General features: G+C 47.6%; 3 protein-coding genes and 1 long non-coding RNA gene across 18 annotated transcripts in view; 2 read left to right on the top strand and 2 right to left on the bottom strand.

Moving 5' to 3' along the window:
* The window catches only part of LOC147244538 (RNA binding protein fox-1 homolog 3-like), a 396,055-nt gene extending 349,704 nt beyond the window's left edge, over positions 1 to 46,351 (top strand). For 6 of the 13 annotated variants that reach the window (XM_086186197.1, XM_086186198.1, XM_086186195.1 and 3 more), the window contains 10 exons: positions 4,565 to 4,708; positions 10,861 to 10,914; positions 14,018 to 14,110; positions 14,935 to 14,995; positions 15,535 to 15,588; positions 20,738 to 20,870; positions 25,106 to 25,145; positions 27,400 to 27,458; positions 30,612 to 30,690; positions 34,266 to 39,830. In XM_086186197.1, coding sequence (XP_086042323.1) covers positions 4,565 to 4,708; positions 10,861 to 10,914; positions 14,018 to 14,110; positions 14,935 to 14,995; positions 15,535 to 15,588; positions 20,738 to 20,870; positions 25,106 to 25,145; positions 27,400 to 27,458; positions 30,612 to 30,690; positions 34,266 to 34,310 — 762 coding nt within the window. In that variant the 3' untranslated portion in view covers positions 34,311 to 39,830. Of the gene's footprint in view, positions 1 to 4,564; positions 4,709 to 10,860; positions 10,915 to 14,017; positions 14,111 to 14,934; positions 14,996 to 15,534; positions 15,589 to 20,737; positions 20,871 to 25,105; positions 25,146 to 27,399; positions 27,459 to 30,611; positions 30,691 to 34,265; positions 39,833 to 40,932 lie in introns of those variants that run through there. The other 7 variants (XM_086186206.1, XM_086186205.1, XM_086186204.1 and 4 more) reach the window with 4 other exon arrangements.
* A 16,263-nt stretch (positions 46,352 to 62,614) lies between these two features.
* Positions 62,615 to 119,988, top strand: grin2ca (glutamate receptor, ionotropic, N-methyl D-aspartate 2Ca). Its single transcript, XM_086184349.1, has 13 exons — positions 62,615 to 63,520; positions 78,083 to 78,524; positions 91,255 to 91,856; positions 96,390 to 96,504; positions 102,776 to 102,987; positions 110,257 to 110,425; positions 111,312 to 111,465; positions 111,578 to 111,703; positions 112,498 to 112,727; positions 115,859 to 116,019; positions 116,099 to 116,286; positions 116,497 to 116,729; positions 117,785 to 119,988. The coding sequence occupies exons 2-13, from the start codon at positions 78,099 to 78,101 to the stop codon at positions 119,405 to 119,407; spliced, it is 4,239 nt and encodes a 1,412-aa protein (XP_086040475.1). The 5' UTR covers positions 62,615 to 63,520; positions 78,083 to 78,098; the 3' UTR covers positions 119,408 to 119,988.
* Positions 106,199 to 122,641, bottom strand: LOC147244536 (uncharacterized). 2 transcript variants are annotated; one of them, XR_015109972.1, is made up of 6 exons: positions 122,410 to 122,641; positions 121,506 to 121,555; positions 121,093 to 121,262; positions 107,572 to 107,695; positions 106,689 to 106,761; positions 106,199 to 106,591 (listed from the first exon to the last, which is right to left on the bottom strand). It is a non-coding gene; the product is annotated as an uncharacterized LOC147244536 (long non-coding RNA). The 2 variants fall into 2 exon arrangements; XR_015109971.1 differs by lacking the exon at positions 107,572 to 107,695 and having other exon boundaries at positions 106,200 to 106,591; positions 122,410 to 122,638.
* A 20,037-nt stretch (positions 122,642 to 142,678) lies between these two features.
* The window catches only part of slc38a12 (solute carrier family 38 member 12), a 43,548-nt gene continuing 42,047 nt past the window's right edge, over positions 142,679 to 144,179 (bottom strand). For both annotated transcript variants that reach the window (XM_086184409.1, XM_086184407.1), the window contains exon 10: positions 142,679 to 143,673. In XM_086184409.1, the coding sequence (XP_086040535.1) occupies positions 142,910 to 143,673 (764 nt within the window). In that variant the 3' untranslated portion in view covers positions 142,679 to 142,909. The remainder of the gene's footprint in view (positions 143,674 to 144,179) is intronic.

The raw sequence follows: 144,179 nt of genomic DNA, 5'->3' as shown, positions 1-144,179 counted from the left end.
GCTTTGGGCAGTGACTGAAAGAATGAGATCGGGGATATTAATTTAACTTTGTAGGGTGGCTGGCCTGGGCCGCTGCTGCTGTGGCTCACCGCCTCGGTGAAGAACTCTGGTGAGAGAGAGAGTAGTTAACATAGAAGCATGAGAAATTCGTTTGACCTCTGACACCGATACTTCAATCAGAAATTATGTTGTGTCTTTCAAAGTACTCACTTCCAGGAGTATTCAGCTCACGAAGAACAAGTTTTTCCCTCCTCCATCACTTCTTGGTGACTCCAGAATGCAGGAAGATCCAGTCATGTATATTTAGCTTGAAGCTAACAGGGACTGATGCTAACAGCAGCTAAACTGACCAGAAACTGTTAGTAAACTCTCCAGGTGGTCTGCAGCTCTCCATTGAGTCTGCTTCAGTTGTTTGAGGCCTAAAAAGAAGCAAGCAAAGGTTCATCCCACGTCGATGGTGGGTGTCTCTCCCCCCCACCAAAATCTTAGCTGAGTCATGTGACTCAAAAACAGGGTCAGAAGCTGGCTCGGACTGTACAATATCTGCCCAGTTCTACAGCATCCAACACTGAAGCTAACATCCATTCAAGTGCTCCATTTTCTATGCTGAGTAGGACTCCTGAAATAGCTCCTCCCCCATTGGTACTCAGTAGAAATAGTGGCGGGGGGTACATGGCTCCTCCCGTCACATCTCCTGCTCTCGCAGGTGATGGAGGCGATATATTTGCTGCTTCTTTGGAAAGAGAAAACAAACAGGACCAGGAGGGTAAGAATAATGAATTAAAGCTTAGACATTATAATTCTTGAGAGCAGCACACACACACACACACACGCACGCATGCACACACACACACACACACGCGCGCACACACACACACACACACACACTGTTTAATCGGCTGTAATCTACCTGCTTGGCAGCATTCCAATCAGATAGTTTCAATTATGCTCTTGTAATGCCACTCTGTGTGGGGGAGGTGGGGGAGGTGGGGGGGGCGGGGGTGCTGAGCAGAGCACTTTTCAGGCGATTGGCAAATAACAGCGAGGGAGTCTTTTAGAGAAATGACTGAACAGGAAGCCGGAGAGTTGACAGCTCTCTCACTCTCTGGTTTGCCGGCTTTGGCAGTGACGCTATGTTTCGCATGCCGCCGCCGCCTCCTCCTCTTCCTCCTCCTCCTCCCCTCCTTCTCCTCCTTGCCGTGACAGCAGCTGTCGGGACACTACGGTGGCCTCCTATGGTAATACGTGGGTAATTATTTTCCTCTGCAGCGCCAGTGTCTCTCAGCCAGGTAGGAGCCTCGGGAGCGGCTCACCCAGGCAGCATCCCAGATCTCAATGACAAGTTATTGAGTTAGTAGGAAGCAGCCTGGGATGTTTGGGAGTCAGCGATTTAGTATTTGTGTTCTCCATATGTGTGTTTGCCCTGGATGTCAGCAGCACGCTGCCAGAACGCTGCCAGCACGTCTCAGCGCAGACTGAAAGTTAATCTGGATGTTTGCAAACACACGACTGCTCCCACCGTGATAAAGAAGCCAGACAAATAGAGTTGGAGGACAGCGGCGCTCAGTAGTCTGGCAACATACGCTAAAGGTCGATAGTGTCATGTGTGACCGATGAAACAGATTGACCCGCGGGGCTCTGGTACCTTGTCACCCGCCACCGTCCCAGCATCTGTCTGCAATGTGTCACCCCCAGGGCCCAACATGGCTACTCTGGCTATTAACCTCCAGCTCACGAGGACACAGCAGAGTTAAGACCCCTCTGCCCGTCCCTCATCGACTTAAATCCACTCCTTACCAGCCAGCTGACCAGCTCGCCGCACGCCCCGGCTCCCGTGTCCTTCGCCAGTTGTTAACCTCTGGTTCGGACATCATCGGGACTCAGGAAGCCTCGGTTACCTGGATGACTGCAGGGGAGACAAAGTGGGACCTTGAATCAAACAACTGTCACTGTTAACAATGTATGTCACCGTCTTGGAATGGGCCATAAAAACCAAATAAATGACAGCCATTATAGTGGAGATTGTGATTATGATAATGAGAATAATAAAGGCGATCATCATTACGATCATGATGATAATGATAATACTGGGATGATGAATTATAATGAATAAATCCCTACCCCATTTCCTAAATGGTGGGAGATGTATCACTACTAGCGGCCTGCAGCCATCTGACAGCTCCAGCACCGAGTGAGGTGTGTGTGTGTGTGTGTGTCGGGGGGGGGGGGGGTGCATCATTTGAACCCTTTCTATGCTGGCAACATCCCTTTTCACATTTCAGTATAAAACTGTGTCTGCGTATGACTTCCAGCCAGTATGTTTGCTGCTCAGAGAGAGAGAGAGAGAGAGAGATAGGACTTCCCAGGAGAGTTTTCCGTTAACATATCACATTCAAGCAGCTTTTGTACTCAATACATCCGCCTCCTCGCCCTCATTCCTCCTTCTCACCTCCTCTTTCCTCCTTCAGTCCCTCTCAGAGTCACCAGCATCAAACCAGGAATCATGCATGAAGTCCTCTGTCACACATTATGACCATGTTCCTGAAGAGCGACCCGTGTGGTCATGAGAGTTAGCAACTGTCCCTCTCAGACGCAGGGGTGGACATGTATACGCATGTACATGTACATGTATACGCATGTACATGTACATGTACACGCATGTACATGTACATGTATACGCATGTACATGTACACGTATACGCATGTACATGTACACGCATGTACATGTACATGTACACGCATGTACATGTATATGCATGTACATGTATACGCATGTACATGTACATGTATACGCATGTACATGTACATGTATACGCATGTACATGTACACGTATACGCATGTACATGTACACGTATACGCATGTACATGTACACGCATGTACATGTACATGTACACGCATGTACATGTACATGTATATGCATGTACATGTATACGCATGTACATGTACATGTATACGCATGTACATGTATACGCATGTACATGTACATGTATACGCATGCACATGTATACTTATGTACATGTACGTATTTACGCATGCACATATATACACACATGTACATGTACCCGTATGTACTGTATATGAACGTATATAAATGTTACCCATACAGTGTATTAATATTCTTCTACATGGAGGTCATGCCATGAGGTTAAATCACTCCTTGGGCCTCCCTTTCAGGCGCGCCATTCAACAAAAAACATAATACTGTAATACATAATAATCCCCAGGTGCTCACACATAGTAGAGTTACATCACCACTCAGCCGGACCTGCTGGCTACCTGAACTAAGTCCACCCTGAGTTCATCCGAACACATCATCCTCAGATCCAGGCAAGACTGTTCTTGTGTAACTTTCAAAGCTCGAGAGGTCGCTGCAGCATGACCCCCACGTCTCCTGGGAGTACCAGGCACACCTGGTACTGAAATTCTCCGAAAATTCTTAGAATAGTGACGTCCTCGCACTATTTTCTCTTACACTTGAGACTTGATGCTGGTAAAGATGAGAGTTATTAACGGAGCATCTGAGCTGGAGAGGTGAGGAAGTGTTGGTGGAGAGGAGGCTTGGAGGGGATTAAGAGCTGCTGAGGAAGTCTGTCCAAACACTGACTGACAGTGAGTTAATGCAGCGACAGCGACAGGTTAGGTAGGTGGGAGCACGTCCACCACGTCCACCACATCGGGTCGAGCTCATTAGAGACGTCAACAGTAGAAACCCTTCGCTCTCTTTTGGTCACTTCCTGAAGCTCGTGACCAACCAACCATGAGCGCTGGGAGAGCCTCGCCATATTCAGAAATCTGTTTTTCAGAAACCAGCTGACCCCTGACCATCTGGTCACACACTGCCTTGACTTGACGGCTTGATTCTACACTGATGAATAGCACCTTTAACCATGGAGATGACAGGTTTCAACAGGAGGAAGCACGTTGAGAGACGTCTAGCTGTACCTGAAGACCTGATGTATCATCAGAGGCGAGGTACTCCGCTGGTAGGCGACGTCAGCCAGGTCCAAGTGAAGAGACGAGCCGCCAGCAGCCTGTGCCAGATCCATCGGCAGTGTCACACAGAGGAACAAGTGGAATTTGTCACTGACATCAGACGTGTCATTTATATAGAAATGTCAGCGTAGCATTCGCATAATGATGGAAACAACAACGTTGAGGGCTTTGGGCCTCGCTCCCGATGGCTGCATGCAAACGCCACCAATAATGTGTCTTTAGTCTAGACATGTCAGGCCTCGCTGGGATCTATATCCACGCCTTTTTGTCAGCACCTTCAATCTTTCCTGTTGCTCAGGAGCTAAGTGCAAGAGATTAATAAGTGGATTTGTAATGCACAATCTCAGGTTTGACACTATAAGTCATTGGCTGTTTATCGCTCGGGCTTTCTCATTGGATTGAAAAATAGCAGGCGCTGAGTTAGTCAGCCAGTCTTCCCTCCCAAACACCCTCTTCTTTCAACCCCTCCATCTCTCCCTCCCTCACCGTTCCTCACGTCTGCAAGCGATAGAATACTGTAGCGGCTAATGAGCAACTTGTGTCTTTTCTCTGTTCGTTTCCTCCGGCAGACAGATGACGTGACGCAAACAGAGGGTTCGCAGCAGCTCCAGCTCCAGCACTCAGACTCCTCAGAGAAGCAGCAGCCCAAAAGGTTACATGTCTCCAACATTCCCTTCCGCTTCCGGGACCCCGACCTAAGGCAAATGTTTGGGGTGAGTACTCTCGCGGAAGAACTTGGTTTTACTCCCCGTTTTAATCGGTGTGGTCCGTTTTTAGCTCAGTTCAGTTCATGTTGTAGCAGGCAGTGTAACAGCAAACACAGAAGCGCTGATTCTGCTAACTGTCCAGCCAGCGACCCTCGTCGTTTCTCCTGAACATTCTTGTGACTACACTTGCATGGAGAGCCGTGTTTAAATCACAGATGTACAATAAGACCTGGACGCAGGAAGTGTGTGGCATCAAAGTCAGTTTGACTCGATGGCCAAACCCTGTAATTACAAGTGTGGCATCTGTCAGTGACACTGACCCCGATGGACCACATAGACTTTCAGTGCAGTTGAAACCAGTGAATCACTTTTGTGGCATCGCAGCATCCATGAAGAGACCCGTTTCACTATCTGGATCATTTTGGAGCTGACGAGGACTGAAGGTCTCCCCGGTCCAGCTGGCTAGTAGAGCACAGTGAGCTGCTCCCCCTGCAGGAGTCTCCAGTGTTACTCTGCATGTTGATGTGTGGAAGTCAGAGTTTTCTCCTAAATTCTACCTGCGAGTGTCTGTGGCATGTTGCTACTTATGTGTGTTACATATTTCAGTGTCTCTAGCTAATTAAGCTGGAGCAGTTCAACTGATTTCATTGTGTGATTTAAATGGACAAACATGTCTGCAGCTCACTGTAATCATGTGACTAAGATCTGAAAACTCCACAACTTCACGCACTTATCACAGCAGCGTCTTGTTCAGACCCTTGTAATCATCCAGTAGACATCAGAATAAGATTAAGATGTGAATTACTATGTTACTAAAACATTAGAACAAGAAAGCTGATGATGAAGTGAACATCAGGGGTGAAAGTGAGCCGGAACGGGCCGGAACGCAGTTCCGGTTAAATATGCATGGCCGGAACGGAGTTCCATTAAAAAAAGGAGGAGAAGGGAGCTGTCAAAATCCCATATTAAATAAAGAAAATGACGTCTGAAGGCGGTTTCACTCTGAACGCGGCAGACACGGCGCGCTACGTGGGGTGGGGCGCAAGTATGCACGCTGCTATCGAGTTGCTGGGCTTGGTTTGTGCTCATGTGACGTCACAGCGCGCCCTCATACACAATGAATGGACTTCCCCCGCGCAGCCTGCGCGTTCAGTGTGAAACCGCCTTGACACGGAGTCGTGCCCATGAGCGCATCTCCACATGCGAGGCGTTTCTGGTTGACTGACAGACGGAAACCTGGGTGACGTTACCAGCATTGTTAGTTTGGATTGGTTAAAACCACACTGTTCTGCTTTCACGGAACAAAGAAAGAGAAGGAAAACAAAACAGAGGGCAAAATCAAAGAACTCGGCTGCTGGCGACCTGCTTTGGCACAATGCAACGTAAAATAAGTGACATGTTTAAGAGAAAATGTGACAGCGTTGAAGAAGCAGGAGAAAAAGTTAGCAAAATGAGACCCACGGAAGATTGAGACTCAGAGCCACTCCTTGATGAGAGCGAGTCCAGGGAGGGACTGTCTGAGGAGTCTGCCACCCTACAGGAAGAAGAAACCACTGAGTGATGCTGATGACCTGTGTTTCCCTGTCTGCCTGCTCCCTGTTGTCAGCACTGTAGTGGGCAGTTTCTGTAGAAAGCAGTTTTCAAAGCATTTCCAGGGGTCGCGCGTGAAGGGTGGGGCTATGGGGGCTGCAGTTGTGTGGGGAACAGACACCCGAAAACTGTAAGAAAAATCACCCAAAACCAATTAAAAACCGTAAAACTTCAGCGGCGGCGCACCCAAAGGGCGTGTGCACAGTTCCGGCAAGACTTTTAAGCCACTTTCACCCCTGGTGAACATGTGTCAGTGTTTTCACTGAGAAACTTCTCTGAAGCAGCATTTGGACCATCACCATCAGCTGCAGCAGGACCAAGAACAGGCGTTTATCTGCCTGAGCTGTCGAGTGGCCCCACGTTCGCGAGTATCGAGCTGCAGACAAACACCATCAGATTACACGTCAGCATAGCAGAGTTGCTCAACAAATGTCTTTCTCTCTGTGTGTCGCCAATTAATGAGGCAGTGAATAGTTGAACTGCTCACCCTTGTATCTCACAAAAGCCTCGATTCCAATTGAACCTGATTCGATAATGTTCTGAAAGGAGACAATTGCCAAAAATGTACTTTAAATGTTATGCGCTAATTGGACCATTAGAAGCCAGAGACCTTAATTCACGCCGTTATGAAGACAACATCCAGCTGATGATATTAATTACTCGAGAGCCGTGACTGTGGCTTTATAAATTGCAGACAGCAGGGCTGCTCTGTCTCTCGCCCCTCTCTCTCCCTCCCCGATTGTTGCCTTTATTGTCCTCAGCTCTGGTGCAGGTCGTGTGGAATCCAAATCGCCTCAGTAATTAGCTCGGAGGCTTTGTGTCCTGGCCGCTGCATGCAGATATACGATGCAAAATTGATCGCAGCCCACCCAGTCCCCCTCAATCACCCTCCTGCCCATGTGTTGCCTCTTCACCTGCGCCCCCCCCCCTCGTGGTTGGCATAGTGGAGGGATTGATTGTCTTGGGTAGCGCTTGGCAAGGAGATAGCTGCTCCGCTCCACCCTCTGACATGGCCTCCACAATAGGCCTTTGTGTGCTCAGCGTGTGCAGAGCTTCGTGCCTCCAGCTCTAATGGCTTCTAGAGCACCACTGGTTCAATACGCATTACTGTTACGCATCAATGCAACCCGCAGACGGCAAGACGAAGGCGGGTGGAGGTGCTGCACGGCCCACTAGAGAGACCCCTACAGTGGAGACCAGGAGCTCCATCTGCTCCCACGTGGCTCTGACTGCAAGTGCTGCACTATAGGAAGCGCCAGAGCTCTCAAACAAGGAGGGAGGGCTGGAGACTCACCCGGCCTGCCACGGGGTTAAGGGTGCAAGCAAACCTCTGATTCTTTAACGAGGTGCTGAATGAAGGGCTCATTAGGACGACCACAGCGGACTGTAATCAGTAATTAGAAACTGTGATCTCTGAGGCCGAGCGAGTGGGGGGATATGAAAACACTCCAAGTCCAAGCGAGCTGCGCTGCACGAGAATGCCCTCGTTTATGTGACGAGGTTCTTCAGTAGTGCTCGTCGTGGTGTAAGGGCTCTTGCAGCGTTCCCCAGAGCAATCAGGACCTCTGCCCCCCACCCTGCTGTCACACTGGCTGCTGGGTCTGAACATGCTCTACACTGGCACTCGACTGTTTGAATACACACGGCTGCTGTTGAGCAATTAAGGGTTTCTCAAGAGCTTAAAGATATTCCAGCTAATCAAAGATGTAGGCACAACCTTGTTTGTTGCTTCCATACTGGAGCTCAAGGCAAAAATACAGTGTACCGCCGTCTCTCCTGAAAACAGCCAGGAAATCCACCATGTACCAAGGGAGAATACCAGCGTATATACAAGTTCCAGCTCCACATTCAATCGTAATTTATTCTTGCAGCAATACTTCTGAAAAAGTGTGTTTTGCCCATGAAGTTATCACTAACAGGAGTCAAGCTCGCTTTTTCCTCCAGATTGCAGAAAGAGCCTCTGTGTATATTTAGCTTGAAGCTAAAAACTGCTGAAGATTTTGCTCACAACAGCAAAATGATCAAAAATGTCTGTTTACAATCCCCCCACGTCCTCTGGTATAATCCAGGTTTTCTTAATCCAGCCGGATGATCAGTCATCCACCAACATTTTGACTGGAGAGCAGAACTAACAAGAGCTCTTCAGGTTATGCAGCCATGGGCAGTGGGGCACAGCACAGCCAGCTGGCACATTAAACCAAACCAACTTCTTTGTTCTTGAAGCATAGCATAGCATAGCATAGCATAGCATAGCATAGCATAGCCTGGCTTAGCAAGCTAACGATCAGCTAGGGATGACCTCAGCGGTAAACAAGAATAAATCAAATCCCTCTGAGAATGATTCCCCCTGCACAACTGTTTCTTTGTCCTAGTTACACAAACGCACCGCTTTCCTTCAGTTTGGTGGGAAGGTGGAGCTTGAGCCAGGGAGGGCGGAGCTTGAGCCAGGGAGGGCGGAGCTTGAGCCAGGGAGGGCGGAGCTTGAGCCAGGGAGCAGCCCACTAGTTCGTTGAGCACTTCTGAAATCAGTATTTTAACATTGCAACATTGGACAGTTTTGTGAATTTTTCATGAATTTCATAAAAACAACCAGCTTTATCATCACAATAGAATCCAGGCAGATTTGTCTTGAATTACGCCAGTCGAGGGGGGGTCATGTGATCACCTGTTAGCGGATCAACTCAAAGTTGTGGATGCTGGGATCTGATGACGTCCCTGGCGGAGGTGTGCGCTCTCAGTAAACCGTCGACGGACTCCGCGTTTTCATGTTGCAGATCTGTCTTGTTCCTCTCAGAGGTTGTTTGCCAGCTGTAAGTTATCTGGACACAGGAACATTCTAATGGAAATTTGCGAATGTGAGAGATTTAAACTCATGAATGTCTGAAACTGAAAACAGCGTCATGGTTTGAAACGGATCAGCTGCTGTAAAACAGAAACAGGGCTCAGCTCCTGTGGCTGCTGCCACAGTCTCAGAGTCATTGATTTGGCTGCAGCCTCTCGGATGACGTCATCCTCCCCCTGTCCTCCCTCCGGAGACTCCTCCCATCCAGGCTATTGTTTATTGGTGCTGCTGATGCAGCTGTTTCTGTGTGGGTGGGGGTGGGGGTGGGGATGAGGGAGCATGAGATCACTCGTGAGCAGCGAGCAGTCCCCAGCGCCATGTGGAAATCCACAAAGACGACTTCCTCTGAAACTAATTAATCGATGCCACAAGCCCATTACGCTCGGTTAAAACAATTAGCATCTGCACATTGCGTGAGGGAAGCATTGTCATCTCAGGCGAGAAAGCGGCATCACGCTGGGATATAAATGCCTGTGTGTGTGTGTGTGTGTGTGTGTGTGTGTGTGTGTGTGTGTGTGTGTGTGTGTGTGTGTGTGTGTGTGTGTGTGTGTGTGTGTGTGTGCACGCGCGCGTGTGTGCACGCGCGCGTGTGTGCGTGAGCCTTCCATTCAAATCAATGGAGCTGAGCGCCATATGAAGCAGATGTGTGGATGGGATCTATGGAATCTCTCTCCAGCAATGAGGGGAGGAGACGCTTCCTGCTGCGACGGTTAAATCACCAGGTTTTTTCGTGGTGTAATGAAGTTACATCGGCTTTAATGCTGGAGATGGACACGTGTTGTACACTAACTCATACAGCACCACTTCTTCAAGCCCAGTCTCGTCAGATAAAAGCCGCTACTCCAAACCCCTATTAGAGGCTCAGTCAAACGATCCATCCATTCCCAATGAGCGCCGACCGCATGGAAGGCCCATTTCTTCCCCGTTGTGCTGAAATGAAGGCGTTGCGGACCGCTTGACAGGGTAATTACTTTTAATGAAATAATACGGTCATTGTAGACAGCAATTAAAAGTCGCTCTCACTCCACTCATTAGAGGAACTTACAGTTTACTTTCATTCCTCTGTTTTCTAACGATCAGAAGGCAGGCCTGTTAAATCGAAAGGCTGGAGCGTGTTAACCCCCGGGGACTGGCCCTTAGGTCCTGTTGACTGAGAGAGCACACAAACAAAGAGAGAATAAAGAATAGAAGACACACAGAGAGAAGCACATAATAGGAAAGGAAGGTACAGTTCAGCACACTCACAAGTCAGAGCTCAGCTATCTGATCGGAGACTTGAGGAAGAGTTTTCCCCAGGTAATCACAGAGTTGGAAAAGGTTTCATATCTCAAGACAACATCCAAATATCACCTGATGCTCCCGCTTTTGTCTGGCAAGAGAACAGGACAGTAATGGAATCAAAGCCAGCGTATTTTCACTGATGCTGCGATCGAATTTCATGTAGAAGTGATCAAATTAAAGAGTAAGCTGGATGAGCCATGAATTCATCCCAGCAGCTTCAGGAACTGTTTGCTAAGCTACCGAATGCAAAGTGACCACTGTGACAGAGGACACATTTCCATCCTGCCTTAATGTCTTTCTTTTATTTCTCTAGACGTGCTTCGAATGAATCCACAGCCAGCGAGGTTTTCTAATTCCATCTCTGCCTCTCTTCGTCTTCTTCTTCTTCTTCTTCGTCTACGTCTTCTTCTTCTTCTTCTTCTTCCTTTTCCTTTCCTCTCTGCAGCAATTTGGAAAGATTTTAGATGTGGAGATTATCTTTAATGAGCGAGGATCCAAGGTAAGTGAACTAGATCGCCAGCTGCTTCATTGCCATGTACTGTTTCCTAATGATGGCATTAGTGTGGTGTGTACGTTGGCGGGGAGTGGTGGTCTCTAAGCCGGGTCTTGGAGAGCTGCATCCACCTCGCCTCCCTGCCTCCCCATTGTTTTTGTTGTTGAGCTCCAGCCTGAGTTGTGAATCATTAGCCCTGCCAATCAATTCATTATTGAGCTGTTTCACAATTCACTTAATCCACCGGCGAGCTGCAGGTGCTCACGCTCAGCCGGCTCCGACCACATCTTCAGACTGCTCCTCTTTGAAGCTTGTCATTAAATGTATCTGACAATGTTCTGATTTTATCATTGTGTTTTTAAAAATATCACAACTCCACAAGAACAACGTTCTCTCTGATGTCTTGTAAATCCATTTGAAGGCTGCGTTCACTTTATGTTTCCAGCTGCAGGCAAACAGGATATCATCTGTTTAGGAAACATTCACTCGATGATTTGAAATGGCCTCGTCTGCTCTAATCTCATCAATCCACTGATTAATCTGCACTTGAGCAACACAAACCCTTCTGAAGAGTTGGCGGCTACTGAGGCTCTGCTTTAGCTGATACTTATTTTACTGCCTGAAAAACCCTCGAAAAGCTAAAGCCAGCACTGAGGGGGTCGCCCGGCTTTGTGCCCCCACCTCCGGTGTTGGTGTCCAGCTGTGGTTTAATCAAAGAGTCTTCAGGGAAGAAACGAACATCTGGGGGGTTTCAGGGTGAGTCGACCTCCTGAACCCAAACACTGTCACAGGGGCCTTTTCTTCTTCCTCGTGTGTCTCTGCTGTGAACGGCCGAGCCTCCGTCAGGAAACAAGCGAGGACTCAACAATGTCAAACCCAATTAGAATCCGATAGACATTCAAAATATAATTACAGTCAGTCCTTAAAAAATCAATGGAAAGTCTTTGATCAAAACTGAAGAAGCATCAACATCCAACAGTTTTTCAAGGGCTCCTAGGTTCTACCAGTGACTGATATCTTTTCACTATTTACAGTTTTGACATCCTGCAGCCGGCAGCCTGAGAGTTCAGGAGCCATGTGGAAGTCCAACAATGTTCTGTCTTTACAGCTCCTGGCTGTGATGAGTTGTGTAATTTGGCCAATTTTGAAGGAAACCTGCAGGTTTAGAGACTAAGCAACTCCAGCTGCAGTTGTTTGTTCATGTGGTGGAGGAGCAGGCCCGTGTTCCGTTCAAGGACCGCTGTGACAACGTGTCCTGGCATGTAGCAACTGTTAGAAGGATTCTGAGAGCCAATTTTCCTGAAAAGGTTAAACAGTACTGTCTAGTCCGACCTGTGGAACCAGGGCCGGTATTGCAGGCTTTGGGGTGTGGCCGGCTGGTCCAAGACTTCCTTGTGGATCCACTGCTTGTAGTTTACGGTCCGTATACGCCTGCATGGAGTGAAAGAAGACGGATCGGAGTGGATCGTGTCAGAAGCGGCCAGTTTACAGCCGTTAAAACCTCTGAAGCAGCTTTGGCACGTCGTCAGACTACGGACGTTCGTCCGACCTGGCAAGTGCGCTCCGTCTTTTTGTTCTCCAAACGGATCGTTAATGTGGAAGCAACCGAGGCGCTCAAAGCTGGTTGGTCAAAGCTGCTCAAACACAGACAAACGGCTGAAGCTTCCCTGTCCCGACATCTTCTCCCCTGGCTACAGATTCTGTTTATGTTCAGAATCTGTTTCGAGTTCATAGAATGGATGGGGACGCAGCATCCAGGGGGGGCAGGTGCAGCCTGCAGGGGTGAGAACAGCCAGCGCTCCTGCAGCAGAGCTCTGAGCTCCCTGGACGGCTGGCCAGGCATAACCAGAATCGATTCCCATTCATACCAGGAGTGGGGGGGGGCAATCAGGGACAAGGCTGAGCTGCTGTCTCCCCCCCCCCCCCCCCCGCCATCCCAGGCCACAGCAGATAAACCTGCCTCCTTCCTTGTAACAAGCTTTTATTGTTTGTGCCCTACAAAGCCATTACCCATGATGCCTCTCTCTCAGCTGCTATATAATGAACCTACAGGACATTAATAAACAATTTATTTCCTACGAAGATTTGCATTCAATATGTCTGTCTCCTTTGAAAAATGGTGGCTCCACCCCCCTCCCCCTTGTAAGCTAATTATTTGTGCATGATAAAAAAAAGAAAGAAGCGATAGAGGGGATAACCACAGTCGGGTGAATGTCCAAAGGATTAATTTTGCCCTCAATTCCTTTTTTGAATTTATTTCTTTATCTCTCTTTCCCCGAGGACAAGGCACGTGTTATTTATGCTCGGAATAGCAGCTTGCAGGTCCGCGTGCGCGTAGAGACCGCGCTGCTCGCCGTCTCTCACGTGCATTCCATCCTGCAGCAATTACGGGCCATGCGCCCGCGTCCCGCCGCCCGTATATATAGAAACCAAAGGGATGGGACTTGTTTGGCCAGCATATCTTAACGCTTCCACTGCGGAGCTCAGGTCCAGGATCCCAGTCCACATAACTCACTGAAGTGACAAACCCCCCGGGGGAGCGAGCGGGGGAGTGGGGGTGGGGCAGTCCTGCTCCATCAAGGAGGAAGTTGTGACACCATTCACGTTTTTGCATCAATGAGCCGCTGTGATTCTGCCTCGTATTTGTGCAGCCATTTAGAAACAGTGGCGGTGTGAGAGGGCCGTGAGCGGAGGGCTGCTGCTTCCTCCCTCACCGGCAGACGGGACCCGCTGACGTTTGGAGATAATTATTCCACTGTTACGGCAGCCAGCGCAGTGTTCGCAGCCGCTGCCTCCTGCCATTCTCCCGTGGCTCCGGCGCTGCGCTCTTTAATTGGGCAAAGCAGGCAGGTTTGTTGGTGTTGCAGGGTGAGGTCATGTCACCGGTATCCTCTCCTCCTCTGATCTCTCTGTTTGCTGTTCCTGACGCCTCACTAACTGCTTCTAATTAATCTGCTGCGTGCAACTTCACCGCCGCCGCCGCCACTGCTGCTACTTCTCACCTCTCTTTCCCTTTTCTCCTCCCTTTCCCTCTCTTTTCTCCTGTGTGTGTGTGTGTGTGTGCGTGTGCGTGTGCGCGTGTCCTTCTCCACTGGTGGCTAACGCTCAGGGCTTTGGGTTTGTAACTTTTGAAACAAGCACAGATGCTGATCGTGCACGGGAGAAACTAAACGGTACAATCGTAGAGGGACGCAAAATAGAGGTGCTTTCATTTTTTTCCTCATCTTCTCTTGCCTGCTCCTGAACCCTCCTCAACTCCTCTATAATCCCATGCATTAGCATGTGGCTGCTGTGTGTGTGTGTGTGTGTGTCTGTATTCCCGAGTGTGTGTGTGTGTGTGTGTGTGTGTGTTTGGATGCATGCATGCATAATGGTGCGTATAACCTGTTCGGGGTAGATTGTGGGATTCATACATGTCAACCTGGACACGCCAGCTGTCCATCTTCACCTGACAGCGCCGACTGAGTGCATGCTTCATCTTCTGGGTTCAGATCTGCGACGGCCTGCATCACCATCGTTTAGTGCTGCCTGCTCCGATCCTGCTCGTGTTTTTACGATGAGACTCTCTCATCAGGTCAGCAGAAGAAAATCAAAGCACTGGCTGTGTTTTTCTTTTGGATCCATCTGATTACCTGATCAGTTACTGAAGCTGGACGATGCTCCTATTTTACGTCTCTGTGGGTAACTGACGCATGCTGGAATAAGAGAACTGAGACGATGGACGCGTTCATGACAGGGTGAACTGAGCTCGCTCCAGCAGGGGTTCTCAAACTGGGGCTGTCAGCAAAATGAGGAATACCTTAATTCTACAAATTATTTTGTATAATTGTACTGTTATTAGTCACTGACATCTGAGTACAGCTTCAACCTAAAATCACTTCCAAATGCTGCTTCTGGAGCAGCACTGCAAGAGGCCAGCGTTGAGAACCCCTCCTCTACAGAGCTGCATGGTCATCGCTGTCAGCCTGTCCTGCTCATCTGCATCGCAAACATGAAGCTGAGTTCAGTTTTTGTTGATTTGAACAGGTGAACAACGCAACAGCGCGAGTGATGACAAACAAAAAAGTGGCCAACCCTTACACGAACGGTAAGACTCGAGGGTGCAGCAGCAGCGTGAACCCATCCAGGCACCGAGCTGGTCATGAATGTTTACACAGGTCGACAGCGGAAGCAGGGAGAGCGAATCGCGTTCTAATTGTTGGTTATTACTGTGACCGGTTATCGTTCCGCAGTAGAGGTGGAGCTCACCAGAGATGCCAGCTAACAAGCTCACCGATGCTCTTTATTCTTTTCATGAAAGTAATCACAACCTAGTATATGGTGTAGTCTCCTTACAGAACGTGTACCCAAGGCCTATATCTCGTGCTGCTGTCAGTGCGGGTCGTACGAGCAGGTGTGAACACAGCAGTCGTACTCAGTGACAGAATACAGTCACGTTTCTTCTGTGTTCAGCCTCTTAAGCATTTAAGTCACTGATTAAATACAAAAATTGGCCATGGAGTCATACGTGTGTGATTGAAAATATGAGCTAAGTTGATGACGTGAGCCTGAAATCTAATTTAGCTTCACATGATAAAGCAACCGAAGGTCCGAGGTTCTTATTTTGTCACGTCCTGTGTCCTGCAGGCTGGAAGCTGAACCCGGTGGTGGGAGCTGTCTATGGTCCTGAACTCTACGCCGGTAAGAACCTCTGCTGACGGTTGCTCTCCACCTTCCTCCCGCCACAGCCAATCTGACCCCTGAGTTTCTACAATCAGGTTCATCCTGCAGCTAGTGAACATGAAATTCGTCTCAGATCAAAGTGAGTGTGAGCGCGGCCCAGATAAGCAGCGGATGATCCAAGCCTCTCTGAGTGGCTGAGGGAGCCTGACCCATTGTTTGCGCCTTGTGCAACTGTAAAGCTGGAGGGGGAAAAAAATGATTTCAAGAGCAGCAGCCCCTGCAACTGTTATCAGATTGTCGAGGCTGCTGCTGTGGATGGATTTGCCAAGTGCGCCAGATTGACTTTTACAGAGCTAACCGAATAAGGGAGATTGAGTGAGCGATATTGTTGGCACCTACCTCGTCGAAGGCCGCCGTTCCTTCTGGTCTCAGTAATGGAGGAATGTGATGAGCTCAGTGGGGTTTTCCCTATCTCTCTCCGCCTCTACATGCCAGCTTTATTGCTGTATGTTATATGAACCCTTTGCATTTTAATGAGGGGGAAATGGTACTATTTCATTTGGAAGAAGTGCTGAGCACATCGCGCCACTTTAACGGCTTTCCTTTCTGCTCATTAGACTAAAATCTGTTCATTCCCCGGACAGCTTTATGGTGAACCTCTAAATAACTGTCCATGACAGAAAGCAGTCATCTATCATTTTTATTTCATCCCCAACCCCTCGCCTCCTCTGTGCCTCCTCCCCTGCCTCCCCCCCCCCCCCCGACAACCACTTGGTTCCAATATCTTCCCTTGATAATTAGACAGTCTCCAACATACACATGCAAACAAATATGTCAGCTTGGTGTGTCTGCCCTACATACACCCCAGCACTAGCCTCTGCCCTGCTTCTGCTCTCAGGCCAGAGCTCCCAGCATACAGGAATAGATAACCTATGTAGAACACTAATACACGTCCCCGCTTTCATGCACATTTACTCCATTTTAAACTCACACACACACACACACACACACACACACACAAACACACACACACACTTCCCAAATCATCTCATAAATCAGAGGGAGTGTGGTCCACCACTCCAGGCAGGGGAAGCAGGAGGGGCTGGGTGATTTATTGGCTGATAATTTTTCAAGTCGTCTTGACATGGCGCTGGAGTTTGCCAAGCCTAAACGACAACATATGCTTGCCAGCTGGGTAGACGGGAGGCATAAATAAGAGATACATTTTTTGAAACAAAACTGCCCTAATGAGCTCCAAAAAGCTGTTTTTGCTTTCATGAAAAATCCACGCTGACCACGCCATGATGGTGATGATGCTCACTGTGAAGAAAAAGAAGAATCTGCTTCACAGCATGTAATGTAATGTTCCAAAATCATCATAGCTACACTTAAGATACTTTTGGTGGGAGTAAAATGGGATATAAAGGCGATTAATCACTGTTTATCAGTCCTCATTTCTGTGCAGGAGATCAGTGAAATTGGGAGCCATAAATCCTGGCTCGGTGACAGCACACTTCGTCTCCATTCGTCCTGGCGCTACAGGTTTATTGTCCTCAAAACCCATTCAGGAGAATGACGGATGAGAGCCTCACGCCGGCTCCCCGCTCTTCACCTCTCGCAGGATAGATTGGCTCCTCCTACTCGAGGAGGAGGAGGAGGAGGTTGGTAGGGTAGAGGCGGGCGGCGCCAACCTCAGGTCCATGTCCTCTCCTGCCACTGCCCTCCCCAGGAGCCCCCGCCAGAGGGAGGAGGGTGGGGGTCCAGGAACCAGTGAGAAGATTGCGTTTAGCAATAAAACGTGGCAGCGGTACAAATCATGGCGTGTGGTAGCTGGTGCTCCTTGTTGCTGTGTTATGATCCGGATCTCATGTAGAATCAGCTCCTCAGCCCGGTCCGGGCACGTCCGCCTCCACTGAGCAGCGCCACAGAGTGGCTATGGAAATGTGCTCATGCCTCTCAGGTTTGCCTTCCTGGATTTTCCTGTTGGTTCTGATTCGAGACGATAAGATGATCAAACTTGATGCACAGTAATGTTCTGTAATTAAGGCCATTATTCACAAGATTCAAAATATTCTTTCTTATTTTTGGGGGAGATCAATCAAACCCCGGTGTGGAGCAGTTTGAGGAACCGGTTGTTTCACAGGAGTTCCTCCTCTCATCTTTCTGCTCGGTCTTGCTGTCATTGGCTCCATCCTCTGTCACCAGGAATTCTGGCATGCTCGGCGAATGCCTGATTATTTTATGGCACCTCATGGTTTTTGGGTAAATATCTGCACTTGCAGGACGAAACAGCTGTCACACTTGGTCTTGAGCTTATTTGTATTGAAGTCAAATTTATGGTTTAATTATTGGCATTCAGGCATTAACATTTACAGTATAAATCAAATATTTTCATCACTCCATGATTCATTTAGTCTGTTATTCAAACAACTTACCTCTTGTGCAGCATCATATAATTGTACTGATTCATAATTAGGATAATAAGATGGGTTTACGTACTCCGTCTATGAACTGTGTTAGTCATCCAGACTGAGACGGACTCTGATACTGTACGGTGATAAATGGGGTCTACAATAAAGACAGACGTAATTAAGAGTTAAACCAAAGATGGCATAGTCAAAATGTATAAATGCACAAAAATGTATACGTATACCTTAATAATGCACAGCGCATTCTATCATACCGTCTCCTGTAGTTGGTGAAGCTGTTGGCACTACGTCTCATGCTGGAGGTTTTCAGCATGGACGCTGCCACCTGCACAACCCTCCAGCGTCCAGACTCTCGGCCAAATACTGACGCAAAAGAAGAGACGAGAAGTTTGTGTTTTCTGCCCCAGAGGTGAAGCTTTCTTGAGGACTCGTGAAAAGCTGCCAACTGTGTAAATGACAGAAAAGAAAGGCTAATTGCCATCTTAATAAATGTAGACAGATCCTCTCATTGTTGGAGTGTACGTTAGGGGGATAATTAAGCTCCAGACTCTTGATTAGATGAAGCTGTTTTTGGTCCCCAGTGCGTGGATTAAGTGCTCATTGCCCGATGTATTTGAGGAGGAAGTATTAGGGAGATCAACCTTGTGGAAAATCAGATCTTTCTTTATGGGAGCCGGTTATGACCCCATCATTGGCACAGAGCTGGATTACCTCAGGTCCAACTGGCTGTGCAGGTATTGAGCTTCTCTCAAGTTGACACATATGACATATGAGGTGTAGCGTGACCCCACCGCCCTCCAGCACATAACTCATATTTTCTCCAGCTCCTCCTCACCCCCCCCCCCCCCGTAAAGGTGTTTGACTTTGGTGGCTAGACCAGGTTTGTGCTCTCGTACTCTGTGGCTGTTGTTGCTTACCAAGGTGTGACAGTGCCTTTGATTTATGGGATATTATTGAAGCAGTGTAGCCTATCGCCAACTCATTATGAGTTTACATTCACATACATCATGCATGCGTATGGCATACAGATTTAAAAAAACAAAAACTAGCAATCGGCCTCTGTTGGATGGAGGAATAGTTGAGATCTGGGTGTGTGTTTGAGGGGGTTCAAAAAGAAGAGGACTGTTTTTGCCCTTCAGCAACGGATGTCCAATGCTCCAAAAAAGAGAGACTAATGTAAATGTCAAGGTCAGGACTATGAATCACGCGGGGGAGGGGGGGGTGCCCCACCAGTCCATGCTGTCTATTGGTAGCAAACAAAGTGCCCGGCAACCTGGCAGGGGTGTTGGAGGGGAGCTATGTGGGCGTCACCTGGCCAAATGAGACGCAGAGTTTGAATATGTGTGCGGACCCACTAATGGAGCGTGATGTTAATGGTGGAAGACATTAAACCCGGCTCTCTGTGTTTTTAAAAGCACCACTAATCTGTCTCCCTGTCAGCTTTATTGAAGCAGCGAGGCTGGGGTGTGCATCGTTCATTAGGGTGCTCAGCGGTCTCGTCCACCTGCAGGGTTAACGCTGCAGCGCAGTAATGCCGGCCATCACTGGCCAGGCAGAAACCCATCGGCCACTGGTTATATACGAGCTATCATGGATCTTCATTGCAGTCTAGTTTATCTTCGATTGCGAGGGACTGTCGGCCGTCTTCTATGCAGCAGAGGGTTCATCTGAAACACATTGGATGCATGTTATTAACCTGCTGTACCCCCCCCCCCCCCCCGCCCCACAACAAGACCAGACAGGAGCTCTCTATATCACATAGCGAACTGGGGGCTGTGATGTCGTAGAAATGAATAAGCCAGAGCAGAGTAAGGGAGGGGGGGGGGGTGATAACGGGGCGTTGCAGAGGATGAAAAATAATGGGTTGTGATGGACTAGGTGTTGGGGGAGGGAGACAGGGTGAAGAACAGAGGAAGGGGGATGTGAGAGAATTTAAATTGCCGGGAGAAAGGAGGCCAACTTAATCATGTCTACAGATCAGTGTGTTTGTATGCACCTCCACAGTTTGTAATCAGACAGCCACTGGACTGATTGAAGGTTAAGTAGAAAGCAGAGGATCACATCGCCTGTCCTCTAATCGCTGACATTTTGTCACACCAACCCTTTCCTGAAGCTTTTCACCTCAACCTACAGGCCTGGTCGCCATCAGGACATATGTGGCTTGTGTGATTGGCTAAAGATGGTCCCAGATGGGTTTCGAGATGGGGGTCATGCTGGGGTTTGGGCCTTGGCTGTCCAGCCCATCTGCTTCATTTCCCCGTGGGGAAGTTCTGAACATCTAGTCAGGGTGTTCAGCAACCTTCACCTCCCATTTGTACCCATTTCTACCCACCTAGAAACGCCCTCTACCTCTCCCCCATCCACCCTCCTGCTGTTTTCTCGCCCATTGTTTCTAAACTATGCAAAAGCTGTGGTGCGAAACTAGTGGTATTGCATCCATTACCTGCCTATGCTTCAAGGCTGCCCCTCGCCAGGCATCAGGAGAGGATGCGTACAGCAAATGTGGATCCTTGCTGAGTACGGCACAAAGCAGCGAGCTTGAAAAGAGGAGAGTGCTCGATGAGGCGCACCTAGAAAAGATTAAATCTATTGTTTCCTTGTCTTCCCCATAATGCATTCTGTCATAGGGAAAGCAGTGCCACACGTCTCTCTCTAATGTATTCTGTCATAAGGTAAGCAATGCCAAGTCGAGGATGTTCTCTGAAAGTCATTTTCTCCTCTCCTGTGTGCTTCCCCAGTCACAGGGTTCCCCTATCCTGCTACAGGAGCTACGGTGGCCTACAGGGGTGCCCACTTGCGAGGACGGGGTCGGGCTGTGTACAACACATTCCGCACAGCTCCACCGCCACCACCCATTCCAGCCTACGGGGCGTGAGTACACTTATATTTACATTTATTTAAATTTTTGCATGTACATTTGCGCATACATGCTTGTGTGTCTTTGTAATACTAGGTGTATGCAGCAGACCAATATGCCCCCTTTTCAACCACAGGAACAAAGAGCCTACCTTTGTTTCCCCAGCATAAAGAAGAATAGTGGTTCTGAATTACAGAAGTAGGGTTCCTTCACAGAACGTTTCAGATTGGTTCAGTGCGCATCACAGTTATATCAAGTTGTTTCAGAGAGTTTGCAAACTGGGGATCTTTATTGTTGGATATACGATACCATACCATACTATACTTTACCATAATATACCATACCATACTGTACTAAACCATACTGTACCATACTATACCATACCGAACATACATACCAAACCATACCATACATACCATACAATGATATACTATACCATACATACATACATACATACCATGATATACTATACCACACCATACCATACGTAAACATACATACATACATACCAAACCATACGATGATATACTATACCACACCATACCATACATACCATACCATGATATACTATACCACACCATACCATACATACCATACCATGATATACTATACCATACCATACCATACCATACCATGATATACTATACCACACCATTCCATACATACCATACCATGATATACTATACCACACCATACCATACATACACATACATAGATACATACCAAACCATACCATGATATACTATACCACACCATACCATACATACCATACCATGATATACCATACCATACCATACCATACCATGATATACTATACCACACCATACCATACCATACCATACCATGATATACTATACCATACCATACCATGATATACTATACCACACCATTCCATACATACCATACCATGATATACTATACCACACCATACCATACATACACATACATAGATACATACCAAACCATACCATGATATACTATACCACACCATACCATACATACCATACCATGATATACCATACCATACCATACCATACCATGATATACTATACCACACCACACCATACCATACCATACCATGATATACTATACCACACCATACCATACCATACCATACCATGATATACTATACCACACCATACCATACATACCATACCATGATATACCATACCATACCATACCATACCATGATATACTATACCATACCATACCATGATATACTATACAACACCATACCATACATACATACCAAACCATACCATGATATACTATACCATACCATACCATGATATACTATACCACACCATACCATACATACACATACATAGATACATACCAAACCATACCATGATATACTATACCACACCATACCATACATACCATACCACGATATACCATACCATACCATACCATGATATACTATACCATACCATACCATGATATACTATACCACACCATACCATACATACATACCAAACCATACCATGATATACTATACCATACCATACCATGATATACTATACCACACCATACGTACACATACATACATACATACCAAACCATACCATGATATACTATACCATACATACCATACCATACCATACTATGATATACTATACCACACCATACCATACATACACATACATACATACATACATACCAAACCATACCATGATATACAATACCACACCATACCATACATACCATACCATGATATACTATACCACACCATACCATACATACCATACATACATACCAAACCATACCATGATATACTATACCATACCATACCATACATACCATACCATGATATACTATACCATACCATACCATACCATGATATACTATACCACACCAGACCATACATACCATACCATGATATACTATACCATACCATACCATGATATACTATACCACACCATACCATACATACCATACCATGATATACTATACCATACCATACCATAATATACTATACCACACCATACCATACGTACACATACATACATACATACATACCAAACCATACCATGATATACTATACCACACCATACCATACATACCATACCATGATATACTATACCATACCATACCATGATATACTATACCACACCATACCATACATACACATACATACATACCATACCAAACGATACCATGATATACTATACCACACCATACCATACATACCATACCATGATATACTATACCACACCATACCATACATACACATACATACATACATACCATACCAAACGATACCATGATATACTATACCACACCATACCATACATACCATACCATGATATACTATACCACACCATACCATACATACACATACATACATACCATACCATACCATGATATACTATACCACACCATACCATACATACACATACATACATACATACATACCAAACCATACCATGATATACTATACCACACCATACCATGATATACTATACCACACCATACCATACATACACATACATACATACCAAACCATACCATGATATACTATACCACACCATACCATGATATACTATACCACACCATACCATACATACCATACATACATACCAAACCATACCATGATATACTATACCATACCATAACATACATACCATACCATGATATACTATACCACACCACACCATACGTACCATACCATGATATACTATACCACACCATACCATACACATCATACCATGATATACTATACCATACCATAACATACATACCATACCATGATATACTATACCACACCATACCATACGTACCATACCATGATATACTATACCACACCATACCATACATATCATACCATGATATACTATACCACACCATACGTACACATACATACATACATACATACATACATACATACATACCAAACCATACCATGATATACTATACCATACCATAACATACATACCATACCATGATATACTATACCACACCATACCATACATACCATACCATGATATACTATACCACACCATACCATACCATACATACCATGATATACTATACCACACCATACCATACATACACATACATACATACCATACATACATACATAACATACCATACCATACATAATATAATATAATATACTCTACTTTACCATACCATACCATACCATATTATACTATACTATACTATACTATACTATACTATACTGTACTGTACTGTACTGTACTAAACTATATATGGTAAATGTTCAGAAAAGCAAAGGCAGAGAAATAAGTGGTGTGTTTCTGACGAGCTACAGGCTTTACCAGCTCTACTGCTATTAAAGTTGAAGACCAAGTAGAAACAGTGACCTAAAAGGAAGAAAACTTCACTGGTCCTGGGCCCAAGGAACTTGATTTGTTCAGAGACAAATCCTGTTTTTGTTTCTTTAAAGAATGAAGTTTGGACAATTGTTTCCTAACTCTTTACACAGGGTTGAAAATGAGTGTATTTGAAATCTTCCTTTGCCATTGTAGCTCATCTGCTGGGTATTTACATTCTCCCTGAGGGGGTCTTTAGGAGTAACATCAGCTCTGTATCAAGGTGTGTAGATGCCTTCACTTCCTCTGCCCTTCCTTGTATTTGTCTGTTTTCTGTTGACAAAGGAGGAACTAACAAAGCCACAGGGAGAGCTGTAGAGGGCTGAGATAGCGTATTACTGTGCAGATCTCACTGGACTGTAACCGGGGCCTATGCTGATCTCCTGGCTTTGTGCAGCCCTGCCTCACACTCGTCTCTTATCAGCAGTGGTCTGTGTGGCCGTGGGAGAGGTCTGACGGAGGCCGTCCAAGGGCCCGGCGTAGCCGTATATCTGTGATTAGATCAGGATCCGTCTCTACTGCGGAGAGACTCAGTGCTGAAGCCGGGACTGGAAATCCCACATCCCCTCTCCCCTCCCTCTCACTCCAGGGCCCTTTGCTACTGATGGCAGCTGGTTGATTTATATAGCAGAGTCATGTGATGGAGCTCCTTCACTGCCTTCTTTTGTGGTGGCCCCCCCACCCCCCCACCCCACAACACTGCAGCAACCGGAAAGACAAACAATTTTACCAGAGCAGAAAATTGGATGGGGAAGTGAAATGGTTTCGCTTTAATGTTCCATTCATTATTTGCGATACAGAAGCTGCTTAGAGCTGACCCCACAGACCCGCAACTGGTAGGAGCAGGAAGGGCTGGGATTCAGTTTGCTACATCCAATGAACTAATGCTCCTTTCCTCTTCTTCAATGTCACAGGGTGGTGTACCAAGATGGCTTCTACGGTGCAGAGATCTATGTAAGTACAGCTGGCTCTCCTTCTCGCCTGCTTAGAGGAAACAAGAGTAAAGCAGACAAAAAGCTCAGCCCTGGAGACAAAAACGTGATCTCCTCGGCCCCCAGCATTCTCCCAGCCTCACTGCCAAGACGGCGTCGATTAGGCCTCTGTCTGCTTTGCCAAGAAACCTGACAACAAAATTTAAAACCCCCTCAGCTCCTCCCTCTCCTCTCTCCTCTTATGAGCTCAGACTTTGGCAAAGAGGCAGCCCCGGGCTCAGTGTCCCGTGTCAAGTTAGGTCATTTCTTCCTTTTAAGATTTGTCTGGGTTTTTGAGGTCTGCTGCAGCCCCTCCCCCTTCCCGCTACCTCGTCTCTCCTGTGTTGTGTTTGTGTACACTGCAAGTGTTTGGCTGGGATATCCCTGCCTGCCCCGGGGGGTCTTGTGCGGGCCTGAGAGGAGCTGGTTCCTCCCTGCCATCACCATGCGGGAGATAAGAGGAGCAGCAGCAGATAAAGGGATTAGCCGTCCCTCCGGAGCTGTCCATGCAGGCAGGGTCACATCAGGGGCCGGCCCTGCCGCGTGTCGCCCTTGACAGAGGAAAGCATGGAGGCTGTGGAGATAATGCTGAAATTACCGCACTGCCCCACTTTGACATGAGTCCAAACGTTTGCAGGGGGATGTAATTTGTCCCTTTGATTCTGCTGCTGCCCCCCCCCCCCCCGCAGCCGTCTGCTGAGATAGCGAGATGACAGCGGGCACAGCAGTGATGACAGTTGCCTCTCACTTTCACCCTGACAGTGTCTGGGACCGAAATGCTGAACCCCAGTGATATATGACTAACACGCCAGCCCACATGATAGGACTGTATTTCATGGGCTTTTATTGTGGTGACACCCACCGCCACAGAGGCGGTGCTCTGAGTGATATTGTTTGGCTCTTACACTTGTTCAGCCACTTCCAGCTACGTGTTACGCCCCGGTGTCCCTCGACCAAGGCCTGGGCAAGTCGGCCCATCACTCATCCGTCAGGCCAGCCCCCTGGTGCTTTACTGCCATTAGTTTTGGCACTGGCCACTGCATTGCTTCAGACTGGCTGAGTTTGCACGAAGGTCTTGAGCGAGCAGGAGGAAGTGGCTCCTGGGCCCTCAACGTCCTCCACAATTACTCGGCGGACACTGATGTGTAGACGTCCCTGTTTGTAAATAGGTGACCTGCTAGCAAATTAGCAGAAAGGGAAGTTGGATTTACACACACATAAATTTACACTGCATATGCATACATGCATGCACGTCCGTGCATAAGCGGGCACCCACATGGACGCACAAACACACCCTCTGCACGACAAAATAACAAATGTGCTGCACTGTTGTGTGCAGGATTTGACAATGTGGGAGAGTGATTTATTGGCCTGTGTTTGTTCGGGCTGTTGCTGTAATCAGCACAGTCCCAAGGCATGGCCGTCCCACAGGAAGTCATCTGCCTCAAGTGCTGCGACTTCCTGTCCCTGTGGAAAACCTTGAAGGGAATGGGGGGGGGGGGGGGGGGGTTCAGTAGCTGTGGCCCCTGACCCGATTTCATGTGCAGCCACGGCTGCAACAAACACACCGACGCTTTTTTGCAGAACTCTCAATCGGACGTCTTCCACCCCTTGAGTTTAAAAATAAATGGAAACATGCATTATTAAAAGCCACCTATCCAGCGTATGGACGCAGACGGGCACACACTCCACTGGCACTAATAGAAAAACAGTGGGAGAACAGCTTCATTTTTCAAAGAGAGTTATAGCAGCACTCCACAATGAGGTCCTTAATTCCTTCCCCACTCTGGAAAATGAATACAGCGGCCCTGACTCCCCAACGGTCCCACCGTCTTCTGCCTTTTTATTTCATCCGAGAGCCAGGGGGGTCGTGTAGAGGGAAAAGAGGGGGGAATCTTTAATAATGAAGCAGCAGTGCCTCAGTCTAAAAATGGGTTGAATTTGGGGAGTACCTCACATGGCTTTATGGCTGCTACTACTGCAGCATGTCACCGCCTCAGCCTGCTCAAATATGCAACCTCTCTCAACATCATTCATCCTTCTGTTGCTGCTGCCTGCCCAACGCACCATAGATCGAACAGCACTCTCTGGTGTCTGAAAAGGGACCTGCAGTAGGGGAATGAGTGCTGATGGTCAGAATGTTGTGCAGTGACATTAAAGCGATTGAAGGTTCTGTATCTCTGTGGTTGTTTCCAGCTCAGGCTGCTGAGGAACTAACGCTTCTGTGTTTTTTTCAGGGTGGATATGCAGCATACAGATTTGCCCAGCCCACCACCACCGCTGCTTACAGTGACAGGTGAGAACTGTTCTCATGCATCAGAGGTCAGTTTACACATCTCAGGGGTTGTAAAGCAAAGTCTGCTTTGGAATTACTTTGATGGGTCTTGGGTTTCTGGGTCCATTTTCATCTGTTTGGTGGGTTTCATCCAACACTGACGATGGGATGGAGGTGTCACGCGCTGACCCAATTGCTGAGTTGTTAGGCAGCGAACCACATGGCTGCAGAAGCCCCCTTTGATTCCTGGCTAGTCGGATCATTTGGTCAGCAACACCCCCTACTCTCTATCCCCTCATTTTCTCACTCTCTCTCACCACTGGCGAAAAGTGGCATAACATGCTAAAAATTGTAATAGTTTGCATAAATATTTTTGTATAAATATTGAAGAAAAGGAGAAATCCATATTATCACTAGTCAGAAGAAAGAGAACGTGATGCTGACGCCTACTTTCTGTCCAGCTGACTGTCTGTGCCTCTGTTTATTGATTTAAAGCAAGAATCCTGCAGGCTGTCAAATAGAGGTGATAACTAGCTGGATTAGATGAGGAAGACTGAAGGAAAATGAGTAAATGAGAGTTCTATGAATGCACTGAATCTCAGAGATTAAAATCTAGCTGGTAGGCCTTCCCCACTGGCAGGGGACGGGTTCCATAACCCTTCATGAAGCTTATTTTGAACTCTGCTTGGATTCCTACCAATTAAACAGTCTTTAAGCCTCAAATCCAGTTCACAACAGGAACTGACCTCCCCACGTGTGTGCGAGCCCCATCCAGTAGCATCCCATTACCATGCGAGCCGATGCAATGAGCGAATCTTGTTTTTGCAAAAACAAAAGAGGCTACTGGAGCTCAAGGATCGTTGTAAAACTGCATTTATGAAAGTGCAAGCAGTTGACATCCCTAGACCACAATGCATCTTCAGAGCATCAGGCAATGGTGGCTCTGCCAGCCGTGTGATGTCACATGTGCAAGGGCGATGTTCTGGGTAAAAGTGGTGACAACGTGGAGTGGTTCAGGAGACAGAGCCAAGACTCAGCTGATACGAGTCTCAAACAAACCCACAAACAAACATGGAGGTACCACCGTGTGCCTATAGGGACACTAGTGTTTGCCATAGGGGGTTACCCTGGTGTACTCTGGTGTACCTTGGTGTACTCTAGTCTACCCTGGTGTACCCTGGTGTGCTCTGGTGTACTCTGGTGTACCCTGGTGTGCTCTAGTCTACCCTGGTGTACTCTGGTGTACCCTAGTGTACTCTGGTGTACTCTAGTCTACCCTGGTGTACTCTGGTGTATCCTGTTGTACTCTGGAGTACCCTGGTGTACCCTGGTGTACTCTGGTGTACTCTTCAGTTTCTAACATGCGCCTCTGGCCTCCTGCAGAAGTACCTGATGAGTACAGAAGTGTTCTTTTCTCTGTTTCTACCTGTGAAGGTTGAAGTTTCCTTGCCTTAGATGATGCAGCACATCAGGAAGTCTTTCTAGTAGAGAATGGTTACGATCCACCTCCAGCTAGTTATTCTGTTATTTAGTTCAATGCAACAACAAATTTGTTGGAACAATCAGAAGAGCAGTGAACGACACTGCAGGAGTGCCCCGTCATGGAGGACAGAGGGCGATGGATCAGCAGGAACTCCATCACCTCTGAGTGATGTCGCTTCGTTTCAGGAGTGCTCCCTTTAAGCAGGTGTCACTGATTCATTTGGGCCCCTGAGAATGGTTGTCAGCTGGGATGCGGCTGGTTTGGGAATCTAATCTGAGAAGGACTGAGCGTGTCTCGTGATAACGTACACCCTGCCCGAGAGCCTGAAGATCGTATCGATAATGTAAGATTTATCAGGTCTCGCCGCAGCTGGAATTATGAGCAGCCGTGCTCAGCGAGAGCAGAAATTGGACGGCAGCTTTTTTTCCATCTTGGAGTGATTAAATTCCTGCATCTGCTGCCTCTACGTTAACCTGAGCTTTCATGTCATTCACCACAAGTTGTTTGTTTTCTTTGTGTGTTTGTCTCCTCTGACTAAGTGGTCACGCCCATTGATCAATGGCGGTTCGTCTGTCTGTCTTATCAGACTTCACCATCCAGCAGTTAGTCAGTCATAAAAGAGGTCACCAGCATTGTGAAACCCTTGTAAAATGTGAGACATTTATTATCTGAAAAGCCTTTAAGCAACCAAAGCAGCAGTGGGATGTGTGGAAGAGGCCTCGCATTCAGCCTCCAATCAGAGGCCGGCTGACGTTGTGCAGGGTGGTTTGACCTGCCGCTCGTCAGCAGTGCCACTCTGGCGAGAGTCATTTTGTAGATATATTAGCTGTCGAGGGCCTGTGGGGTTTGGTGCTCACTAAAGATAAGAGGACCGCCGAGACTTCCCTTGACCATCTCATGGCATCGGCCTTCTCCCCAAGGAGCCGAGACAGCCTTTCTGATTTCACATCCTGCTCGCTGACCTTGGGTGCTGCCGGACTTAAATGGGCCGAGCCATATTTAGATCTTATATAATTCAATGTAGCTCATGTGAGCGGCATGAACGCTGTATGTCTTGTCGTCTCCTTCAGGAGAATTTCCTCCACTCTCTACTTTCTTTTTTATTCCTGGTTGATTTGGTGCCCTCAGTCCTTGGCTGGGTGTGCCTTATCTTCCCCGTGCAGACCCTCATTTGCAAGCGAGCATTGAGGGGAAAAAAAGAAAGTAAATAGAGGAATATGTGAAGTCGAGTAAATAAATAAATAAGGCAGACACATCTTGTCCTGTCTCAGAGGGAAATTGGAAGGATTAGTTCCAAACCAGCAACAATGAAAAGACAGGGGCGTGAGCCCAGTGTGCAGCCTGGGTAAACAAGGAGAGGGTGAGCGACCGAGCCCTCCAGCACCAACCCTCGTCCTCCTCTGCATCTCCCCCTCTCTCTCCCTCTCTCTCTCTGCTCATTACTGATTCCATCCACCTAATCAAGATGACAATGAAGACAAGTATAATTCACCAACCTTTGAACTCCCCTTTCTGAACCACCTTGTATAATGTAGGAAGCCCAGGAGGTTGAGGAGGGAAATAATTGATTGTGTTAGAGACTTGAAAGCGTTGACTTAGGGGGTTGAGCATTAACCAAGCATGCATAAATGTTCTGCTCTCCTCGTCAATGATAGATCAATGACCGTGTTCTCTCTGCCTCTGCTTTGCAGCTACGGCAGAGTCTATGCAACAGCAGACCCCTACCACCACACGATCGGCCCCGCCGCCACATACAGTGTGGGGACTATGGTAAGTCTGACACCCCCACCTGCTTCTGTCTGTCTGCGCCGTACACTGTATAGAGAAGTGGACGTAGCTGCCATGGCATCATCTATTTTGACCGTTGACATCTTTCCTTTGCAACTGGAGGTGACCATATTTGGACAATAGGGTGGAGCTGCAGAGGGCCAACTGTTCAGAATTACCAGCTAACATTCCTGCTACTGCAAACATGCTTTACTGTACACCAGCTACTCAGCCATACTGAGGTAGAATCTGCTGGTCTTTCCCTCTCCGACACTGAGGACAGGTTCCAAGAGCTGTCACCCAAAGTAGGTAGAAAAAGCTCAAAAGCATCTTTAAGTTTTGTGGGTGACTTGCAGGCTTGTTCCACTGTTGCCATTTGAGGACGGCGTAGCTGCAGTCACCCAAGAAAACTCCTGGAAACGATGCGGCTGTTTGGTCCAACGTCTTCATCAGTTGGAAACCAACGATCATTTCTGAGGATGTGATTCATCCGTCCGGCCAGGCTACTGCTCTGTCCGTGTTAAAGAGATTCACTGCGAGGGTCGTTGGTTTGTAGCGGCGTCCTCACTGGCATTCAACAAACTACCTCGGACTTCTCAGACCAAGCTGAGATGTCCAGCATCAGTAGATTAGACCAGGAGTGAATTAGTCTGTCCTGATGCTGCCATGTGGCACTTAAACGTGGATTTGTATTTTTGTCCATACCACTTGTGCTGTAGTGTACATTCCTGCACTGTAGGTGGCAGCAGCTGCCAGTTAAACTTGTTTGACAGAAAGACGAAGAAATGACTCGCACACATTTGGAGCTCTTCGTTCTACTTCTGTGTGTTCTCCTGTTCCAGGACCTGCCCTCACTGCCTCGGACGGGCTTCCTTCTATTTGTGCACTGGTGTTCACATTATTTGTTTAATGTGCAATACTTGTGTGCAATATTTACGGACTAAGAAGTTGTTTACTGCTTATTTTATAACTTCCACTGATTGACTATCGAACCGAATCTCACCGGAGCAAATTTGGAGGGAATCATCAAACTGTTGGCTAAAGCATCAACGTACAATCACGCTGTGATGAAACATCCTTGTACATTCTTTAGTTGGACAATGACACGTCCAGTAAGCTCCTAACACAACGAGGGTTTCACAGTGAGACTGCTGATCCCTGATGAAGACATCAGCTGCTCTCAAGTGTAATTCTGTAGTTCTGCTGACACCAGGAAGTCTGACAAATATTAGCAGAAATGTTGTTGATAGTGTTCGCTTACTTGGCGAGCCATCTGCTAACGTGCGACTCATCCAGAAAGATACGAGCCTTCATGTGAGCCAACAACCAAATGTTCGTGGACAATCCAAACACAGACGTGGGAGTGACGAAGCATCCACTCGTTAGGAGAATGTCGTAAAAGTCATACATTGAATTAGGAGTGGGGTCGTTTTCTCCTTGTTGGTCATTTGAAAGAATGCAGGCGAAGGTTCTGCTGGCACCTTCCAGACAGGAAGCTACGTCCACTTCTTTATACTCTGTGTCTGAAACATCCTAACCTCCGCTGGCACACACACGAGCCTCTGCGATAAAGACCAGCGACTGCTGCCGTCACTGGTTTTTATGAATGAAGTTGCTCATGAACTGATGGAGTTTTGGTCATGCTAGCTAGCACATGGAGTGGAGCTGAGCAGGACTGAGCATGTGGCAGCAGACATGTAACACGTATGATGTGCTCTCGATGTGACATGGCGTCCTCCTGACATGAGAATGACCACTGCTGTCTTTTCTCTTCTTCTACACAAACTCTGCATCTTACACAACAACACATTTCCAAGCTTTCCTCTCATTTTACATCACTCAACTGGCTTCGGAGCAAGTTGGATCATCCTTGTTTTTTGTTTGTTTGTTTGTTTGTTTCCATCCAGCCAAACCGATCTTGAAGGGATGAAGTTGAATTGTTAATGTCTGTTTTTAGCTAGCTTTTGCAGCTACTGTAACATCAAAGATGAAAAGTGATGATAAATAAGAAAAAGCATCTTTTTTGAAACAGAGAGTTTCTCTTTGGTTTTCTTTTCTGATGATGCGGGGATGGGACCGGGCTCTCAGACCAAATCTCGAGATTAAGGACCATCAGATGCATGCAGCAGCGTGCCGTGGGACATGAAAGAGAGAGCAACAGTGGGTGGGGGGGTCTCGCTCTCCCCTCCTAGCCACAAGCTTGATCGGAGGGATGCTCTCTGCTTGACAAACCACTCACATCTACCATTCCGGCATGCATGCAGTTTTTTCAACATTTAAACAAAACTAGAAGTTCCCCGGTGCAGCTGCTAGCTAAAAGCTTTCATTAATTAAGACATTTCTTTTTCCTCTTCATTTACTTAATTAAAAATGTGCTTGAATGTTTTTTTTTTATTCTTTCTTCTTTTTCCTCCAAATTTCCTTCCATTTCTCTGAATCGGCCTCATGATGAAAGTCAGGATTCGGCCCCTAAAAATATTAATGTTGTGTGTGTTGGGAGCTGAGGGAGGGAACAGACTCGTGTGTGTGTGTGTGTGTGTGTGTGTGTGTGTGTGTGTGTGTGCGTGCGTGCGTGTGTGTGTGTGTGTGTGTGTGCTTGCGTGCGTGCGTGTGTGTGTGCGTGTGTGTGTGTGCGTGCGCGTGGGCGTGTGTTGGACAAATGGCAAGCAAGGCTACTGGGAGCGGGGCCGTGCCGAGGCCAACATCTAATAGACCGGCAATCTGGGGAGAGACGACCAGTTTGGCGCCTAATTTCTTTAATCATATATGATTAATAGATCTCAAGCAGAGCGGAGTCAGTTTTGCATATAAAAGCCATACAATAATTAGTTCCTCTGAGGTTGAGGTTGGAAATTCTCTTTACTCATTTCTAGCAGCATCTCATATGGATAAAAGTTTCATACAAGCAAGAGGCCTCCCTGAAATTAGGCAAAATTAGCCTTTGAAGACATTCAGTAGCTTTTGGAGTTTGAATTCCTAATTGCAGCAGGACCACCGAAAGATAAGAGGGCGTGCACGCATGTGTGTGTGTGTGCGCGCGTGTGTGTGTGTGTGTGTGTGTATGTGCAAGCATGTGCAGGTGTGCATGCTTTATGTGTGTGTCCTAGATATGCAGAGCATGGTGCTAATATCCTGCGGTGCTTCGCCCCTCCTGAATGGTGCAGACACCTCCGCTGGACTTGAAAAGGAGCTGTGATTAAACCTCTCGGAACTGATCCTGCTTCAGTGGAAGCTCTGATATTGTTACTGCCCAGAAAGGAATATTTCCCCTCCAGGGAAAAACTGCAAAGCACCAGTGTAATTAATTCAAGAAATTATATAAAGTTAGGCCTGTTATTCCTTTCAAAAAAGTTCCCTTTTAAAAATCTTTATTTACTGAACCTCAAAAATCCACCTGTTCCTGACACACACTCACAATCTGTTCAGGTAAAAGAAATCTATGAATCCGCCGCTCTGTGTTAAGATTCCTCTGATGAAGAAGCCGCTACAAGGAAGGAAATTTGTGGAGAAAGAAAAAAATAAAGACGAAACGTGTCACCTGAATACTGATTGGTACTTTTTCATCTTTGATGTTGCAGGCTAGCCTATACAGAGGAGGGTACAGTCGCTTCACTCCCTACTAAAAGAACGAAAAAAAGCAAGAAAAGACAGAGACATTTCCCAAACAAAAAAAAACTATCTTTAAAAAAACCAAGCGAACAGCTGGTGGAGAGCTAAATCAAACTAAAAGCTTCCAGCCCCCCCCCCCCCCCGACACCCTCTCAAGCTGATATTTCTACAACAACCTTTTTGATGTCATCATTGGTCTGCTCTTGTTTTTCATTTTGTGCTTTATTTTTTTTCTGTTGGAAACTTTTATGCACATGTGCATTATCTTGATTGCTGTATCTGGGTGCTGTGTCACCGTAACGATGTTAGCCTCCTGCAGCACGCATGATGCATGCTCAGAGGTGTGTGTACGCAGCCGCTGTCGTCTGACTAAGAATATACTGGGGCATCATCACCATGACACACACACGACAAATGACTAAGGCGCGTCCCAGGTGAAGAGTCTCTGACCTCCATGCAGAAGAATGTGCCTCTGTGATTCTTAGCTCAAAGGCAGCGCTGCTCTGGTTGCTTTGGTTTCTCTCTGGCGGCGGAGTGGCCCGCTCATGTGCACTTGCAGTGGAGCCTAACCAGCTGCACTTTGTGCTATGACAGCATGCAGTGTGGAGGTCACGAAGGTCGGACTTCTGTCTTGGACTCACTGTTCGTACTCCAGCTGCGTCTCCTGCACGTTGTTGTGTACTCAGATGCAACTTCTGCTCCAGCAGTTCTGATGTTGAGGGGAAGTGGAACAAAGATGCAGAGCAGCTGCTGACCGTCAGGCCAGCGTCACATGACATGAGCGCACAAAGTGCGTTTACAAGCTTTGCATTTTTCTTTTTCAGATAAAGATCATAATAATAATAATAACAAGAAGAAGAAGAAGCAGAATGATGATCAGAATGTTAACTGCTGATATGCAACAATCAGGGGGAGGAGTTTGGCTCTCTGAAACATTTTAATTACCAATATGACAGCTATCATAATTCTAAGAATATTAATAAAAATGTTGCCCTTTAAGGGACAAATGACATCAGCAATAAGTGATCAAACCAGGATTTGAAAGATGAATTATTACATTAAATCACAACGAATACTAAATGAACAACTTCAGACAACATTAAATATGTTGTAAATGTGTTGTATTTGTCATTTTTGGGCTAATAATTTCGACCAAAATTCTATTACAGTTGAAATAATAATTGACCAAAGGAAACTAGGAGTCGGTCGTTGTCGCGTCCGTCCCCCCATTAAAAAGTTCCATTTGAGCTCAATCTGCAGGAGACACAGTTTTATATCTTCACTAACACACACACACACACACACACACACACACACACACACACACTCTTGGCTGTAGGAGTCACTGGCCTGTGTTTAAAGCATCGCACAACAGGTTTGACCTCAGGATAAGCTAACTGAAGCCACCGGCCACACACAGCTGTGCACCTCAGCAGCCACAACCCTTCACTCTAACACAACCAGCAGCTCCGCCCTCCTCGCTGGCTGCAGCTGTGCTTCCACCAGCTGACTTCTTACTAGTTCCAGCAGAGAGATGATCAATGCCACTGTACTGTTGGTCTGTATTACTGTACCATAGACATATGCTGTATAACAACACATTTTACACTGTATACACACATTAAATGTACCATGAGTACAGTCAGATGTGAAACCAATATATCGGTGCACCTCCACGCAGTATAATACGACAGCTCCTCTGGTCATGATTTATGACGTTTGATTTATTCGAGGCAGTTTGATGAAACTCTCTTGTTTGCTAAGAACCGGGTGAGTGAGTGTGTCACGCAGCCAGGATGTAAATGTGTGACCTTCCGACGTGTTTACAGCTTTGTGCTACGTAGCTACTGTTAGCGCTCAACTTAGTGCAGCTATGAACTCAAAGCTAACGGCAGAATTATTTCATTTATGTGTCCTCACAAAAGTGTTTGTGGTCTCAAAAATTTGTTGCACTTTATTTTAACTTTTTATGAGAGATGTAACATATTTATAAACGTATCATATGCAGCTAGTTATGTTTAGTCAAGATGTTAAGATAATAGAGTAACGTTGTATATCAGAGAAAACATAGAAAATTATCTGATTCAAAGAAAATCTTCATGTAAACATTGTTCTTCCGTTTTTATGCTCGTAAGTGCTGGCGCCAAGTCGGTTCCCACCACTCACTGGTGTGTGTGTGTGTGTGTGTGTGTGTGTGTGCGTGTGTGTGTGTGTGTGTGTGTGTTAGTAGGAGGGAAACTCTGCAGTTAGTTCAGGAATATCAGGATGCTGAGCGCGCGCACGTGTGTGTGTGTGTGGGTGTGTGGGTGAGTGGTTGGGGGGTATACCATAGATATGCATTTGTGTGTGTGTGTGTGTGTGTGTGTGTGTGTGTGTGTGTCAGGAGAAAGAGGAAGTGTATGAAACAGTTGGCCTTAGTTGGCAGTGAGCTAACAGTTTGACTCGACTTCTCTCGACCTCCCTGTAATGACATCACGCTCGCTCACCTCAGCGTCCATCATGGCGGTGGTGTTGAAACAGCCTCTTCAGGCTTGTGTCCATGCAGCAGCTCTTCTGACCTTCCCGCTTCTTCTGATTTGTTCAGCTGCTCTCATTTAGATCGTCCGTGGTCTCGTCGGTGTTGCGCCACTTGTCGATCCGCCAGCCAATCAGACGGCTGGGACCCGACAGCCTGATGATGGTCTCCATGAATGTGTGTTGATCATTGAAACGACACCAAATGTTGACGTGACGGATCACATCCTCGCTGGAGCAGTGACATCATCATTAAAATCATCCATACAAATGAGGGCAAATCCCTCCAGTTGTTGCTCACGATGAAACTCAGTTGTTTACCTTCGCGAAGTGTGTCAGAGACTCTGACCTTTGACCCCGAAGGCTTTCCCGCTCCTCTTTGAATCCCCATGGACATCTGAGGAAATCCCCTCCAGGCGTCCTGAGACATCACGTTAGCACGGACGTGAAAATGACAGTTGATCCCTTCAGCCTCTGTCTGTCAGGAGGCATCAAGGTAAAAACTGCACTGTGTCGTCATGGATACGTCCCTCAAGCCATGTGCGGTGTTTATTCAGCTTAGGACACGGGACACCTTATTTATTATTCTACATCTATTAACTGGTTCTGGGTCCGACCTCGCTGGTGTCACTGCTGGGACCAACTGGCCTGGACTGAGCTGCTAGGTCGGTCTTTGTTAAGACCGGTCTTCAGCACCAGCCAGAGTTAAGCCTACTCTCAACCCCGCCCACTTCGGCAGACATGACATGGTTATGAGTCTCTCACCGTGCTGCTCGTCTGGGCTCCACATTAATGAGGGGCCAGCTCAGCTCCCGGTCCTGGTCGGCTTCCTGCTCGTATGCAGTTGGTCGGCAGTTTAAGTGAAAGGATTCTGTGCGCTAACTTGTAAGGCTAATGCTTCCTGAGAGACCACGCCCACCCGGTCCCACGCAGCCTCACGCTTGGTCAGACTGACCAGTGACGGCATCCAGCCGTGTCCTGGTGTTGTGTTTGTCCCACAAGGGAAGCCAGGCTTGCCCTCGCTGAAGTGGACTCCAGGAGCTTCCTCTGCTAGCTCAGCCTGAGCTCTGCTGCTGAGCTTCTGTCGCTCGTTGGGGAGGATGTAGGTGTTTAAACCTCAAATATACCTCAAAATTATTGGCTCCAAGTCTTTCAGGGATGGGCCTGCTTGCTAGTGTGCCTCGCCACTCGCCAGCTGTCCAGCGGCGTGTGGGTGGCGTGCTGCTCATCTGTCGGTTAATTATCTTGAAGCGTCAGACAGCGCGACCGTCAGCCTCGTCAAGTGGTTGGTGGCGGTCAGTAAACCAGCTTACCAGCGTCCTCCATGTTCTGACTGAAAGTTTTCGTGACTCAAGTTGAATGTTTTGACTTGTGCAAATATGCAAAAACTCATGATTCAGGTTATTTGCATCGTCCTGCACAGAGACGCGTGAAGTCAAACGTCTTCACTCACTCCTGGTTCCTGGAGTCGGTTGGTCTGGTCTCAGTCAAATGCCGTCATGGTGATGGATGGAGGCGGGGCCAGCAGGCAGCAGTTGGGCGTGGTTTAAACTTTCCAGGGCTGAAGTCATGCTGACCCTGTGATGGTAACTGTGACTCTCGTGTGACGTAGAGGTGCCGTCATGTTGTTACAGGGACACGTGAGTGATGTCATACGTGTGCACGCATGCGTCTACAGTTTACAGATCAAGTTGATATCCGCGTCGTTAACTAGCTTCAGTGTCGGCTTATCACGGCTTCAGTGTTAGAGGTAAAGCATGTAAATAACTGGTAGTCAGTATTGTAGAGGTCGGAGACCTTTTATTACGCCTAAAGTAATTTAGATATGAATTTATAAAACAAAAGTTTTTATATTTACTTTGCTTTCTGTTGTATTCCACTACCAGCTTAATATGCAAGCAGACCTCTGTGTGTCTAACATTAGTTGGTACTTATATTCAGTCGTATTGAGGTACGTTTTCATATTAGTAGAGAAAGTCTTGGTCATCGTTTGTACTTCCTGGACGTATTCTCCGAGCCCTGATAAGCTGGCAGGTGTGTTATTCCACCGAAAAGATTTGTACAAAAGAGAACAAGCAAAAAAATATCAGTACTTGTAAATACATTTAAATGTATATATATATACACAAAAACACACAATATATCGCAATTAACTGTTTTATATGTATTCCTATATGAAGTGGGGTTATCTGTGTATTTTCAATTCAGCTGAACTTGTTCTTGAATTGTATGTACTTTCTATAATGAGAATATATCATCTGAAAGGTGTAAAGTACTTTTTCCTGGTTAATTTCATAGGTAAACGTATCAAGGTATTGTTTCTTTTTTCTTTCTTCACAAATTACTTCTGTTGTCAACATGTGACATTAAGTAATCTGATTGTTTTGCGTGTCAGAATAAAGCAGTTATGAGAACATGTCTGACTTTCACACCTGGATGTTGTTGCTGCTGTCACTCAAGGGTTTTACAACAATCACTGATTCTGGATTTATTTTTGTATGTTTTCTTTTCTTAAAAATGTCTTAAAATTTCTGGTCTTGTTGATCGTTGCAAATTGGAACCATTTTGACTGACAGCTCAATGCACAGCTAGCGATAGCATTGCTGCTAACAACCAGTTTCGGTTGACGTGTTGTCAACGAACGTCCGCGTCCTTTAAAATCCCCTTTACTTTCGTTTGACTTCCCGTTCACACGCGCAGCTCATAATCTGTGGACTTGTGTCACTCGGTGACAGCGGCAGTCGCCACTCAGGGAGGTTCCAGTCCACGAGCCCAGCTGGACTTTGACAGACGAGGCTGTCCAGGCCTCAGGACCTTCAGACCAACACTGTCCTGGTTTGTCAGCCATGGTTTCAGGTCAGGAAGTTGGTTTCATCCACTTCAGTTGTTGGGAGGTCACTGCAACTCCTCCACCTGTCAAACCCAGCAGCGGTAGTGGCTGACTGTCCGTCAGCGGGGGGACCAGCTGATGACTGAATTAGTCTCAGCTTGCACGCTGTCAGCTATTATTACTCGTGAATTGAAATAATTTTGTTAAATCACATAATTAAAGTGGTACATTGCGTGAAGGGCCCCCCCATCTCATCCCTACCTCCAACCTGAGCGACCCACACTGAACCCTCTGGTCTGACTGGCTCCAGTAAGGCAGCGTGGGTGGCGGCAGCGGAAAGGGAAGCAAGCTTCAGCCTCCTCTAAGCTGGTGTGTGCAGCCCCCCCCCCCCCAACGCCCACACCTGGACGCAGCTGCGGCGTTGGCGCTGTTGCGGCGTTGGCGCTGTTCGCTCTGTTCAACTGTAGACTGCATGTGGATATTTTTGTATGCATTCCTCAGCGAGCTCGGTAAATCTGAGGTAGGATACATTGAGGAGCTGTTGAAGCTGGAGTTCTAGCGGGGGGGGGCAGGGTGGACGCCGATTGAGCACGCCACTTGTTTGACTGTTTGTCTCTCTGGATTGGAAGAAGGAAGGGGGGCGGAGTAACACTACAAAGTGGCTTCAAAATCCAAGCCTCATCTTCTTTCATGAATTCATTTCTGTAGTGCGGGAGGCCCGGCGGAGCTGCTGAGATCTCTCTGAATTAGCAGCATCTGTCACGACGAGGGTCCTGGGACGCTCGCCTCGCCTGCCCCCGCACCCCCGCACTCGCTCCTCCTCTGCTTCCACCAGGCCTCGCTGCACCGAGACGCTTCCCTGCGCGCTGCCAAACTGCCGATCTCCACTTGCATGATTACACTCTGATCTTTGTTCTGGGGAGGGCGATGGCACTTGTTTTGGCAGGCGGGGGGGCCTCTGCTCCAGCTTCTTTAAGCCACATTACAGTGGGATGAAACGTGGATGAAGCTGTTGTCTCTGCGCTGAAACTCAGATGTCGTGACCTTACTTACTCAACTTTTTCCTTGTTGTGTAAGAGCAGTGGCGGTGGGGAGAGACGGGTTCCTCCACTCTTTATCTCCTGTTTTTATTCGTCAGACAATGATTTCCTAGCCTGTACTTTCTGTGACACGCTGCTAAAACATGTTGAGCGAGGAAGAACATCTCTGACTCCTCGTAGCGCCTCTCATTATGTCTGCTCTTCAGAAACATGCATATTTACCCGTCTCCCCGCTTGTCTCCCTGTTTCCAGTAAATACAAAAGGAAGAGCTGTACTCAGTATTGATGGACATCACAGATGAAAACAACGAAGAGAGGAGAACTAGCTTTAAGAAAATAACACAAGAAGACGAGGAGGAGTCCCTCTACTGAGGCTGGCGAGGGAAGACGGGAGGCGTACAAAGTGGCGCCGCAGCAGCGGTGTCAAACCAGCCACAAACTTGACAGACGGAGTGAGCCAGTTTCCACCAGGGACCACCTTTTTGCCGGGTAGACAAAGACAGAGAGAGATTGAAAAGTGTCCCGTTATTACAAAACATTTTATTTTTCTATACTTTTGTGATTTACAATGGTAAAAAAGTGTGTATAAAACAGTATATATGTACAAATCTGTTTTTATGTTTTTTGGTAAGGGGAGATGAACAGTTGGCCCTTGATGCTGATTCTGTGGTATGCAGGAAGGAGGAGGGAGGAGCCACCCCCACCTGTCCTCCCCCCTCCTCTCTCTATGGCACACTGCTCCTGTCGCCGAGGTTGTGAAAACAGAATCGGAGAAGTGGCGAGAGAGCTTGGCATCCAGGCAGAAGCACTTTCTACGCTGTACTTCCTGTGGGCGGAGTCCCCGCCCTCCTATCTTCCTTCCCTTTTTTTCGCGCCGGTGATGTCGCTCTGTCCTTCTTGTTGCGGTGTCACTGGCCAGCAGCGCCTACTGTTAGCAGCGTCCCCCGTGGATACTGTTGTGATGTCACTTCCTCCTGGCAGCACCATTGGGCCTCCCCGCCCTCCCCAATGGGCAGCATCTCTGGTTTACAGCGTTGGGGAGCGAGGGGTGAGCCACAGCAGGACGATGAGCCCCCCGGTCTGCCCCTCTCCACGCCCCAGCAGAGGTCACTGACTGAGGACTAGTTAGAGAATATGGCGCCATCCGTCGCCAACAGCTGCCAGACTTCCAGCCCGAGCCTTCGCATCACGCTGCACCGACAAACTATCAGACCAACGCGGTATGACGGTGCAGACATCTACCAAGGATGCACGTCTCCACCTGACGAGAATAACTCATCAACGTCCATGTAACAGATTGAATTATAATCCAGTAATCCCATTACATCAGCAGGTGCATAACCAAAACACAAGCCTGAGGCATATAGACTACGTGGCTAGATGAAACATATAGAAATACAGTAGTGCCCATCAAAGGTAACGAGGATCCAGGGCTGAAATATGTTTTGTCAATGTATTCTGAGAATATTTATTTGTGTGTTCCTTTGTTCCGTTTCTTTTGCAGCACTGAAAAGGAGGAAAAAATTCATTTGGTGGAAGCGAAACCTTAATTCTTGATATCAGGAGTCACTGTAAACGTGTTGAAACAAGAATGTTGGTTCAGTTCTTTGAATGTACTTTAATGTCTAGGGTGTCCGATGAGTATGTATTCTTTTTCTGTATATAAATATATATACATATCTATTATATGGGCTGTGGTGATGTCAGGGAGAAGAGGGGGTGGGCAGGTAAGCCCCTGGCCCCCCATAGATATCAGACACCCCCCCACCCCTACCCCCACCCCCCCAACTAAATATGTCCCTGATATTTACTGTAACATGTGATCATGTGTTATATGATTGAAAGTGTGATGGTGATAGTGTGAACTGACCCCCCCAACCCTCCTCCCTCCCGTGTGACAGACCCCTCACGTCCTCTCCAGAGCCGCGTCTGCGCTGAGTCCTCCAGCTGGGAACACTTTCTCATTAGGGTTGCAGATGAAAAGTTTATGACTATTGATTTTTCTTTTCTTACTTAAACCAAAGTATGATTTGAACAGTCTCAGCGCTCTTTGATCAGGAGGCAGCGGGAGGCGGCGATGACAGCGCAGCCCGGATGTGTATTGACGTGACCCAGATTTCATTCCCCTCATCACCGCCGAGGAAAACTCCTGCTAATGTAACACGCCACCACAGAAGAAGTCCAGCTTCCTGCAGCAGCCTGAAGCGCCGTTCTCACGCTGACCCTGGTGGGCGGGCCCTTTTGTTGCATATTGGAAACAACCTGCCGGCCCTGAGAGGAAACTTTCAGCGGCGAGCAGGTTCAGGTGAAGCACAACTTTGTTTGAGAGTTCAGGGTACGCTACTTTGTCAGTAGCGGTTTGGTGAGTTCTGTCAAGAAGGTCGAGCCTGACTTCCTGTACAAAGCTACTGATGATTTCCTGTTTCCTGTACAGTAAATCTCACCTCACTCATCTTATTTCAGGTTTAAAACTAAGAAAAAAAGAATCAGGGCTCCTACCCACGCGACCTCTCTTCATCAACTGTAGACAACTTCTCATCTACTACCAAGAGTATCTATATCATGGCAACTTACTGTTGTGGAGTCTAACTGGGGTAAAGTCCGTCCTTTGTCCCCACCCCCACCCCGACCCCCCCACCCCCAGTGGTCATATGCAAGTTTAGCGTTTTAGTTGGGGAGACTACGTCTGGCTCCGACTCAGAGTCTCAGGCTGGAGGTTTGGCCGGAGAGGAACTTCCTGGGACCCGGAGATGAAGAAACCGAACGTTCACTCACCTTGTCTGCTTTTGTCCTCTCAATGATCTATGCACACAACAAAGACAGATATGATGTCATGGGATTATCTGACTGTTATCCACTCTTATCTACTTATTCCAGATGGGATTTTATAAAATCTTGGGGGTAGTTGTGCTATCACCAACCCTGGGGACTGCTTCACTTCTCTTTGGGGTGTAAATGAGTCACAGGGACACGTTAGCCAACGTACCTGATTCATCCTAACAGGGAATCTATTGGCATTAAGGTCCGTCTCCTGAAGCCTTTGTTTTTGGAATTATTCTGGAAGAAGGTTGCACTATGAGCTCACTGGTGGACCGTCTCAGTGCTTATCAGAGTCTCCCTCAGGCTCGCTACGGGAAGCAGCAGCCAACTCCTGCTAGCTAGCTAGTAGCAACCTACCACTGGAAGATCTGAAATGAGGCAAATTAGTTGGGTCGCTTCTCTCAGAGGGTGTCAACATTTACATGAACCTCAATGCAGATTAGGTTTAGGTCTAGGTACAGGACTAGGTTTAGGTCTAGGTACACGAGGTACAGGACTAGGTTTAGGTCTAGCTACAGGACTAGGTTTAGGTCTAGGTACACGAGGTACAGGACTAGGTTTAGGTCTAGGTACACGAGGTACAGGACTAGGTTTAGGTCTAGGTACAGGACTAGGTTTAGGTCTAGGTACACGAGGTACAGGCCTAGGTACAGGACTAGGTTTAGGACTAGGTTCAGGACTAGGTTCGGGACATGACCTTCATGGGTCCAGACCCTGCTGTCTATCTGCTACAGCTCCCCTCTGGCCAGATTTCTGTCTCCATATTGAATGAGTCCAATCATTTACACCCCAAAAGTGGAGAAGTGGAGTCCAGGTTTAAAAATACAGGGATAACCCTTTAAAGGAAGTAGGATGATTTCACACCTTCAATAAATGCTTTAAAACGACCAGACAGCGAAGCACCAGTCCATCTCACTTCCTCCGTCTGAGCCGCTCAGACTCATTGATTCCATGTTGATGTTTCATCCGAGCAGCTCAGCGACTTCCTGCAACAGCTGGCACCTCCAGTTGTTAGCCAGCGCCTCCCAAACACTCTTGAAATCGTACATTGTTTGGGGATTATTTTCAGCGCTGGATGAATCCATGTGGTGCTTTAGTGAGTATTTCTGGCAGCCAGACAGTAAATGTGGGAATGAGTCAAAATAAACTCCAGTGTGTTTGTTTACGTAATGGAAGAAGATGTCAGCCAGCGACTGTGTGTCTCACTGATGTATTTTTAATGGAGCTCCACAGCTCTGAGTCGATCAGCTCTGGATGCACTCGAGATGCAGACGGAAGCCAACATGGAGTCTTAGTGAGGCGTCGGGCCACCAGCAGCTCCACTGGAGCGATGAACGCCCTCCTCACACGTGTTAGCGTGGTGGTGTCAGGTGCCGTCGAACGCGCCACTCTGGCTGTGAAGGTGAACATCTGGGCAGATCTTGTCCCTTGACCACTGGTTTTGTTGATAGCATGAAAAGCAGAATGCGACCAGCATCGTTGGCAGAGAAAAACCTGACATCTGATCCCAGGTCAGCTGCGTCTCAGCTAACTTGTCTTCTGCTAGTTTACAATGAGATGTTGGAGGCGAGTTTGTAGCGTTTCTGTCGGTGCTGGTGAATCCATACAGTTCCTCTGTGGGAATCCTGGACTTTGTGTAAATGTTGATCATCATTATGCTCCTTTTCTGTAATATTATTATGTATTATTAGTTGTAGGAGGGGCAATGTGTCCTTAGACACAACAAATCATACTATCATCAAGATCATTACATCATTTCCTGTTTAGCAAGCTAACTCGCTCGTAGTCATTGCTGCGATCACCCCCGCGCGGGGACAGACACGAGGAACGGTGCTCAAAACGTGGAACACCGGAAATAAAACGCCGAGAGCAAATGTGTCTCCGTCCACTGAGAAAGTCGAACGCGTCTGTGGGCAGGGCCGTGGACGCCGGTTCCTGCTGCTCCTCCTCGTGCTCAGGGTGTTGCTGCTGAGTTTGTTTCTCCTCTCCGATTCTCTCCATCACTCAACTCTGGTTGTGCATCTCTGCTGCTCCCTGGTCGAACGCCTCAGTCATGAACGCTCACACACCAGAACATGTAGCAAAGGCGTTCATGGTTTCACATCTGTCTGTAAGACTAAATTGTGGGCTAAAACGTCCGGAAGTGTGAGTCAGAACATTTCAGGGAGTCCATAGTTTCCTGCTCCTTGAACATCTAAACCTCCAGCCTGCGCCTCAGCAGTGAGAGGGGGTGGGGTTAAAATGACCCTCCCCTTCTGGTGCCGATCATAACTGCTTGAGCTGTAACACTAGCAGGATGCCCCTGCCCCCGACGCCCACACACCCGCCCCACTCACCCCACCTCCCGCCCCTCCCTCCTCCCGCCTTCTAGTGTGTGAGTCGACCAGCCCCTTTGTTACTCCAGCTATTATGTACATAATGACCCTCCCCCGTCCTCCCCCAGTCGTCCTTTCAGGAGGAAAAAGAAAAAAACTACATCCTCCCCCAAATCTTGTATTTTGTTCTAATAATGACAAATTTATTTATAAGGATTTTTTAAAAATCTATCTCTTTCTCCTTTTTGTAAATGTTCCAGTTAAAATAAAGTTTTAAAATGTTAAAAAATTTAATGGCTATATTGAAAGGTTAAAAAAAGTCTCTAGAAGTCTCTGCCCCCCCCCCCCAGCTCTGTACTCTGAAACTTTGTGTTTTTGTTTTTTCTCTTTTTGTATGCTTCTCTTTATGTGCTTCAGATGAAGAGTTCTATTTATTATGACATTAACGTTATTATAATTATGACCAATTAATATTCTCATCATCCTCATTATTATCATTAATAAACTTGTCTCCTTCATCCTCGTGTCTTGGTGTTGTTTGGATGAGTGATGAGTCGCTGCATAAGACTACAAATCCCACAACGCAACACGACCTGAGCCAGGTGGAACAGCACGCTCAGACCCATTTATCCCCTGCCAAGCCCCACACGCCCATCCCCCACCCCCACCCCTGGGTTGACAAGATGGAGAGCGCCTGTCTGTCGCTGAGGCCACCATTTACCCAATCGGAGGAAAGACAAACTGAAGCCTGCAAGAGGAAAAAATATAGTCGCACGCCTTCAGGGGGAAGGAGGAACAGCAACAACACCAATGCGAATACTTCAAAGACCAGCGCCTCGCCATCATTGTTGACTGGGCTCAATCCTCTGAGCCTCGACACAACCGAGACCCACTGTTGCCGTCACGGCAAAAGAATAAAAACAAAAGACAACCGTTGTTTTGAGTCCCTGCTGCAGCACATCAGCGCGTCACTGCTACAGGTAACTGCTGCCTCACGAAGATTTCAGCGAATACGAGTCTGAGACCTCAACTGACCTCAGATCAGATTCAGAGTTCCTCTCTGTCAACATGAAGATGAAGGAAACAGAATCAGTGTTGAAGCAGATCAACTCATGTTTGGACTCCTAACCACCAAAGCCACTTTTTACGAGTCCAACAGGAAGTGATCATGTCAGGGGTGAGGTGTGTTTGTAGTCCAGCAGGAAGTGGTCATCTCCTGGTTCCTCCACCAACAGGAAGTAGTCATCTCCAGGTTCCTCCACCAACAGCCAATAGGATCGCTCCATGTGATTGTGGTGATTGAACCAGTAAATCAGCTCTGGTCAACAAAAGTTGATGATCTTCCAGGTTTAGTTCATCAAGATCATCTTCACTAATGAAATCCACCGGTCTGGTGTTTACTGGTGGATCTGATGTAGAACTGAACCTCCACCATCCACCGGTCTGGTGTTTACTGGTGGATCTGATGTAGAACTGAACCTCCACCATCCACCGGTCTGGTGTTTACTGGTGGATCTGATGTAGAACTGAACCTCCACCATCCTTCAGTCTGGTGTTTACTGGTGGATCTGACGTAGAACGGAACCTCCACCATCCACCGGTCTGGTGTTTACTGGTGGATCTGACGTAGAACTGAACCTCCACCATCCACCAGTCTGGTGTTTACTGGTGGATCTGATGTAGAACTGAACCTCCACCATCCTTCAGTCTGGTGTTTACTGGTGGATCTGACGTAGAACGGAACCTCCACCATCCACCAGTCTGGTGTTTACTGGTGGATCTGATGTAGAACTGAACCTCCACCATCCACCGGTCTGGTGTTTACTGGTGGATCTGACGTAGAACTGAACCTCCACCATCCACCGGTCTGGTGTTTACTGGTGGATCTGATGTAGAACGGAACCTCCACCATCCACCAGTCTGGTGTTTACTGGTGGATCTGATGTAGAACTGAACCTCCACCATCCACCGGTCCGGTGTTTACTGGTGGATCTGATGTAGAACTGAACTTGCTAGTATCTCCAGTTGCTGGGAACCACACACCTGGTTTCAGGTCTCTGACCTGGAGATGATGGAACCAGGCGTTCTTCTTCAACAGAAATTACTCTTTTGTGTTTAATGGTTGCGTCCATCCTAACTGAACTCATACAAGTCTGACTGGTATCCATAAAATATTTCTGGAGAAATTAATTAAAATGTCCTTAAAAGAAAAATAAACCCATTTTTGCTATTTGATACAAGTCAGCTTTGTTACATGCAAATCTTCATCATGTGTTATATTTCGCTAAAATCTACAGGATGTCATTGTTTCTCTACTGGTCCCATCAGTATTCACGCCATACCACAACCCTAAAGTTGCAGCAGCACTGAGATGCTGTTCGCAGGCTCGGCTGCTGAGCGGCGTGCTCCCCTCAGTGCAGCAATGTGTTGTAATCCCCACTTGGAGGCGCCATCTCTCTTCCTCACACTCGACTGATAAAAGACATGGTTGTGACCTGCATATTCCTGCCAGAGAGACGTCAGGAGGTCATGTGACTTCAGGGGTTTTTACTGTGTTTTCAGTTTGATTGTCATCTGCTCAGTGTGAAGATCCAGGTTGGTTTGAAATAGATTCCTCTGTAACCCTAACCTCATTAATTTCATCTAGGAAGACAGTGGCTGTCACGAGACAAACATGGCGGCAGCAGTGGGCGCCCCCTGACAACTGTCATCTGGTGCTGGTCACCTGTGGGTGATGTCACAGAACTATCATCTCATCTAACTGCTCCGGTTTAGTCGCCATCTCTTTTGTAATTCCCTGTGACACCTGATGGCCTGATCACCTGACAAGTGAAGTATTACCTCCCTCTTTTATTCACATGTATCGCTTGATTAAGGTCGAATGAGGATCTAAAATATGATAAAAGCATCTGTTGGGCTCAGATAAAATCTGTCACCCCAACCGCAGCAGTTGACCATAATCACGCAATTATGTAGCGATGAGACACTTTGGCTTTATGGGGAGGGTGCTTTGCAAAAATGGCCCCCGTAAAACCCCATCTGTACAAATGGGAGTTGGATTTGAGCCAAAGCGGGGGCTCGAAGACCCGATATATCAGGACACGCCACATCTAGCAGGGGAGAGCGACGTCTGCAGCCGGCGTGGCAGCAAGAACGCAGCGCAGATACTTGGAGGCGCCATCAATTTCGCGTGTACAGGAGTCCTGCTGTCCTGCTGGCAGCAAACAACATTAACACAGATGATTCATGAGCCAAATTACAAGTGAGCCTGCGCCGGGTCCAACGCAGTTCGCTTGTCAGTTTATTCAAGTATTTATATTACACCAATTAATCTCAGCTGCCATGAAGGAGCAGAGGAGGGTCTCTGTCGCTGCTGCCTTCATGGCAGCGCACACACACTTCTGTTTTCATTTGAGATCTTCTATTAATTCTTCAGCCTACATTTAAGAATATTGCAAATGTTCTGGCGGCCCGGTGGTGCAGTGGTCCTCCCTGTGGCCCCCCATCAAGAAGGTTGTGGGTGGAGCCCCGGCTGCAGCACGGGGTCTTTCTGGGTGAGTCTCCATGTTCTCCCTGTTCCTGCTGGGTTCTCTCTGGTACTCCAGCTTCCTCCACAGTCCAAAGACATCAAGAGGGACCAGGTTAATCCAGACTCTAAATTGACCGTAGGCGTGGCTGGGAGAGCCAATGGTTGTCTGTCTCTATGTGTTGGCCCTGCCATGGGCTGGTGACCTGTCCAGGGGGAAGGCTGCTGGGATAGGCTCCACCCCCACCACCCTCACCAGGAGAAGAGGGGGAACATGGAGGGATGGAATGGATGCAAGTGTTCCTTGTGCTAAGCTAACTAGCGTGGGTCTCAGCTCCCTTGAGGAGCGTCTCTGGGGATGATGGACAAAGAGTTCCTGAGACGGGGACAGGCACCAGTTCCCTGGTGACCTGGCTCACAGGAGGACTTCGTGTTTTGCCCTCTCGCTGGGTAGCCCTGATGTCAGGAGCTGTCCATCCCCCAGCATGGCCTCTGCAGGTACAGCGTCATTTATGCGGTTCCACTCAGTACTTGATTCACCTTCAGAACAAAAACTGCTGGTATTCATGAGTTCTTGAGACTCGTCAGGGCCGGCGGGTCGGTACTGACACTAAGGCTGACGATGCCCCATCACCAGTGACAGGAGAGCCATAGATGAAGGAATCTTCTTCTTTATTAAATGTCAGAATGGGACTGGAACCCTCTGAGGAAACACGGGAGGTTGCAGGGAGGCTCCGGACGCTGAGGTGCTTTTCTCTTTGCTTCTGATATTAAATGTCAGAAGGAAGTAAACAAGCACTGAAACACTCTCAGTGTTCAGGTGACTCGTTTTGTCAGACCAACCGTTTTCAATTAAAATCATAGCAGAGAACATCAGGATACTGGAGCCCAGCCGATGTTCGGCCCTCAGGTCATCACGGTTTTGTCAAAGTCCTTTTAATGGAACGGATGAACGTTAGGAACCTCTTAGTTGAAGCCAGAATAACAGACGACAGTCAGAGTGATACGACACCCAGAAAGTGCCTCTTACCTCCCAAGTACTCACTAGTACAGTCTGGAGCTCACTAAGATGTTTTCCCTCCTGCAGGACTTCTTGGTGATTCTGGAATGCAGACACAAAGCTTGAAGCCAACACGTCCAGACTGGTGCTGGCATGAACGAGCTATGACCCGGAGATTGCCTCGTTAGTTTCTAGCTCCAATCAACGAACGTTTCTGGACAGTTTCGCTGCCGTCAGGCTTCATCAGCTACAAGCTAAACGTACGGGGCTGGCTCCTCCTTCATTCTGAGGTCACCAGGAAGTGATGCAGGGGCGAAAACACCTTAGTGAGCTCAAGGCTCCTGTCAGTGAGGACTGGACAGGGAAAATACACATTTCGCTTACAGTGTTGCTTCCAGACAAAATAAATTCCATCTTTAATTATCTCACAAAATAAGGTTGGAATGGGATTCTGGCGAGTGAGAGAAACTGCATGTTAACAAAGATGGATTATCAGTAAAGTTGCTTTTCTTTGGGTTACATTCTGTTTGAGGTGGAGTCTGAGATGATGATTGACAGGTGACTGTGAGTCATTTCCAAACTACTCAAATTTAGATATCATGACTTATAAGATACTAATTTTAGGGATATTTTTAAATCAATGATCAAATCAACTGTTGAGGCCATCGCTACTGATTTCATCATTTCAGGTTCCAGCTGAGCACGACGTCAGTGAGGTTGTGATACATCATCGATGGAGCAGCGGCGCTCGCGTGTGTGTTCAGCAGCAGGTTTCTGGTCTGATCTTTGGACGCAGCATCCATCAGCCGCCGCGCCGCCATCTGCTGCTGCACTGCAGCGAGGTACCGTCTGCACCCCCCACCCACCTCAGCTACATCACTCTGACAAGTTCTACTTCGGAGTCACAACGACAGACGGCGTCGCCGACCAGGTCCAACAGGAGGAAGTTTACAGGAGCTGCTGAAACCAGTTGTTGACCTGCAGGGAGGAAACCAGTCTGCCACCAGTCTGCTACCAGTCTGCTACCAGTCTGAAACTAGTCTGCTACCAGTCTGAAACCAGTCTGAAACTAGTCTGCTACCAGTCTGCTACCAGTCTGAAACCAGTCTGCCACCAGTCTGCTACCGGTCTGAAACCAGTCTGCTACCAGTCTGAAACCAGTCTGCTATCAGTCTGCTACCAGTCTGAAACCAGTCTGCTACCAGTCTGAAACCAGTCTGAAACCAGTCTGCTACCAGTCTGAAACCAGTCTGCTACCACTCTGCTACCGGTCTGAAACCAGTCTGCCACCAGTCTGAAACCAGTCTGCTACCAGTCTGAAACCAGTCTGCTACCAGTCTGAAACCATTCTGCTACCGGTCTGCTACCAGTCTGAAACCAGTCTGCTACCAGTCTGTTACCAGTCTGAAACCAGTCTGCTACCAGTCTGTTACCAGTCTGAAACCAGTCTGCTACCGGTCTGAAACCAGTCTGCTACCGGTCTGCTACCAGTCTGAAACCAGTCTGCTACCAGTCTGAAACCAGTCTGAAACCAGTCTGAAACCAGTCTGAAACCAGTCTGCTACCAGTCTGAAACCAGTCTGCTACCAGTCTGAAACCAGTCTGCTACCAGTCCTCTACCGGTCTGCTACCGGTCTGAAACCAGTCTGCTACCAGTCTGAAACCAGTCTGCTACCAGTCTGCTACCAGTCTGCTTCTGCTGTAAACCGAGTGAAGGTGGGTGGGAGGACAGTGTCTGCACATAACCTCATATCCACATACTAGGGGAGTATTATAGTTTTTCGCTACCATCTAGAGATGTAGTACTTACTCTACAGCTGTAATAAGTCTTCATGGCCAGCAGAGGGAGACAAATGCCTAAGAAACACTGAGACGCTATATGAGCAGCTTCCTACCTCACATCTCAGGAAAAATACCCTCACAAGTACTACTACAATTATTGGACAGTCTGTGTAACTTTACACATCAAGATTTTTGCACACAAATAATTTGTTCAGTAAATATAATAGTTATGATATTAATATTTATGACCATTTTCAATTTTATGTACTGGTTGTAACAAATTATTGTGAAAGAAACTCGATGGCATTTCTCCCTTCTTTTATTGATATTGATATCGATCTATAGCCCGACCGCTGCCGGCCGCTGGCTCGCGCTTCAGAACTCACCTGGATCTATGAAAAGTTGAATCTTGATAGTAGAAAGGGACAGAGCAGCTGCTGATCAGTTTGGGGCTGTAAGTATAACGACGTCTAAAACCAGAAGTATGGCACTGCGCCTTTTTTGGGGGGTCAAATTTGGAGAAATTTCCCATCTTGCGAATGAAAAGCAGGTCACATGGATGGACAATGGTCACTCTGGGGTCCATGTGTCGAGGCGTAGGAATGTACATCTCATGTTAGAAACCAGATGAAGATGAGGAGCTGTGAGCCACTCAGCTCTTGTCAGCACGCCGCCGCTTGCCCAACATGACGGCACAAAGAAATATGAGCCTGCATGACACTCCAGATGACTTAACGCCTCTGAGCTTTAATGGCCATCATGGCGGCGAGGAGGGGCTGTCATCTGCGATCCTGATGGCTGAAACTCACCTGGCCTCCTTCAACCTATCAGGGACAATAAAGATGAGGATCCTGGGAAGAGCTGCGCTATGAATAGAAGCATAAGTGCTGGGCTCAACAGAACCGCGGCTCCGCCACAGTTTGTGGGATTAAGAGAGCAGGGAGTTTATGGCCCTCGGTGATGCAAGGTCGGGGGGGGGGGGGGGCTGAGCACCGCCGCGGTGACTGGAACTCACTTTGTTGGCACAGGCAGCTAATCAGCCTGAGCAGACACAGATGGAGGGGCGAGGAAATGAAGCTGAGAGGAAACAGGAGAGCAGGAAGCCTCGGTGATGAGATGAAGGCAGAGATCGTTGACGCATCAATGAGTCCAAGCAGTGGCAGAGAAACTGAAGCGCTGACAGAGTGAAACACGTCAGCTGCTGGCTCTCTACGCCTCAGGGGGGCGGAGCCGCTGTCAGGGGAGGAGCAGTGCCCCACTGACTCCTCCTCCTCCAACTACATCTCCTCCTCCTGCTCCAGCTACACCTCCTCCTCCTACTACTACACCTCCCCTCCTGCTCCAACTACACCTCCTCCTCCTCCAACTACACCTCCTCCTCCTCCAGCTACACCTCCTCCTCCTCCTACTACACCTCCCCTCCTGCTCCAACTACACCTCCTCCTCCTCCAACTACACCTCCTCCTCCAGCTACACTTCCTCCTCCTCCAACTACACCTCCTCCTCCTCCAGCTACACCTCCTCCTCCTCCAACTACACCTCCTCCTCCTACTACACCTCCCCTCCTGCTCCAACTACATCTCCTCCTCCTCCTCCTCCAACTACACCTCCTCCTCCTCCTACTACACCTCCCCTCCTGCTCCAACTACATGTCCTCCCCCTCCTCCAACTACACCTCCTCCTCCAGCTACACCTCCTCCTCCTCTAGCTACACCTCCTCCTCCTCCTACTACACCTCCCCTCCTGCTCCAACTACATCTCCTCCTCCTCCTCCAACTACACCTCCTCCTCCTCCAGCTACACCTCCTCCTCCTCTAGCTACACCTCCTCCTCCTCCTACTACACCTCCCCTCCTGCTCCAACTACACCTCCTCCTCCTCCTCCTACTACACCTCCCCTCCTGCTCCAACTACACCTCCTCCTCCTCCTACTACACCTCCCCTCCTGCTCCAACTACATCTCCTCCTCCTCCTCCAACTACACCTCCTCCTCCTCCACCTACACCTCCTCCTCCTCTAGCTACACCTCCTCCTGCTCCAACTACACCTCCTCCTTCTCCTCCTCCAGTTACACCTCCTCCTCCTGCTCCAACTACACCTCCTCCTCCTGGAGGCCAGTGGCAATCTGCAGCATCTCCTCAGTACAACCGTATGACAGTACTACAGTACGACACTACTACAGTACAACAGTACTACAGTATGACAGTCCTACAGTAAAACAGTACTACAGTATGACAATACTACAGTACGGCGGTGCTACAGTACGGTGGTATTAAGGCCTGGCGTGTGGAGGGTGGGGGGGGCGTGGTCCAGTCCAGCATTTGTTGACTCCTGGACTCTCTACCTACGTCCTAAACATTTATCTGAGCGTTCAGGTTGCGAGCCAGACGCCAACATGTGATTCACAGGAACTCACCGGCTCGACCTGATGATGCATCGGCCCTCTCTCTGCTGCCGCCGGGTGCCAAGGCGCTCAGGATTTAGAACCACCACTGGTGTCCATCTGCACACCGGATTTAAAATGTGGCTTCGCTGTGACCCGTCTGTTGTCCGAGGCCTCTGGAGACGGAAGGAGGAGAGAGCGGCGTGCCAGGAAACCCTGACAGCCTCCACAAACATGTGCAGTTATGCTGCTGGTCTGAAACATGATGGTCTAAATAATGACCCATCGTTTCAGATCAGGAGATTTAGGACGTGTTTGCAGACCTGTAAGCTGAAATATGAGGACGACACCAGAGTCTGAACTGTAGACTTCCTGGCTGCTGCTGTACGGCGGCTTATTGGATGGTCAATGCAGCCAAATCCATTTTTATTCACCCTGTGGATTAGAAAACTGGTTGGACGGCCGCCACCATTGAAGGGCCAACACGAAGGCTGCAGGTGGAGGCCGTGGCTATGGAGTAGAGCGGTGAAAACAACAGAAGTAGCAGATACATCATCATTCATCTCTGCCTCAGCACTGGCAGCTGCAACCTTATGACTAACCATGTACTAGCGCGGGGGAACTAGTTCAACTGACTGTGCCAGCAGGTGGCGCTCTGTCCTCCGGAACCAGCACCTACCTGCAAGTGTTGGTGGATTAAGGAGTTCTGGATTATAGCAGAGGACCTGGAGAGTTTGTAAACGGACGTTTTTGGACAGTTTAGCTGCTGTTAGCATCAGTCTCCATTAGCTTCAAGCTAAATATACATGGCTGGTTCTTCCTGCATCCTGGAGTCACAAAGCAGTGATGAAGGAAGGAAAAACACCTTAGTGAGCTGAGTACTCCTGTTAGTGTGTACTGCAGAGGAAAATGTACTTTTTGATTGAAATATTGCTGAAAGATCAAATACATTTCAATTTTTCATCAGCTCAGAATAAAAAAAGACATGTATACGTTTATGAGTTTGTGTTTGGTGCTCCACTTAGCATCTGATTAAAGAGATACAGCCTTCTCTCAAATCAACTGTTCTGGTAGAAATCCTCTTACTGGGGAGCAGAAGTGTATTCATGGCTGACTAGAGTCTTGCAGGTTTGTGTGTATTTAGTCGTCCGACCTCGGACATCTTTTTAATTTCCCCGTCAGAGTTCTTAGTACATGTCGATTTTCTGTCAATTTGTGAATTCTGAAACACTGAAATGTCAAGCTAGCATGGCAGGTCAGTGCTCAGGTCAGACCTGATTGTCCCCTGCAGAGGCAGAAATAAAACCAGCCCTTGACTTTGTCCCTGTCTGTCCTCCACGCATCTGTTCCACAACGTCAGGCTGAGTCTGCGAGTGGCCTACAGAGGGCGCTGGCACACCGGTGATGAGCCGAGCTGTGTGGACGGCTGGACACACTTCTCAGACGCTGCATGTGTGTGAAATCTCAGGGACGGTGCTAACAAGTGCCGCTGGCCTGTGGAGCGTGTCCTCAATCAGACCCCTGAGATGGTCACACAGTCTCTGCAGAGGACGTCTGACGTTGTCCTTTAGTTCCCAACGTTACAGAGGAAAACAACTACATGTTGAACCCTGCAGAGCCGCTGACATTTGTGTCTTAAAGCCTCCTCTGAAGGAGGACCATTGATCGCCATCACGAACAAACCCTAATTCTATTCATGTCATTGCTAGTATGAGTGAAAACTCTAGTCTTGGTGGTGTCAGGTCATTTTGTTGTTCTGTATTCTTTCCTCTCGTGTTTGAGCTCAAGGTGGGGAAATCCTTGACAGTCAAAAGCATGTGGACACACGAGTGGGCCGAGCCACTGACGAATCACTGAATGATGTCAGTGGAAAAGCCTTGATTTTGTATCACTGTTGATAATAAAGGCTGGACGGCGTCAGAGACTGAGGGACTGGTCCTGCCGGTAGCTCGCCCTTCCGCCTCCATCACAAATGAATGGAACTTCTTTCTTTAATACTCTAATGTTTCTCAAAATTGAGAGGTTTTGTATTTGATACGTGTAGAAAGTGGCTAGCAGAAGAGTGATATTCATTCATGTTTGGTGGCTGGCCAGCCTTGTAAAACCCTCAAGCAATACCAACATTGATCAAGACACCGGACTGTCGTCCTCAGAGACGCCACTAGGAGAGTCAAGAGAACAGCCTACCACATCTTGACAGTGAAGTGACAGACACCCCCCCCCCCCCCAGGACAAAAACTTGTCTCGCTATTAAAAAAGTTACATGCACGTCTGAATATTTTGTCTTTTTAGGGAAAATGGCTACAAACAGAGAGAACGCTGCGGTTGAGCGGGGATGTGGATTACAGCGGCAGTGCTAACCAGCAGGCAACAGGTGGACTGGGCTGACTCCAGTTCAGAGAGCACACACGCTTGATGACACGGCAGGTCGCGTCCAGCCTCTCGACGCTGCAGCAAGGTCACACCACAAAACACAGAATACTAACAGGGTTGTTCATGAGGCTTCATCCTGTGATAACTATGTGTGACTGAGACGAACATCAGCGAGATGTAGAGAAATCAACACCGACATTCTATGAACAAAATCCAAAGTCTTCCAAACTCAACATGACGATGGATCTACTCACAGAGACGAGGACCCAGCGTCCGCTGAACTGGATAACATTTAGATCTCAGATATTCACATTTTTGAATGGGAGATATTTGGATTTTAGATCCTTTTTTAATTCGTTTTAAATTTAGTTTGATGTCTCTCTGACTTTAAAGCGATACATCCAAGGCTGAACTCGCCTTTCAGAGACAAGTAAGCTAATGGTGACTGGCAGCTAACAGCAGCAAACTAACACCAACTCTCCAGGTGGTCGTCAGTTATAATCCACACCTTCTTTTTCCAGCCGTATGATCAGTAATCCACAAACACTTGGATTACAGATTTATGGAATCTGTCATTTTGTGTGCAGCATTCTGTCACTAACAAAGGCAGATTCCTTCAGTTGAAATGCATTGGTTTGAAGGTCGTATGTCACATTGAACAACCGCAGACAAAAAAAATCACTTCAGGGTTATTTGAACACACTACAGTGAGATGTGGTTGTAGTATATTGTTACTTTACTGAGTAGTTTTCTCAAATGTTTGTACGCTAAAACCTTGTGAGAGTTCTTTTGTTCATTGTGGTTCTATCAATATATTTGCTCCACATGCTGTAGGAACAATGTTTATATATAACTTTGATATCTTGAGTCTTGAAATTCAGCCCAAAAATCAATGCAGGCGAGGAGCATGATGTCCATCGCCACATACAGTGGCCAGAGTACACCGTGTTCCTCCGTGGAGAGACGGACTTCATGTCTCTGCATTCATGGCTTTGTTGGTTCAGCCTGTCAGGAGAAGCAGCGTTGGACTGAATGACAAAGAGCAGCGAGTGCATCACGGCGCTACAGGTTTCAGGGTGTAAGCTGAGCTGCCATTTGGTCAATACTTGGAGACATGGAGGATAAATTCAGCCTCCCCCCGGGGAACTACAGCAGCCAAGTTTGGCCTTTTAGCTCGCTGTTTTTCCTCGCCTCAGTCACAGGAACACTCCTGGATTCAGCTCCAGGCCAGATAGAAACGCAGCAATCCTGTTAGTAAATGCCAAGTTTGAGCCGCGGTGACGGCCGACATGCCGTTCAGTTTGAGGATATTATTTTGGGTCAGATATGCTTCTCTGCCATATTGTCCGCTGAAGCGGGAAGGCCAGGCCACAGAGGGAGAGCATATGCCTGACTTTCCCTCCGCAGCCGCCCTGACATGTGTTACTTCCTCCTGGACCAGCCCACCTGTGCAGCCCCCACCTCCTCGCTTACTATCGAGGCCGGCACGCTGCCTCGGCCTGTCACAGCCAAGTTGACTCACGAGAAACATTCTGCTCCGACTGGTAGTTTCGCTTCACCACCAGGACGTTTTGACTTAAAGCTTTTGTACGGAAAACGTTTCCTAGCAGCTTGTTTGTGTTCCATTGTTGAGCTTCAACGGTAAGAACATACGTGGCAGCGTGAACAAACAAGCGCTCATTTTGAAATTCTGGCAAGCAAACTGAAATAAAGGTTCAAAAGGGGCTAGCGCTAGCTGCTGCTACAAGCCAACAACCTCCTGCTGGTGAGTCCTGCTGCTCACAGGTCTCTTCCTATTGTGTTCGTCTCATATTTTTCTACGATTCAAAGCGAGGGACAGGACCGGAGACATCATTCTACTGGACGGTTCCACCCCGAACTGTCAGCAAGGACAAATCATTCACATTCATGTTATGCTGATCTGTCATGAAGTTTTTCAATAAAGATTTCGTCTCTCGTGAGCTTGTCAGGTATTTTTGATACTGTCAGACAGGAGTCGACACCGGTGTTACCTGCTTGTAAAGAATTACAGGTGAAACTCAGCGTAAGGTTTGTTATCTCCCCCAGCAGCAGCCGATACACAATTATCTCTAGCTTTACATCCCTGTTAGAATTATCAATCCCCATCGATTGAAGAGAGAAGATTCTATAAGCTGTTGATCACAAGCAGGGACTTAGAGGACAGTTGTTATGATCCAGCCATCAATCAGGGTCATGTGGTCCAGCCTTCAGCCTCCGATGTAGAGAAACAAATATGTCCTTGCCGACACCTCTCACTGGAGCCTGACAGGCTCATAAAATCCCACTGATGTCCTCCTGCCTCCATCTTTCCAGGGATTCATTCGCACAGGGAGAAATTAAGATTTATGGCTTTTTGTTTGCCGCTACAGTCGTCTGTGTGATGGAGGCCGTTTGCAGTCGGGCGAGAAAATGTATGCAAATGTCACCTGGATGTGTCGAAAGGGTGCTTACTGGATGATTTGTGCTTGTTTAGAATTGCTGGTGATGTGAAAAGAAGAACAGTAAAAACGGCGCAGTTACAGGAGGTGTAGTTCTCTCTTCCAACTCTAGGGGGGGCTCACACACTGACCCAGACAGGAAACTACAGACAAAACCTGTCTCTTGGTAGAATGAAGGAGCGGCTGTTTCTCAGGTCTTCCTTCCAGCAGATCTTCAAGGATGCATCGTAGGCCATAGGCTGCGTCCGAATTGCCAAGTGGCAACCTACAGCCTACTGCTACAGCCTACCGCTACAGCCTACCGCTACAGCCTACTGCTACAGCCTACTGCTACAGCCTACCGCTACAGCCTACTGCTACAGCCTACCGCTACAGCCTACTGCTACAGCCTACTGCTACAGCCTACCGCTACAGCCTACTGCTACAGCCTACCGCTACAGCCTACTGCTACAACCTAAACACGGCGGCACCATTCAGACACCCTAGAAGATTGGTGGTGAAGCACGACCTCTGCTGGCAGAGCACAGATACCGCAATTAGGTAGACAGCACCAACGAAAGCCCCACCTGCTGGCCTGACTGTGGTACTGCACTCCACTCTGAGCACCTTTCCCTCATTCTCTATTATTAAGCACATTAACGCACCTTTATTCATCAACGACTATAAATGTTGGTGTTCATCAGAATGGGAGACTGTTGGTGGCGCTAACTTGGCTTGAGGGTCCACAAGTTTTTAGGGGACGGAGAAGAAGTCCGCGGTGCATTGTGGGCCATAGGTTGCTCCGTAGGAGTATAACCAGCTAACCAAGAAACAAGCAACCCTTTTACAACCAAGCAGTAGATAAACAGGCATCTAAATCACAGTCACAGAATCTTCACTGCTGACTCGGTGGTGTCTCCAGCAGCCATGTTGTGCTGGCTGGGATCTGGACTGGGGTTTTAGTGGCCACCACAACTCCGATCTCCAACTTTAAAACAGAACTGAACATATTTGTTGCTGCGTTTGCTTCTTGTCATCAGTTGACATAAATTGACACATTTTGTCAGCAGACATCAAATAAACAATACAAACAGATGAGGTCAGAACAATGAAGTCAAACCAGATCATGAAGGTGTTCACCAGCACAGACTCAGGTTAGTAGCTTTCCCCTGACAGCACAAGGTGAGGACACGTTGCTCCTGTTTGATTCTGTTCCACCAACCAGGTGCCAGAAGATCAGGAAGTATTTATGAGCTGTGTATAAAAACTGTGTGGCTTCGCAAGTAACAGTAATCAAATTAATGATAAGCAGCAGGGCTGAGCTGCAGTAGACGTGCCAGTAAAAGGAAAATAACTGTCAACCATTACGTTATGAAATGACAAATTGCTGGTTTCATTGGGAGCAGAGGTGACCGAGTCTGTAGTTCAGTGACTGACAAAAGGAGGAGTGACGATGTTGAACCATCTCAAGCTTCCTCCTTCACCAGAATACCAGAATACTGCAGTATACCCCGGTTTGAGGTGAGTGCAGTTAAGCAGAAAGTATAGTTGTGTTTAAATGTAAGTGAAAAGTTTTCCCACTGCTAAGTCTTCAAATACAAATATTCCAAAATACTACTGAAGTAAAGAAACAGTATTTGTACTCCGTTCCAGTCAAACACTCAACATTTTAACATGACGTTAGAAAAAGTCAAAGCAACAACTCGATCTGGAACGGAAGTAAACTTGTTAGACCAAATCCAACTCAGCTGGATTTATGGAGGTTGGACTAACGCACCTGGATGATGAAGCTGAGAGAGGACCTACGCTTCAGTCAGCCTCTCATCAGCCTCGCCATCCACGCATGTGGCGTAGGATCCACTGGAGGTCAAACAGTCAGGGCTGAACAGTCACGGTGGCGAATCTACAGAAAACTGATTTCAAGTCTTTGAATTGAAGTCAGCTGTTCGAAAGTTTAACTTATTGTGGTTTGTGATGACAAAAGGTGAAGAATGTCCAGCATACGTTGCCGCTTGTGCCTCCAGGGGCGCTGGTCTGGTGTGGGGGACCTGACCTGTGATCCAGAAACGCTACAAATAGGTTCTGGTGGCAAGATGGTAAGAGAAAGAGTGAGGTGGCTCACCTGCAGACACCTGAACGAGTGTTAGACGCAAGTCCATGTCAGTGACGTTTCATGTCCTGAAAACCAACCTGACCTTTCAGAACCTCACCACGTCCTGCAGCCCTGAATTCTCCCTGGTTCACTGAGTGAAGAGACAGAGACGCTGGTCGATGACTCACTCACACCTGAACGTCTGACACTCTGACACAGATCCCACGTCCGTGACGCTGCTGGCAGGCGTCAGAGGAGGCAAGGACCCCCCCACCCTCAGCTACACTGTCACGTCGGAGCAGGTGAGATTCTCACCTGGGGTTGGGGTTAACGCTGAGAATAACCACAACATGAGCGCGCAGGACCGCACGGCAACAGAGCCGCCTGTAGAAATGCAGGTGTTTGCACAACTTCTCTAAATTTCTTTCTTTCTTTTATTTTCCAGGCTTTTACAACCAAATGAAACTGATTAATTATCACTTTACACAATATAATTAGTACCATTATGAATTGCTGTGGTTAGAACAATGATGATGGTTTTATTGCCAATACCACTATATTGTTGCTAGCTAGAAATGTGTCAATCTGCTGGACACCCCCCCCCCCACACACACACACACACACACACGCTACAGTATTACTACATGTTCTCCTTTTTATCTGTTTTATCCTTTAATTTTGATCCATGATGCACCTCAACCACCTCCATAGTCAACCGATCTTTTGATTGACAGTAACACCTGATCATTTGCTCTCATCAGCCAACGTAAATGCTGACACGGCACATCAGAGATAAACTGAAGCTTTTCAGGTGCAGGAACAGAAAGACAACAGTGAGGAGTTGACCACTGTAACTGCGTGTTTCCACTGATCCACATGGTCGCACGCCATCGGGTAATCAAACAGCAGCAGGAAGGTGATGGCCGTCCCAGAGAACATTTCAAGGACAAACCTGTTGATGTGAGCAGCAGCCAGATTTGAAGCAGAAATCAAACTAAATTAAAGATAAGGTACGATTGTGTGAAGGTGATGGAGGAGGCAAGGATGTAGTATGGTAGGAGTTTCAAAGCGTGCCTCAGTCGCTCAGAGAGGCAAGGGAGGGAGGGAGAGAGGGAGGGAGGGAGGTAGGGGAGAGGCAGGAGGGAGGGAGAATGAGAGGATAAATCCTTACTACATAATGATTAGAGCTCACAAGCCCTTCCTGTAACACAGAGTGTAGAAGTCAGGATTACAGCCAGTATGAAGCCAGAGTGGAAGCTGTGCTGATGGAGGGAGGAGGGGCTCAGGTGGGAGGAAGAGCGCGTCAGGCAAATATCAAGGTGTGTTTTCAGGAGACGAGAAACATTTGAGAAAATATTCCCAAACTCCAGCGGCTGGCTTCCATCCATCTGTCCCTGGCTTTAACCGCCTCATCCTGGGCAGCTGGATCTGATTTTGATGGAGCGTCAACAAGAGAACCAGGGGAGGGGGGCGATGGGAGGCTGGGGGATGAAGATCGGGGTCACCCCGCGGAGTCAGTGATGGACGCACCAAGAGCGAGAAGATGGAGTACATCAGATGAACAAGGACCACAGCTGAAGACTGAGGATTTGTTTCGACCTGCAGAGAAGGAGGCTTGTTTTCCAGCGGTGAGCAGCTGCTGACGAGCATGCAAGCTCACCACCGTCTCCTCAAAGCATTCCGGGACGATTCACCTGGACACCCTCCTCTGAGGTCGCAACTTTATTCTCCACTGGAAGATTCAACTGAAAGCAGAAGTTGTGGAGCAGCATCCTTCCTCCTCCTCCTCCAGCACCCCGGCTCACTTTGATACCCCTCCATCGCCCCCCTCCTCCTCCTCCTCTTCCCTCGTCTCCTTTCACCAGCGAGTGATAATGTGACCTTCTGCCAAAGTGCTGGAAAGCATGCCACCGTCGCAGCGGGCTCCTCTGTTGCTGCTACTGAAATAGACTCAAACAAGTGCAGCGAGAGGAAGAGGAAGGAGGGGGGAGAGGAAGAGGGCCAAAGGGGAGAGAAAGAAGACAGGAGAGGAGGAAGGAAGGAGGACAGCTGAAGCTGCAGATGCGGGATGAGTGGTGACGCGCCAGGGCTGGATGAGGATCGCCAACACAGGTAACCTTCATCTCCCTCCTCAGCTGCTGATTTCACTTGAAAAATTCTGATTGCTGCTTCTTTGGGTTGAGTAGTTTCCTCCTCTTCCTCCTCCTCTTCCTCCCCGCTGTCAGCAGCAGTGTTTGTGCCTGTTGAAGGTGTGTGTGGTGGCTGAACTGTTGCTTTAACGCTCCGAGCTGCTGAGGGGATGGGGGGGGGATTAAGCCGAGCAGATCGATGCGTCATTGTAAACAGTGGAGCAGCTGAGTGGAGCTTTGATATCTGCGTGTTGGACCTGGGATGCTGCCGCCGCTGCCGGCGAGCTGAGCTGCCGCTTAAGACTCACTTTGAGGATGTGAGAGGATGAGCGAGGGTCCTGGGACCACAGCCTGAGACCCTCACCAGGGTCCTGGGACCACCGCCCAGGACCCTGGACCCTCGGTCTCCCTGGATCCTCTGACTCCAGGCACTCAAGCATGAGAACCAGAGTTGGAGGGTAAATAGAGGCTCATCTAAGAAAATGACATCACAGGAAAAGCATCAGACACGGCGTTTATTGATCAACATCATCTGATGACATGTATCATTTACTTAATTAGCAAAGTACTACAACCATAAAAACTACTACAGCTTTGAATATACAAAGATAAAAGTAAAGTATTAAGTAAATACCTCTAAAATGTAAACCTCCCATAAATCAAATGATTATTGAAAATGATCAGATTATTGAAATTGTTCTTTGTCACACGACCCTGACATGATTCTGCACTGGAGTTTTGGGTTTCCCAACCACAGGTCCTGGGTCCATGGCTGGGCTGTGAGTGCCCTCCAATGGGTCCTTTAAAGTTTTCAAGTTGAAGCCCAGTTTTTGTGACAAAATCAATTTCTTTTTATTAAATTTGATAAGCATAGAAATAGAATATAATATAAAACGTGATAAAAATCACATATAGTTGAAGAATAAAGTCATGTGTATAAACAAGTAAACTAAAGAACTATAAACTAATTATAAGTACTTTAAAACAGACTGTTGATAGACTGGCCAAGTTTGTTTTGTATTTTTCAGTCTTTTTAAACGGCCCTGGCCTCGGACCCCCTAATGTTGTTGATTATTATTGTTATTATTATTATTTTTATTATTATTATTATTGTTATTCTCTACATTGGAAGGGTGTTGAGCGGTTGTAACACGGTAGAAATAATCAGCCGTTATCAGCCTCGTCTCCTGAGGTGTGATGATGCTCGCAGGCTGCTGACCAGCAAAGTCTGTCGTCATGATCAAGGAGTCGGCGTCGGCGGCAGGAAACCAACCATAACTAAACACCTCTGGCTGACTCTTTATCTCCGATTATTCTCTCCCTGACTCCAAATGCTGAATTCACTCATGTCGGTATGAATGTGTGAACGAGGCTTTAATGAGAGACGAAGGAACAGAGGGAGCGCGTTTGATCAACCCAGTGGAGTCAGAGATGGCAGCGAGACAGACGGTCCACCGGGACGTCCCGTAGATCAGTCTGGTTTGAGACAGAGTGAGGCAGAGGATGGGCAAGCGAACGGCTCAGCTAACTTACCTCCAGCGGTGCCAAGTCATGCAAATGAAACAATATCTGATCAATGACGGCTGAGGTTTGACTCCCAACCAAAAACACTGGGAAAGATCTATAAATCATTGATTACTTTCACGCTGCTGCCTGGATTTAAAGGGTCAGTTCACTCCAACGACAAAAACACATTGACCTGGAACAATGACTCCCATGAGAAGGAAGCTCCTGGTCACCTGAGTTTTAGGAGGCTGAGGATTGAGAACAAGTCCTGTAACCCAGCACGTGTCATTTGCAGAACTCTATAAAGTGATGCTTGAACTAGACGGCATTTCCACGACTCACTAATAGGAGTCCTGAGCTCACTGAGAGGTTTTTACCTCCTGCATTATTTCTTGGTGGCGCTACAAAGTAGGAAGAGCCAGCCACGTTTATTTAGCTTGAAGCTAATGGAGACTGGTGGCTAACATCAGCTAAACTGTCCAGAAACGTCTGATCACCAACTCTCTGATGGTCAGGGATCCACACACACTTCAACTGAGAGGACAACGAACTAGAACTCTTCGGTTCTGGTGAAACAACCGTGAGCCAGCGAGCATGGAGGAGGAGGTTCAGCTGTGAGCACGAGCACTGGTGCGGTCCTGATACAGCAACAGGCAATCCAACATGCGCGCACGCACGCACACACACACGCACAAGACCAACAATTGTGATGGATAAATCGGCAACTGAACATCATCATGAGTGATCAATAACACAACTGATACACTCATTGATGAAGCCAATATTTTTATTTACCAGCAGAAGCTCTGTTAACGCGCGCGCGCACACGCACACACACACACACACACACACACACACGCTTGTATTTCTCTACATCTGAGGACACGAGCTCTTCCTGAGACACTATCTCTAAGGACATCACATTCAGGAGGCGTGACATCACCTAATTCATCAGCACTCAGCTGCTAGGACCCGAAGCCTCGTGAAGACTTTCGATTCAAAAATGATATGGTAAAACGGAAGTGTAACTGTCAGAAGAATAAGTTCATATTTCATCTCATAATTATGGCTCACAAGGAAGTTTTCATTATCAACGCTTCATTGTTACCTGATTTTTCGTGTTCTGCCAGAAATGAGCTTCTGTAGACGACAACTCGTCCAGCAAAGGAAGCACAAGCAAGTGTGTGGGATGTATTTAACACACGTATCAGTTACGGCTGTTGTGCAGGGTTCCTAATCTCGTGAGCAGAAACCTCACTCACACAGCTGAGCTGCTGATCAGCCGATCAGCTGAAACTCAACCTGAGACCTTTAATCTTCTGCCTCTGGACCAATCAGATGCATTTATCCACCAGCTGAAGACTTCGCTTTAATCGTCCTCACACACTGAACCTGTACAGAGTCATATGTGGCCACTTGGTGGCAGCAGAAACAAGACACAATGGTGATATATCATCACGGGGATCAATCCATATCTCTGTCGGCCTCAAAGTTCTGGTCCAAGCATCTGGTTTAAGCCCCGCCCATTCTGAGGTGAGCGAGATTTATCAAGGTAACTCTTACACTGCATCTATAGCACACAGGCAGAATCTGAAAGTACTAAAAAAAAAAAAGTTGAATCCAAACTTTAAAAAGCCCAATATCATGCATGACAAGAGCATAAAAGTTGCATCACATAAAAAAAAAAGATTGGAAGTTTCAATAAAGTTCCTTCCAACTAACCTGAAATCATGGACGCTGGCCCCTACCATGGCGCCCTCTGGCCTTTGACCTCCCAGGTAGAAGTCATCACAGGTGGGACAGAATATTGATTTCACAAACATAGCAATACCTGCCTCTGTTACACGATAGTGTGGTAAAACACACACACACTCAGCAACAAGCAGCTCCACAAAGTAGTGCCAAACTGAACTCCATCAATGAGCAGCAGGACAAAGACGATGCTTGAGTTGAAACGGCTGCTAACCAGGTTCCTTGGCACTAGCAAGTATCACTATCATTACTGTGTACCTGAGTCATGAATGTGTGTACTTATGCCACGTGTAAAGTACAGATACATTTACTCAAGTAAAAAGTCAGGAAGTAGAGGTTCTTACATGTGAGGATTAAGAATGTAGTCTCGTTTCTGCCCGACTAGCAGTGCTGGTGAGGTGACCGTCATCCATGTTGTCACTCATGTTGATGCTCCACCTCCCCTCCTGACATCACATGCTTCACTGCACTACATGCCATTTCTCCACAGTCTAGTGCCTCTAACCCGTCCCTGTTCCTTATCTGAAGTGAGTGAATATGGCGGCTGTGCTCTTGTTGATGTGCATCAGTGCCACCTGTTGACGAGGGAACATCTCCCCGCAAAGAAAACTGCTTTGTTTTTGAATGTTGTGTATCAAAGCTTCAGTTGAGTACGCAGTAGAAAGTGCAGGTATGTTGGAGTGAAACTAAGTCAAAGAAGCAGATTCCTGAAAAATTCTCTTCAGAAGAGAAGGAAACCTCCCCCCTGTGATGTGAGCCATTGTGAGAGCTCACAGCTCCAACTAACAGACCAGGCAGTAGTTGGTCATGTGACATCTGTCAGCAGGATTACATAAAACTATGAGTCTGACTTTCAACAAACTTGGTGGAGGGGCGCAGCATGAGGATGGAGGAACCCATTAAATTGTGTGGCAGATCCATTTAACATGGCGAAAAATTGCTTTTTTGCGTTGAGTTTGGCTGAGGTCGCCTGGCTGAGGTCGCCTGGCTGAGGTCGCCTGGCTGAGGTCGCCTGGCTGAGGTCGCCTGGCTGAGGTCACCTGGCTGAGGTCGCCTGGCGGGGGGGACGCGCTCCCACAGCCCTCCAGTCCTACGTGGGGGGTTATCAAACAATCTGAGTGCATCACCTGCCTCCTATTTGTCAGACCTTCCCTGACTAAGCGTTAGCTGCAGTCCAGTTGTTAGGAGAAGCCCTGCACCTGCAGGAAGCCTCAGGTTTGCTTCTGCATTTCTGGTCATGTGGAGTTTTAGGTCTTCAACAGCAAGACAGCTGTTGTTGCATGATGAGCTGCAGCGTCGCAGCCTGCAGGCAGATAGAAAAGAGCTGAGTTCGTCTCGACGGCTGCATCGTCAGCTGACCAGCTCTTCAAAGAAAACACAATAGCAGAGCTCATACCATCTTAATTGTCTCTGCAGAGGAGAGAGCGCCGGGGGCGGGAACGACGGAAAACACAAACATGTGCTTCCACAGACGAGGGTTTTAATGTGATGACTGACAGCCAGTCGCAAGCTTCCAGTGCAGTAAAACATTTACTGCATGGGAGGGACGGAGGTTGCAGCGTATCAGAGCATCCATCCAAGGTCATGAGACGAGCACTCAGGATGCTTCATCGCCACCACGTGAACCTCGCCGTGCTAATTTATGGCGAGCTGACAGCTCACTCTGACGTGGTCAAGCACAGATACGTGTTGCGATACTGCAGGTGCAGAGGTCCCTGGGGGGCTCTCCTACTATGCAGGCTATGTGATGAGATCTGAAACTCACGGCAAAAGAAGTCTGGCAGGCAGTGCTGCCCCCCCCCCCCCCCGCCCCGCAACCTCCAAGTTTATGGCTGTGCTCACGGGTACAACAGAGATTCAGCCCATTTATATTCATAGCGCAGTGCTGCTTTCACCTCGTCTAACGTTGTGTCCCTGTTGAGAAGGAAAACTGACACGCCGCGGGCTGGGGGGGGGCATCTCCTCTCTCCTTGTCATCGCTCTGCCTCTTGTGGATACTGACACCAACCTGTGCACGTGTGGCGCGCTCTTATACGATTTGTAATACCGGAAATTGATTAGCCTAATTGCTTTCTATTCACAACTACATGTGTACCGCTTAATTTTTCACCATTAGCCCAGAGCGGTGACACAGTGGCGAGCGTCCCCATGACAGATGATGACAACAGTAACCTGACAAACAAAGCAAAGCGATGGGCTGGCAGGACAACTTTTCAGCGTCTGAGCAGGAAGAGCAGTTTGACTTTGTGTAATAAATCGTAAGAAATCAGGCTGCAACAGCGTCTAACAAAAAGTGACACAAGGCGTCCTGGTGGCTCAGTCTGCCGTGGCACGCCGCCTGTGATTGTGACGTCCTTTGGATTTATTCTGGTTGTCTCTGTCACATCTCTCTCCCTCACCTCTCATCACCCTCCTCTTTTCTAAAAAATGAAGCCAAAATGCTCCACAGACCTAGAAAGAGGGTCTAGAAACGTCTCACAAAAGCCTGTTGGCACCTGACTCAGTTCTCCATGTTAACACCCCGACAAGTTCGTGATGAGGGTCCACTGACCCTACAAAACACTGCGCTCGACAACACAAGAGCTGGAGACACGTGGACGCGTCTGAGAAGTGATGGAGAACACAGGTTACAGGAACTTTACAACCTGCAGGGGGCGACTCTGATCTATTACCTCAGTAAACATTTCCTGACCAAATTTATGATCTCAACCACTGGTTTCAAGTCGTCTTTAGGAAAGTGCTGCAGGGATGAGACATTTTTGTAGTCCACCAGGAATTTAGCATGTCAGGGACGAGGCATATTTGTAGTCCAACAGGAATTTAGCATGTCAGGGAAGAGGCATATTTGTAGTCCAACAGGAATTTAGCATGTCAGGGACGAGGCATATTTGTAGTCCAACAGGAATTTAGCATGTCAGGGACGAGGCTTATTTGTAGTCCAACAGGAATTTAGCATGTCAGGGACGAGGCATATTTGTAGTCCAACAGGAAGTTGGATCAGCAAGGTCATCTTTACTAATGAACACCACTTTGATGATGTCCGCCGTGGTTGAGGTCTGTTCAGGTTTAGGGGCCATCAGGCTGCGTCTAAATACACACGCTTGGCTTGACTGTCCTCTTCATCATTTTTAGAGCATTTCCCTGCACTGACTGTTGTCCCTACCTGATGTCTGATGTCCTCCTTACCTTGGCCGTATTTGCTACAGCCACTGGAGGAAATCAGCCACTCAGAAGTAAATATATGTTGCTTTGGGATGCGTCTTCTACCAATCCAGGTGGTTTCTCCTGGTAATCCCCCTCAAACACCCTGACAAGATGAGGAACTGTTTTGACTGTTGTGGATGGTTCATTGCAGCTAAATCAATAGCTCATCTCCAGGGAGACCAGAGAAGCTGGATTGTTTATGCCAGGCCCAGGATGCTTTGTGAACAGTTTCTAGATGCACGTAGATCGACGGCGCCCAGGTGCCATTTACCTTTGACAGCAAACAATGATTCCTGAACAGCTGCAACAAAAATACCTTCTATTGGATTTCAGGTCGTCACACTGCATCGCTGCACTGGAAGTGATCTTGTTGCCAAAGCTCAAATCCTTGATAGAAATATTAAACTCCAGCTGTTATACTAATACCAAGCAGAGCAAATGCATTTTTCCTGAACTTGCTAAAACAGCCTTGCAGGTGACGGCGCCAGCTGTGGCGGTCCTGGGCTGGTGTTGATGCAGGTCGGATGTTCTGCTATATTCTTAAAAATGACGTTGGAGAAATGAACATTCAGCTGACGTGCAAACGCGCTGAGGGACATTTCTGCAGTCAGCAGGCCGAACATGACGCGTGAGGCATCATGCTGGGAGATAAAACTGCATATCAGAGGGACGACCTGGGCTGGGTCATCAGCTGCTGATACGCCGCACCTGTCGGGAGGGATTTTCTTGGTGGAGGTGACGCTCACTAACACTGACTTTAGTACATTTGTGTTTAAAATGTGAGAAAGACACCTTCCGTGTTCACATAAGATGCAGTGAGCAGACACTGCTGTGCTTGTGAGTAAATAAGCTCCACCTACTAGCGACTGCTTCATGACGTATTAAAGTGAAACTGGCGGATTGAAGGAAACATTGTCAGAGAAACCTAAAGAAGCACACAAACACACGCCAGATTAAAAACAAAGTGGTATGCTCATATGTGGATTAGCGCATGTGTGTGTGTGTGCGTGTGTGTGTGTGTGTGTGTGTGTGTGTGTGTGTGTGTGTGTGTGTGTGTGTGTGTGTCAGGGGTCAGCTGTATGTGTGGGCAGCCACCGAGCAGGCGGGTGACAGCTGGGCTGGTGGTGGTGGGGGCGGAGCAGGTCTGGTTCTGCATGGACGGCTGTGGTTTTAGCTTAAACCAGGGTTTTACTCTGATCCCTGCTCCACATACATTATGCACAGGGAGCGCCTGGCTGTTGAGGACTGTTCCACCACCCTCCAGCCGCCATGTCACCTCTGGGTGTACAACTGGGTCAGCTGGCAGGGTCAAAGTGGGAGTATTAATATCAGCGTGCCGTGTGAAGGCCTCTAAGCCTCAGGTAAACATGCAGCAGTGCGTTATGGAAAACTGGATTACACTCACGGCACCATTGTAAGCTGCAGCCTGATTACGTCCAAACACTTGCACATACAAGCTGTTCAATCCCGCCACCTGACCGGGTGCAATGAATGTGATCAGTCACAGCCAGAGATAAAAGCAAACATCTGTCTGAGGACGCATGCATCCATCTCATCGGAGGGAAAAAATCCTTTCTGGCAATTTAGTGTCAACGATGATCTGGTTTGAACAACGCTGATCCACTTTCAGACACTTTTTGGTGTTTCAAGGAAGTAACAGATCCTGCTGTGATCAAGGTTATACAAGTGCAACACTGTGCCTCAGCACTAGAAGGGATTTCAAAGACAGAAGTGTAATAAAGCAGAACTGGAGCGCTCCATCTGCTGTGGCATTTAAAAGCTGCTGATTCTGTCGAGCTAGAAGATCCAACTGCTCAGTTCAGCTCCTCTTCCCTCCGGAATATTAAAATCTTCTACTGCACGACGACGCCAGCCAACGCCTGAGAACCTTCAACTGATTCTCCTTTGCAGCACGTGAACATTTCCACACACACACGTTTACCCCCCACCCCCCCACCGCCTCCTCCATACGCAGAGGCAATCAGAAAGATCCCATCAGATTTATGGACAGGCTTTGGTCTGATCAGTCAGTTGTCATGTTGATGAAGAGGTCTACATGCCCGAAACATGCCAGGGGGCGGGGGTGGGAGGTGTTCAGCACAGAAATAAATTCCTGCACCTGCACCTGACTCACTGTCCCGTGTTACACACAATTACTGTAAATATACAACAGAGAAGCTCTGATGCTTCTTTAAGTTCAGGTTCCCTAAATTCCATCTTTTATGTGCACTGAACACTTTGACAGTGTACTTCTACTCTGATTGGATGCCAACCACTGCGACTGTCTTTTGCATGAAAGTCAAAGCTTTATAATATTGAATTAAAGAAGTGAGGACATTTATCTTTGTGATAAAGGCTGAAGATGAGATCCAATTGTTGGGTGATCTGCCAGATGCCATAATAAAACGTTGGCATATCATCATTCCACTGACACCTGTAACTTCAGTATCTGTTGTTTCCCTCTGGACGTTTCTTGGACACTACAGGTGTTTCACACATGTGCCAGAACTACAGGTACAGGCAGGATTAAGGAATGAGGCTGAATCATCGGGGAATCCTCCAAATCCACTGAGATTCTTCAAATCCAGGGTTTCCTCCCTTGCGTTTGACCACAGAATAATTTGCGTTTATTTGCCACTCAAGAGCAGAAACCCTGAGTACTCACTCCTGGAAAAGAGGGGATGTTAACCCTTTAATCCATAATAAAGCCTACAATTTGCCAGTGTTAAACGCTTGTGTCCATGCAAAGTAACGGAGGGCGGAACCAGAAGTCTCAGCCAGTGAAAGGCGCTCTTTTCTCCGAAGGGCCTTGAAGAACAGAGCGCCTTTATTCATGCACCACTGAGCAACATTCCACAGGAGGGAATCACTGAATCCAGTTGTTTATAGATCCATGCAGCGCTCAAGGTGGTCACACCTTCAACCCTCATGGGCGCTCTGCTCACGCTCTCAGCAGGGGCTGACCGTGTTTGGGACCCGGTTCCCAGTTCCCTCTGGTTCACAGTAACACTAAATGGTTCTGTGATAGGAGCCAGAGAGTGTTTGTAGCTCTAATGTTGGAAAAAAGATCTGAAAATTTAATGCCATGAATGCGAGAACTGTTTGTGGACTCGGCTCCCCTGTTGAAAGTTGAAGAATTCGAAGAGCGTGCAGTTGTTTGATGGAGGGACAGACCTTGAGTCTATGTCCTGATCCGGGCTGAAGGACCTGCTCTGGTTGTCCTGATGCTGGATGGGTGCAAACAACCTTCATGACAGGAGAATGAAGTTCCATCCAGCTGAACTAGTTGGTCATTACTTCAAACCAGTGGCAGCCAAAGCATCCTGGTCCCCCCTGACTCTTTACCTCCACCACTGGCTCGGCTAGCACCAGAATACAAGAAGCCCTGGACCAGATGGCTTTGACAATCAGGACTACAGCACAACCAGTTACCCAAATTAGAGCAGGTGGGGCAACATACTGGGTTCTAAAGGATCTCTGTTGTATTTTAAGAAGTCTTTTTAACACCTTGGACTGCACATTAGCCTTTTGGCTAATTCTAGCATTTTTAACACATGTATTTCCATGCAAATTTATGAATTTATCCTGTTAAACTAAAACTCAACCTCATTTTCTACAAGTCAGGAGGAAATGACTCAAGCCCACTGGATGTGCATCCCTGGGGGACCCGCCCCCAGCCCTACTCGGCCTCTGATTGGCTTTTACTTGGTGTCTTTAGGTGTGTGGATCAGAGGGATGAGTGTCAGAGCCAAGGGGAAGAAGAGAGGGAATGAGGGTGGGACACACATAAAACATGGTTTATTTATGGTGGGGGGTGTAAGGATTTGTTTGCACCCCCCATGTGATTGTGTGACCTGGTTTGGGAATTGCAGCTTTAAACTGCATCTGTTCTTAAAAAGCGTTTGCAAGATGATGAGGATGAAGTCTGAAGCTCCCTAAATTTATTACCCGTCACCTCTCGGGATGCAGAATGCCCCGACAAGATTTCAGAGGTGCTTATCCAGTGCTGGTTGTAATATTTCATTCAGATATTTCAAGTATTGCTGCCAAATGCTGCTAAAAATCAATATGGGAACTATGATTGGTGGTCCTGCTCCTGGCCCCTGGCACTGCAAATTTAAATAAGGTGTGATTTTGTCGTTTGTCTCTGGGACTTGCAGCATAACTCAAGCTAATATTTGTTATCTGGACTGCTGAGGAATTTGTTCCATTCATAATCCCCATCACCTGATCTCCATCTCTCACAGGAGAGAGTTGATGGATATAAAACCCAGCTATGTCCTAACGTGTTCCATTACAAGCAGAAAACAGAGCGGGCTGTGTTCATGGTTGTCTGTAATGGCCTGTAACTTTTATAATGGGCTGTTCAAATGCTTCACAGGGCCTGGACAGAGCAGCCAAACAGCCCCAGAGACATTACGACTGATTCAGTTTTTTTGGTCTTTGGGACCCAAAATACTTGCAAAGATCAGATGGAGATGTCAGCCTTGTTGTGTGATTCACAGCCAATTGTGCTCTGAAAACAAAAAGAGTGAAAAACTGCAGTAACCACTGGTCATTTAGTTTGTCACCACCTTTGAAGTGACCATATTTGTATGTCAAGTATGCACTGCTGATTGACAGGTAGTGAGTTGTCAATCACAAGGTAGCCGTGTTAGCAGCCCCCCTCCTTTGACATTAGTTTTCCTCATAATTGGCCTGTGATTTACTAAACAAGCGGTGAACAGAACTTTGTTAAAATGCTGTCCGAGAGGGTGATGGCAACTCGTGGAACAGCCCTGATGACACTGACGAGGATAAGTTCATCAGCATGTCAGTCACATGATGCAGCAGGCTGCAGCTCCATGATGGAGGTATTGATCATGGAGCAGAAGAAGGGACGGCGCATGCTGTTCCACAGCTGCAGCAGCAGCAGCGTCATGCCCAGAATATAAAAGCAGTCATTAAACACAGCGCCGAGGAGGCCGCACTTCTCAGCCAGCTTTATTTACCGCCACAGCTTCACGTTAATGATCTGGAACAGGAATCACATGGAGGACTTGACACCTCAGCAGCAAGTCATTGATAGACGGCAGCTCTTTATCACAGTAAGAGTGCAGATATCAGAAAATGACATTTACATGGATGTGACTTGAATAAGGGCTGTGGAGAAACTGGGCTGCAGTCACAATTCTTATCAGGACACTGCATAGATATGAAAATGTAGAAACCATCATAAAAATGAAGACGATGCAACACATGAGATTAGAGCTTGTACTATGATGAGCTCATATTCTCATCCCAGAGAAGGCCATACATTCTGAGCAGGAAGTGCCCAAATACGGAGATTCTATTCAGCTTATCAGCAACATTCAATTTACAGGAGCTGAAAACATGTGAGCTGAATATGCAGATGAGTTTGTTTTATCGAGCTGTCCAGCTCTCTGGGCTGTGCTACATCTACAGTATATATATATATATATATATATATATATATATATATATATATATATATATATATATATATATATATATATATATACTTTACACACACACACACACACATATAACATGATAAATGGCTGAATCAAGCAGCCGAGCAAAACCACTGCTGGTTCAAACTGGGATCTGTTCCCGCTACTTCATCGCCTGAGTCCATGTGAATGGGAGGGACAAAATATTAGCTACAGCTACGAGTCGAACCCAGAAGAGTTCAGCAGCACCACCAACTTCAGAGGCCTGAGAGTAGACCAACTCATCTCCCAAACATATTCAATCAACATGTAACTTCATAATCTCTCTGGTGCGCTGGTTGGTCCTCGTCTTGTACATCAGACCAATTCCACTGGGAGCTTCCAGCACAGTAATACTCTTTAAATTTTGCCTGTTGTTCAGCTTAGATCAACATCAAAAAAAGCCAAATATATTTACAACCAAGAAGGATTAAAGACTTATTGTTATTGCAGTGTATTGCTGAAAACATGAAGCTTATGATGAACAGAACTGACACGCAAACAGCCACTGACTGACTGACGGCAGTGTTTCATCTGACGATTCAACACGTGCATCAGACATGTCCTCCTGATCTCTGATACTGTTTGGTTTTATCCTGGTCTGTTGTGAGCCACATGTCCCTGGTCCACTGGGATTATCTGTGGTTCCCCATACGAACAGATTGGGGTTCGTCCTTGGTGTTGTGCGTCATCATTATTTTAAACCTCTCAGGCCGACGGACGTCCTCAGTTATTTGTGACCCGCGACATCAGAGGAAAGCCTTCAGCTCTTGTACACACAGAAATGTTTTTTTTAGAGGATTTAGCCAAATCACAGATGAAAAGCTCCTTTCCTTTATGTATGAGTGCAGTTTACAGATACTGCTGACTTTTAGAGTTTCAGGTCAGCGCCAAGCTGATCTACAGTGCCAATCTGAAAATCAGCTGTGCCGCAAAGCTGACGAGCCTGCACCGCCGACCACAACCTAAACATGAGAGCTCCAGTCATTCCCCTGCCTGAACCTCCGCAGCCTTGTCACAAAGTTATTGATGACTCACTCCCTGTTGGGTTTAATTCTACCTCCAACGCCACATTCGACCTTCATAGATCCACCTCAGCCGTTTCACTGCCTTGATTAAACATGCGGAAGGTCAGAGCTGCTCAGCATTAGGACCACGTCCATGGCTCCGTCAAAGACATTAACCCTAAACTGTTGCAGCTGGCTAATGTCATTTGAAAGAATGTGGCAGATGCCCTCTCACAGCGGGGACTAATCAATTTAGAAAATGATTTACGAGGCAGCACCTACCTGGAGAATCACATGTAAGACATTGCACGTAGCGCTCGCCGTACGTGCACGTATGGCGAGCGCTACGCACGTCTTCTATTTGGACTTCAGCATGTGACCTGACTGGAGAACAATCCCATGATAAGTATTCTTGGGACGCGCCAACCAAGCACGCCCGCCTCAGTGTTTTCTCAAAAGAAGCCAACTGCTCACACAGGAGAGAGAACAGCACCACGCAGCCACATTGAGCCGCGTGCAGCGGCCAAATCTCTTGATAAGTTTATACGCTACAATCAAGCCGTAGGCCATGACGCCTGGCGGGGATTACCAAGGGATTACAATATATTCACCCCACTGGGATTCCATCACATGGTGGATCAGATCTGCTGTGACAGGGGACCAGTGTGCAGCACTCCCCGAGGGCCACAAACACAAGTGTGACAGATTTGACAAAGAGCCTGAGTCCGTGTGACAGCTCGACACAAACCGCTGTCTGGCTGCGACGTGAATGTGAATGTGAAGCTACAGGGTTGGAGCGCCGCCATGGCATTTCTCCTCCATTACCTTCCTGAGGGCAGAGAGCAAAGCAATTAGAGGGTTGGAAGAAATTAAGATAGTTTGGCCAAGAGTTAGTGGTTGCAATCCAGTCCATTAGTGATGCAATGTTGCAGAAAGAGCCTGGATTTGTTCAAAGGCCAATTTGGGGATTTCAACCCCTTTCTAAATATAGACTTTGCTGTTTGATTAATTATAAATGTCAGTTTCAAAACTAGGAATGAAGAACTTTCCAAAAACAGCTTACAAATCCCAATAATGAGTCTGTGGACGTCAATTAATCAGCACAGCCAAAACCACTCTTGTAGACCTTTGGCAGATTAAGTCTGAATGCTTTGGACCGCTGAAAAATTAAGCAACAGCTTTAAAAGTAATGTCACGAGAGGAAAATTATAAATCCTCTTGTTCTCCATTTGTTGCATTAAACACCGGACACCATCTGTTGGGTTGGACTGCAGAAAACCACAGCAGCATGGTGGCAGATGCCACCCTAAGAGCCTGGCCTCGGCCTCATGTTGCACGCTGACACTCTAAAAATACTTCGCTGGTCTCCATTAATGGGGTCTTAGTTATGTCAGGCAGAGCTGCGCTGTGAGCAGAGATGAAGCTAAAATAAGCAAACGCCAAACAACAGGCAGTTTAGTTGGCCGGCCAGTGGGGATTACTCCGATTATCACAACATTTCAGAAAAAGAGAGCAACTTTTTTCGGTGTATCTAATATGTCCACCCCCCCCCGACCCCTCCCTCCACTCTGACCCCTCCTCCAGGCAGTAGGTGACTGAGATGGGCGTTCGTTTAGGCTGCTGGAGCGACTCCCCCTGGTGGCCACTGCTGCCGCTGCTACTCGTCTGTGCCATCCCCTACGGTTCAGGCCGGCCGTTTGGGATTCCCACGCCATCAGTGAATGTGGCCGTGGTGTTCAGCGGCCCGGCCTACCAGACAGAGATTAAGGGCCGACTAAGCCGGGAAAACTTCATGGACCTGCCTCTGGAGGTGAACCCCATCACTGTGCTGGTCAACAACACCAACCCACGGGCGCTGCTCACCCGCATCTGTGACACTCTCTCCACCAACCGCGTGCATGGCGTCGTCTTTGAGGACAACATTGGCTCGGAGGCTGTGGCACAGATCTTGGACTTCATCTCCACTCAGACAGCTGTCCCCATCGTGGGCATCAGCGGGGGCTCAGCTGTGGTCCTGCCGTACAAGGTTAGTGTGTGTGTGTGTGGGGGGGGGGGGGGGGGGAGTGCTGATCTAGCAGCTTTGATCAAATTTTGAAATTCTAGTTTCTGAGGCAAAATGAACACCGTAAGGCAAACCTGACCCAAGTCCTCACTACCAGGAGTGCTCAGCTCACTAAGAAGTTCAACCCTCCTCATCACTTCTTAGTGACTCCAGAGTGCAGGAAGAACCAGCCACGTATATTTAGCTTGAAGCTAACAGAGACTGATGCTAACAGCAGCTAAACTGTCCAGGAACATCTGGTCACCACCTCTCCAGGTTCTGGACCCTTCTGGTTCTGGTGCCCACGTGAGCGTGACCGTGTTTTTCCATGCCTTTTCTTTTAATGAGTGTTTCATAAATTATTTTCATGATATTTTTTACTGAAAGATGTATTTTGATTGTGTTTGTCTTGAAACGCTCCTATCAATAAAATGTATGTCTGTTTGCCAGTACTTGAAAGGCAAACTATCCATTTGTAGGTGAAGTATTACTTTAAGTATTGCATATTCAACCACTGTCACTAAACAGGAGGCTGCACACAACATCAGGCCACCAGGACAAACAAAGCAGCGGCAGTGACAGGATCTGTTATTGTCCATCGCTGGGCTGTAAATCACGTTTACTTTCCTAATGTTAGAGGCTAAATGGCAGCCTCACAAATTCATACGCCAGCGGGGGCGCGCCAGAAGCTTTCCATCACCCCTCACTGTCATCCAGCCTTGTAACAACTCTAAATTCAGAGCTTTGGAAGACACAGAAGCACAGAGGCCGGCCATAATCGTTAACTTTCTGTACGTCTGACAACACGAGGGAAAACTGGCGGGATTTGTGTACATGGTCCAATGAATATTTCACTCTGACGTCTTGTGGAGGACAAAAAGCACCCCCCCCCCCCCCCCCCCCCAAAAACAGCATTTCAAGAGTGGACGGACTTTGACCCTCAGACTTGCATGATGCTTTGCTCCTGCATCCACCTGGAACTCAACAATCACGCGCAGGGTTTTAGCAGGATCCAAGCCTGTTCATGTCATTTTGGTAGCATTGCCCAACTTACTATGGCAGCCATATTTGTTTTTTGACTTTTACATCATATTTAAAATTTCGAAGTGGTAGTCCAGCTCTTTTGTCTCCATCTTGTGGCAGTGACAGTTATTACAGGTCAACTCAAGCTTCCATAGGTTCTGCTGTAGCCGTTGCCACCCTGAGACGACGGAGCGAGGGTTTGAGGACTTGTGCTTTGGCAGCCATGTTTGATTACTGACTCTTTACACAAGATTTCTTACATGCTTTGATTGATTGCGTGAACTGTGGCGTTTCACTGGCGAGGCGGTTGAGGGTTAAAAGCTGAACTCTTCTTGTTCGATCAGGTCCTACCTGGCATTTCTATCACATGGACGTGGACGGATGGTTTGTTTTGTATTTTCAACGTTCAATACAGAGTTCAGAGAAGAGTCAGTGGAAATTACAACCATAACACAAAATGAAACAGCCTGATTCATTTTGCATCTCTAGCCAAGCTGCAGATTTATTTTCCTGCGAATCGTCAAATTATCACGCAGGACAGTCGTTTCAGCGCTAATTACGTCAGCCATATTGGACCTTAGAAAGATGAATAGCCACTATCTGTCAATGTAAAGTTACTTTGCAGCAGAGCCACATCAGGTCATAGAGCAGAGAATGATCTTCAGAAGTTTGTCAGGCCGAAACATGACACCTCTAGGTGAAAATCCCATGTTCACGCTTTCACTGGGTCACTATGTGTATTCATACTGCACGCAGCTGTGAGGAGGGGTAAACATCTGAAGATGTGGCAGTAGTGGTGATTACCGCTGAGCCAGGGGCTTCCGCAGCACAGCTCCAGGACCACTATCACTCGCCGCTAAAGGCTCAACCACTGGAGTCCAACTGTAATCCTTTAAAACGGCTCTTCCGTTTGGTGACATTTCAGTGCATGGTGAGCTCGGCGCCATAGAACAACACATGGTGACGTACACAGCTGGAAGATTGTTTTACGTGAACTTCATAAAACAAGAAAAGGTCACACTCTGCATAATCAGATTATGTATATTGTGGCCTTTTCATTCTTATGAAAGTGGAAAAAAGAGGCTGTGAGTGCCGCCTGCTTTGATCTTTGAACAACCTCTTTTGTGAAAGTATTTTCAATTTTTACCTTTGCTGTCCTGATAGTTTAGGCCTGAGCACGCGAGCACAGAGAGCTTTACTGACCATGGTTCCAACTGTCCACCCCCTCAGACAGCTTCTCTCTGCCGTCGTGTTCAAAGACAATCAGCTGATAACAGGTGATCCTTTTCTATGTTGGAGTATCAGTTCATTTGCTGTAGCTGCTTAAGCACTTCAGACAAGACAGTCCAAAAGACAGTTGTCAAATTTTGCAAATAACGCTGATTAGAAATGTCTCTCAGACGAGTAGCGGGAATAAATTACAGACAACTGAAAGAAAAGTCTGGAGACTGCAGCTCACTTTACATGCAATTCAACGGTGCATCCGCACCCGTGCAGTTCTGAGCCCAAAGCGCCTCTGCAGCATCCAGGGGCAAACACAGATGGCTAGCTGGGCAACGTGTGGACCAGCTCCTTCCTTCAGAGCCATTTGGATGCTCACGACTGCTTTGTTGTCGTCATTGTTTCCAAGATTAAAAATATCCACGTTCCTCTTAAAATGGATGTTGTTAGGAACAAATGGTTTCGGTGGCTCTCGATGATGTTTGTGACTCCCGCATACGAGATGGGATGCCGACCAGGGAGGCGACGGGCCCAAGCAAAGCTTCCAACCTCGCAGACGAGGTTCTCGACTCTTATAGAGAGGAATGGAAGCGCTGGAGCAGAGGGAAGAAGTTCACTCACTCCACAAAATCCACAAGAGCGAATCTCTGGAGAACCAAGGGCGCGTGTTAGGGCGGGACTAAGAGTCACATTTCATTGTTCTGACACAAGAATGTACTAACTACAAAAAGACTTCCTGCATTTCAGGAGTATTTTTCCTGCGTAACACTGATCAGGTGGTGTGACTTGCAGGGAAACCTGGGTGGCAACCTCAGCTGATTCGGTACTGAACAGTATTTCTTCTCCACTGAGAATCCTGCAGTAATTTCTACTTTGAGGGAAATCCGAAGGCGCTATATTGTCACAACAATGACACCCTTGTAATTTCCTAATGCCGAGGAGTTTGTCGACATCTTCCCTGTCAGCTGAATCCAAATCATTTTGGGCGAGCTTGACATTAACACGGCTTCTCAAGGGGAATAAAAGAGATGTCAGTCAGCAGTTCATGCTTCCATAGCTCATTTACACGCTCACCATTCAAACTGGAGGACAGAAACAGCAGCTCAGTCATAAACACATGTATTAAGAAACCAGCATCGTGACCGAGGCTGGCAGCTGTTCAAATGAATTAGGGCTTTTCATCAGTAATTAGCCAGTGAAGGAAGTAATGTCTGTCATGAAGTGAATGCTTTACAAGTGCCTCCAGGGAAGTGAGCGCACGCATTATTGACACGGAGGTTCCGGTCTGAAAGCATCTCGTCGGCTTCCCGGCGAGCTGCCTGGTCTGGGTCTGGCACGAACCTCCACCTGCCTCAACTAATAAACCCAGAGTGCTTTTGGCATTTTCTTATTTTGGGTCCCTGCGCAGACAAACTCCACCACAGACCTGGACCTGGACCTGGACCTGGACCCATGTGCAGCAGAAGACTGTTTTCAGGTCTCTTTTGGAAATGACGACTGATGAGAGTTTACAGCGCAAAGCTGAACAAAACGAGGAGGCGTGTTCTTAACACGAGACAAGTACACGCCTCAGGCTTCTGGTTGTAACCGAGTCACCATCACATCCCCAGCCAGGTCTTCACAAGAGCTTCGTCAGATCGGGAGATGCCACTCTGCTACACGTTAAGTCTCGTTTGTGTATTGGCTGGGCTTCACTGTAGTTTATTCATGATTAGGGTTTAGAATTTAAGATTGCGAGGCAGCTGGTACAGCGAGAGCAAACCCATCAAAGAACCCATCAAAGGACTCACGGTGTTATCACAGGGAAACGACGACCGTCCTACCAGAACAGCAGTCGCTCTTCCACATGGCGAGCACGTGGAGGGGCTTCGTCGTGTAACTGTGAATGCTGTCAGGCGCACTGGCAGCAACACCCTGCACTTTACAGAAGATTCTTGATTTTCGCGATGATGCTGGTAAGCTGATTTATGGGACGTTGTCAAAGGTCGTCAACAGAATGATGAAGTACATTCATTTTTCATTCATATCACTAGAAGACGAGACTTTGACCTTTCTCAAAGTGACAGCTCGAAATTAGGTGATAAACTGATTCCTGTCTGGAGACTTTTGAGCGCGTTGATTGGCTCGCACCATGATCCCCTTTATTTTCTCTCCTAGTGACTCAAAGCAAATAAGGCCAACAAATAATTACATCAGTATTAATACTTCCAGGGTACAGCTTAAAGTATAAATATTGTTTGCTCACGCAGCCGTGCGTCACCTTCAGACAGACAACAAATCAGAGCTCCCTCCTTCGCCACTGCCGCTCGGCTGGCAGTCAACAGCAGATAAATGAATATTGATCATCTCAGCTGACACAAATGACCGAAGTGCTTGTGAAGCCCAAAGGTGGCTGGACATGAACCTGCCGTCCCAGTTGTGTGTTGGAGGCTCATTCATCTCTAGATGCCAAGGACAGTATGTGTGTAAAAGTACTTGTATATCATCGTCTCTGTCTGTAAAGCAGTTTGGGAACTGGCTCCTTCTCGTGAAAACTGTGACAAGTTTGTCTGAACAAATAAAGATTTCCTTCAGAAGCAATTACACACTCAAGAGGTTGTAGTTTTAGAACTCTGAACAGACATGGCAAGGCTTACTTTCTCTCATTGTGTGTTCAGTTGACTCCTCATTCATCAGGAGGCCTGACAGATCTCTTCCTCTGAGCCGCGGCAGCCAAACCTGATTGTCTTTGCGGGAACAAGAGAGCTCCTCAGAAGTAGAACACTTCCCTTTTCTCTTTTGTTCTCACTTGTCTCTACCTCCACCTCAGGCTGAATATCAAACCACTGGCACAGTTACAGCCTAACCTGTCTAGACAAAGGTAGACAGAATGTGGAGGAGTTGTACGACGCAGGAAAGGAGACCTACACACGATGAGAGAATGGAGAGTAAAACGTCCCCTCGGATAAAACTGTCATCCTGAAAATAAAGTTAGTCCTCCTCCTCACATCAGCAGCAGCTTTCAATCCTATTCCTTCGTGAGTTCACCCTCAACAAGCCGCAGCACTCGTTTGTCCACTGAGCCCATTTCTCAAGAGGTATTAAGGTTCCCGCTGACCTTTAATAGACACTTAGACAAGAAATCAGTGAGTGAACGCATATTTAATATTGGTGAAAGGGTTATCATCTTAGCAATTTTTCATTTTGTCAAGTTCCTGACAAACACAGCCAAATTATTCACCAGTAAATCACAGTTTTCTCTTGAAAATGTACCCTATTTCTTTTAAAATCAGGAAAAATTCCTACAAATCTACCAAAAAAGTGAAGCCTGGTACTTTTGTCTCCCTCTTGTGGCCAAACAACCTACAACCAACTGCCGACGCACGCTCACGGCTTCGACTCCACTGTGACTGCTGCAGCTGTACGATAGCGTTTTGTAGAACAATTTATGGACTGACAGTGAAATGAGACGATTGGTCAGATAATGTTTGGAAAGGTTACAACGTCCAAATGCTCCAATTATTGATCCCCATTCCAAGCCTGCTGGTGCACATGCTCAGTATGGATCGTCCCAGCAGTGCGAGAATGTTTAGATCCCAACGCTGTCCACAGTGAGCATGGCGAGAACTTGTTGGGCGACATTTTGAAGGAACGTTCTCTTATGAGTAGAAGTGATGCACCACGCTGTCACAGCTGACACGTATTCAAAGTGCAGATCAGTGGCGTTGCATCATAGCCACTTAAACGGAAACATTCCTCAGACCCTCACGAGGCCACTTTGAGGAGCCTCTGACTGACAGCTTGATAATCTTTGTTTTCTGTGTCTGAGGGAGAAACAGCCAATGGTCAGGGAGTCATGTGTGTGTTCCTGGTTGCCATGCAGGATCTATGTGACGTCAACTGCACAGGAAGATGGTGCCAGGGCACTTCCTGCTGCGTGGCGGAGGCAGGCATATGTCACAGCAAAGAGCCGTGGCCAGAAGTGGCTCTCCATAGACTGAGGGGGGTTGCAATGCAGTCACGTGACCAGTGAAGCCATGTGCTACTTTCCGTTCCATAAACTGTGAGCTAATGTCACGCAGTTTCATTGAGATGTGATGTTAAATCCCTCCTTACCTTTAGATACCTGGCTGCATTCCACGTCTATTAATAGCCACGCCCACCCCAGGCATTCCAGTGTTTCAGTGCCGATGGATCCTGTTCAGTCAAAATAAAACCAGTCCCAGCGACATATGCAGCTGGTGAACGATCGGTCATCAAACTGGTCATTTCAAGGTGTCGGAGGGTTAAAAAGTTTAGCTTGACTGTGGAGTTTCTGCATCTGCTTTGTGAGCGTAATCTCGTCCTTGAGCTGCTCAGATATCCACTCGATGGCTTTAATCTTCTTTGGGACTCTAGACTATTACTGTGAGCTTCATCTGACTGTCTCAACGTGCCTGACACACATTTATAATCTAACGTACATAATGTATAGTGGCGGCCCGTATGACCGTTCACTGTGAGATCACTGCTTGTGCTGGACCACTGGGGAATGCAGGACTGACTCATGCGGTTGGGAATTTAGAGGACGAACATGATGACGTACGCTGGTTTGAGGCCATTTATGTCAATGAAGAAGCCAAAAAAACAAACATTCCCAACTGGCTCACTGCTCCGTCAAGATAGTTTTTGCGTTCGATTTACAGTTCTGATTTTTTTTCTTCCAAGTACCACAATCAATATTTCCAACCCTGAGACATAAAAGACTTCCCTCCCATTGCAGACAAACCCCAGAGTAGTGGGTGTTGGGCCAGCCAGGGGGCTGTGGTCCACAGTTGTGATGACAGTGCTACAATGAATGAGCACCAAGCCACAAGAGTTCTAGTCAGCTTTCATCTCCAATACAAGCGTTTGTGAATTACTGATCATCCGTCTGGATTAAGGAAACCTGGATTATACCAGACGACCTGGAGAGTTAATGAACAGACGTTTTTGGCTCGGTTAGCCATTGTTAGCCATCAGACCCCATGAGCCTCAAGCTAAATATACGTGGCTGGTTCCAAAAGGCACATTGCACTTTTGAGTGAGGTTTCAGTTTCATTGTAAAATTTTATGCATGGACAAATACAACCAGAAAATTCTATTTAATGTACATTTATCAAATTCAGAAGGCTGTCATTCTGGGACTACTAGTGGAAGGATAGTGTGCGTGCAAACATTGTTATCTCCACCATCAGATATCTCAATGGGAACACGCAGAGGACACGGATCAGAGGGTACGTGGCGTGATGTTTGACGCTGTAATCTGGCCACAGATGGAATGACTTGTTCGTCTCAAGCCCACTGACCTCTGAGGTCTTTATCTGTTTCATGGAAAGGTGATGACTGCTGGTGGAGAATTCCTGCCACGTTGAGTGTAGCAGCCTGTGACAGTAGAACCATATGGCCCAGACGATACCGGGCATGTTCTGCACAGAGTGGTCGTGACTTCAGCCTCTGAGCCTGCGGTCATGCCCCGGGCTCATTTGGACTGTGCTATCAGTGCGCTCCTGCTAATTGAGCTGTCGCGTGTCGTTTACAGGAGACCCTCCTCTCTTAGATTAGCATACAAGCACACACACACTCTGATTGTGCAACACTGCAGCTTGCAAAGGCGTGAGCCAACCACACCGACATATTTGCTCCAGGAGAGTGATGGGACGGCGAGAATGAACAGATTTATACGATCTTCTGGTGCTGCTGCGTGACTAACCTGCCTAAGACCCGCGCGCCCAGGACAGATGAATGCCGGCCTCCAGTGCAGTCTTATCCATCTTAGTCCACAGCTAGAATCCAATTCCCTGCAAAGTCACTGATAAGTGAATTTCATTTACAGTCCTGGGTGTGAATATTAATCAAGAACATACAAGATGGGTCATTTTAAAGATAACAAATGTGCTTTGGTTTTAATTAATGAAAAGAATAGTCCTTACTGCTTAGAAATGAATTGTGTCTTCTCTCCAGTCATCGTGGCTCTACCTTTAAGAGCAATCACTGATTCTCTCATTCTATGAATAAATGAATGTTAAAACAACTATCCTGCATAATAAAACTTATTTATTATTTATCTTTCTCTTTCGATTTGTAGGGCTGTAAACTGGGATGAAACCACAGGGGGGAAAAAAACGTTCTCAGGCGCACGCTCACAATCACAAAGTCAGAGAATTTCACTGTGACGTCTGAACTCATCAGGCGCTCATACATCACCCCGTAGCCGAGCCGCTCTCAAGGACGACCAGGAGACACGGAATAAGATCAGAGTCTCGGGGTACTTGACCCCTCTTTTCCTGAGCTCCCAGGTTTCTCCCCTGGAGAGCAGAGAGGTCAGGATGGGGCTGCCGTCCTATCAGCCAGCACCGACCCAGGGAGTCAAAACACTTCAACTGGAGGCCCAAAATCCCACGATTCATCGATGTGTGACTACAGCAGCATGTGAACATGCAGCGAGGATTTAATGAGGACGTTGGTTAGAAACGTGGCTCGGTGAAGATGATGATTGAAATCTGCTGCAGGATCAATGATCCCTATCGAACTGTCGACACGTACAGTAACGTCAATCCATCACTGCCACATTCACTCAGTACAATTACTGTCAAGAGGACAGGGTGGGCTGACGCTAATGCTAGTAGTACCCTTTGAGAGCTGAATAGTTTCATCTTTGAATGGATAAAAAGCTGAAGGAAAGCAGAGGAACTGTTAACTTTAGCATAAACAGATGAACATTCAGGCAATACTTCACTTTCTTCAAACAGTAGTTTTCCTTCCAAGTACTCACTAATAGGAATCTTGAACTCATTAAGATGTTTTACCTTCCTGCTTTACTTCTTTATGAATCCAGAATGATGGAAGAACCAGCCGTGAATATTTAGCTTGATGCTAACGGAGACCGAAGGCTAACAGCAACTGAACTGTCCAAAAACATCCATTTGCTGACTCTCCAGGTCATGTGGTATCATCCAGGTCTTGTTAATCCAGGCATGTGATCATTAATCCACCCACTCTTTGACTGGAGTTTGATGCTCCAACAGTTCTGGTTCGGTGCTCAGTGAACCAGCGTAAATGACCAGCTCTCCAAACTGCTTTGGAACTTGTTTGGGGTCGTCGTATTTATCAGGCAAGGCAAGGCAATTTTATTTGTAGAGCCCGTTTTCACAAACAGTTTGTCTCAAAGGGCTTCACATGGCATCATAACAACCTCCTCTGCCCTTAGACCCTCACATCGACTGAGGAAAAACTCCATAGAAAACCTTTAACAGGGAAAAATGGGAGAAACCTCAGGGTGAGGAGGGGAGGAGGATCCCTCACCAGGAGGGACAGACGTGCAGGAGATGTTGTTACAGACAAGACAACAGTTTACAATACAGAATGTGGGAAACATGGAAATGTTAATAACAGCTGAAGAAGGAAGCTTCTGGTAGGGGAGGCAGGGAGAGCAAGCCAGCTTGATGGGGGACTGGATGGCAGACTGGTTCATGGGGGGGGGGGGGGAGCGCAGGCCGGTGTGACAGTAGGGAATAAGAGGGGGGGGGGCGATGCAGGCGGCGGTTGGGGCTCTGGTGGATCTGTGGAAACACAGAGAGACTGCGAGACACCAAGGCCAAACTACAAAGTGCAACAAGTAATGGTAGTGACAGTTCCAAAAATGTGCAGGGAGGAGAGGAGGAGAGAGGGGGAGAGGAGAGGAGAGGAGGGGAGAGGAGAGGAGGGGAGGGCTCCATGTAACCTGATGTGTCCCCCAGCAGTCTAAGCCTGTCGCAGCATAGCTATCAATGGTTCAGAGCTACCTGAACCAGTCCTAACTGAAGGCTCTGTCATAGAGGAAAGTCTTAAGCCTGGACTTAAACGTAGTTAAAGTGTCTGCCTCTCTGACCCATGGAGAGATGCTGGTTCCACAGTAGAGGAGCCCGGTAACTAAAGGCTCTACCTCCCAGTCTGTTTTTATTGATACTGGGAGTCACTAAAAGACCTGCATTCTGGGAGCGGAGTGCTCTGGTGGGACAGTAGGGACTAATGAGCTCTTTCAAATAGGATGGAGCTTTATCATTGAGAGCCTTATAAGTCAGCAGAAGGATTTTGAAGTCGATTCTAGATCCTACAGGAAGCCAGTGGAGAGAAGCTAAAGTGGAGAGATGTGTTCTCTCTTCTTAACTCCCGTCAAAACCCTCGCTGCAGCGTTCTGGACCAGCTGGAGACTCTTTAGGGAGTATTTAGGACATCCTGACAGGAGAGAGTTGCAGTGGTCCAGCCGAGAAGTGATAAATGCATGCACCAGTTTCTCAGCATCACTCTGGGAAAGGATATTCCTAATCTTAGCGATACTTCGCAGATGGAAGAAGGCGGTCCTGGTCACATGCTTTATGTGGGAGCTGAAGGAAAGGTCCTGGTCAAAAATGACCCCAAGGTTCCTTGCAGTTGTACTCGAAGTTAGGGTGATGCCATCTAGAGTAGAGATCCGATTCAAGAGTGTGTCCCTGTGGTGTTTAGGTCCAAAAATGATTACCTCAGTTTTATCTGAATTGAGCATTAAGAAGTTAGAAGACATCCAGGATTTAATGTCTTTCAGGCAGTCTAGCAGATTAGTAAGCTGGCTTGTGTCGTCTGGCTCCATCGACAAGTAAAGTTGTGTGTCATCTGCATAACAGTGGAAGTTGATCGAGTGCTTCTGGATTATGTCACCTAATGGGAGCATGTAAAGAGTGAAGAGAATCGGTCCTAAAACTGAACCCTGTGGTCCACCATATGTAACTCTGCTATACTCCGAATGGTCATTGTTAACATTAACAAACTGAAACCTGTCAGATAAGTAGGACTTAAACCATTTTAGGGCAGTTCCTTTAATCCCAATGTCATGGTCTCGTCTCTGTAGCAGGATGCTGTGGTCGATGGTGTCAAATGCAGCACTGAGGTCCAAAAGGACAAGCACAGAGACAAGACCTCTGTCTGAAGCTGTAAGAAGATCAGTAGAGACTCTGACCAGTGCTGGTTCAGTGCTATGGTGTTCCCTGAATCCAGACTGGAAGGCTTCAAAGAGCTCGTTGCTGTGCAGATGTTCATGTAGCTGCTCCAGGACAACCTTCTCAAGGATCTTGGAGATGTAGGGAGGTTGGATATTGGCCTATAGTTGGCTAACACATCTGGGTCAAGAGAAGGTTTTTAAGTAAAGGGTTGATGACAGCCACCTTAAAGGCCTGTGGCTCATAACCTGTGACTAAGGAAAGATTAATTTGGTTCAATATAGAAGTGTTGACTAGAGGGAAGGCATCCTTAAGTAGGCTTGTTGGGATGGGATCCAGCAGACAAGTGGCTGACTTGGAGGAACCGACTGCAGAAGTTAATTCTGACAGGTCGATGGGGGAGAAGCTGTCCAAGTGAGCACCAAGTCTGGGAGGTGCTTCTATGGGGACTGTAGTCTGTCCTCCATTACTGGCAATCTTCGTGCTAATATTCACAATCTTTTCAGTAAAGAAAGAAAGGAAGTCGTTACTGCTGAGAGTTGGGGGGATGCATGGCTCAACAGCACTATGGTTCTTGGTGAGCCTGCCCACGGTGCTGAAGAGGAACCTGGGGTTGTTCTTATTCTTTTCTATCAGGGACGAGTAGTAAGCGCTTCTGGCATTACGGAGTTCTTTTTTAGAAATTAATAAACTCTCCTTCCAGGCTTGGTGGACTTCCTCGTGCTGGCTGGAATGTGTCTTCCTTTCCAGTTGTCTGGTCTTCTGTTTTTTCTGTTTATCAATCAGGAATCTTGTGAGGAAAGTCTGAACTTTGTAAAACAATTCATGAAGTTTACAATAGCTGACAAATTGTAGCACCGAGAAAGAACCCTGTTACAACACTGTCCCTTGGCCACACCCCAGGCGGTGATGTCACAGCAGCAGATCCAGCGTTGATTTGAAACTCCATCTGAGGCTTCGGGTGAGCTGAGATAGTTTAAAAGGCAGGTCAACATCATTTTAATGGAAATCTAAAGGAAAACATATCACATACCACAAGGTACTTTAAAGTATTTTGCTGCTCTCCACTTTGTTATAATAGAACTCAACATTCCTCCCTCAAGGTCGCTGCATTTGCAGCCAAGGCAGATGAAAGGTAGCGCGGGGCTGCCCACACTGATAGTGCCATCCCTCTGAATTTGCAAATATGGATGACGGCCAGTGTTTGTGCAGCAAAAGTGAGACATGTGGGTTTAAGTGATGAATGGGTGCTCAGCTGCTGCAAGAGCAAAATACAGCAGAACCACGACAGAGTGACTCACTCCTCTGAGCACCATTTGTTTGAGAATAAATAGTGTGCATTTACTCTGCAGATGTTCCTCCAGAGAGCTTCTGGTACATTATACAAATTGTTGAATTAGGACGTGCTAATTTAGCTCGTTAGTCAGGACTAAAAGGCTAACCGTAGTCCTCCATCTTCTCATGATGATGCCATGCCTCTCTCTCTCTCCCTCTCTCTCCCTCCCTCCCTCTCCCTCTAGGGTGAGGGCTCCAACTTCCTCCAGCTGGGCTCCTCCATCGAGCAGCAGATCAACGGCATGTTCAAGGTGATGGAGGAGTACAACTGGGACAGCTTTGTGGTCATAACCAGTCTCTACCCGGGCTATGAAGCCTACGTGGATTACATCAAGTCCTTCACTGACACCAGCTACTTCATGTGGGAACTTCAGGACGTGCTGACCTTCGACATGTCTGCCGATGGCCTGAACGACATCAGAGCGCGAAGGCTGCTGCAGCAGATCGACAGCCAGGTGCTGCTGGTCTACTGTTCCCACGAGGAGGCCCAGTACCTGTTCACCCTGGCTGCCGAGGCTGGACTGGTGGGGCCGGGTTACATCTGGATTATCCCCAGCCTTGCCGTGGGGAACCCGGATATCCCCCCACCTGACAGCTTCCCTGTAGGGGTCATCAGCATCATCACAGACCGCTGGAGGATGAGCCTGAGGAAGAGGGTGAGGGATGGCGTAGCCATCGTGGTGAAGGGCGTGCAGAGCTTTCGCAAACAGAGAGGCTTCATTCCAGAAGGCCAGAGTGACTGTCACAACCCTGTGAAGCCGTCGTCCACTAACGACACGCTCTTCAGGTAAGAGCGCTGCCAGACATCTACTTATCAGCATGAATGTGCAGGTAGCTGGATTTGATAAACTAGCTGGGTAAATTAGCCACTGTTAAATCCAGTTGGGACCTTGTAGACAAAAACCATCACTACAAGTGACCGATCCACCACAGGGGACAAAGAGTTGAACTTGGCAGCCGACCGACGGTGGTCCTTATGTACGTCTGCTCTATTCTTGTCCGTGCGATATTTCTGGAACACCTTGAGGCACAAACGTCCACTTTGACTCCTGGATCAACTAAATAGGTTCGGTGGTTCAAGGTCACGTTCTCCTCACAAGCGTGCCATCTCTGCCCCATTCTCATAATCCCTTCATGTCTCAAATGCCTTAAGGGAGTTTTTTTTTGGTCAAATTTGGCACTGATGTCCACTGGGATTGGAGGATGAATTGAACAGATGTGGGGGTCAAAGACACATCTCAGATGTGGAAATTCTAGATTTTAAATGAGGATACTTTCTGATTCAGTACCTGGATTTATTGCTATGTTGGTGAGATTGGCTTTAACTGCTGTAACTGTCATCGCATTAATAACTCCACCCAACCCCGTCCTCCAGAAAGTACATTTATGCACCACTGAACTGCAATAGCAACTAACGTTTCGTCAACCTAATGAGGAAGTCACAACATACTTCATTTCTGGTCCTGCCCAACGATCAAGTCCCACAGCACAAGATCTGCTTGTACAGAGCCGCTTACAGCATCAAGAAAGAATGTTCAGGTGAAGGAGTGGCAGCGCTTGATTTAGGGAGCCGTCATGGATTGTGTGGCGACTCTAAGTGGGAGTGTTGTTGACCAAAGAGAGGATTCAACCCTAATGGACTCCTCATATTGGCTCAGCTCATGGCAGTCGTCAGTTGTAATGTGGGACACGTTGGAGAGACAGGTGCTGGTTGGGTTTCCCCACTTGGCTGGTAGATGGTGGCAGAGTTTGACTCTTCTCCTCTACTTCTTTGTTACAGCCATGCCCTGCGCTGCCTCTGCCAACGTCTTTTGGGGGCATGAGTCACCCTGGTTTTTCCACTACAAACTTGTTGATGGACTCAGTTTAAATGCATTTCTGTCTTCATGATATTTTTGCAGTTTGCATAAAATCTGCTTGACAATTTCATGAAAGCACAATTACTGAGGAAGTAGAGATTTTGATGTTTTTTTTAAACTGAAGCAGGTCTTTTTGTGCCTAACCCTTCCAACTATGGAACATTCTGATCTCCTTCACCAGAGTCTGTACAGAAAACTGCTGTTTGCTGGCCTTCGCCTGGCAGCAGGATTTCATACAAACTATTAACCTGATTTTCACCAAACTTGGTGGAGGGATTAAACCTGGACAAAGGAGGAACCCACTGTGTTCAGGCTCAGATGAGTCATAGCGCCACCTGGTGACAGCAGGAAATTAGACACCGATGTCCTCCTGGTGGGTGGACGGGTTCCTCTCAGAGGGGGTCAGAACCTCCTTCAGAACCTGGTGATGGGTCACTGTGAAGACAGAGGTTGCAGAGGTGAGGAGGCGGCCATGTTTGATATCTGACCATAGAACAGGAAGCTGCAGTAACTGGAGTCACATGACTCAGATCTTTGATGACAGTCCTGTAGTCGTCCACAAGCTGAGTTTAACTCATAGCACCACACGGTGGTTGCAGGAAGTACAACTGATGGAACAAACGCCACAATGATCTGCAGCAACATCACGAACAGGAAGTGTGTGTTCTCTAGCGCCCCTGGTGGAGGCAGCGGCAGCCTGCACTTTATGTGAAATCCCACTATAGTCATGTTCTGTGAAGTTCCGCCCATGATCAGAACCTGAGCACCAAAGTGTGAGGGAGGCTGAGCGCTCCCTTCTGCAGAGAGACGCTCTCGCTTGGATTGTTCTCGCTTCAATAATTCCATGTAATGGACCTGTGGTCTCTGCTCTGTCACAGTCAACAGATGCTAAATGATGCGAGAAGACTTTCAAAAAGCCAAAGTAAGCGTTATAGCATCAGAGGGCCATCAGTAGTCACACGCTGTCTATTGATGCCAAGCTAGACATGAAGAAGAACTGCGTTTGATGGGCGGGGTGGGAAATCTGGTCTTCATGTCTGATACATCGGGAAAAACTGTTCAGAAATGGTCCTCCATCTGTGGGACCTGGCGAATGAGAGGTCAACATTTGTTTATTTATCCTGGACGTCCCATCTGTTTGGTGTTGTGGAGCAGATTTATGGAGACCATCATTCTCCAAAAGCGTGTCCTCTGCCTGCTGTCATCCATCCTCTCATCACTCAGCTCGCTCCTGTATCTCTTGGAAATTACAAGATAATTGAGTGGCGGCGGGGGGATGACAGATAGGGGCGTGGCTTCTCTTCATTTAAACTGAGCCCAAAAGAGCAATCTGATGCCATCTGTTAGCCATGGAACACGAAGCAAATCCTGTTTCATTCGAAAAATATTTTAATCAGTGCAGGGAAGAGCTGCGAGGTCTTTCGGGGACATGGGAGTGTTTGTGCCGGTTTCGATGGGCGCGTCTCTCTTGTGAGGCATCCCTCTTCCCGCTGATGTCAGTAATAATTCTTCTCTCAGACGCACGGAGCTGGAGGGGAGACAACTGTTCCTTTTGTGAACTGTTCATGAAAAAGTGGAAACGGTGAACATTATCTCAGGCTTTGATTGTGGACGTCATGAACCTGGCGGGCGTGATTTAAGCAGCAGTGGCTCTCGTCAGTAGCGTGAAGGTCGAGGACATGGAACAAAGCTATCAGCTCTACTGTCTCTTTCATTCCCGCCACATCAAAGGTTTTCTTCCCTTTGAATTGTCCTCACTTGATAATGAGTCAGCTAACCTGTTAATTGGATTAGCGCAGATTACAAGATTTAATAGGCTTTTCACACAGACCGATCTGAAGGCTACTCTCCGCCCTGCAGGCTTTCATCACCTCTGCTGGAGTGGTGGTTGAGGTGAGAGATCAGCGCCGCAGGTCTCAGAGGATGTAAATGATGAAAGTGTGCAATCAAAGAAAGCATCACACGACTGTTTTTTTCATGTCTGCGCTTCTACAGTCAAACTTTATTCGTTGATTTAAGATGGTTTTACATCCCAGAGAGCGACACAGCAGTGAGCCGCGGAGGCTCATCTAGGAATTCACCTCCGGCTGTGGTTTATGTTCATGTGGTACCCATTTTGTGAAGCGGACTTGTATGATTTTGAATAAGTCCAGCAAAGTTGTTTTTATGACTTTATGTCACACTGAAGGTGACCTTTGATCTTGTGGATATAAAATTGTCATTTCAAAAATTAAAAAAAATAATCAAAAATTTGTGTTTAGGTCCCAAGAAAGATTTGTAACATGTATGAACACATTCTCTCAAGGTCTTCCTGAAATATCACATTCATATGAGGTGACAGTGACCTTGACCTTTGACCCCCTAAGTGCTTTCTCTTCATTGTCCTGCTGAGGCACTACTTTACCATCACTCTGAAATATTTATTCCTCATTGCAGAGGAAAACAAATTGGCTATAAAATAGAAGCAACAACCCAAGAAACAAGAAGTTATTTTACCACGAGCCTGCTGACGAATCCCTCTGTGACTCCAACATCACAACTGGACCATCACCAACCCTCAGCAGGCCGGGGGGCCCAACGGCCCTCTGTTGGCTTTGCTCTGATTTGTTCTCTGTATCCCTAAACAACTTCATCTGAGTGAAGCCGGCGCTGTGTTCCTGCAGCGTTTTATCCTGCAAGTCCTCCAACACATCCGGCTGTAACTGTCTTCTGCTCTGGCCCTCTGTTACCAGCGTTTCAGCACAGTCTGGGGAGGGTTAGACCCCAAAACACAGACTAAATCCTGGTTTGGGTTAAATGAGAGCATTTATAAAGAAACAGGCACTCACGGTGAAACATCCCCATCAGCGACCGTACAGTATCCTGACAGCCTTCAACCGTCGCTCGAGGGCCTCCAACATGCGCCACCCAACCATCCATCAACTGCTCCTTCCACAACTGTATAATACAGATTTCCCTCCCCTTTAATCATCATCAGCACATCGTGTTATACATGTTTCAAGGTCATTTCGCCAGCATCAACGACCTGCTGGTCCCTCAGGGGAGGAGCGAACACAACAAACCCTGAACATGCAAATGAGGTTACCTGGACACCGCAACTGTCTTCCAGGGTTAAGTAGCGAACCGATTCACCTGACGAGCCTTAACTGTCAGAGACAAAGGGGAAAGTGAAGCTCTGCTGAGGACACATCAGCACCTGTAGGCACTATTAGTAAGTTCCTCAGTCTGCTGCACGTCCTTGTGATGGCTCACAGAGGAGCAACAAGCCAGAGTGTTTCTTTCCACAACAGCTGACAGGTTGATGTGTGCAATATGTAAATTAATAATCTCGTAGTCCATGCTCAAGATGCTACATTGGACAATAATCTCTGGAGATGAAGAGTCACAGTGGTGGGTGGAAGTTCAGTTATTGGTGTTCCTCTTTCTGCGAGTCCCTGATCGCTGGCATTTCTTTTTCTCAGGCACATGTTGAACGTAACATGGGAACACAACGACTTCTCCTTCAACAGCAACGGGTACCTGGTGAATCCTGCCATGATCATCATCACCCTGGACAGGGAGAGACAGTGGGACAAGGTACGACTGAGCTTCGTCAGTTCCTCTGCTGCTCAAACACAAACTCAACTCACTATTCAAAGCGAAGAGGACTGGAATTACATGGTGTTTTCCTCTGCATGATAAAAACTGCGATGTGATACATGATTGGTCCCTTTGTGAAGACTGTTGGAGAAGTTGGAGCTGCTCACACCAGCCAACCAATTAATGAAGGATCATCTCTCTCACACACACACACACACACACACACACACACACACACACACACACACACACACACATACACTACATCTCTCTAAAGAAATTAAGAACCCAAACAGCCTTTTTCTGAGCGCACCACCTCATTGACTTGATTGGGGGGTGACACATTAACTTAACCACGAGATGTCACATGGACGCCAGGGTAGAGGGAGCTGACTTCCTCTGGTGGAAGGTGTGTAGTTCAACATCACACTCAGAGCAAACAGCCACAGGCATTTCAGACTCAATTATCCCACATTGATGGATTTGGGTGCGACTTTCAATTAATTTATACGATGCCAATTAGCCTCTGAGCGAATGGAAAGATGGGATGAAACGTTTTCAACAGGATGAATCAACATGGCAGCCTAAGGAAGTCGATCTGGCGCCCTAACGGCATGGAACAGCCGGACCAGTAGGTGGTGGAGGAACTTGGCTGTTGTTACTGGGTCTCACCAGTATTTCCATGCGTGGGACACGGCTGTGCCACCCTAGCTTGGGGTTGCACTGATGTGGAAGTTGTCCAGGTGAAGGATACAGTGTCGATACAAAGTAAAACTGAGTAGAAATACACAGATTCTCAAAAGGGAAGAGACCGTTCCACCTCTGTTGGAACTATAGGTTTCCGCTTCCACAGCTCAAGTCAAGTCAGTTTTATTTGTACAGCAGCAACATCAGGTGAACGAATAGAACAGGATGAGCTTCACATCTGCAGCTGGTTAGGAATCAAAGGGACAGGTTGGCCTCAGCATCGTCTTCTGTTCACAAGCTCAACCAAGCTAGCCCTGCTGACAAGCCACCACGTGAACATTTGACCTCGGCCTTCCAGAGACGCTGGCTGCAGGAGGTGACGGAGGTATGCTGCAGTGGTCCTGAACCAACACCTGAAGCTTTTGTCTCATCAGTTTAGACAGAAAAGACGAGCGTTCATGTTCGGAGACCAGGATCAGGAGTCACAACGTGTACAAGTCATGATTAATCATCGAGTCTGACAAAAGCCCCGAAAAGGTGGAAACTGTTGGCCACATTTTCCCACAACAACAAAGCAGCAACTCCTGCTATTTAAGACACTGGAACCAGTGAATATTTTATGTTTTTGAATGAAAATGACTGAATATCCCCTGCTTTAATGTCAAATTAATGCTATTAAATTATACTGTAACACTGCCAAGCCTCGCACACACACACCAGGCTTACGTTAATTAGCTTAATAGTGGAGGCTGGTGTGACGCTGTCTTAGGGTTCAGTCAAGAGCACTTGAGTTGAAAAGATAAAACATGATTGGAAGACCTTAGGGTTTGAAGGCAGAAGCGTCCTCTGGTTCACCTCTGGACACCCCCGTCCTCCTCCACCCCGCTGGCCTCCACATAAACTACATAAACCCTTTGTCAGAGGAAAAATGTTCACTTCCACTCAACTTTCTGCTACATGGAGCATTTTTTTCTCTGTAACCTGAAAATCAGTTCCACCTGTGGTAAAGTACATGTTGTGGGGGGGGGGGGGGGGGGGTTACACATGTAGAAGCAGCCTCAGCCTGACAGGGAGAGGCTCACAACCCACCTGAGACACTAAAACAATGTCAGATCCATTCATGGATTCAGCAGCATGGGGGGGCAGAGAGAGAGAGAGAGAGAGGGCTGCTATGATGTATGGGAGTGAACAACTGGCGTTCTCCATCTGAGCTGACCCCTGGGGGGGTTGTAGGTCCGGTCGGTCATCACATCTCCTCACCTCTGTGGTATTTTGTTACATTGATTCCAAAATTGTAGATGAAACATTTGTGAACAGCAGCGTAGTCTTTAGAACCTGCCAGCTGTTCTGATACTTTGGAACAGGAACCCTGACTGACTTCCTCCCTCTCCCCGTGCTGGACAGACAGACACTGGGTAGCTCACATTTCCTCTTCCTGTCACTCAGAAGTCGCTCCATGTGTTGATGAGCTACACCGAGCTCATCAAGAGTGTTCCACGTGTTTCCAGCATGAAGCACTTGGGAGAGCTCACTCCCCCCCAGGGACCTGATGCCTCTCATGTCAGTGCATTTTGCAGGAATTTGAAATTGGGACTGACTTGAGTAAATACCCACGAGTGGAGTGAAGTGAACAGCAGCGGTGATCGATGGGCCTGGCGGGGAGGGAACTCACTCAAACATCCTGAGACAACGGCTTCCAGTGCTGTGCGATCAGAGAAACTTCGTTTTTCAGCTCTTCGGGAAGTTAATGACACTTCCAGAAGGACAATTTGTTGATTAAACACACGTCAGTGTTACTCAGCTCACGCTCACACGAGTTCCTCACGACAGGAAGTAAACCGTAAGTGGAATTGATCCATCTACGGAGGACAGGCGATGAAGAGGAGGCGATCCTCATCTCTTCTTGCTTCCCTGTGAGCGTGACACGCGCGTTCCCATGAGGTAAAACTGCAGATTAAAGACGCCCGCTTCCTGTCAAGACTATTGATTATTTTATTGGGAGTGACTGAGCTGATACAGACTTATTGATCTGAGGAAACAGGAAGAAAGGATCCTCAGATCGTATTAAGACGGATTTATTGTTTCTCCAGTAACGAAGAATATGATGAAGCAGAGAGTCAGATATGTTATAGTGTCGCTTTTTAATAGAAAATACAATTTTCTGTTTCCTTTGGGTTCAGACGTTTGATAGGAATCATAAAAAACAACATCCATTTATCTAGAATTCGACAGCAGCACACAGGCTGGTTCCAGGGATGGTTCATCTCTTCATCTCAGCTCAGCACAGTCCGACCCAGCAAGGTCCGACTCACCATAATCTGACTCGGCGCTGACCGCCTTGATGCGGTCCGACTCAGTTTGGTCAAAAGTGCTGATGTAGCGGTGCTCACTTCCAGTTCAGAGAACTCATTGTGTTGAAGTTCATTTTAGACAGCAAGGAGATTTCAACTTTGTGGCAACAGTTTGGAGACGAATCAAGGAGGCTTCGCCCCCGTGAGTGAAGCCAGGCCAGTACAGTAACGGTTCTGGGTGTCTGATGGACGCCGTCAGGGAGCTGTGAGCTCATCCAACACCTATGGGAGGACAATCTGGCCACAGCTCCGTGATCTTCTGGGAAGAGTCCCAGAGGAGCAAGATGGCGGATGATTACAGGTTTGCCTCTTTGTCCTTCTTGGGCAACTGAAGATGGTCAAGTTTGACTTCACGGCCTCCACTTGCAGGCTGAAGCAGCGTAAATAAGGTGCCTTGTTTGGCTTTGAGCCCTCAGTGCATGGAAGGAGATCAGGCGGTCAGTGGAGGTCTACAGCTGAGCACGCCTGAGCTAAACCTCCACTCCTCACAACAAGACAGAGACAGGAAGTCACATGACATCTATCTCGTGAGAAAGTCAGTGTAAGAAGACGTGTTGTGGAGGTGGACGGATGAAACGAGCTCTAAAAAGAGAGACACGTGTTCGATTCCTGTTGGCAGCTGCATTTCTGCACATTTGCAACCACAAACGAGTCTTTCTGTCGCTTGAACGGCCGACCCAGCTGGTGCCTGGACCTTCACACTCGACTTGCCATTGCAGGGCAGATGTTTTTATTTTATTAATCATAATGGTGGCATTTTTCCCTGCCATGTCACATCTGTAGGATCACTGCGTGTGCCTGGTTGAAGCAAAGTCATCCACACTCTCAGAGATCGTGGTCTACCTGCTGGACGGTCAGGAATGCCAGACAGGAACGCCTGAACGGCACCTTCATCTTCTCAGCAGTGAATAGTCACCGTCTGCGGCAGCGTGATGTACGGTTCTTACCGAAATCCGTGATTCTGTTTGTGTTGGGTAGAAGAGGGCCGGAGGTTGGGAAGGAGCAGATTTGGTAAGAATGCCAATGTTCCGAGAAGTCCGTGAGACCAAAGAGAGATGGAGTACAGCCGACGGGTATTTATACTCAGAATGTTGCAGTTCTACAACACAGAACAACCGAGGTTATCGACGTCGAGAAAAGCCCCCCTCACATCCCACCAACCTGTCTTTACAGCCGGGGAGTGTATTTTGAGACCAGATGTGTGTGTGTGTGTGTATTTGGATATGTGTGTGTGTGTATATGTGTATTTGGATATGTGTGTGTGTGTGTATATGTGTGTATTTGGATATGTGTGTGTATTTGGATATGTTTGTGTGTGTATATGTGTATTTGGATATGTGTGTGTGTGTGTACATGTGTGTATTTGGATATGAGTGTGAGTGTGTGTGTGTGTATTTGGATATGTGTGTGTGTGTATATGTGTGTATTTGGATATGTGTGTGTATTTGGATATGAGTGTGAGTGTGTGTGTGTGTATTTGGATATGTGTGTGTGTGTATTTGGATATGTGTGTGTGTGTGTATATGTGTGTATTTGGATATGTGTGTGTACATGTGTGTATTTGGATATGTGTGTGTATATGTGTGTATTTGGATATGTGTGTGTATGTGTGTATTTGGATATGTGTGTGTGTGTGTATTTGGATATGTGTGTGTGTGTACATGTGTGTATTTCGATATGTGTGTGAGTGTGTGTGTGTGTGTGTGTGTATTTGGATATGTGTGTGTGTGTGTATTTGGATATGTGTGTGTGTGTATTTGGATATGTGTGTGTGTGTATTTGAATATGTGTGTGTGTGTGTATTTGGATATGTGTGTGTGTGTATATGTGTGTATTTAGATATGTGTGTATTTGGATATGTGTGTGTGTGTACATGTGTGTATTTGGATATGTGTGTGTGTGTACATGTGTGTATTTGGATATGTGTGTGAGTGTGTGTATTTGGATATGTGTGTGAGTGTGTTTGTGTGTGTATTTGGATATGTGTGTGTATTTGGATGTGTGGGTGTGTGTGTGTGTGTATTTGGATATGTGTGTGTGTATATGTGTGTATTTGGATGTGTGTGTGTATTTGGATATGTGTGTGAGTGTGTGTGTGTGTGTATTTGGATATGTGTGTGTATATGTGTGTATTTGGATGTGTGTGTGTTTTTGTATATGTGTGCTTTTGGATATGTGTGTGTATATGTGTGTATTTGGATATGTGTGTGTGTATATGTGTGTATTTGGATATGTGTGAGTGTGTGTGTGTGTGTATTTGGATATGTGTGTGTGTATATGTGTGTATTTGGATGTGTGTGTGTGTCTATATGTGTGTATCTGGATATGTGTGTGTGTGTATTTGGATATGTGTGCGTGTATATGCGTGTATTTGGATATGTGTGTGTATTTGGATATGTGTGTGTATTTGGATATGTGTGTGTGTATATGTGTGTATTTGGATATGTGTGTGTATTTGGATATGTGTGTGTATTTGGATATGTGTGTGAGTGTGTGTGTGTGTGTGTATTTGGATATGTGTGTGTCTATATGTGTGTATTTGGATATGTGTGAGTGTGTGTGTGTGTGTGTATTTGGATATGTGTGTGTGTATATGTTTGTATTTGGATGTATGTGTGTGTCTATATGTGTGTATTTGGATGTATGTGTGTGTCTATATGTGTGTATTTGGATATGTGTGTGTCTATATGTGTGTATTTGGATGTATGTGTGTGTCTATATGTGTGTATTTGGATATGTGTGTGTGTGTGTGGTAACGAGCAGAAATCCTCTATATGTCCTGTGATGCTGTTTGCAAATCAGCGTTTGGGGCTTCAAAGGTCAAGTGAGCTTGAAATGTTTCATTCCAGATTTTCAGCTCCTTTCCTTCCAGCGTCCAATTAACCCTCGCACGAGGTGGAATTGCTCTCCTTGCATTGGCTGTGGAATTGCACCCTCCTCATCCCCACTGACCCAAAAATCAATTTCCTCCAAATTGTCCTCAAACTAAAACTCTCCCCGCCACGCCAGGTCCACACGCACAAATCAGAGATGAGCGATAACACGTACAGCAAGAAAATTGGGGACAACTGCGTTAAGATGAGAGGTGGTGATAAGGCAGAAGTGCTTCTTCTCATTTACTGGTCTTTGTCTTTTAAGGCTGATTCAATCAGGCCTCCAGCATCACTGCCCATGCGTCCCTATCAAACCACTTTGGTTTAGCGCTGACTCTCCTCCCTCGCCTCCTCCAGGTGGGGACATACGAGATGGGGATCCTGCAGATGCGATACCCCGTTTGGCCGCGCTACGGCTCTTACCTGGAGCAGGTGTCTGATTACAGGCATCTGACAGTGGCCACGCTGGAGGAGCGGCCCTTCGTCATCGTGGAGGCGGTGGATCCTGTGACTGGAACATGCGTCAGCAACACCGTACCCTGCCGGCGACAGTCCAACAAGACGGAGGCGTAAGTGATGCTAATACGCACATTTCAACACAATAACCAGGAGTTCCAGACAACAGGCTGATGGGCGTCGGGCGCCGCTCAGCTCTGAGCACTTTCCTATCTAGAACCACAATGAGAGGGCGGAGCTCTTGCTTGACCAACTGCTCCTTCGGCCAATCAGATAACACAACATGTGACATCATACACCCACTACTTCATCCTCTTGTTCTCACTGAATTGATGTTTGAGTCTCTTTCTATTTATTCTACTAAGGTTACCACTTGTTGCTTCTCGGCGATGCCATCTTCTACTACTCGTTTAGCCAGCAGCGTCATCAACTGTGAGAACCAATCAGGAGCTAGATTACTGTTGGCAGCAGAGAAGCAGTTAGAGCTGAGTTCTGATTGGCTCAGCATCTTCTCATTTGTCTCGGTGGTTCTAGACAGGAGGTCCAGATGTGGCTGCAGGGCTCCAATCCTAAGTGAGCCAGACACGGACACCACCAGGCTCCGCCTTTAATGTTGCAGCTGTCAAAGAGTAGACGAGTGGTTTAGAGCATCACTATCTGAATTCAATCCAAGTAGTTTGGTAACCTTGAGCAGAAGGCTAACAGGAAGTAGCGAGCACAACTGGCGTAAGTCTCTGATGTCTGTCGAGCATGCTCAGTGTGCATCCTCCCAGCAGCGTGGGCATGTTGCCACAGAGACAAACTCCATCTTAAGTGAAGCGCAGAGAGATTTGCCTGGCAGCACTCAGCCTAACGAGCACTGGCGAGGGCTTGAATGTGAGGAGCGTTCATAAGTGGCCAACTAGGCTTTAGGTTACGGAGCGTTCACCACTTCTGCCATCATCCAACACATTCAGCCCCCTGAGACCCTCCTAGACTTCCACCGTGAAGAGACGGCGACTCTTTTTATGACCAACAACCCCGCCTGACCAATCCATTCTTCAATCTTTTAATTGAAACCTCAACTGAGAGGATGAAGAGCTTAAATGAAAGAATGGGGACGCGGCCGTCTCTCTGCATCCTCACGTGTTAACGTGTCCATCTCGATTGATTTTGCACCTCACTTGAAAGTGCCATTAGCTCTGAGATGAAGAGGCTCTTCTTCTGCCATCACTCAGGTGTGTGTGTGTGTGTGTGTGTGTGTGTGTGTGTGAGTGTAAGAGAGAGAGAGTGAGTGTGTGGGGGTGCCATTAGGCTCAGAGTGTATCATCCCAGGGACCACCCAGTGACCCAATCAGGGAAATATATGTCCTGCACGGTGGGGTATCAGCTTAACGGGACGATTAGGTCGAGTCATCAATCCTGAACACCTCAAGACTGATACTGGTGTTCATTAGTGGGGGAGAGAGGCACTGGTCTGGATCCATTACTGACAACGCAACAAGCCGCAGGGGGGGTCTCTCGGTGTTATGGAGCGCTGGAGTGCTTTATTGCTCGTGCTGACCAAATCATTCAGCTGCTATAAAAAGTGCATAATTACCTTTTATGTAGGACAATGGAACATTTTAATGGTGCTGTAAAAAAAAAAGAAAAAGTGAGAAGCAGATAAAGTCAATGAGAAGTAATTGTTGCCTGTTCCGAAGAGGAAACTGAACCAATAAAGGCTGAAATAAGAGAGAGCTGCTAAAAGCCTCTCACAGCTTCAGTCAGCTGAAGCCAGACGTCAACTGTCAGAGTCCAGCTGCACACGAGGGACATTCTCATGCATGATTAACCTGAAAATGGGGTTTTCACTAAAGGTGATTTGTGTGATTCACGTCCAGGTGTTGGTCCTGAGACCAGGTGAGACCTGTGGAGCTGCTCCTTCCTGCTGCACTGAACTACAGCGTAGCACAACGGACCGGCGTGAGCTGGGCACAGACCCACAGAAACCCTCTTGAATTACAGCATAATGGAACATCGAATAGACAAGGACACTTACAGTTCCAATTTTCCAGAGTTAAAGATGGTGACTTCAAACATCAAACCATTTTAAAACTCATAAAATATCTGTCAATCGTCATTTTATTCACTTTAGCGTGACGTTTTCAAATGTGCACGCACACACGTCCCCCGCCATCTTTGTCATCTCTGTCTGTACGGTCGCCGATTCATTAATTTCAAACTGATCTGAGGACCCGGATGTAGCTAGAGGGAGGTCACCATCCTGTGACTCTCCCCCACACCCCCTCACTTCCCCCTCACCTCAGACCCACATCGCTGCTCTCTAAATGGGGGGCTATCAGTCATGCAGGCTCTCAGCCCAGGGGCCGTACGCTTGGCCCGCGCGCCAGACCATCTGTGCAGCTCATTCTGACCAACAAACACCGATGCCAAGTACAGACCGGACTACAGTGGCCCAGAACACTTACCACTAGCTCTGACATGGGAGTCAGACATGTTCTCCGCTGGGATCAGGAGACTTTCCTCCTGGCTGGCAGAGATGAATTCCGAGGTAATGCCCTGGTGAAGGGTGCTATTGACCCAGGAAGATAATGCCATCATACATTAGCCCCGTTCAATGGCTGTTGGATCATAAGTTGATGTAATTAAAACTGAGAGAGCGGCAGATGAGCTCCCCTGAAGCTCCCAGCAATGGGATCGCCTGAACGCTGTCCACACACGCATGAGCTCAAGTTCCATACCATCATGTGACATCTATGTAAACAATCAAAGGCAGTCATGAAGCAAACTCCACTTCACGGCTTGTTGCCCTCTACCATTGATTACTGGAGCCATGTTATCAGAAATGCAAAGTCCGGCAGCTCACCTGTTCCCAGCCTCTACGTGATGCGCAACGCGTCATTCGTGGCAGGAATATAACAACCACTGTGACTCTGCCTGTGTGGTTCCCTCCACCCCAGAAACACGGATGGGAGGTTCATTCCTCCCGTCAGAGCAGGAGGATCTGGAGTTGGTCCCCGGGTGCTGCATCAGCCGCTTCCTGCCCACGGAGGACAGGTTCAGTGCAGAGGAGGAATAAGACTTTGCCACGAACATGTGACCAATAACTGTCTGATATCTGGGAAACTTAACATCGACTCACTTTTCCCATCGGTTTCATCAATTTAAGTGTATAACATTAAAGAACCAGACGAGATGCGTCTGCTTCCCCTGGGTAGCAGTTGGGTTCTACCAGTTAGGGTTGATGACGGGAAGAACAGACGAAGCTGTGACTGTCGGAAGAAGACTTGCTCAGACGGATACTCCTGTCAGTATCAGCTTCCAAACGTAATTCTAAACTTTGAATTAATAACCACATTCACACACCAAGTTTCAAAGATCCAGTTTATTGCTTTATCTGTTGGCAGCTACCGTGAAGCCAGCCGGAGCCCCGGCAGCTGGTGGGTCGGGATGTTGGGCCTGCTGTGTTTACCTGCGGTCCGATGTGGCAGCCTCGTGTCCCTCTGAAGTGTTCATTTGGGTCTGTTTGTTGTGGCTCAACTCGACTCATTGCCTCGCAGCACTGATCTGGAGTCCATTAGCCGGAAGGTCTGGGGGAAGGTTGGGGGTCACGTGTCATTAGCGCTCTTTGCATCGCACCCATGACTCAGCAGGTCGCTGCTGCTGCTGCACCACGTGTCATGGAGGTGTGTCTGTTTGACGTCTCTGACAGACTGATGGTGCGCTAAAGCTTCTCTGTGGACGAACGGAAATACAGCAGATGGATCAGCAAGTTTGTCTGGAATGATCCCAGACAAACAGTTCTCCAAGAGTTTTGTATTTTGTAAATCACCTGTGTAGTGTTCATGGGGGAAAAGCTCACCCTCCTCTAGGTGCTCCTGTCCCACCAGCATTTCATCACTGAACTGGAAAAATGTAGAAATACGTGGGGAAAAAAGCCTTCCGTGGATGTAAATCTCAGATCGATGCAGACAAATGTTCAGATAACTGATGAATCGGAGTGGCTTCAGAATGTCCTGATCCAAACAGACTTTTACATTCACAACTTCTGCACGAGCCATACATACAGCACCGATGCAACATTTTCAAATTTGAAAGGAAATCAAACAAATCCTCCTCAATATTACAAATAAACTGAATTTTACAACTTCACATGAAAAGGGTCACAAAAAAATAGAGATTCAAAGTATTTTTTCTGTTTTCAGAAAAAGTCGTGGGAGATTGAACCACCTCTTCCTTGTAGGTTCAGACTGACATGAACAGACAGTTCTTGAGGAAGTGTGTGGTAGCGGCGGGGGGGGCAGCTTGGCTCCTCAGCCCCCCACACACGGCTGACGCCACAGCAGCTTCATCCCTGTACACACTGAGGGCCGCTAAACTGGGACGAGCAGATATAAATACTGAACAGCCCTGTTACCATTTAATCCCTCAGTAAAGTTTTATTTGCGATCTTTGTCATGCACATTACTGTCACTCAGCAGACATTACAAGTGTGACAGTGGTGTTCACAGTAAACACACAGCGCCACAAACTGTGTTTCTGGATGCATCGTTGTCGAAGTCCCAGCTGATTCGGAGCTTTTGGACTCTACAGCCCCCCACTTGCATCACATCCTGTTTCTGTGAAACTGAAGGACATTTGAATCTCCACGTTCCTGCTAATCCTGCTGATAAGTAGGGGGAATTGATTTCAAGCCTTGCATCAGCATCTCTTACTTGGTATGCAGAGGCTGAGACTGAAGATCAGGGCAGCCGGGGTCACCTGGCATGGGGGGGGCTGTTCCACAGGCATATGTACTCATTAAAAGAGTTTCAAATGCAGTCCAAACACAGTTCAACACTGGGGAGAGAAGAGAGTAAAGGAAAGCCACGAGGGACGGGTGGAAAAGTCTAACAAGCACAGTAACAAGGTGCAATGTCCAGGAGTAAAACTGCATTTAAAGATTTGTAGATAAATAACAAGAAAGGATGGTGACTGCTGAGGAAGGTGGCCGCCTGCCAGCCTGGACACGCACTTTTACAGCTTGTACCAGTTGGTATTTGGAAAATAAAGCTCGACTGCTGATCAGCACAAAACAAGAGGAGCAGGACGCTGATGGATGTCGGCTTTATTACCTCCGCCTGGGATCTGATTATGTTGTTCCCTTTGTTTTGTAATTATTAGCGGGATTACGCAAAAACTACTTGGCTGAATTTCACAAAACTTTGTGGAGGGCCAGAGCCATTAAATATGGGGCAGAGCAGTTTACTAACGCTCACCGTTCCATTTGATTCCATTTCTAATTAAATATTTTTCACTTACAGACACATTTTTGAAAAAGGAGCAGTGGAAACATTTTTACAGTGTTTTAACGAGTCCATCAACATTAACTGCTCGTAAATATTTGATGCCATTTGATGATTCACTGCTTCTCTCTCCAATTATCAACCCATTAATCTGTCAGTACGACTTGGGCGTTTGATCTCAGGTAGTATGGCTCTAATCTACCAGCTACGGCGCAGGAAACAAACAAGGGCTGCACATTTATGACGGACACTTTTGACCTGGTCGGGCATCAGCTAGGTCCGGGAGGCTGGTTAGCTTGGCCCAATGGCTAGTAGTGGGTGGAAGTGTTAGCATCAGCCATCTCAGGTCCAGGCTAGTTAGCTTGGCCCAATGGCTGGTAGTGGGTGGGAAGTGTTAGCATCACCCAGCTCAGGTCCAGGCTAGTTAGCTTAGCCCAATGGCTGGTAGTGGGTGGGAAGTGTTAGCATCACCCAGCTCAGGTCCAGGCTAGTTAGCTTAGCCCAATGGCTGGTAGTAGGTGGAAGACTTAGCATCAGCTAGCTCAGGTCCAGGCTAGTTAGCTTAGCCCAATGGCTGGTAGTGGGTGGGAAGTGTTAGCATCACCCAGCTCAGGTCCAGGCTAGTTAGCTTAGCCCAATGGCTGGTAGTAGGTGGAAGACTTAGCATCAGCTAGCTCAGGTCCAGGCTAGTTAGCTTAGCCCAATGGCTGGTAGTGGTTGGGAAATATTAGCATCAGCCAGCTCAGGTCCAGGCTAGTTAGCTTAGCAAAATGGCTGTCTGTTGACCCAAGTTCCAATGGAGCTTTGGAGGTGCTGCGTCAAATCACTGCGCCCAGTCAGGAAAGTAGTTCCGGCTACGTGTCTGATTCTACCACTACAACGTCTCCTCATGTTAAACTGGTATTCATCACCAAGGTTACCACAACCCTCCTGATATTAATGCAGGCAGAGACGGAGCTACGCTAACAAACAATAACAACGTCACTACCAGAACAGAATTTAATTTCAAAAGGCAAGGTCCTGGTATGCATAGCCCCCTGCTCCAAAACATGCTGTCCTGATCGTAAATACTAATACAAGCCAGTTAAAAAGCTTATTTAGATCCACAACAACTGCTTTGATGATCACAGGGAAAAAGGCAGGTGATAATCTCTCAAACCATGACATAAATAAGGAAGGTTGTGATTGGTTCAGGTTCTAATATCTATACAGTAAAATTCATGGATTTCATCAGCTTTTACTAAAAATTCAGTTGGTGAACTTACCAGAGCCTCAGTAAAAGTTCTTATGCATCTTTACGGCGGATCTTTGGTGAATGAGGCCCAGTAAAACTACACCTGCACAGAATTCCTCAAGCAAGCCCGGTGTCATTTGGCTTTTTTGTATTGAATTATTACTCAAGGCAACATTTTGGTGGCGATGGACAGACACGCTGCTGCTAACCAGCCCAAATCATCCAGCAATGAGTTTCACTCTTCCGTCTATTGTTTGCGAGTGATTAATTTATGTTGGATTTGTTTTGGTCGGCCCAGCTGTCAGTCCATCTGTTGGGGTGGTGACATGAAGCGCCAGCCTGTGGAGCCTCTCCAACCCCCCACCCCACCCCCACCTCACCCTGACGTCAGAGGCTCAGTGGCGAGGAGATGGCTGGTCCTCTCTCACCTCCACCAGCTTCATCACTCACTTTTATATCCATCTCACAGCCGTGTGACCCAACTCTTCCAGTTACAATCATAAAAATCATAAAAGCAGAAACAGTTTATAGTCGTGGCAGCTAAACCGTCACGATGGTGCTCCATAGGTAAGTGGAGAGCATGAAATGATCACTTCCTGGAATATTTTCAAAGTCATTTGCAAAATGTTAGTATTTTCATCGTGAGGCTGGTTTCTAAATTTGTTGATATAAATATTTTATCAATTGAATTCAAAGCCTGGCTCAAATGGAGATGCAGTGAAGTAAATACATGCATGTGCACACGAGCACTGAGGCGCGCTCTCAGGGTGCTGGTGTGCTTCATATGTCACTGTTAAGGTTAGTTTACGGTCCATTAGCTTAAGTAGTCACATGGTGAGAACTAGAAGAATCACATTCTCTCTCTCTGTGTCTGTCCTCAGTATTGTGGGCCACACTGAGCCCTACACAAAACTCTGCTGTAAAGGCTTCTGCATTGACATCCTGAAGAAGTTGTCCCGTACCATTAAGTTCTCCTACGACCTCTACCTGGTCACCAACGGCAAGCACGGCAAGCTGGTCCGGGGCATTTGGAACGGGATGATTGGCGAGGTAAGAGCACGTATGACCGGCAGCAAGTCATTCAATACAAGGTAAACAAGACGTTACAAATAACTGCAGGATCAAGGATCTGTGAGAAGAACTCTCGGGTAGCGGACTACCGTATTCTCGGCTCATGATAGAAAACAGGAAAAGAATACGTTTTTTTAGTTGCGATGTCAAAAACATGGTAGTTGCTCTCAATCTTGACTTACGGTTGAAGTGAGAATCAAACACTCGTGACCCACCCACCAACAACCTCCGTATGCAGACTTTAGTGCTACATGTCATCAGAATATCCATCTTGCTCTGGTCGTAACTGTAGCCACTAGAGGGCATCTATCAATACAGGTAATTTCCTGTGCTTGCATTTACGCTCACCTGGTTGTTTTTCTTGCGAGGACATTCTCCATTAGCTGGCCAGGAAGGCCGTTGTGCTCAATGAGGCATCAGCTTCCACTGAAGCGCTAATGGCTTGCATGAGGCTGAGTTTCTGGACTGTAAATCTCTATCAGCATGATAAACAGGGATATGGCGAGGCGGTCACAGGGCTGTTTTAACTGTGGGTTCAAAAATAGAACCAGCTTCTGTTCAGGCGGACCAACCGTGACCTCTACATCTACTTCCTGTCTGTGGTGTTTCGCCAATAGATGCTTTATGTAATAAGTATTATGCTATCTCCTGCAATACCTTGCAATGGATTAGGGCTGGATTAAATGGAGGATCATGTTTTACAATAGAGTGGTCAAGAGGCAAAGCATCATTGTGATGGGCTTAGCTGCTGCTGCTGGACACAAGACAACCACAGATTGATTTAGCTGAAAAAATCACCAGTCTCATGTTTTGCATCATTTTCATCTCATCTGAAGACTCTGTACTACCTCCTCTGTACCTGCAGGTGTTCTACAAGCGTGCTGACATGGCCATCGGCTCACTAACCATCAACGAGGAGCGCTCAGAGATTATCGACTTTTCGGTTCCTTTTGTAGAGACGGGCATCAGCGTGATGGTGGCCAGAAGTAACGGAACCGTCTCACCTTCTGCCTTTTTAGGTGAGGAAAGGAAACCTCTGCCTGAACGCATCAGGCCCTCTCAATACAGCGACTGCAACCCACGTTTTCATTCACATACTTGAGTTTGTGTCACTGGTGTTTGTGCCTGCAGAACCGTACAGCCCAGCAGTCTGGGTGATGATGTTTGTCATGTGTCTGACCGTGGTGGCCATCACTGTCTTCGTCTTTGAATACTGCAGTCCAGTGGGGTACAATCGCAGCCTGGTCAGCGCCAAAGGTGAGTCCACCTAGCCAGGTCTCCCATGCTACCTACACCGTGTTGTGCTGGTCCTTCATTAATTCGACATAGCAGTGTAGGTAGCACCTTCTCCCCTAAAAGGAACTCAGGCACTCACATTCACACACTGGAAGCTGCAATGGAGCGTCAGCGACCTTGTGATCGCATCCACTGCTGCACCGCGTCTATTCTCCATGCTATTGAAAAGTTATGCTCGAATCCAGCAAAATCCTTTTGTGGTGTAAGAAATACCTGCCCTAAGTTTGTATTTCAACCTTGTTTTAAGAAAAACCAGGAGAATTACTCGACCAGCCACAATCATTTACCTTGTGACTCCTCGAGACAAGAGCGGTCGAATATTTCTTTGATAGTATACGTTTGGTGACATCAGTCATCCAGCAACAATAAAGATGGTCAGTTGGTCACGAAATGTAGCAACTCTGAGTTTGAAATATCGCTTGCAATGCCTTATGGGGTGAGCAGTTTCCCAAATCTTAAGCGCCAAATCAAATATTTTATGGTTGGCTTGGTTCCAGCCAGGTTTAACACTCTCCATAACAGGATTTCCTGAGACATGAGTGAAGAAAATGAACAGGAAATTTTCTTCTGCAGCTGTTCAGAAAGTGGACAGTCACTGTTGAGCATGATTAAGCAGGAAAAAGATCAAAAGGGAGAAGAGAAAGCACCAGAAAATTGCAGGTTTTTTTTGAATCCCTCTTCTACTTAACCATGAAGGCAATTATATCCATAACTTGTATGAAGTGAGTCGAGTCCCGGTCGTCTCCCCTCCCCAGATCCCGGAGGTCCAACCTTCACCATCGGGAAGTCTGTGTGGCTGCTGTGGGGAATCGTCTTCAACAACTCGGTCCCCATCGAGAACCCTAAAGGCACCACCAGTAAGATCATGGTCCTGGTCTGGGCCTTCTTCGCCGTCATCTTCCTGGCTTCCTACACCGCCAACCTGGCCGCCTTCATGATCCAGGAGCAGTACATCGACACGGTCTCTGGACTGAGCGACAAAAAGGTACCAGGCTGCGTCTTTGTCATTGACAGTCCTGTGTTTGACGGGCAGCTTCGGAGGCACACGGGTCTATTTTTGGGTGTGTAAACATTGTGTGGTGGAGCTATGACGAAAAGGCAAATAGGCAGAAGTGGCAATGTCATGAGTGTGACTGTGCACTGGAGAGTGCGAGCGGTGAAATTGAATTGCATCCTGACACTGCTTGGACGAAGACAAGCCTGTGAGGATGCGGGAGTGGATTTCCTGGGCAGACGGTGATTCTCTTTTCTGCCATTATCTTATGCACACTTGTCTGGCCTGAGGATGTGTTTTATAACCCTACTGACCACGAAAGCCGTGTTAAAACATCAGCACAAGAAATGATTTGTAGACTCTTTGCTCACAGGCAACTGAGGGGATTAAAGAGGCATTTGAGGAAAAAGACCAAGCTGTCCGCACTCATTACAATTCTGGCAAAGTCGTCTACAATTTTCGTCACATTATACATTAACTCCGCTGTGCAGAGAAAAAAAAAAACGTCGGTTCTGACAGAGTTCGTAGATTATTGAGCAGCATTCTGCGTGGAGGCATTCGTCCAGCTGTGCTGAACACGAAGCCGCAAAGAGTGACCTTGTATCAGAGGCGGGTGATGAAGACGCAGAGCTGCGCTGACGACAGTGTTGAGGCGGATGATCACCTCGTCCCCATGGCATACACACATCACTTAGAAAAAAGTCCCAGTGACATCACTGTGACATCAGCTGACCTCGATCCACCTACTGTGTGATGCACTGCAGCAGCAGCAAATGTGCAAAGGTACACAAGTGTAAAAAACAAACCCCGTCTGGGGGTCAAGAACAGGGGTTCCCATGGTGGGGGTCAGGACCTCCTGAGGGGTCACAAATGAAAGCATAATGTTTTAAATGCCGTTAAAAAGGCTTAAACGTTTCTAAAGTTAAAAATAGCTCTACTGTAAATGCTGCGGTCTGACAGGCCTTTTAGTGTCGGTGCAACATTTGTACACTCCAACCACCTGACGTTGCCATCAACTGAAGTCATTCTGGTGCACTGAGAGGAAAACACCAGTGGAGGACAGCTGTTACTGCAGCCACGACGGCGCGGCGCTCAGTGTCTTCCTCATCCTGAAGAATCATCATCCAGGTTTTATGAGCCAAGTTCCGTTTTCATGATCGTGGCACTGGTCACTCACATTAACATTCGCTGACATGCTAACAAGATGGTGGCAGTTCTGAACACGTCGGACATGTTTGAAGCCGTTATGTTGGAAAACATTTCACTCCAACTCGATCTGGCTAGTTGACAGGTAACTACTTAGCCAACGTCAATGCATCAGCATTATTACATCATCAGCATTGACGCTTTGGACAATAGCGTCTGCTAAATGAAATTGTAGAATTGTAGAATGAAGCAACCTTAAAACTAGCGTCCAGCTAGAGTAGGACAGCAGAGGTTCATCATATAAATCCACAGAAAAAGACAACGCTGTTATCTTGATTCTGATTGGCTAAAGAGCTCCAGACTTTGGTTCCCACCACAGATGTTTCATGAGAAGAGACAAAAGCTCGGAATGGATCATTTCCTTCGCCAGAGGATGCAGATGTTACTCACAACCTTGATACAAACATCATGAACATATTGAGGAGATTTAACTGCAGCTTTTTCCCCTCAAGACTTCCTTTGGAGAAGAGCAACTCTGAGCATGAATGGGAATTATAGCTTGAGAAACTCTTCTGGAGGACGAGTCTGCATCAGTTAGGATGATCTTAGTGTATTCACAGATCTCCGTTAGCTGCTGCAACCACGCTAGACTTCATTTACAATTATTGAAAAACTCCCAACTATGCTACAGCAGGTTATGGGATCAAACGAACCATCTCAGCTGTAGTCGGGATGTGTTCATTCTTTGGTGACCAGCCATCCATTTCTTGTTGCTGGCTGCAGACAGAGAGAGTGGTAGAGAACCAACAAGCTCAAAGGGTTACAGCAGAGACTGGGAGGAGTTGTGTTCACTTATTTGGTGACCCAAATAAAATCTCTGCAGCCCGCCTGTGCGTCCAAAGCTGGTCTTTGTGGAAAGAGGCAATAGAGCACAGATCCCTGAGGGAGGGGACTTTGATACATGCATCAGAGGAGCTGCTCTTAAATAAACTTATCAGGATCATTACATCATCAATTTAAACAAAGTCCATGAAAGATTTGTCACGGTGTTAAAGAAAGTCTCAAGTAATCCTGGATCCGCACCAGAATGCAAGTTTCATGCTTTCAGCCTGGTGGGTTCTGAATTATCCTGCAGGTGGACCCTAACGCGGCTGCAGGATTCAAGGTTCCCTACCAGGAGGTCTGCTTGGCTTGTGAAATATCCAGAGACGGCGTTGGCCCTCTCGCTCATTCATCATCTCTCATTGTCTCCTACGAATGCACTATGAACTCCGCTGCACAAGGTTAATGAAAAAGAGCAGTTTGGGCAATTGTTCACGCCCCCTCTGGCTCACGGTCCTCGCAGCTAATTAATACTTCTGCCGAAGCAAACGTAGAAATGAGCAGTTGGATCCTAACTGGGGGAAGGACACGACGTCCTGCCACCAAGCTGCTTTCTGCTCTTTGGCTCACACAATCCAGTTTGATTCGGTACAGAATAAATCACAAGAACGTCGCTGACATTGCTGCTCTGTGTTTTTAGTTAAAGCAAATGAAACTAATACGATGTTTCTTATTCAGAGGCTTTAACTTTTTAATGCTCTGGACCTCCACTTGATATGACTCTGCCCAATAATGTACATCTTTTTCCTCTCAGGTTTGCCCAGGAAATAATCTTTAAAAAAAAATAAAAAAAATCATCAGAACATTTGGAATAGAGTATATTTTGAAATGACAAGCAATCAGTATTTCTCATGAATGAATGTGGTGTTTAACATCTGTGTGAACACTTCTGAAATGTAGATGAAAAAGAAATTTAACTATTCTTTGTTTTGCTGAGGAGCTTTGAAGAGCTTTTGTGTAAACGACCAAAGAAAACCTCCATCAGCTTGTTCAGTCAAACGTTGGTGCTCATTCACAGACAGCAGCTTTCATGAATGGCATCAGTTTGGTGTGTTGATGTGATCAGCTGATGCCTCGCCCCCCTCTCCTCACAGTTTCAGAAGCCTCAGGAGCAGTACCCCCCCTTCCGCTTCGGAACCGTCCCAAACGGCAGCACAGAGCGTAACATCAGGAGCAACTACCCAGAGATGCACTCCCACATGGTCAAATACAACCAGAAGGGGGTGGAGGACGCCCTCAACAGCCTCAAGACAGGGTGGGTGTCTATCACCTGGACAGCAGAGCCGACAGGTGGAGCAGTTTCATAAACACATCTATCCTCTTTACTCCGCTAGGAAACTGGACGCCTTCATCTACGACGCTGCCGTGCTGAATTACATGGCCGGCAAAGACGAGGGCTGCAAACTGGTTACCATCGGCAGCGGGAAAGTGTTTGCTACCACTGGTTACGGCATCGCTCTGCAGAAGGACTCACGCTGGAAACGACCCATTGATCTGGCACTGCTCCAGTTCCTGGCTGATGGTAAATTCTTCGCATTCACAAGAAGTGATATGGATGTGAGGATTTTGCTGCAGTATGTAGCCACAGAGCAAGCTGTGATACACTAACGGTCCTTCGGCATTTTTGACTCACAAAGACGTGATGCAGGAGGAGAAGAAACATCTATGGGTGAAGAACTGTGCTAATATTCTCATGTCAGTAAATCCTGAGCCTGTATTATTTGCTGTCCAGGCGACACACAGAAGCTGCAGACCGTCTGGCTCACGGGAATCTGCCGCAACGAGAAGAAAGAGGTGATGAGCAGTAAGCTGGACATCGACAACATGGCGGGGGTCTTCTACATGCTGCTAGTGGCAATGGGTCTGAGCCTGCTGGTGTTTGCCTGGGAACATCTGCTCTACTGGAAACTGAGGCATTCAGTTCACAAGTCAGACCGCCTGGACTTCCTCCTGGCCATCAGTAGAGTAAGTGTCCCTACCAAGAACGGCACTCAGACGACAGTGCAGAGTTAAAGGAGGAACCAAGCAGGACTTTTCTAGTCTCAACGACAGTGGCAGGGACTTGACGATCTGTGTTTGTGCAGTTGTGAAACTCAACAGTACTCTTAGGTGATTGTGGAAGTTCGCTGACTGTGGACTCAAATAGGTCTTTTATGCAGAATGTGCAATTATTTATAAAAGAAGACTCAAAGAAGTAATGAACAACAACAACATCTTCATGATGTTCGGAGAAGTAATTTGTGAGCACTTGAAAGGTAAAACAGTCTCTTTGGGTGAAGTCTCGTGTCATGAATAAAAGCAGAGGGGTTTTTGGTTTCCTAGACTTCTCACATTAGTTTGAATGAAAGTCACATTTGAAAATAAGAAGTCAGTCCAGCTGCATGTTTCTAATTTACCCACCAATACGATGCACCTTCGCCAGAACCCTACATGCAGCGAGACAGAAACTGCACAGACATGCAACAGTCACATGGACTACTGTAAATCAACTGCATGAGATCAGTCCAGAGCAGTTCAAGGGCAGCAACAACAATAAAAAAGACAGTTCGATGAAACGAGTTGGAAGCAATAAAAGAACTTCATAGACTCTTGCTGATATAAAGTGCTGCTTCTGATCCCTGAGAAATTGAATTTAAATTGCCCCATTAAAAAATGTCAACAGTGTGTGTCAACAGCAGTGAGAGGTGAGATTAAGTATTCTGAACTGATACACACTTTGAAAGTAAAATAAAGCTGGTTGGATAAAAACGGAGAAACTAATAAGGTGAGCACATGATCAGCAAGCCATAACATGAAGATAAAGCATGAACAATATCCAGTCATAAATCTCACTCTGCTGCAACGGTTTTCCTATGTACGAATGTTTTCACCTCATTTGCTCAGAAAGATAATGGGTGTTTTATTGAACTTGACCAAATGTAATCGCAGCCGCTGAGGCAACACATGATTGAAAACCGTCGGTGGAGTCAATTGTCGTCTGATGAGGTTGAGGGATTATTTGTCTTTGTTGTCTCTCTCAGGGCATCTACAGCTGCTTCAATGGAGTCGAGCAGTCTGATCACAACGGCAGCTTGCAGAGTCCTGACGTCACCACCAACTATTCCCAAGCCAACATGCTAAAGATGCTGAAGACGGCCAAGGACATGGTGTCGTCTGCCAGAGTGGAGAACTCTCTGGACAACGCCACCAAGACAATAGAGAATTGGAGCAGGCGAGGGGCCGACAATGTGCGGGCTGGCCTGCCACCTAGAGTGACGACCACAGACCTGAGCCATGGCCGGCTGCCCTACATCTCCAGCATCACAGACAACCACTCCCCCTACCCCCAGAGGGCCCGCACACCCACCTTCCCAGTTCATTATGGAGACACCACCACCCAGCCCTTGATGGAGAAGCCCCGGGTGGTGACCAGGCCCACGCCGCTGCGCTACACGCTGCCTGCACGCAACACACAACATGTCTTAGAGAGGACTCTACCCATCTCCAGCCTCAGCAGCCCTCATCTCGCCATGGGGGACACTGCCCCATCTGGTACTTCTAACCCCCACCACAGCAGCAGGCTGTATGTGGAGAACCCGGCCCGGCACCCTGCATCCTCCTTTGTACCTTACAGGGAATTCCAGGTGCCCAATATCTACCTGGAGCACAAAGCACCACTGAGGAGGAAGTTTAGCTACCCCCCGGACTGTGTGAGCCGGAAGAGGAGGTCTCATAGTTATATATTTGATGCTGCAGACCCCCGAGTGAGAGGTGAATATGATGAACCTCGATCCTGCCTTGCTGAGTTGAGAGCCAATCACCTCCTGAACAACCATGCCACCGATGCTGCTGCCATGGCCTGCGCTGCAGGACACTACCCAGGTGGCAGCACCAGCTGCAACTCCTGTATGAAGTCCTACCTGGAGCCAGAGATGGAAGACATTCCACTCCTGGGGAAGGACAAACTGAACCGCCGCGCCTCATTTCTCAAAGCCACATGGGGTAATGATAGAATCCGTCAGGTGGATGAAACAAAGCCCTCCACATCCACATCTCCCTCCACCCGCGTAGACATGCCTGACCTGTTTCCACGGGTGGTAGTACCCAACCCAAAGCCCCACAGGTTTTATGGCAGCCTGGGGCATAACCTGTCCTGCTACCCCTTGGCTGCTGAGCCTGCCTACTTAGACCCCGCCCATATGGGCTCCTACCCTTATAAGCAGAAGCTTAAGTACTCAGAGTCCACCCGGCTGCCCTCTTACAGGGAGGCCATCCTGCAGAACGCGGCTGCCCTGCGCCGCTCTTCCTCCACGGTGGTGCACAGACACTACTCCACCTATCTGAACTCCTACACAGACCTGCCAGTGTATGTTGGCCCACTGGCCCAGGGACCACCCCAGTTCTACAGCAGTTCCAAGGACGTGTGTCACTTGTTCCCCTGTACGAGCCACTGCCCGGAAAACACAGCGATGCTGCCTCGTATGAGCGAGAGGCCAGTGGTTTACCAGAACAATATGTTTGGGGCCTATGATGGTGCAGGAAAGAGGGAGGAACCAGGCTCCGGGAGCAGAGAGCGGAGGCAGGTGTTGGTGGCCCGCAGAGTGAACAGTCCCTATGTGCCAAAGCCGTGGGGCAGGGTATCCAGCCTGGAGTCTGAGGTCTGAAGCCTCCACCAGGCTGCCAGACTGAGCCCCTCTGCCCCTCTTCCCTCAGCCTTGGTTTAAGCAAAAAGTAAACTCTACACCAACAGTGTATTTGAGAGAGTTGACTCTCAATTATCGGTGCAATAATGTCTTGGGCAGCGTAATGTCCCCGAAGACCGTGAGAAGCAAAATACTGCTGGGACTTTGTGAGCCAAACATGATAAAGACAAGGAGATGTTGAAAAGCATTTATGAATAAGAATTTAACCTCTTGATTGTTATTTAAAGGATTTTTAAAAGCTGAGTTGCTATGTGAAAGAACTCTGGGAGACAATATACTGTAGCCTCTCACTCCGATTACAACTTGACATGTTTCTTTTTTGCATTTTTCCACTTCATCATTTTAGTTAATTAAATATAAGATTATTCTGAGATCAAACACTTGACCATGTCTTCCACGAGACGCCCGCAGCCTTCAGTACACCCTTGCTGTGAGGTTTTCTGCTCCACCGGCCATCCATGTAATTTGACGAAGATCTTAAAAAAGGGAAAACCATAAAAGTATAATGTGTATTTCTGATGTTACGCTACCCTTTAATAAAGAACAAGGTCGTCTCAAGGACCTTTTGGAATCGCTGGCTTTCCTCTCAATCTGTATGTAAATCATCTTCTCACAACTTACAACGATGAACTCATCATCACATGACCGTGTTGATACAGGACCAGCTGATATGTGGCTCAGGGTCTTTGGTCGCTGCGTCTGCTCAGTCTCCAGCAAAGAACCTCAAACGACTGAAGATCAATTCATTCTGAACAAAATCCCTCCGTTAGTTGTGCAGCAGGAGGGAGAGGACTGAGTGATAAATAGAGTAAGTTTGAAAAAATAACCAAATAGTACCAAAGTATCGGTATAAAACTGACTCAGGCTATACTGTAAATCACAGTATGAACACCTTTCACAGGTTGAAGATGAAGTATTGACGTGTAGACAGAGTAAAGAGTGATGTCACGAGGACTCACAATAGCAGGTGTAGAATGTAGGACCGCAACTACGGCCCACGTATCCAAGAGGAAAGTAAGGTGAAGATGGCACTGATGTCAACACACAGCACCACAGCGCAGCCACGACCCTGAAGGAACATCAGCCAGCGACACACCGGCAGGAGCGAGTCGTTATCATGAGAAGCACATGACTCCCTCAGTAGGACGCATCCCAGTCCACATGCCAAAGCACAACCAGAGGACAATGAGGTTGTGTGTAGAAACATGAGAGCAGCACAGCAGCAGGAACAGAGAGCGGCGGCGGCTGCCATATTTATGAGCCCATGAATGAACCCTTGTCACAGACTCCATATTTCCTTTCTACACTCAACTAATGTGTTGTTTCTGAACAGTTTCCAAGTTATCATCACACTTTATCACACCAGCAGTAAGAGAACCCCTAGGGGTCAAGGCTGAGATCCGTGGGTATGTTGTTACGGTGACACAGGTGTCAGATGGAAAAATAACAAAAAAAACATCAAAATGATTTAAATTTTGATTCTTCATATAACGAAAAGATTATTTTTTAATTCTCAAAATAGCCTCTGGAACACAGTGTGTATGTTGTTCCATGAGCCTCTTTGAAACTTCCCGGGTTTTCCTTCAGGTTGAACTATTGCACCTTCAGGTGTGGGCGGGGCTTAGTTGCGCTCCGTCTATGTTTACCTCCAGACTGACTGACACAGCTTTTTGTGGTTTTGCTCCAACTGTCTGGATGTCTCCTGTGTGTGATGTTCAGGCTGCGAGAGGCGGGTCAGGCTTGTTGTCCCCATGAGGGAGGCACGTCGTCACCTCCTTCCTCTCATTTGTGGTGAGTTTGTTTGGCACTCAGCAGCCTAAAAGTTGACAACATGGAATTGTTTTGCTTTTATTTACTTTTCATTTCCCTCTTCTGACAGTACGCACAAGTCTCGGACAACAAATCTAGATATTCTCCTCGCGCTACCGAATGACGTCATGGATCATTAGCAACCATCTAAAAAACTCTCAGATACTGAACACTTGTAGTCTGTTGTGAAGGTACTTGTTAACGCCTTGTAAGTGTGACACGCCAGTGACATCACAATAATGAGGCCTACCTCGCCTGAGTGAATCATCAGATGAGTAAAAGACGCTTCGCATCTTCAGGCTGCAAGAACAGATGAAGCAGAAATATCACAACATTGCTATGAACGTTCGAAAAACATTCCTGCTTGCATTAAGAGGTTCCCTGAATGTTCGTCTTGCTGGCAGGAGAACGTTCTGTGGGTTCCAAATATTGTTAACATTATCAGAACCTTCCTGTGAACTCCAGGCTGCCGGTGCCTTCATTGTCACGTCGACATCAACCCGCTACTTCGCGTCTGTCGTGGAACAAACACTGGGCGCGGCTTGTGTTTCTGAGTCAGTCATGACTGCTGTGGATGGAACCGTTGGAGGACTGAGGATTTATCAAACTATAAAGAATTAAAACGCGAAAAACACAGATAATCCAGAAATACTCCAGTCTTTTTCTTCTTCTTGACCCCAGGAGCAGATCGTTTGTTGAGCAACCTTACAAGAATATCTAACATATAAATTTCAAAGTTCTGTAGAATATAAACTCTCCAACATAAGCTGTTGTTCTGAAAACATCATGTAAATTTGGCACTTCAGACAGAACGTCCCACTGGAGCTTCTCAGAACATCCTTAGAATGTTCTTTGCACAATAGATTGAAATGTTTGTGGCCAAAGTAGTGACAGTGCTCCTAGCTAGCTGTGTTAGCTTCTGGGCTACAACATTGAACTACATCAAGCAGCCATCTTGGAGTCAAGCACAATGAAAAACCATTTAGGTCTAAAGTTTGTAACTCAAACACTAGTATTTAGTTTTCATCACTCTCAATCCACGACCGAAAGTGGCCCTCCAGCAGAATTAAAACATAACGCACAAGCATAAATCTGCAAATGCCATTTAAACACAAGCAGCTTACAATTAGCATGTTAGCATCAACAGCACTCACATTAGCACAGTCCAACAGGCCTCAGAGGACCCGAAGAGCATCCGGGGTCCTGGCAGCTGCACGGACCACCAACCAAGTCTACCACGGTTTGGGCGGTGCGGACAGAGTCAAGCTAACAAAGAGGCTACATGCTACCTCACCTGCTGCAGGACAACCAGCAAACCAGGGGGTGGAGTCAGTACAGGTGATTTAAAGCCACCACGCTGCATTTATTTTTAAGGAAGTTAAGTTTGATGTGTGAGAATAGCTGCAACGCAAGTTTTAACATCCATCAAATAAAAAATAATAATTATATTACAGTATATATTGTAAATGTACAATGTTTAAATTCTTGTTGATTCTTACTTTAAGAATAAAACATTAAAAAAATGTTTTAACCATTTGAAAGTCTCTTTGCCCAGCAGGGCAGTTTTAACATTCGTAGAAAATAAAAGCTGATCAGGCCCCTCAGTCAGACGGTTGCTCAACCATTGGGTGTGACTGTGGGTGATGGGAACGAGATCCTGAGGACTTTACTAATTCTTGGTTTCACAGCAGGAGTCTGAGTGACTCACCACAGGGGGAAGCAAGATCCTGACGCAGACACCACAAATGAATGAATCTGTGACTGTGACATTGCTGGAGGGTTGAGGCCCACCAGCTGAGGCTCTGAACCTCACTCAGGTGGACACGGGAGAACACGGCAAGCAAAACTGTCTTTCGGGGAACAATTCCATCATGTTTCAGACGATCTGGCAAATTGGTTGACAACATTTGGAGTTTCTGGTCTGAACGGACCCCCATGTCAGACAGAAGACCTGATTAGATCCCTGGTTCCCAGCAAAGATACGAGGGCCGTCCTTGGTTACACGTGCCGATGCGCGAGCAGTGAAGTCTTTTCAGTGCAGCCCATTAACAAGCCTGCTAATCAGACAGAGACAGATTAATCCCACCAGCAGCCAGTGTGAGAACTCAGCTGAGGAAAATAATTGATGGAAGCCTGAAGAGAGTCTCAGCAGACCAACGTACGGCGTGGACTCTGTCAGCCGTGCTCACTAACCAGGCCTCGCACAGTCGGTAGTGACTAATTCTGTGATCGCTGAGCTAATTCATTCCCTCTCTCCTCCCAGGAGCCATGCATTTCCCACTTTTACTACATAGTGGACAGGATTATATCTAGCATCAGGGAGCTATTTATGATTCCATTCTCTCATTCAACATCTTGAAATATTGAATTGAGATGCAGTCGGAGGAACATCTGAAGTGCATCTGGAGGCAGCGACGAGCCTCGGGCTCCGGCTCTGGATGGTTTTCAGGAAAATGTAGTCAAACATCTCACTAAAGGAACAATTCATTTCCGCTGCTGCCACAGCGAAGCCGCTTGAATTATAGTTTATTGCAGAATTGGCTGAGATGAACTACCAGCTGCCAAGCCGATGAGCTACCGCAGCACTAAACTACGTCAAGATAGAATCCCATTAAGGCCTTCGCCAGGCTTTGAGGTGAAGCTCACACGTGGGACGAGGCGGCTGATGCTATCTGGAGGGAGGGAAGCAGAGAGGAAACAGTTCAGCAGCAGCTTTAACTCACAGATGCAGTTTCACAGCTGCAGACGGCGTTCTGGTTCCATGTGGAGGTCCAGACCACCTATCTGGGTCTGTCTGACCTGTAAAGACCATAAAGTGGAGCATCTCGCCGTCTCTCCATGACCAGCAGGTGCCAACTCCACGCTGAAGCGTGCCTGTCACAGTGACCTTGACCTCTGACCTCCCAGTGTATTTGAATTAACTTCCTCTGAACATACCTGAGAACTCAGTGGACACTTGAGCCAGAGAAGTGACTGACAACTGGGATGGAGGTGCAATCGTAAAGCCTCCGTCTGCTGGCGCTGGAAAAAAATAACAGCCTCCGCTTGTCACTTCCTGAAGAGTTTATGGTTTCTGAGTTCATGATATTTATTTTGTGAATGATGATCCATTTAGAGTCAGACAAGCAAGTTCATCTACAACTACCAAGGGCTTAGCAAAGCACTTTGACAGGAACGGTTGTCATGGTTACAATATTAATCCTGTGATGAAGAAACACTGACAAGATCAGAGTTTGACCAACTGGGAGCAAAAAGACATGTATATGTATTCCACGTTTGGACGTTTCAGAGATATTTGTCAGGGTGTTCCTGAGATGACACGACAACGGCTGCACCAAGGTACTGCGCCGATGCTGCGGGCGGCGCTCAGGGTCGATGCTGCATGTATTAGTACTGCATGTGATTATGGAAGCATCTTCGACCTCAGCGCTTCAACTCTCGACCGGTTGTTTTGACTTTCTCCTTCATAACGACTTCCATACATGCTTAACCCACAGACAACGTGTTAGTGATGTGTTTAATCAAACCACCTGGAAGGGTCGGAGCTGGCAGAGGTCCACACACACACACACACACACACACACACACACACACACACACACACACACACACACCTCATTAGCTCAGCCCCGGCTGACCAGCTGAGCAGGTTTCTGCTGCTTGTCTGATGAATCCTTCGACTCCTCCACCTGGACGAGCATCAGCACTTCTGCTGCGTTCGTTTTCAAGCTAAATCAATGCAACTTTAACCAGAGAACAGTTGGGATGCAGCCCTGCTCAGTCAGCCTCGAGTCACGTTTAAGGAACACGCCAACTCAGTGTCAATCATCAGTGAAGCACTGAGGACACGCGCGAGGTTTCTGCTGCACCTGCTATTTAACAACCTCTCCTGGTCACCGTCAGCTCACAGCCGCTCAGCGCCAGCAGGACCAGGAGAGGCCGGAGCTGTGCTCTGTGACTACGAAGTCATTTTGGTTGAAATGTCACTGAAGAGACAGCAGACTTCTCTGGATCATGAACGAACACTTAGAGATTTCTTTTGCAGGACAGTCAACGGCGGTGATTCCTGTATTTTCAGGGGTCCAGACTTTGGTTGAAACTCAGTGTTGCATGAACAACACCGTCACATTAAATCCTAGCAACTTGAACTGTATCGTGCTGCTGAGGAGGGTTTAACGTAACTACCTATTGACACCCTTCTGTCCATCTGTGCATAAAGAAATGAAATGGTGTCGTTTCAGCCAGACAGCTTCTCCAGCCAGTCGGCCTGACTGCCCCCCGCCCCCCCCATTATATTTGCAGGCATCTGACTCTGCATCTGTCGCCCAGGCCGAGTGAGCCGCCATCATTGTGTGCTGGTGCAGGGAGAACAACGGCAGCTGATCCAGCCAGGGCAGCAGATGCCGCCTGATTTCCAGCAGATAAACCAGCGTCCCCCGGCAGCGTGAAGCCCCTGGACAGCAGGGGGTGAGAGGACACGCACAATGGCAGGGCTGGGCTCTGTTTACTACTGAGGAGGGTCCACATGATGTCATCAGTTTTAGGACACAACTCTCTGGTGTGGAGTTCAAATGAGGTTCTGATTCATCCAGGCCCACTGGTATTTCTACGTTTGAACAGAGTTTGATCCTGCTTTCATGCCTGTTTGGAAATGAAGTGACAAAGTCAGAGGCAGGAGGGTAAAATGAAGCTGGATTACAACAAGGTGCCTGTGGTGGGACGGTTGAATCCGTAGTTCGATGATCTGAGCTTCAGTCAGTTCCCAACTGCAGGTCTTTGTTGAACCGTCAACTCAGGGTCGGTTCACTTGGGTCAGAATCAGCTGATGGGCGTTTCCTGCTTGCTCCTCCTCGCTGTGGTTGTTTTCCCAGGGAGGAAAGTCAGTCTCTACAAACCGAGTGGCAAGAATTCAACTAAACCCAGAATGAGGTGAGAATGTTTTTCTTCTGACTGTTTGCATCCTCCAGAGTTTGAAAGTCCAGGCAGGTCACCACTGACTGTCTGATCCAGACATCAAACCAGCGACAGCGCTGATGACACGTCCGTTGTCACTTCATTTATGCAAATTAGATGAAAGTAACTGCCTCCCCGTGACAGCTGGAAGGAGACGAACGTGATGTAAAGGGCTTTTGTTTGAAAGCTTTCCTCCTCAGTCTGTGAGAGCTCTTACTGTGAAAGGCATCCTGATGAAGGTCACATGATCCTCCTTCTGTTTGTGCAGGGGAGGCCACTGACAGACCTGGTGACACTGATGAGTATTTATCCTCCATTAAAGTGGCGTGCCATTAATTAAGCCGCAGTTTGATCAATTAACACAAAAGTCAGCGACTCGAGACCATTTGGAAACACAATTGATTTGATGACCTCTGCTGGTTCTCCTCCCTTCAGCCATATTCATGTCATTAGCGTCACGCCACTTATCCGCCCAGCTGCAGTTTGGATTCAGATTTGATCCCATCAGTCGCGTCCTGCAGGTCGAGCAACGACAGAAGAAATGGCGCCTCTGTCATGAGGTCTGCAAACTCCCACTGTCGCTGCTGGAACAAAGGCGTTCTGACAGAGGACATTTTTATCAGCTGTGTTCCAAACACACCACTGCAACAGGCCGTTTTTAATGACCAGCGTGCAAACACACAGCAGGAACACCACCCATCCATCCCTCCATCATCCCTCCCTCCATCATCCCTCCATCCATCATCCATCCATCCATCATCCATCCATCCATCATCCCTCCATCCATCATCCATCCATCCATCATTCATCCATCCATCATCCCTCCATCCATCATCCATCCATCCATCATCCATCCCTCCATTATCCCTCCCTCCGTCCATCCATCCATCCATCATCCACCCATCCATCATCCCTCCATCCCTCCATCCATCATCCATCATCATCCCTCCATCCATCCCTCCATGTTCTCCCTCTTCTCCTGTTCAGGGTGGTGGGGGTGGAGCCTATCCCAGCAGCCTTCCCCCTGGACAGGTCACCAGTCCATGGCAGGGCCAACACATAGAGACAGACAACCATTGGCTCTCCCAGCCACGCCTACGGTCAATTTAGAGTCTGGATTAACCTGGTCCCTCTTGATGTCTTTGGACTGTGGAGGAAGCTGGAGTACCAGAGAGAACCCAGCAGGAACAGGGAGAACATGGAGACTCACCCAGAAAGACCCCGTGCTGCAGCCGGGGCTCCACCCACAACCTTCTTGATGGGGGCCACAGGGAGGACCACTGCTCCACCCACAACCTTCTTGATGGGGGCCACAGTGAGGACTACTGCTCCACCCACAACCTTCTTGCTGGGGGCCACAGGGAGGACCACTGCACCACCAGGCCGCCTCAGCAGAAACACAACATCCCTTAAATATTAACTTCTTCATCCCTTTACTTAGATTTAAGGGTACGAGTTTCCAATCATACTGCGGAATTAACAGGTTGCAGAACTGAAGCCACACATTTCAGAAACATATTCATAGAAAACTGAATCTGTTGAACTCTACTGGATATCCTCAGTTGTTAAAATTACTTCTTTTTTTCATCTTGTCCTTTTTTTCATAGCTAACATAAATATTAGACGTATCTGTAACATCACAACTAAGCACAGAAACAATGGACTCCCAGCCTCCACGAACCTCCAACACGGTTAAATAATGGTTCATAGTGCAGAGCGGTGGGAGTCTCATCCTGGACTGTTCAGGTTACATTTGACACCATAAAAAGATCAAACTGCAATAAACAACAGTTACATGACACAGAAGTGGGGTGAGATTACGTATGTGAAAATAATGCTAATCTAAACTGTAAGGATTAGAAGACGCATCGTCTAAAGGCCGGTTCTAACTGTGATTTGTGAATATTTCATGATGGTGACGTCTGTCAGACCCAGCCAGACTCTGAGACCGGACCTGCATGCCAAGTGGGTTCTAACATGTCACTTACCTGCAGGAGCTGAAACAGAGAACAAGCGTCAGAGGACTCGCTGATTCAGGGTCAGCTCACAAATCTGTTCCAACCAGACAGAAGTCCTCAAAGGAAGTCAGGTATGACAATATTGATGCAGTACAGCCTAGCGTTATTACGCTGCCACGCCAGTTTGAGTTTCCTGGAGCTCCAGAGGAGCTCCTGACATGCAACCAGCAAACAACGTTGTTCTGTCAATGCAGCCTTGGAGGAGCTTCACTCCTGTTTTTATGGGTCCAAACGATCGAGAGGGCAGTGGGTTATTCTGTCAGCAGCGTGTTGATCTGTGTCGACGCACTGGTGTGGTGTCCTCCATGTTCTCTGGAGGTCATGTGACCACTAGTGTGTATTTGTTTTCTAGCGTCTCCAAACAAATGGATGGATTCCAGAAAAGTAATGTTAGACGGAACCAGTGATTGCCCTCTGGAGTTGGTCTGTACCGGATACTAGAGCCTCTCGTTGGACCAGGGAAGGAGGTTCAACACTGACCTTTTTGTTTGAATGAGACGTCAGCTGATCAACGTCATCCACCTCTAATGTCGTCCGTTACCGACCTTCATCATCCTGTATCGTTCCTACGCCTGCTCTCATCAGGCCCTCATCCTCCAGCGGTGCGTGTCTCTGGTTATGGCTGGTGCAAGGGCAATGGGAGCGCTTTAATGGGGTCCTCCCTTCCTCCTCCATTTCATTTCCCGCCCGCGTCTAAACAAGAGACAAGAAAGGAGGACAGGCCGCATCATTATGGAGACCTATTTCCTTCCTGGTAATGAGACGACGGCCGAGCCAAGGTTAAGTAAAAAAAACAAGGAAATTCCGGTTCCCGTCAGCTGCTTCACCTTTTCGCCCGGGTTCTTTGTAAGAGCGTTGCTGGGACGGTGTTTGTATGCACGCTGAGATGCCAGCAGGTAATGAAGGTAAAATCAATACAAGCTTAATGTTCCCTGAAGAAACTCCAGTGGCAACACGTTCGTCCATTTAACCTCTGAGATTTTCAGGACTCCTTTAGCATGTCTGATACCGTCGACATGCGTACGTGAATGAGTCATCACGCGGGCCGTTCCTTCGTCCTTTGACAACAGGCCAGACTGAACCAATTAGAATTGACTGTCAGTTCCGAGTCAGGACGCCCCAAATACAGACGTGTTTGTTTTGGGCATCAAAATTAAAAAATGATGTGTTCCATCTTGGTTGATATCTGTCATCTGCCACTTTAGTGCTGTTACAGTCGTTTATGAACCCATTCTTGTGTTCACCAGTGAATTAGAGCGAAACCTTCCCGCTGCTTTTCAGCTCAACCCTGTTTGGTGTTCATGGGAGACGACGAGCATGTCAGGGGACATTATCCTCTGTTGCTCCAACTTGCTCCACTTTCATCCAGCACAAAATAGGCTGCAAATGGAGAGGCTTTACAACAGGTGGAGCGTGGTGAAGGTCGAGGTGGCGCCGCTCCCAGGAACATGGGGGTGCACAGGATAATATCTCAGCAGTAGGGAGGACTGAACACATAAATGGTTTCTACGCTCTCGCTGATTTCCTGGGGGAAACTGCCACTTCAGAGCTGAGTGGTCATAAACCTCCAGTTTTAGAGGGCGCAAGTTTCTGTCATGATTTCATTTATCATGTTTTTATGTACAAATGTGACTTTTTGTTGTACGCATTTTAATATGGAGCCTGTGTGTGAACAAACGATCAATGGTTGTCTGTGCAGGAGGCCGGAATATTTCTCCCAGTTATCAGAGCAAGAAGGACAAACTGAAGAGTAAAAGCTGCAGAACAACCCTTTCATGCTGAGATGCTCAAGTCCCACTCTTAGGGAGTGAAGAGATCAAGGGAGGAATGCAATTTGACCAAGCAAATAGGAGGACGGTTGGATCTCTCTCCAACTGGCTCAAAACCACAGTAGTTCAAGACTAAACCGCAAAACAGCTAATTAAAACTGTACTTACTCTTCTCTGTCTTCTAATATGAAAAAGAACATGTCAGCGCAGACAGTTGCTTCAGACCACCGGATCGACACTGCTGGTCAAATGCGGTTGAGACAGGAAAAGAGCTTTGAGACTTGGTTTCTTAGTTTCACTCGAGGTTTCGTAGGACTTTCCAGTTGTGTTTTTTTGAAAATCCTTCTTCAAACATGTAATCAGAGTCTTGAACCACAGCGATCAACTCCAAAATTAAAAATGTCATTTTAAGCGATGTTCTCTTTTCTTATTGCGTCCCCCCAGAACTGCGGCGCTGACCCTCGCCCTCCTCATCCATCACCTGTGTCCGGGCAGCAGAATGAGAACGTTCTACAGAGCCGAACCTCCTGCGTGGCACCCTGCATGTATCACTGCTGATTTATGTGGTCATTTCTCCCGGGTCGCCACCGAGCCACATTTGGCCTTGTGAAGAAAATCAATAACAAAAATGATCAGGAGTCAACCATCTGTAATGTGTGTGATGGCGAAATCCATGGGAGAGTCCGAGGATGAGTCGATGCTCTGCTGCCCACTGCGGAGCCTGGATCAGGCGCAGCTGATGGATGCGTCGTCCGCAGGGACACGCTGCTACTGTAACTGCATTTCTTAGCATAAGAGACATTTTGAGATGTTTCAACTTGTTCATGTTGCTGAATGGCACTCAAACAACTGCTGCTTTTCCTACGAGCCTCATCCGCACCGACCTGAAGGCCATTGTGACTCAGATGAATCACACGTGAGCAACAACAAGATCTTTGGATTCCCAGACGGACCGTCGCAGCTGGGCGACTGATTCAGCGGGCTCCGCCTCCTCTGTAGACAACGACTACAACAATCTCCAAGCTAGCAAGCTAGCTAGTAGAAACTACATTCTAAAAAAGGCAGGTTTTGTGCAGTCAAGTGGCGAACCTTTGCTGTCTTGCATGTCTGCCCACCAACATTCCAGCGTGGCCAATCACAGCCTCTCCTCCGATATTAATTTGCAAGGGCACCATTGCTGTATCTGGGGTGTAGCTCCGCCCACAGTTATTATGATTGGTTTGCAAAATTACAAACAAGCCACAGCGTCGTCGCTCCGATAGCATTCCTCCGGGCTAGGACGGCGCTGCTGCCAGTTGGCTGACAGCTGGCTGACAGCCAGCCCAGAAACCTCGACAGTGAGGAGACGCACATCCCTGCCAGGTCCCCGTCCAGCATACGCCCCCCCTACAAGGGTTAATGGCTCTTTGTCACAGCACCACATGTGGCTGGCAAACGGTTAGCCTGCTAGCTATACTGAGGACAATAAGCTAAAAGCAATAGCTGCTCGATTGACAGATGCATATTCACAACATGCAGAAAAGAAACAGCTGCTGATGTAAGCGAGCGTCTTGGGTCCAACCCCCTGAGCAGGGCTATTCAGACAACTGAGAAAGTGACATGGAGACGCAACGTGGAGACGTCAGAGCAGCGACCAGCAGCTGCAGCTCCCGCAAGTGACAAGTGATCAGAACTCCAGCAACTCCTAAAATACTGAAGGCTTTGAATCGCGATGGTGGTCGGCCAACCCAGCTGACCCGCCCACCAGCTGACCAGCCCACCAGCTGACCCGCCCACCACGTGACCCGCCCACCAGCTGACTAGCCCACCAGCTGACCAGCCCAGATCCAGATCTGACTGATGCTTGACTATGACCTCCTTCAAGTTAACATTGTCAGAAAACGTTACCTTCATGGCAGCATCTTCTTCAGAGTATTATCTTCATCAGGTCAATATCCATGTTCAGATAGACGTGATGGTCTCTGAGCATGCTCAGTGGTGCAAATCCAGACCTGCAATCACCTACAGCTGTAATCACTGACGTCCAACTGAAAGGAAAAGTGTTAGTGACGGTGCAAAGCCACGAGAGAAGTGCTGAACTACGGAGTTTCAGATGTTTTACTGCATCATGAAGCAACAGCGCTGGAACACCTGCCTCACTCCTGGTCACTGCTAGGAGCTCATTTTCCAGGAGCACAATGGGAGAGGACCAACCTGACACGCCAGATGGTTTGTTACTCGGCCCATCTGGGAAGTCGTCCTTGGAAACTGTTTGGAAAAGGACAGGCACTTTCAAAAAGTACTTGGCAGGTGATTGGATGAGCCATCTGTCTATCAGCGTCTATCGCCGGCTAACTTTAAGCAGTCGGGAGGAGAGCCAGAGCATCTTCCGTCACACCTTTGTGATATCGCCCCATCAAATGGCCGCCACATTCAGTCGTGGTTTTGCTGATAGAGAGACACCAGACTTGCTATGTCGCTCCCCGGCAGACAGATGAGACAACGAGAAACAGACGGCTCGATGAGCCGATCAATACGAGTGCAAGCAGCAATTTCCTTCATCAGAGCGAGTCGGGAAGAAAAGCCACGGAGAGACAGAGAGGAAACGCGTTTAATCAGGGAACTGAAGAAATAGCGTTTTTATTCAGCAAGGGGACGAGCGTCCCTGTGTTTGTGTGACAACAACGGTGTTCCTGGTCTGTTTGCTCTCCACTCACTCATCCAGCAGCCAGTTATTCCCCAGCTCGCCCTCTTGACTCTCTTCCACTAACTCAGTTTGTATTTATCATCTTTTTTGCAGAGCAAGTGGAAACGTTTCCAAGTCCCTGGAGTCAAAGTCAAGATGTTCCTGACCTGGAAACATCAGGCCTGATGTCTTCAGCTGGAATCACCAGGAAAACACGCGCCTGCTTGCGTTCCTCCAGAGAACAAACTCCTCAAATCTGCTGGAGTTCATAGTTTAGAAAAATACCTGCCGATGGCACCAAGGACATGTGATGAATATTACCGAGAGGAGCGACACTTGTCCGGATTAATCAACCCATTTTGAAATGGAACAAAGTTCAGTGTTGGGTTGTAGAACATAAAAATACATCAGCAGAAGCCAAGCTGGTGGACGGTGAAGTGTTTACCTGTAAACTGAAGCCATTCTTGAACCATTCAGAGTCAATGAATCTGCTCGGTCTCATGTGAGAGGGACCACTTCCTGCAGCTCAGTGGAACAGAGCAGACTTCACCGATATATCATGGAAAATGAAGATGTCACTCATGTGTCTTAAAGTTCTCACGTTTGTACAAAGTGGTCCAAAAATGTCCCATTAGCATGCATTTCATCCAAAGAATAAAATAAGGCTAAAATTTGATTGCTTCCACATTCATTTTGCGTCATAGTTGTCATGTTCCATTTGTCCTGGTGAGGGAATCTAGCTGTTGCTGTGTAGCAGCCAGGGGATCCCACCAGGGTGCCGGCGGCCATCATGGTGCTGGTTGTTGACGCTGACGCTCAGGTGGGAGACGAGCCCAGCTGCAGCTAATACGGATGATGCTAAAGCTATTCGTGGATATTTATGGACGAAGAGTTGGACTAAATCTTTTACAGGCTGTAGTTTGTCTGCACCTCTGGGGGCGCATGAAGACTGTTTTTCTGATGACCACTGGACTGCGCGGCGTGGTTTAAAGTGAGACAGTTGTAGAGGGCACGACAGGTCACCGTTCTTACTGCGCTATAACCACATGACTAAAACCTGTAATATCAGACAGACAACAAATGCAACATCATCAGAACTCAGGAGGTCAGTGAAAAGTGCGAAAGACACAAATCCAAAACTTCGGACAAAGTGTCCAAAGGGGACTGTGACAAACGTCCATAAAGTCTAACTGATGTTTCAGTGTCGGGCAGCACAGGTACAGACAGGTGACCCTGGCTTGATGAATATTCGGTGTCATTCAATCTGTTCTGTAATGAGGGAACCTCATGTTCCCCCTTTGACTCTCTGATGAAGCTGCAGATTCGTCTGTTCTTTCCAAACACTTTTATTTGCTATTCATCAGTGTCCAAGATTCAGGGAACTTTCTCTGAGCGGCTGCCAACATGGCGCCATCTGTCCTCACCTGTCCGCTGCTGGAGGTGCTGCCCGCCCGCCAGAGATGCCGCTTTCTGCCGCTTCGCCTCCACCTGCGAAACAGGAGTGAGGAGAATCACATTGGTAAGGGTTCAAACATGTTTCCTCCAAAGAGATCACCCCGCTCGTCTGTGCCGCCGTCCCCTCCCTCCATCGTCACGCAAACTTCAAAATTGCAAAAGCTGAACTGAATCTGATCGGCCTCTGAGTGATTGTTTGACACATGGATGAACGCATGAATGAGGGGAACAACAAAGAGAAACAATGTTCCTTGATATCAGCTGGAGAACAGATGCTGGAGGCCCGCACCCTGCTGAGCATCTGCCTTTGCAAATTGATTACCCAGGGGGGAGTCTGGCCTCCCCCGCCGGACGCCGCCACACTAACCACAGCTGCTACTCTGATTAGACAGTAACGAAAGTCTGATGTTCCCAACCGCAAAGGTCTGACTTTGAACAGGGACCAACGTTGCACTGCAAAACCTGAACCAGAGATTTTGTCTGATTTCTTGACAGTAATCAATAATGATCGTCAGGGATCGTAATTATCAACAGGGATCAATAATGATGGACGATTATTAGGTAGAAACAAGAGATAACCATCATCATGGAGGAAGCAGTGATTTAAAGGGACACCTCATCTAGAAAGAGCATTTATCCTCTTGGTCGGCCCACGAAGATGTCCCTCCTCCTGCATCTCTTCCTAGTGACTCCAGGATGCAGGCGGAACCAGCCACGTGTACTTAGCTTGAAGCTAACGGAGACTGACAGCTCACTGTAACCCTTCCAGTTTGTTGCTTGCTCACAAGAGTGACTCCATCACATTAACCCTGCACCAGAGCAGCTGGAGTTACTTGGTTCTGATCCCCAATCCAAGAGTCAATGGATTACTGAGCCTACAGCTGGATTAAGAGGACCTGGATCAGAGTTCACCTGTGTAGAATCCTCCCCCCCAAAGTCCCAGGAAACACATTATTTCAGTTTGTGTCGTCCTCCATGTTTGTCTGGGCATCACTCTGAGGTTTGCTCGGCCTTTGCGCTGCACCTCTGCCCCGTCCTCCCTGGTGCACAGACACACATGCAGTTGCTGTCCAGACTGTGTGACATCACTCTGGATCCGGCTGGAAGCTCCTGCTTCTATCTGTAGACTTTAGTGTCTCCACAGAGAATCGCTGTCTTCTCTGTTGGCTTTAAATTAGCAGAGCAGGAAATTGGTTTCCTGTTTATTCCGCCTTCACAAAATTACATCTTCATGGATCAATGAGAGGAATCTCACTGTGTCTCCAGCAGTTAATTACCGCCACCATGTTTAACGGAAAAGACTTGACCTTTTGGCTCTTTTTTGACATTTCCAGGTCCAGGCAGACCAGGACGTCAGCCACTACATCAACTCTAGCTTTTGCACCTCAGAGCTGAGAGGAAAGTTTGTGGTCAGACAACATAGCTACGTTTCATGGTGAGTCTGCTGATGGTCCAGGTGTTGTCAGCTGGTGAAGGTGTGAGGGAGGAGGAGATACGACGCCTTCCTCCAATCGCAGCCGCGGAGACAGATTAATAACAGTTGAATAAAGTTGAGATCCCACCAGACACCAAGTGATGACACAAAGATGAGGGTTTTTGTCTGGCGTGGCCGAGGTGGGCCAGCTAGCACCGTTGCCCGCTGGTCATGGTGGGTGTCAGTGCTGGTGGCGGTGTCTCTGTCCAGGGTAAACAGGAGGTGGGCCGCTGAGGAGAGGACAGCTAGCTTAGCAAGTCAGAGCTCACGGTTCCATGACAGATGAAGGGTAAAACAGCTGCGTTCTCGCCTGAAACTGCTTCAATGTACATCAACAGTACTGGTGGTACCAGTAGAGACGCAGTATTCAAGCTGTTTTTTCAAGAGGTGAGTCAACACAAACGATCCTTGCAACCAAACTCCTGTCAGTAAAGTGAGGAGCAAATCCTTGTCGTGTGTGAACGCAACTCAAACCATTGTGTTTAGCTTCCAGGTGGCGGCAACCAGACAGCGAACACTGCACCTGTCAGATGAAACCAGGAGAAAAGCAGGCTTGAGTAGCAGGTCAGAACCAGAACCACTACTCAAACAGTCCTGCGTGTCCAGTGTGGAAGAGGCAGGTTTGTCCCGCTGGGGGTGTTGGATGGTGGTCGTCTGTAACTCCTGGTGGTTGAAAGATGCAGAGCAGAGTTGCAGACGTCAGAGGGAGGAGGAAGAGGATGAAGGGCGAGTTTAGAGTGAAAAACTAACACCCAATAAAATGAGGCTGTCCCTCCTCTTACTTGGCAGCTGGATGTGACACCATGAATTTCATCAGCTGAAGGGAGGCGGCCTCTCAGCCCCAGAATCATCAGCTCCCTCCTCTCACAGCATCGTCCAGCTCCTGGCTTTGATTTACACACTCGCTCCTCTTCCTCTCCGCTGAAGCTCGCTAGTCTTCTTTCTACACAACGCTCCTACAGACGAGGCCGGCGTAGAAATGCTGACAGACTCACTTTTAGAAATGTCAAATTTGAAGTGAGAACTGGGCTGGTGTGGCCAGAGAGCCGCTCCGTGGCGTCAGCCTGCGACAAGGCGTAACACCACTGGGAGCAAAAACTAGGCCTTGAACATCTCAGAGCTTGTGGACAGACGCGAGGAACCGAGCTGCCACGTCGGAGTCACTCTGACTCGCAAAGACAGACATCAGTCTGTGCTTGTCACTGTCATTCATCCAGGCCGCCTCACCCGACAGGTGTGTTGATCACGACTGAATGTGAGCTTCTCATATTTTGTCCCTGTGGTGCATGGTGACATCATCAACAAGCTGTGGTCATGTGACAACTCCTTCACAACATTTAGTTAAATCCTTAGTTGAAAAGAGAGAGAGACGGAGGACAGGGACAGAGATACTAATAGGAATATTAGTATTTATAAAAATACTGATGCTAAGGTTGGCGGCTTGAGACACTTTATCCGTCTGTGCGTCGGCCCAAGCCTGGATTAATTCTTCAGATTTAGCATAAATGTCCAGTGGGACTCAAAGTTGACCTGAAGGTCAGTAGAAAGAGAACGGAGCTTGGAAAACTGTCAAATGATGTATTTTTAGTCACTGTAGTGTTAGAATCAGACACGTCGCCGGAACTACTTTCCTGACTGGTGCAGTGATTTGACGCAGCACCTCCAAAGCTCCACTGGAACTTGGGTCAACAGAACCAAAGGTTTGTTGAGGACTAGAAGAGCAACTGCTGCTACTGATGATGATGATGGAGGAGGGTTCCTGCTGGACACACCAGTATCCTGGACCTGAGCTAGCTGATGCTAACACTTCCCACCCTCTACCAGCCATTGGGCTAAGCTAACTAGCCTGGACCTGAGCTAGCTGATGCTAACACTTCCACCCACTACCAGCCATTGGGCTAAGCTAACTAGCCTGGACCTGAGCTAGCTGATGCTAACACTTCCCACCCACTACCAGCCATTGGGCTAAGCTAACTAGCCTGGACCTGAGCTAGCTGATGCTAACACTTCCCACCCACTACCAGCCACTGGGCTAAGCTAACACATGTCATGGACCTGAGCTAGCTGATGCTAACACTTCCCACCCACTACCAGCCATTGGGCTAAGCTAACACATGTCATGGACCTGAGCTAGCTGATGCTAACACTTCCCACCCACTACCAGTCACTAGGCTAAGCTAACTAGCCTGGACCTGAGCTAGCTGATGCTAACACTTCCCACCCACTACCAGCCACTGGGCTAAGCTAACACATGTCATGGACCTGAGCTAGCTGATGCTAACACTTCCCACCCACTACCAGTCACTAGGCTAAGCTAACTAGCCTGGACCTGAGCTAGCTGATGCTAACACTTCCCACCCACTACCAGCCATGGTGCTAAGCTAACACACATCCTGGACCTGAGCTAGCTGATGGATGCTAACACTTCCCACCCACTACCAGCCATGGTGCTAGGCTAACACACATCCTGGACCTGAGCTCGCTGATGCTAACACTTCCCACCCTCTACCAGTCATCATGCTATGCTAAGCAACGCCCTCGACCTGAGCTAGCTCTCTGTCTGCTGGTCTGGTTCTAATTGTGATGGACAATTAGAGACTTTGTGTAAAGTTGGTGTGTTCCTTTAACGTTGACTCGGCGTGTCCTTTTGTCCAGGAGGGAGAACACACACTTCCCAACACACTAATCACTGTCTCAGTACATCTGAGATTTATGTCGTTCTCCATGTCCAACCTTGACATGGAACCTTGGCAACAACTTCACCAGACATCATCACCAGCTGACCTCTCAGGCCTTCGGGTGGAGATGAGGAATTATTCACAGTCTCACACGTTGGGAGGAAGGATTTGTGGAGTCTGACGCTGCTGCGATGGAGATTTCATTGCTAAAGATGCTCATCAATCTTCAAATTCAATCTGAGCGTTAGACAGTCATTAAAAACACGACAGTAACGGCCAGCAGAGTCACAGACGCGTGGATCCATCGGCTCGCGTCTACTCCTGATGGGTCCTCCGTCAGGGAAGGAAGAACAGGCTTCCTGCTGCAGTGCTCCTGGCATGTAGTGACGGGATCAGCAGGTTAACCAGCAGATCCTTCAATTACGGCCAAAACAATCTTCTTCTCCTCCACAATAAGTGCCAGAGGTCCCAGCAGAGTCTGGAACGAGGCGGGCCGCCGTCTGTCCAGGACCAGCGCGGCACTGCCTGTTGTCTGGAGTCAGACCCCCGAGGAAGAGGAAAGAAAACAAGTTTGTGAAATATACATTCTGATGTCCTAAGACATTTCTCCCGCCTCAGTCCTTCAGTTGGGTTGTATTCCTGTGGTCAGAACCGCCTTCAGAACTTGGTGACGGGTTACTGTGAAGACTCAGCGTGCTCTCTAGTGCCACCAAGCGCATGCAGTCTGCTCCTTCCGTCATGTTCTACAGGCTCCGCCCACTGCTGCTGGCAGCCCTCACCAGCACCAAAGGTGGAGCCGAGGTTCACCTGGGGTGGAGGAAGCAGGTGACGACTTGATGATACGTTTGAGGAGAAAAGTCATTAAGTATTCAGAGCCCAAGCATCACAAGTGTGAGTCATGGAGGCGCCGCATGACTGCAGGATCAGCAGGGCCGTGAGAGACGGCGTCGGGTGTCGTCCCTTAGTTAAACACTCGATGGAAAAAGATGTGACGTGAATTAATAGCTTTTGTCTCTTGATCTCACATGTGAGGAAACACGGGGACAACGGAGGCATGCTAACACTTACCACCAACTACCATTCATTGTGCTAAGCTATCTAGCATGACTTGCAGTTCCTTTTGTGTCTGTTATCAACAATCCAAGTGAAATCTGTCGCTGAGGATGAATCACAAGCCTCCTGGGCCACTTATCAACTTTTAATTAGTGAGGAAAGACACCAGTCGCATTCCACGTGAACTGGAGGAGCTAGAAAAGCTCAGGTGGAACCCTCAGGACGTCCAACAGCCAGAGCATCTGCAGCATTCCACGATCCCAGAAAAGACCTTTGTGCCAGGATGAATTAGTTACGACTCAACCAGGCTGTTCCCAGGAGAGGAAACGCTGAGGGATCCCTGCCCCGGCAGTGTCACGTCCTTCTCAGTAGCCGCCATAAAAACAGATTTCCTTCGTCCCTGTGAGAGCTTTCAGACAGACCAGCAGCCAATCCCAGGACAGCAGGGGTGGAGCTGGTTGTCTGCAGGCAAACCCGGCTAGTTTTCAATGATTTGTCTCATTTGGGATCAAAACCCCAAAACTCCAAAGTATTTCTACAAAACTGCAACACATCTGTCAGTATCAGTAAAATACTCGGAGGTCTGCTGGTGACGGAGGTGGAGGTTCATCCTCCTCGTGTCCAAGGTTGTGGTGCCGTGAAATGGAGCTGCGAGTCGCCTCGAAAATGTTATTCATGGCGTTGTGTAGTTTTTGATGTGGAGCCATCAGGTCACTGTCAGCTGAGGAGCAAGCAGGTCGTAACAGTGAGGTGCCTGAGTGACAGACGCCACATACAAATGAGAACCAGTCATGTGAACTCTGACCCTGTTTACATTCTGGGCCAACAGATCTCGGGGGGGCAGAGTCCACTCCAGACGTGTCCCTGGGTTCAGATCTGATTACTGTGTCTGTAACTTCCAGGTCAAAGGTCACAGTATTAACACTAACCCTCACAGTGGCGAGCTATGAAAGATGTTCTGAGAACCACTGTCCCCCTGGACTGATGATCTGGTTTCCAGTGACTTCCTTTTCAGGGTTTGTGGTTAGGCCGTTGCGGGGAGGTGTCCTGGTTGCTGCGCTAGCGCCTCCTTTGGTCCATCTGGGAACAGCATGAATGTGCAAGTCAGCATAGACGTAGAAGGATGCGAGCAGGGCACCGCTCCTCCCTCCCTGATCAGGACTTTCTAAGAGCTCTGCAAGAGAAGCTTAAATCCATTATCTCGTGCTTGAGGAACAGTCACATGATCCCACGGTGCTCTGGATCTATCCTCCGGGCCCTGAAAGAATGAAAGCCTGGTTAAGATCTGGACCAAAGCTCAGTCAGGTCCTGGGCATCAGCCCTAAAACACGGTGACCCTTATCTCTCCCCGTTACTTCCACTAAGCCTGTCAGTGCTGATGAACCTCGCGGCAGAAAGGAGATCATTAAAAAGGAGGAAGGCCATCTGTCGTAGAGCTGAGGAGAACCTACCTGGCTGCTAATGAGTTCCAAACGTGCGACAAACCTCCGGGGGGGGGGGGGGGGGCATTCATGGTGATAAACGCTGGGTTCCTTGACGTCTTTCTTTGGTAGCAAGTCGTGGTATAAATGGATGAGCGAGCGCTGCTTTAATGCCTTCGTGCCTCATCTTGCAGCTGCTGTTTACTGCCACGACCTGAAACGACTCCCGTCAACGGGCGCCGCCAAGGTGAACACGACCTTTCAGCAGTGGCGGTTTTACAACATGGGACCTGCCAAAGGGTGAAGCGGGACACAGCGTCTGATTTGTCTCTGCTCCTCCATGATTCAGTCCTCACACTTAAGAAGACACACAATGGCCGCCGCCAGCAGGTCTGGCTGAGCTACCTGAGCTGGCTAGAACAAATACATGCAGTCATAAAGCAGTTGGCCGGAGTGATCTGGGCTGCAGGTCTGACCCGGGAGTCCCTGCTGGCCCCACGACACGCTGACCTGCAGAGACGCTTCTACCTCTGGCATTTATTTGATTTGTTAAATCCAATCACAGTACAACAGACGATGGATGCATACGAGTGAGGACGCAGGCCTCAGCCAGTCTCACGCTGATCGATTGGCTTTGACTGACTGACTGCTCGACTGTTGCCGATGAATGCAGCTGTAGTTCAACAGTATGAAGTAAGACACGAGCTCAGCCACAATGCAGGCTCCATTCGAACTCTGCCGCCAAGCATGCAGACACCCCCATGTCCATAAAAGGGCAGAAGGTGAATTAAGACTCAGGGTGGCTGCGACTGAGGCCTCAAACAAAGGTGCGATTACCTGGAAACCGCCGAGCGTCAGCAGCAGAAATTGAATGAAAGGTAAAAATGAACGTGAGCTCCAAGGAAAGGAAGGGTGCAGATTCCTTCTGCCACCCAAGAACCAGAATCAGCTGGACCCTGCAGTGTTGAATAGACCAGGCCAGGAATTCTGCTGTTGAAACGACACAACTGGGACACGTTTAGCTGATTGTGACTCCAGAGTGCAGAAAGATCCAGAAACGTCTGTTCACGAACCTTCCAGGTCTCCATCAGGGATCGCAGACCAGCTGGAACGTGTCGTGCTGGCAGCGGCAGTGAACAAGTGCAGAACCAGAGGGTTCTCGTTTGTTTGTAACTCAGGTTTATCTTGTAGCTGGATTCATGTTCTATATCAGTTCTTTCTTGCTGAACTTCAGTCCAGCAGTTCCTAACTGTGGAACCCTGTTGTAGAGGATATAGGTATTTCTCCAGGACCGCCCAAACATCAAGCGACTGAACTGTGGTTCTGTCATTTATGAGGCGAGTCGGAGCGACGGGACGAGACCTGAAGGGTTAAAGAAGCAGTTTTCATTTCCAAACCTTCCTGCTGCTGACAGTAACTGACCTCCCAGCAGAGAATCTGTGACCTTTGACCTCTGATGTCACAGCTGTACATCACATGATCCTGTCAGGTGAGCAGATGGATTCAGTAACAGAGGGGAGCAGTTGTCTGGCGCTCATCCTAGAGGCCCATCAGTCACCCGTCAGTGTCATCACTCACGAGGGCCTGAGGAGGCCGCTGCCGCCACACCACCGCCACAAGGATACTCGGCAGCTGATCATCAGCTGAAGAACCCTCCTCTTCCTCTTCCTGCATCAAAATACCAGATCACGTAGACGTACATGCCGGCTCGTTGCTGCTCTCATTCAAACTCCAACAACTATAAATGAGCTCATGAAGACAGAAGGATTAAGAGGTTGTTGTGTAGTCGGCACAACAAGGAAAGACACAGTCGCATTTCGATGCGTTCGTCCGTCATCTACCCTCCGACAGCGTAGTTCGTTCTCCAGCTGAATGACAGTTGGTTTCCTGGGGACGAGTCGCGTTCGTTCAATAACGGTGACCGAAGTTAGAAAGACTTTGGTTTATTTGGTTTGAAGCACTTTTACCAAATTTTTAAAAAGTTGTGCAAATCTTCTCAGAAGTTCGTTCTCATGTTCACAAAACATCTTTTAATCAGGGTTCTGCTGCTTGTCATCATGCACTCCAGCTTTACATTTGGTCCCTTTAACAAATTTGATAAATTACTCTTAATTACATATTTGCAACAAAGGTCCATAAAAAAGGCACACAGTTCCGCCAGTGCGGCCTCACTTCCTGGTGTCCATCAGGATGATGTTGGCTGTGACAAACATGAGGCAGAACACCGCCCACAACACCACAAACCACACCCAGAAGGTGTGGCGGAAGGGAGAGCGATGCTTGTTGATGGCGTCCCGGCCCATCACAGGCTCCACGTGCCGTCTGGCGTAGAACACCAGGAAGGCAGGGACGATGTACTGGATCCCAGTGCCAGCGTAGGACCCAGTGATGCCCACCAGGGACTCCAGGTTGTGGGTGCAGAACGCCACCACGATGGGCGGCACCAGGGTGATGAGGGGGAACGCGATGCGGTCCACCACCCATGGATAGGTGCCGCCGTCCCGGTGGAAGAGTGTCTTCCAGTTGTTGCGAAGCGTGACGGCAATGATGGGGAAGTTGGTGCTGATGGTGAAGACGGGGAACAGGCCCAGGAAGTAGCGCAGGACAGGGATGTCCAGCACGTGGCAGTTGTCGGTGAAGTTGAGCGTGTACATGTCGTAGAGCAGCGAGCTGTTGAAGCAGAAGATGGCGGTGAAGGAGAGGAGGACGTAGAAGCCAAGGATGAGGACGTAGTCCGCCAACACCAGGACGCCCACGCGCTTCTTGTCAGAGATGGGCGTGACCAGGGAGGGGAGGGAATGTTGACACATGAAGGAGTAAACACATACGCCGAACAGGTTGGGCACGCCGGAGAGGGAGGCGGCGGGGGGGTCGCCCTCACCAGTATGTTTACCGATCCGGATCAGAGCCAGGATGATCATCATGGTGAATGCTGGAAAGGACAGCAAAAAGACTGTTAGCAACTGAACTGACAGACCAGACTGTGATGCTAATGATGCTAAAGACGCTACATCAGTGGCGAGCTCCACCCATCAGCACATCACTGCTGGTTGGCGTTGACTGCTTGCTATGAACCAGCTCGTCTCTGAGGTCATTCATATCTGAGAAAGACCTTCAGAATGACGCAAAACAAGACGCGGTTAAAACTGAAGATCGAAATGTTTTCAATTATCATAAATGTACAGCTCAGAGGTAGCGTGGCCGTCTAGTAACCGAAGGGTCGCTGGTTCAATCCCCTCTTTGGCTGATGACAAATAAACTGTAATTTAATATAAATGTTACAAATATGAACTGTGAATCTGTGTCCCTGGTCTAAGTTCCTGGCCTCAGCTGGAGGGACGCCAGTAACCTGGCTCCATCTCCTGATGTTCAACTGATTTCTGGTGACGAGCGTGAGCGTGGCCAACGGAGACATCCTGACTGACTGACTGACTGTCT

The sequence above is a fragment of the Aulostomus chinensis genome, chromosome 18 (assembly GCF_037954235.1).
Source record: "Aulostomus chinensis isolate RoL2024-O1b breed Wild chromosome 18, RoL_Achi_v1.0, whole genome shotgun sequence".
Taxonomy (NCBI): domain Eukaryota; kingdom Metazoa; phylum Chordata; class Actinopteri; order Syngnathiformes; family Aulostomidae; genus Aulostomus; species Aulostomus chinensis.
The sequence above is the reverse complement of the archived record's forward strand: the minus strand, read 5'-3'. Positions and strand labels throughout refer to the sequence as shown.

Excerpts from the sequence above, each read along its gene's own strand:
- grin2ca (XM_086184349.1), top strand. The coding sequence starts at position 78,099 with ATGGGCGTTCGTTTAGGCTGCTGGAGCGACTCCCCCTGGTGGCCACTG. Across the intron at positions 102,988-110,256 it reads CAGTCCAACAAGACGGAGGC|TATTGTGGGCCACACTGAGC; the intron begins GTAAGTGATGCT and ends GTCTGTCCTCAG. Across the intron at positions 112,728-115,858 it reads CTGGACTGAGCGACAAAAAG|TTTCAGAAGCCTCAGGAGCA; the intron begins GTACCAGGCTGC and ends CTCTCCTCACAG.